At 42.7% G+C, this 144179-nt stretch overlaps 1 protein-coding gene across 1 annotated transcript; it reads right to left on the bottom strand.

Annotated features, from left to right (window-relative positions):
* Positions 1–23656: 23656 nt before the first annotated feature.
* LOC147455263 (NADH dehydrogenase [ubiquinone] 1 beta subcomplex subunit 8, mitochondrial-like) lies at positions 23657–92180 on the bottom strand. Its single transcript, XM_086515230.1, has 4 exons — positions 91992–92180; positions 91667–91750; positions 24109–24204; positions 23657–24027 (listed from the first exon to the last, which is right to left on the bottom strand). The coding sequence occupies exons 1-4, from the start codon at positions 92106–92108 to the stop codon at positions 23971–23973; spliced, it is 354 nt and encodes a 117-aa protein (XP_086371356.1). The 5' UTR covers positions 92109–92180; the 3' UTR covers positions 23657–23970.
* Between the last annotated feature and the right edge of the window lie 51999 nt (positions 92181–144179).

Raw genomic sequence — 144179 nt, 5'->3', positions numbered from 1 at the left:
TATTAGACAAAAGTTTCAAAACCTAAGAGAATTACATTTACAAAAGGGGGTTTTTAATTAGATTTTGAAAAAAAATTGCAAGTTTCTCAAGAAAAAGGGATTTTTTAATTACTTCAATGCATGTAAGTATAGGGATCTTTTTAATACTCTTTGGACACATTTGATATAGGTGCTTTCTCGCAAGTGCCCCCCCCCCCCCGCAAGCGCTCTGGAGTCTAGCCTATTCTAATTGGGGGAGTGGCATAAAGTACAACACCCATGCACACATGCACTATGAAATGAGAGCACATATCCTTGACAATGAAAACCCATCTTATTGGGGTGACAACATGACAAGCTCATTTAAAGGTTTGATAGTTACAACTACTTTTGAAAGAGCTCATCGATACTCTCTCCCTTCATTGGATATGGTCTTCCATGAATTTTTAAGTATGCATATAGATTTCTAATCATTGAAAATATACATTAGAAACTTTTTTTGTGTTCCACACATGCACCTACCTTGCATGTTAGCTCAACCAAGTTAGTGACTCAACTTCCAAAGCACTGACAAAGTTATTGACTACCTCGTTCACCCTAGAAGCCCCACATATTTGAAAGTCTCATTTCCTTGACTTGAACATCTCTACTCCAATGGGATGCTATTCACCATAGCATCTTGACTAATAACTTCATTTTTTTTGCTACAACCCTTTCATTTATATCCTCTAATATAGCCTCGGGCCAATATTTTTGCATGTACCAAATCCACTTCTAATTAAGTCAAGTTCATATAACAACCCCTAGTGCATAGACCAAGGGCACTTTTATCCCACTAAATTTTTCTGCTTGGTCATCCAAGTTTTTAGGCTCTTATCTAGCTTTTAATAGATTATTTAATTTCTTGTATCCATACCATAATAAAATCCAAACAATCCCCGTGCCATGTGATAATTAGGATCATAAATTACAAAGTGCACCTCACATGGATCTTCAACAACAAAGAAACTCTACAACACCAACCACATCAAATTTTATCTCCCTCAACAATGCAACACATTGAAGAAAGCTGATCAGCCATATACTCCTCCTACTAGCATCCAATTTCTTGTTATCGATCTAACCTTCCTAGCCCATGAAACCCTTTTGCAATGTCTCCCAAGAACGTGCATCCTTTAGAAAGGGTAGATTTGCATAGTGATTTTCACACACTACACAATTTCAAGCTAAAACTATTTCAACTGAAGGTTGAATTGGAGTACACTCTACAAATTTTGATTGTAAATAATGTTTTCCAATTAGTTTTTCAAATACAATTTTGCATGATGTAAATTGGGCTCATGATGAGTTCTAAGTTGTATGATTAGATTGATCATGATTTTTGGGTGCTCAAGCAATGCTTGATATACAAGTCAATTTGTAAAAGTTGAAATCACCTTTTGGAGAAGAACTAAACTTGGATGTTGGATATGGTGTCTACCTCTTTCTTCTTCTCCACTAATATCTTTCCTGCATACTTACTATGCTTATGTGTGTGTTGCTTGCATTACCCTATGCTTGAGCATGTCTAATCTCTCTTTCTATGCATTCCATGGTCACTCTTTCCAAACATGTGTGTGTGTGTGTGTGTGTGAGAGAGAGAGAGAGAGCAAGTAGAGTGTGTGCATTGTGAGACCATTACTTTGCATGTTTCTTAGTTAGCTCCATGTGTGTGTGTGTGTGTGTGTGTGTGTGTGTGTGTGTGTGTGTGTGTGTGTGTGTGTGTGTGTGTGTGCGCGCACACACACACACACACACTGTGAGACCATTACTTTGCATGTTTCTTAGTTAGCTCCATGTGTGTTGTGTGTGTGTGTGTGTGTGTGTGTGTGTGTGTGTGTGTGTGTGTGTGTGTGTGTGCGCGCGCGCTTGTTGACAGAGGTGTGTGTAGTATGAATGGTAGGAGAATGCACACGCATGTGTGCGAGTGTGGTTAATAGGGGTAGAAGACAAGAGGCAAGAGATTGTCCCTTCCACGGCTTCTCTCTTTAAGATTCTACTTTTCCTTTAGGTCCTCTTCTTCTATCATCAAATATAGAGAGCTCTCTCTGACTTTTGAAATGTCTCCAACAAAAAATTGGGTTGCTTTACTTGGATTGAGAATTTAAGTATTTTATTGATATTGTGGTGTTACACTATGCTCTAATCTCACATTTGTATGTGCCAAACAATCAAGAAGGATATGCTCTCCATTGTAGCAATTATAGATCATGCACTTGAAATTCAATTCAAGAAATAAGGAGCAAAAATATTCAATTTTGAAATCAAGATAGTGGGTAAAGGAGTAAGGCAAAACAATCTTTACAGCCTAACCACTCTTACAACACCTAGGTAAAACTAAAATATGGCATGAGAGATTTAGCCACCTAAGTATCACAATGTTAAAGGAGATACAAAAATATATGATGGTTGCATTTATGCCTACCATCTTAGACATGCATGAAGTATGTGGATCTTGTATGATGGGCAAGTAGTAGAGAAATGAGTTTTCATGAGAGAGTAATAATTGAGCACAAGATCCTCTAGAGTTGGTACATACATATTTTTCTGGTAAAATGTCTACTTCTACTCTGGATAAATCTTTCTACTTTTTTCTTGATGGTCAACAATTTCAGTAAAAAGATGTGGGTGTATTTCATTCATGAGGACTGAGATTTTTAGTGATTTGACATTGTGGCATAAGCTTGAAACATAGATAGAAAACAAGGTCAAGAAGATTTACACAGATAGAGGAGGAAAATTTCTCTCAAATGAATTTAACCCCAATATTGCAACAAGAAACTCTAGATTTTGGTGCGTCATTGCAATACGACTCGATCTTGGCTTCTCTAAGATCTCTAATTGTACAATGTCAAGGGGTCGTGGATTGCACCACATGACACTTTGAAGGTATTTGCCCCAATTGCCTAGCAACTTTTGATGGGCATCACATGCCTCCACATAGGTGAGCCAGTCTGCAATGGATTTCTTTTCATTCATGCGAGCACGCACATTTTCTTGATATTGCCGCCTCTTAAATATTTTACTCCTCTTTTCTAATTTTTGCTTATGAGTTGTCTCTAGTGTAGAATCATTGGATAAATTGCTAAAGTTGTGTCCTCTTCCCTCTAGGCTAGATTGTCATAAAGGGTACTACTGGGCTTTGAATGGTTCATTTCCATATTTGTGCCAATATTTTTTTCACATTCTCCATCAAGATCAAATTCAATTCCAATTGATGATTCAGACTTCAAATCATATGGGCTATAGTCTTATGAGACACTACTAGTTTCAATGTTAACCAAGCCTTCATCCTGTATGTTATCAAAGCTATAGGAATTGCTCCTATCATATTTAATGTACAAGCTGTGGAACTTCATTCCCCTCAAGTGGTGGTACCCAAGTTGTCCCTCTATTTCCCTAGGTGTCTATGGTTGCTACTAGGTGGACCTAGTTCATGTTGTCCAACTCAGCCATTCCAAGTAGAACATCCATATGAGGGGAATCTTTCCCAATATCAATGTCCTTTTTACAGGTGTAATAATATTTCAATGGGACTAAGTGAATTGTGGTGTCATATTGACGGTCCCTAGAGGATGCACTTGACTGGTTACAAGATCAACTCGAATGACAAAGTCTTGGAACTATAAGTAGACATGGTTTTTAGACCAGTCATGTGCCATTTTTGCTTCTGTCATGAAAGCAAATCCTAAGATCATCTCAGATGACATAGGATGCTTGGAAAAATCCATAACAATGAAGATATGACTTGCCTTGTGTCCAAGGACCTTGATCTTGAGATCTTTTAGCATTCCAATAGGTTTAACGATAGTCCCACGAGCCATCTTTACCACTATGTTTGTGATCCCAAGGTGAGGTCTTTCCATAGATTCCATACAATTTTTAGTTCCAATGGTGAATCCAACACCACCATCAAGAATTCCCTTCACAAATTCTTAAATAGTGATTGGTGGGGTCGCGTCAATTTCATCGCCTTCAAAGTATTGTCCCAACTCGTTAGCATGTATTCAACAATAGAGTTATCATCTAGGTTGGGTTGTGGATGTAAGTGCTCCTCCTCAATTGGAAATTTGTTAGCCCTATCCATCTGGAAAATTCTGGTAACTCGGCTTTCAGTTCTCCATTGAGGAAAGATCAAAGAGCTAGGAATAGCTAGAGATCTCCATACAATTTAGACATGATGGTGGTTCTGACTTCAAAAGACATGAAATCCATTAATTTGGGAATATTTAATGGTACTTTTTGGGCTTTGGTTCCTTGACATGGAGAAGATAAAATCTCCATTTCTTCAATAAGGTCAGGTGTTAGTGGGTCACCATGATTGGACCTCTGCAGTATAGCTATCTAGCACTGATATAAATGTCAATACTCAAAGAAGTGACTTGGATGGGTACAGAGACTCTTTGAGAGTCAATCTAAAATACCGAACCTATAGAACTAATATGTCATCTGAACTAACCATTTTTGCACTCAATTTAGCTCACAAACAAGTAGTCGTGAACCACATCAAAATTGAGAATGATTATATTTAAACAAAATAACAAGGGACAAGGATGCACTTTTTGTGATTGAATTTTGATTACTAGAAGCTAAAAAAACAGATTTCAAGGTGCTGCTAAGTAGCCGATCTCAATCGTACATACAGAGAGAGCTCTTCCAAAACTTTAGATACTGACTCACAATGGGTCTGTTCAAACTAGAAAGTTTGAACTTTATAGATAGGGCTTCTCATTTGGCCATGGACAACTTACAAGGACTTTTAGTTCAGGACAAAAGAATTATAACTTGAATGTACAGAAATGCGACTCAATAATTATGACTCCTCTTTCATACAAGGATTTTCTAAAAAAATAATAGGAGTACATCAAAATCAAGGCTTTGTGGTAGTGTAGTCGACTAGGACAACATCCGGTAGGTAATTTTGCTAGCATTTCCCCCCTTCCTAATCATCGCATGTCCTCATGCAAGCTTCATCTCTGGTTTCAATAGTCAAATTGTCTTTTTCTAGTGGCTACATGATTCTTTTGAACTTTTCAGCCCAAGTGACAATGTATGCTTGAATAGAAAGATCGTTGAATGGGTTATTAAGGACTACGCTTTGATAGGCGATGTGGCTCACTCATAGATCTTTGGTCAGAGGGTTGAAAATTGTGGAACCCATTTCAAAGGAGCGTGTCATGAATGCCTCGCCAAAAATTTGCATGTAATGCAAGGGCAAAAACATGAGCCTATCACACATTCCCATAAGAATATTGCAGTATGGGATTTTGGTTTCTAGATTCCATGCGATTCCTTATGTGTCCTCTAAGAAGACCTACCATGGATGCTCTGAAGCTTCAATGTCCTCAAAGCCTTGTATGCCAGGTGATGATCCTCTTGGAAATTTTTGTTAGCATTTACAATGTCAGATATGGTACGTTGCGCATTTGAATGATCACCGCCTTCATGGTATGCACCATGTATGGCCCTATTGGCTTGTAGTTTTTGATGGGATTTGGCATCACTTGGTAATTGAGGACAAAGGGTTGGTATATTCTCTAGGTATAGTAGCTATCCCTGGATCATTGTCAAGAGATTAGACAGAATGTCGGGTCGATCTTGAGATGTTGTGGAGCACTTTTGTATGTAGTTTCATCTTGCAGCCTCTTTTCAAACCACTTCTTTCTCCATAATGGATGGCTTTCTAGTTAGAAGCACTTGATCTGTTGTGTTGATCTATTGTGATAAGTCTTCGTTCTAGTTTGGCTCTAGTGTTGGCAGGAGCTTCTTTTTCCATAGCAGTGCTTGTTGCTTCATCAACGGTAAAGAGATCATTTCGTGGTCAAAATTTTTGACCACCTCATCTGGCTTGATCATCAAGAGGGCTGTGGACTCCAACACCTTGAGCTAATACATCATAAGCTCTTTATGAAATTCATTTGGCACAGCTTCAATCCATTTCTTCAGCCCCTTCCTTGCATCTATCTGTTCCATGTCTTCTTCAAAATCATGTAGCCCACCACCAGTCAATGTGCTCTCTATGTCCAAGGGGCATAGGTCTACTCTTTCTAGCTCTATTGGTGGTGGTACAATTTGTTGGGCCACCATTGTTTCTTTAGCTTGTAGGGCATTGGTTATTTGATCTTTTATTTGGAACTCCTAAGCATGCTTCTCAACTTGGCTAGCTAGATCTGCTTTTTCATTTGCCAATTGTTCCTGCAGTTATGTGATCTCTTGATCTTTTTGGTTTTGTAGATCCCTTTGGTCGGCCATCATCATCTCTCTTTGGTATTTTTCTTGTGTGAGCTCCACCTTAAAACTTTGATTTCCTCTGAGATTGCCCATTGGAGTTTGAGAGGTCGAGGCTATGGCAGGCACATCTTGCATGGCAAGGAGTGTCGACAATGTATGCTTTATGACATCATACAAGTCGCATACCTTGCTATAATTTTTTTTCTCTCTTTCAATATTTTCTTCTAATGATTGTTGCTCCACTTGAAGCTCACTATTTGGTACAATTTGATCTTTGAGGTCTTGAAAAAGACTTGCCACATCTCTTTTTTTCTCATTCTAATGCATCTTACAGGCTTTTCTAGATGATCCTTCAGCTCAAAATCTCTAATAAGCTTGTCGGCTTCTTCAATGGTGGCTCTAGAATGGGGTGGAATTTGGCCATCCACTTGCGTAGTTGGTTTTCGTGAAGTTTTGAGCATCGAATCTCCTTTTTCTTCTCGTTTCTCTGGTTGGTCAGTTGTGTGTTCTTGTTTTCCTTCTTTTTTGTCTTGTGCACTTGTCTCCTTTAGGATATGCTTGAGATGTGTCTTTATCCTCTTGCTCTTTTGCTTCTTCATTTTCCTAATCCATAGGAGGAGGAGGTGTTGTAGGTTTTAAAGAGACTTGATGTTGCTCTATCTCTACCTCAACCTCATGTTCTTGTTTTTCTTCTTTGTTGTCTTGTGCACTTGTCTTCTTTAGGATATGCTTGAGGTGTGTCTTTATCCTCTTACTCTTTTGCTTCTTCATTTTTCTCATCCATAGTAGGAGGAGGTGTTGTATGTTTTGAAGAGACCTATTGTTGCTCTATCTCTACCTCAACCTCATGTTCTCGTTTTCCTTCTTTGTTGTCTTGTGCACTTATCTCCTTTAGGATATGCTTGAGATGTGTCTTTATCCTCTTGCTCTTTTTATTCTTCATTTTCCTCATCCATACCAGGAGGAGGTGCTTTAGGTTTTGAAGAGGCCTGTTGTTGCTCTATCTCTACCTCAACGTCGTTTTGTTGGGACCATCAATAGTTTCATCTCTTGGTGGTTCTTCCTGTGTGGAGTGCTAGCCATTTGATGATACTGCTAGGGATTCCAAATCATCTATTTTTTGCCTTTTGAAATCTTGTTCTTCTCTTTTTCATCTTTTGTTGTTGCTCTATCTCTACCTCAACGTCGTTTTGTTGGGACCATCAATAGTTTCATCTCTTGGTGGTTCTTCCTGTGTGGAGTGCTAGCCATTTGATGATACTGCTAGGGATTCCAAATCATCTATTTTTTGCCTTTTGAAATCTTGTTCTTCTCTTTGTTCATCTTTTTTCTTTTGAGTACATCATGGATATGTTGTCTGAAAGAACCAGCTAGTGCTACTTCATCTTCAACTTTCTCTTGCGTCAATGTTTTTAATCTTTTCTAGTTGTTCTCTTTTAACCTTTTTGAGCTTTTTGTCAAGCTCAAGGTCATATTCTCCATCAATATCTGAGATAGCTTCTTCCATTTTCCCTTCTCTGTTGTCACTATCTTTGCCAGCGGATCCTCTCGCAACCATTGACTACAATAGGCACCGCGCATTACATTTTACACATGCAGTTAAAATCAATAGGTGTTATTGGGCAGCACAAGATGAGGGAGAGCATTGGCTAGGGAATTCTCATGGGAACTAGGTAGCAAAACCAAATTGGGTAGGTGCTTTTACTATAGCACTTGACAGGTAGGCATGGCATGGGCAGATGCACAACCTATGATGATTGGCATTTGCAAGTGGATGATAACTTTGATGCACGCAATGAAGTTGACGAGTCGAGACCAAAAGCTTGATGATGGTGGGCCAACTACAATAAATGATGACACAAGCGTGCTGTGGTTCACATGGTTTGGCAATGGGTGTTGACAACGGTACATGCGGCCAATTGAGGGGGACAACTGTAATGGACAAGCGATATGCAATCATCATTCAATAATGCACACCAAAAAGAAAGAAAATATCACTCATTCTTATTTCCAAAACAAAAGGGATATCCAAAAACTGGCTCCTACCGAGGAAAAAGTACGCACATACACATACACATACATAAAAAATGGAGGTGTCCTTCACACACACTTTCAGCAAGTAGAACCCATAAAATTGATCAATTTTAATCAATACATGAATCTCTTATTAGTAATTCAAATTATATATGTATTAATGCGTTGCAAAGCTTATGAAGAGACTTTTCCACACACATGAGTTTCAAGATGCAATGTGAGCTACAACAACAGTTACGATGAGACAAAATAGGCTAAAAATGAAATGCATATAAAATCAATCCAATCAAGAACTTGCATACACTCACACAATTATTGGGTGCCACTAATCAATACGTCATTGATCAAGAAGGGTAGTGGCTCATTCGTATTTCCTAGAGCGTGCCCAAACTTAATCAATAAGTATAGTGATTAGGGCAAGAAAAATGCCAATCTTGATGGCGATTATGAGATGTTAATCACCTACAAATATTTGATACCACTTGTAGGAATTGGGGTGCTCAACCCTAAGCACCATTAATGATCTAGGCTATAGTGAATGAAGCCTTAAGCTTACCATGATGCTAGGGTTAGGGTTAGAGCAATGTAAATTAGGGTTAGAGTTAAGTCTATACTCTCTTGCATAAAGCAAGAGAGTATAGACACAATTATTAAAACTCAAAAGTGAAATTAATTCATTAGAAAGTAGGCTCTAATATAGGCTTAGTGCTTTACATCCATTGGCTAGAGAGGCTGCACCCTCTTTCTATTGGACCATCTCATCATTTATCTCTTCCTAGGTGGCTAGAGGGAATTTCGGCATGTGGTTCCTCAAGATGGGCTAACCCAAACACCTTTTTTACACAAGTATTAGCTACTCCTCTAAGTCTTTCTTGGATATGCCTCGTGCCAAATCTGCGGCTTCCACACAAATTACTTTCTTTTTTATTTAAGCACACAAATCATCCTTAACTATCCTTCATACACAAACTATCCCTTGTTTTTTATAGGTTACTTAGTCTTGATGAGAGAGAGAGAGAGAGAGATGCTTGTAGAGGCTCTGCTTGTCCACCAATGCTCTTTCTTGTTGACCTCTTCAAAAGCTTTTATGACGTGCTGCTTTTCTCTATCAACCGCTTGTCAAGTTGCTTCCACAACTATCAAACCCTCTTTCCTGAATACAATCAATTAAAGAGATAGTAGAGGTTGCAATAACTACTATGGTACTCTTCTTAGTTAAAGCATCAACCTTTTTTTTCCCAGTTTTATGTTCAATACCGAAATTATATTTGCATAATAATTCCATCCACCTCCATTGGCGCATATTAAGATCAGGCTAAGTATAGATCCACTTGAGTCTTTTATGATCTATATGTCATTCATATCACCTTTCAAGAATATAATTCCGCCACTCTTTAAGATCATGTACAATGGAAAACAATTCCAAATCATATGTATGTGATAATTTAACTCATGAGTGTGTAACTTATGAGATTCATAAGCTTCCGGTCTTCCTTGAGATCGAATGCCACCAATTTCTTTCTCACTTGCATCATTGAGTACAATGAATGTCTTTGAGAAGTCTGGAAATTGTAATATTGGAGCATTAACCTTGTGTATAGTGATGTTTGTGGGCCCATGCAAACTCGGTCCTTAGGTAATTACCTTTACTTTGTGACTTTCATTGATGATTACTCTAGGCATCCATGGGTGTATCCGCTTTAAAAAAAGTTCAAAGTGTTTATGTACTTCAAATAAATTTTCTTGGCTATGGTTGAAAATGTCTATGGGCACCTTTTGTTCATGTCGAGAGGAGAGTATATGTCTCATGCATTTAATGCATTTCTGGCTAGTCGTGGGATAAAACACCAATTGAATTGAAAATTTCCCAAATTCACTAATATGGTGTTCATGCATCTATGGATTTATTGTTATTGTTATAACCACATTCAGGTGAAGCAGACTTATAAGCTCACTCTGTGCTTGTATGGATCCGACTGAAAGGGGTTGAGGTTGTAGTTCCTTTCTTGATGAATAGAGTGGATCTGAGTTCTGTTCTAAGTTACATTATTGCTCTATCATATCTCTTTTGTGTATCACTTTGTTGCATCTGAATGTAGTCTTGAGTTATGTGAGGTTAAGGGTAGTACTTTGGTTCAATTTTCTCTGTGTTGATGAAACACAACACATTTGGCTATCATGCGGGCTATGTCCTCTTTTCTGAGGTCGTAAGTAGTTGTTGGTATTCTTTTTCTCTTTTATGGATGTTTTTCTAGGATGATGCATGTCCAAGAAGGGTAGGAGAATCTCTCACATATATTATACAAGGGCTCAATCCAAAGCAGGCAACATAGATCCATTTCATTATGATGATGTTCCTGATGATGATGGAATTGATCCACCATTTCATTATGATGATGTTCCTGATGATGATGGAATTGATCCACCACCTGAAGAACCACTGTTAAATTCTGGTGCGGAGAGTTATGGCGCAACAAAGGGAAGGGCAGTGAGGCAATTTGTTGGGACGTTACTCTTGACAGGAGGACCTGCAAGAAGTAGAAGACGACTCCACTTTGACACACTGAGGGTTTCTAAGAGACAAAGACCTACAAGAATCCCAAATCCTATCCCCATGGCCCAGTCACCTCCTAATCCGCAGATTAAATCAGCAAAATTTAGAGGAAAGTCTAAGGAAGATGCAGATTGTCACGTGGCGTAATTTGAAACAAGATGGCAAGCTAGTGGATATCAGGTGATGTACCCGGATCCTATCAAATTACAGCAATTTGCAGCTACATTGGAAGGTAAGGCCATGAGTTGGTTTAGCCAATATTGTATGGCTCATTTTGCTACTTACAATGCACTTAGAGTATCCTTTTTACAAAGATTCAGAAAGGAGAAAAATCCTACATACATTTTAAGAAAGCTGCGTCGTATCAAACAAGGTACCATGCTTGTAGAGGATTTTGCTCAGAAATTTATGATTTTTGTTGAAAGATTATAGGGTAATGAAAGACCCACTGATGAGATGTTAGCTGACTATTTTTTGAAAGGTTTAAGGAGTGGTATTAAGAATGTTATGGCCAGTATTGATATTGCAGGTGGTTCTAATAACTTGGTATAGGCTGCATCCAGGGTTGAGAAAAGGCTTGGTTTGAATCTGGTTCTGGTTCTGGTTCTGGTTCAGGTACAACTTCTTCTTCTGAATCTGATTCAGAGAATTCATCTGATGATGAGGATCAGAAGAAGAAGAAAAAGATTCTTGATAAGAAAAAGAAAGATAAGATAGGTGATGAAGTTGATTTGATTCAACAGTTAAAGAGTATCGGATATTCAATAATTGCTCCTAAAGAGAAAAGGTTCTGTAAAATTTGTGAGAAGAATGGTCATACAACTGCTCACGGTTGGTATAATCCAAAGAAGAGGAATAAACCACCTTCTAATATTGGGCGAGGTAGTGCTACTGAGGCTAATCAAGTGGCTCCATTTAGAGGAAGACCACCTGGTCATTGTTGGTATAATCCAAAGCAGAGGAATAAACCACCTTCTAATACTGGGTGAGGTATTGCTTCAACTGAGGCTAATCAAGTGGCTCCATTCAGAGGAAGACCACCTGGTCAGGGAAATCAGAGAGCACCTAGGAGAAACCAAGAAAACAATCAAAGAAGACCCCAAGGGGTGATGTCTTGTGTTTACTATGGTGATCCAAATCATTGGGTTGGTCTTCGTTGTGCTTTATGGGTAAAACATAGAGAAGAACGAGGTATTCTAGTTGTTCCTTTTAATCAAGAGAACCAACAAGCAGGTCCTCCACAACCTCCCCAGAATCAACCTCAGGGACAAGCTAATGTCATTATCATTGATATTCCAATTTATCAGGGACCAAAAATTGGATCAGATTCAATAGTCCAGATTGAGGATTATGAAGAGGAGGAAATTAGTTGCAATAATCCAGAGCACCTGGAGTAGGAGATTGAGGTATTGGTTGTAACAAGGTCTAAGGCCAAGGATCCTATTGACTGGGAGCAACAAAAAGGGGTACAAGATCGGGTGCATAAGCATGTTTAGAAGGAGCAGCAGCATCAGTTTTTGGAGAATAATTTTGATTCTTTCGATGAACCACGGCAACACCAACAGAGGGTTGAAGTGTCTGAACCTAATTGGTTTGAGGTACTCATTAATTCTCCTTTCCATTTTATCTTTGGATCAAATGCTTTCTATAGTTCCAACCTTTAAAGAAAGGTTGTTGCATAAACTGTTGGGTAAAGCACTATGAAGTTCCGACTCAGCAAATGGGGGAACCTGGTGTGAACACAATTCATCCTTCAATTGTGGATTTTGTAGTTCCTATGATTAAAGTTACCTTACAAGACAGGATATTTGATGAGGTACTATTGGATGGAGGATATGGAGTCAATATTCTACATGAGTCAGTGTATCTTACAATGGGCTTAGGGAAGTTGGAATCAGCACCTTTTCAAGTCAAAATGGCATATCAGAGAAGGGTCCAGCCTGTGGGTATTTTAAGGAACTCTTCCATTCAGATTGCAGGTATGCAGTTTCAAGTCAATTTTGTAGTACTAAGGATGAAGGAAGGAGATGCTTCTTATGAAATGTTGTTGGGAAGGCCTTGGTTCAGGTTATACAAGGTAAAACAAGATTGGGGTAAGAATCAGGTGGTTCTTACCAAGGGTAAACAGGTAATCACTATTCCTATGCTGGGGAGAAAGCATATTCCTGGCAAAGAAAGGCCATTGTTTGCCCAATCTATTAAGTTGGCTACAGAAGTGGCGGATGATGAGGAGGAATCCTTTTTGCAGTCTAATCCAACTGTGGTTCCATTCTTTGAGGTGGATATTGTAGGTGTCTTGCAAGAGGAACAAGAACCTGAAGAGATTGTTGTTGAACTTGTTTTGGGTTAGGAAATTCAGGGATCCAACATACTCAAGTTAATGGATCAGAGTGTATCTTCTAGTACTAAAGAGGAAGCTCAACAGGAAGAAAAGGTTGTCAGAGACGTGGTGGAGAAGATCTATAACAAAAGGTTTGGTGGCTCTAAAAGAGTTTAGCAATATGAATTAAAGGAATTGAATTTGGGAATTGAGGATGATCCTAAAATGGTCAATGTCAGTATTTATGTGGATGGAAAATTTCTACAGAATTGTTGTTGGAATATAAGAATGTATTTGCTTGGAATTACTCAGATATTAAAGGGATTGGTCCAATGTTGCATCTGCATCATATTAATTTGAGAGAAGATGCAGTTCCAATTGTGCAATAAAGATATAGGATGAATCCTAATTTTGCACAACAGGTCAAGCAGGAGATTGATAAGTTGTTAGCAGTTGCGTTTATCAAACCAATTCATGAAGTTACATGGTTGTCACCAATCATTGTGGTACCCAAGAAAAATGGGAAAATTAGAGTGTGTTTTGACTACAGAAATTTGAATGCAGCTACTATTATAGATCCTTTTCCAATGCCATTTTGTGATGCCATATTAGATGCAGTAGCAAGGAAAGAAATGTATAGTTTTTTGGATGGTTTTTTAGAGTACAATCAGACCACAATGGTTGAGGAGGATCATCACAAAATAGCATTTATAACAGATTGGGGAGCTTTTGCATCTACATTTATGAATTTTGGTCTAAAAAATGGACCACCATCATTTAATTTTACAGCTTATAAAACATTTGAGCCTTATTTGCATGATTGCATGAGAGTTTTTGTGGATAATTTCTCAGTGTTTGGTAAAAGGGATTTGCATCTCCATCATCTGAAGTTGTGCTTTGAAATATGGCGGATGTTCAAACTCTCTTCGAATCCTTACAAAAGTGTAATCGCTGTCAGAAGTGGTGTTTTGTTAGGCCAGGTGGTATCTCAGGAGGGGATGTCCATAGATGCAAAAAATATTGAGGTGATTCAATCAACTTAGGCACCTATCAATGTTAAAGAATTGAGCAAGTTTGTGGGTTAGGTCAAATGGCATAGCAGGTACATCAAATACTTGGCCAATGTGTGCATGCCTCTTACTCACTTGACCAAAAAACATGTAGATTCTGTATGGTTTAAACCTCAAGAAATCATTTCAGATACTGAAGAAAATGTTTTCAGTTGCTCCTATATTGCAACCTCCTAATTGGATATTGCCATTCCATGTTTTTGTTGATGCCTCAAATGTGGCTATTGGAGCTGTTTTGATGCAGGAAAAGACCCAAGGGTGGTTCCGACCTGTCTATTATGCAAGCAGAGTGTTAACCTTTGCTGAAAGGAACTATGCAGTTATTGAGAGATAAGCTTTAGGAATGGTCTATGCTTTAAATAAATTCTGGTATTACCTTCTATGCAATAAGGTTATATTTCATGTTGACCACCAAGCTTTGTTAAATCTTATCAAGAAGCCTTTACTTACAAGAAGGTTGGCAAGGTGGATGTTGCTGTTACAGGAGTTTTTGCAATTGTACATACACCTGGAAAAGAGCATGCCATAGCTAACTATTTAAGTCAAATTGAGACAGGAGAAGAACCTATAGGAGTTCAGGATGATTTACCAGATGCAAAATTATTTGAAGTACAAAGTTCTATTTCTGATTCTTGGTATGATCAAATGTTGATTTTCTTAACTGATGGCATCATGCCCACACTGAGTTTTCTACAGATCAAAGGAGGAAATTTGCTCTTACTTGCAGACCTTTTTTGGTTATTGCTGGAGACTTATATCGGAAAGGAATTGATCAGGTAATTAGGAGATGTGTACCTGATTTTGAGTAGTCAGCTGTGCTGCAAGAAGCTCATTTTGGGGCAGCAGGAGGTCATTTTTCAGGTGACATTATAGGTAAAACGATTTTACAGGCTGATTTATGGTGGCCTATTGTATTAAAGGATGCTCATTCCTATGCTAAGAGTTGTGTGGTATGTCAGCAATTTGGTCAGCCTGATTCTAGGGATAGGATGACAGATCATCCTATTTTACCATTAGAACCATTTCAAAAGTGGGGTATGGATTTTGTTGGGCGTGTAAAACCTACTACTAGTAAAGGGTGCAAGTATATTTTGGTTGCCACTAATTATTGTACTAAGTGGGTGGAAGCTGTTGCTTTAAAAGACAATAAGGCTCAGAGTGTAGCTAAGTTCCTGTATCACAACATTATAACCAGGTTTGGATGTCCTGTTGAGTTAGTAAGTGACAGGGGGACACATTTTCTGAATGAAGTTATTTTTGAGCTTACCAAAACTCACATGATTATGCACAAAAATTCTACAGCTTATCATCCTCATGAAAATGGACAAGCTGAGAGTACCAACAAAACACTTATTAAAATTTTGAAGAAGATTGTTCAGGAGAATAAGAAGGACTGGGATGAAAATTTGGATTCTGCTTTATGGTCTTTTAGAATAGCCTTTAAGGTGACAACATGTATGACTCCTTTCAGATTGGTCTATGGTCTTGAAGCTATGGTACCTATGGAATTTGTGGTCCCTAGTCTTAGAGTCACTGCTAAGAAAATGACTCCTAAATTATCAGTTCAACACAGAAGTAAGTATTTGATGCAATTGGAGGAAGACAGGTTGGTCAATTCTTACATCACATAGGTAATTCAGAGAAGAAGGAAAGCTTGGGTAAGTATTGAATGTAAAGTTCAAAGTTTTTCAAGTTGGAGATTAGGTTATGCTTTACAATTCCAAGTTGGGTCCTCATCTTGGTAAGTTGAATTTGAGATATAAAGGACCTTATCAAATTGTTCAGGATTTGGGTCAAGGTACATTTATTGTGGATGATTTATTTGGAACTAAAGTGGATAAACCTGTCAATGGTTTCGTGTTAAAAAAAATTCAGGAAAAACCACCTCATTTCGATTGGCTTGCATCTAGTGTTGTAGATAGTGCCTTTTGTGAAGTTATTGGGTTCTTGCATAATCCGATGGAGCAGGTGATTGTTGAGATTTTTTCATAAAATACTAGGTTTTTAATGGGGGTAATGTCTGGGTTACATGAAATCAGAAATCTGCATAGGTGTTTGATAATAGGTCTCAGAGCTTGCGAATCTCAACTCAGTTTTTTGAAACTTATAGTTCAGAGACCTTGGGTCAGATTTTACTGGCTCGGATTTTACTGGATTGGATTTTGCTACATTAGATATCCTTTCATTGGATATTTTAAATGCGTGGAGTTGAAATGTGGCCTTGATCTACATGCATGTTATTCTCCACTAAGGGCTATGATAAAAGTGAGGGAAGCGTTACACACTTCAGTTACTTGGAAACACGGGTATGTTTAAGTTCTCGCATCAAACTTTCATGCATGTATATCCTGCAGGCATTCAAAATTTCTTCGCCCTCCACAACTTCAACCATGCCGAAAGCCAAGGCAGTTTTCTCCATGAAGCCTCCACCTGATGATGATCAAGGGGATTCCTCAAAGCTGCGACCGAGAAGAAGGGGAGTCACTATGCGGGTCGACATTTCAGACCCTGAGGATGAGACCGAGCTATTGCCTGAGGAGGATGCAGTTCCATTTTCTGCAAGAAGCAAGATGCTTCAATGTTTCATGGACCCTTTACAAATTTCAAGGTGGAGATAGATTGCCAGGCTGACAGAAATGTGAAATGGTTGAAGACCATCGGGTTGTATGATTTTTCTAGCTTGCCTTGGATTGAATGGAAGGCTAACATATATGCAAAAACACAGATGGAGTTGTTGAAAAAAAAAACGAGTAATTTCAGAGAAGCTCACTTTATCTCTTGAGGTAATCACTGCAGTATTTCAATTGTCTTTAACTTTTGTTATTGTAGTGCCTAAATGCTCATATGATGCTTTGAAGAAAGAGTTTGGTCCTAGAGAAGGAGGAAGGCAGTAGTATATGCTTAAGAATGCTGACTACAGTAGGAGGGAGCGGCTTAAATGGTTTTTGGAAAGACTATGTTTCCTGCCAAAGTATGATTACTGTCCAAGGATAACTTTGCACCTTTATGGTTTGCTGAGAATGGAGGAAAAGTGAGTTGGGTTAATTGGGTCTATGATAGAAGCCATGCTGAGATTTTAAGTCTAGACAAGAGGAAGTCTCGGTCTAACAGCAGGTTGTCTGCATTTTTAGCTGCTTTATTTACTTTTTCCTTGAAGGTAAATACAGGTAAAGTTCCTATGCCTAACATTGCTCCAAGCATTGAGTCAGATCAAGTGCTTGATCAAGGGAAGAAAACTCTGAAATCAGAAGTATTTACACGAAATTCAGAGAAATTGAAGACTTTTCAGGATTTGGTGTAAGCTGGATACTCTGAACAAGAGGCTCAGCAGCTTTTGGCAAGTCCTGAGTATAGGCCAATATTGGAAGATTGCCAATGTTCAACCAGAAGTTAGTTGTGGATGCTCAGAACCCTGTTAACCTGATTGGAAAAACTTTCACTATGCCTAAGAAAAGGAAGATGGATGTTACTGTTCATAATGTAGCTAAATCCTTAGATTTTGCAAGAGTTGGGCCAAGCACTTCATGTAAACCTGAAGCTAGTATTTCCGATGCATCTACAGCTGTGAAAATGCTACAAACTTTGCAGTGCTTTGTTACTCATCGACAGCATCAAATGGAAGAGCAGCTGCAGAATGTAGCTAATTCAGGGGTATCTAGCAGCAAACGGATTTAATAGAGGCCTTGAAACTAGAATTGGAGGAGATAAAGGGGAAACATCAGAAAGATTTGCAAAGTCAATTGCAGCTACATCAGCTTGAAGTGGCAAAAGTAAAATTGTCCTTGGGAATGTTTCAGGATTCGACCAAGGATTTGGAAAGAAGGGTGAATTCTGAGTTAGATCAGATTGCTATGAGAAATACATAATTACAGGTTGAGAATGAGATGTTGCAACAGACATTAAAGCCTTTGGAGGAATTGGAGAAACAGTTTTTAGCTCATGAAGAGATTAGTGTCATTGGGATTCTTATGGATAAAGGGGATTTGAATGTGGTAAGACAGAGCTGGTGGAAGGATGCAGGATGTCTAAATAGCTATGCAGGAGAGATTAACTTCTATAGTCAAATATCCCTATGAAGTTGTAAAAACTGGTTTTGTAAGTACTTATGAAGCTTATTTGTTACAGGAGGTAGAGCAATTGAAGAAGGAGAAGGACCTTTGTTTAAAACAGCTTGAGGAATACAAAATACAGGGTTTGCACAGGGATGAAACGCATTCATTGAAATCAAATTCTGAGCAGAAGGAATTGGTTGATGGATCTGTCCAAACTTTGGAGACAGATAATAAAGTTCAGAAGTCAAGTGTTAATGAGCATTCAGTGGAGGCTGAACTTGAGTAGGTGTTTGAAGTTGTTGAGAATGTTGGAGTACAAGATATGACTGATGTGTTGAAAGATCATGCTATGTTGGAATCAGTATCTGAAGTTCTGTCTGGAGATGTTGTTAAAGCAGATTCTACGGTCTCGGGTGGTCCAAGCTCAATTTCTTTTTGTCTATCTCTTTTTTATCAAGGGATATATGGATTCAAGTCGGATTTCTCAGAAATCCACCACCGACCGTGCCATGTGTTGAACAGGCACACTAGTATGTCAGTTATTTGGTCAATCGGATGTAGTTTGTTGGTCAGTCGGATATACTTTGTCAGATTATAATAGGTCGGATTATGGTCAGCGGATTATGGTCAGTCATACTGTGGTAAATCGGATATTTAACACTTGGTTGCATTCCAAGACTGAGGTTGTTATAACCACATTCAAGTGAAGCAGGCTTATAAGCTCACTCTGCACTTGTATGGATCCGACTGAAATGGGTTGAGGTTGTAGTTCCTTTCTTGATGATAGAGTGAATCTGAGTTCTGTTTTGAGTTACATTCTTGCTCTACCATATCTCTTCTCTGTATCACTTTGTTGTATCTGAATGTAGTCTTGAGTTATGTGAGGTTAAGGATAGTACTATGGTTCAATTTTCTCCCAGTTGATGAACCACAACACTTTCAGATCTTGGCATGAGACATTATACGCTATAATGTCTATGTGCTCAGATTTTGACAAAATTTGGTATGTGAGCTTGTCTTGTTGTGCTTAACACCCTAGTATGCTCAGACCTCAATTTTGGTCTCTAAAATCTCATTTAAACATCATACACATATGATGTCTAACTAGTTAGAATAAAGTGAATTCCACTCCAGAGGTTCCTCACTACACTTGTAACTCACAGTAAGTTTCATAATTGAATTTGATCAATTTTTGTGCAAGTTATGGCCAATACAAGCATTCACTTGCCTAGATGCGTCTTATGGTCTTTGCAAGCCCAAAAATACTTCAAATTTGATGAAATTTGGCCTATATGCTTCCTAAATGTTGTAAATCACAAGGGTGCACTCAGTTGTAACTTTTGACCTCATATCTAGTCTCTAAGACATTATACGCGTATAATGTGCAGGTGATCAAAATGGACTTCTGTTTCTACGCAAGGTGCCCCTTGATGTGTACAACAAGATCATGTGCTCACATCAAATTAAATATTTCAAAATTGCTCAAAATCACCACTTTTTGACAAGGAAATCCCCTGAAAGAGTAAAATCCCCCCATTTTTCAATATATAAGCCCAAATGATATGAAATTTGGTGTATGTGCTCAACACAACATGTAGAAGATAGGTATAATGTCAAAAATTCATTTTTGCTGCCAGAATCACCCTTTAGACATCATACGCGTATGATGTCTGCTGATGAGTTTTTGGACAGAATTCATTCATAGGAATCCCCAAGTCTCAAGCATTGGTTTTCAAGCACTTCTACCAATTTTCATGCAAAAATGTGCTCAAAATCACAATTTTTTCTATTTTCCATTTTCGACATTTCATCTTTTGTCTTTTGGGTGTCAAGAGTTGGCCAAAACTTTAGTTTCAAGGTGCACTATAGGTAAAACCCCCCTTCTAAACACTCTCGTGCAGTCAAATTTTATAAATTTGGTCGTCAGATGTCCCTTGAGACATCATACGCGTATGATGTCCAAGTTTACAGAATTGCAGTTTTTGCACACAGAACTCTTGCACATGCTCTCTTATATGCTCAGCACCAATCATTCATACAAAAATGTCAACAGAAAGTTGTTTATTGCATTTTTATCCTTAAAAGTAGACTTTTCAAAGATTCTAAGTGTAAACAAGCACTTTAGCAAATAAATCAATGATGAATAGCCCTAGATCATAATCAAATCACTTACTTAAAGCTACTCACTCCTACAAATCATATGGGGTTTTGCATCTATGAGTAGAAAAACGTTTCAGTGCCACACACAGACTAGCAAACGCTTTTATCACCTCACAAATCACTCAACCACCAACAACTACTCTAATGTACAAATCCTAACTAAACCTACTTAGTCGCAAACCCTTGGCAAGACACACGCTTCTTGGCTATCCACTTGATCTCGGAATAACCTCTTCCAGATCCACTTAAGAAAAGAATGTTTTCTTTAGCCGAAACTAAAGCAAGCAACCATCACACAAGTGTCAGTAGGAATACCTACCTAAGTCCTTGTATCCCCAGCAGCGGCGCCAATGTTGCGGGAGTGAATCACACTACCTATAAAGTGTAGGCAACACAACCTAGATCAACATAATGTCAATTGAGGACACAGATGACATGATAGGTACACGGAGGAAATCTCTTTAGCTTGTCAGGCTGAGATCATCCTACACATACAATACTCTAGAAGGCCAACTAAACCACAATCGAGCTCTCACCTACACCACCTACCCACATACACAAAACGGAAGGAAACCCATCAAATCATGCCAGAATCGTACGAAACTTAAGGAACAACATCCCCTCACTAAGATACACCTGGACCAAAGTCTCCACTCAAAACCCTCGCTCTAAACCCATCTAGGAAAAACGTGTATATAGACAGAGCTGAAATTTTTGAAGTGCCCGAAACTGAAATCTATGAGTACCTATGCGTAGCTTATGTCGCCACGATTCTAATGACTTCTTGCACGTAAAAAACAGACATCGTTTGATACACTTACGACCACAAATAGCTCATAGGTGCGTCGACGCGTGTGCTTCGTCTCGCGTGGAATGCTTGGCGTTGTCGTGTAGCTCTCCTCGAGCCTACAACAATGGTACAGTCAAATCTGCAATGCGATGAGCAAGCCGGGCGTAGCGTGGGATGAAGCTCACGGTTACTCTCTTTCTCTCTCTCACAGAGTAGACACCAGGGCTAAACTCGAATTATGATTGTCTTTACAAAAGTGACCTAGGTACCTTATATACTAAAAATAGAGTTTGAGGGGTCAAATGGCTTGGTATTTTCAATCTGGAAGTTCCATTACACCCCGGCTTCTGCAACTAGACAACCTACTTATTACAAATGATGTGAATAACCATAATCCTCAACATTCCATAACTCTCAAAAAATAAGGCTTTGTTCAGTTATGTCATGCGTGTTTGACTCAGCGGTCCATGGTAGGCTAACTAGGAGTTCAACCTATGAGCAATACATGATGCCATGCCTTATGTTGCAATCATGGCATTTTACTTACTTTGGGCCTGTCTATCTATAAAACTGATAATCCATACTGATTGGTTTTGATTATCCTTTTTGGACCTTAAAATGTTGATTGTTTAAGCTAAATAGCTAATAAATCATAAACATATTTATGTCAATCCGGAAGTAGTCAATATTCCCAATAACACTCTTACTGACTTGCTTGAGTTTTGACGATCAACTCTGATGGTTGTTTTTCAATAAAAATAGGATTGCAAATTGTTTCTAGTTTTTAGAAACTTGAAATTACACAGCACTTTGGGTGTCTATGCTGCCTTGCACTATATTTTCTGGTTGTGCTTCCAATCCTGGCTCTGGGCATAATGAGAAAAGGATAGATGATTAAATGCTTTAGATAATGCTTTGAACATTATCAATCTTTTAATTTGTGGCCTAAATGAGTTTGATTGATGCCTTTTGGGGACACCAACAACGAAGTGATCAATGCTATACTACAAGTTCATTAAGGGTTCACTTCACTTCAATATTATAAAGACTTATAGACAAATACACTTCGAGATATTTAAGACATGCCCTCTTGATACGGAGAATTTTCCACACATGGATTGTACTCTTAAGCGATTTAAAAATTTGGCGGAAGACAATTTCTTTGTATCAAACATAGATTTGATTTCTCATGCAAAACTTCAAAGACACTAAACATGACGAAAACCGAAAACATGTTACGGTGGATAAATATTTGTTAGTGGCATTCATCACACCAATTCCTTGTTCTTGACCGACTATTGGCCAAACAACGTAAGGCACTGGGTTTCACATGTGGGATCATTCAACCGTGACTCATGGTTGCAAAAACGGGCTCCATGAAAATACATCCCGCTCGACCGAAAGTAGACTAAGGACTACATAATCAAGAGAGAGACAATAAACATTAAACGCTATTTTCAAGGGACTGTGTATGAATTGTCTTAGAAAATTGTGCACAAAAAAGCTACTTAATTATATGGATAGAAGTATGTAAATGTTGTGAATGGCAAAAAGAGATGCATCCACCTATACAATGTACGTGGATGCAGCTTTCGGACAAGCGAAGGCTGCAAGTGGAAAGCTATTACGAATGTGGGTATGAATATGATGGGTGATGTGCACACAAAAAAAAAAGTATGAATCACATCTTCAAAATGAGGCACATTGGATTCGGGAATTTCACAAACTCAGCTTTTCAATTGCCAACTAGCTCATAGAGCATCGATCAGCATTGCTTGGGACTCTTGAGTCTTACCCTGGGACCTTTTGGGGTTCATATGTTTTGCAAAGTAGTACTTCAGCTGGCATTACCAGTCAACCATGATTAGGACTCTTGGATCATGATTATGATTGTTGTCTGTCCGACTTGCAAATCAGCCACTAAACCATGATTAGGACTCTCAGATTATGGTTACGATTATAATTATGATTAAAATGCTCAAAATCTGAAATCTCAAGAATGCGCATTCCTTTAAACAAGATTCTAAAGAGGGGGCAAAAATCATATCGGGAGCCTTCACTGCCAATTCCAAACCTGCCAATTTTGAGCTCACTAACTCTACGCTAGACTGCAATTCCACTTGCCAAGACATTTCCCTGAATGATTGGTGTTGAGAGCCCTGCCAGATTGTTCATCTTGTCAAACTGCAACGGCATGGTCGTCATCAATTTTGATCGAACAGCAACTCAACGGCAATTTGCACCATCCCACATATGACCAACTGTCTGGCATTTGTCGATGGCAGGCACAAAAAAGAGAGAAATGTTAATCTTAATCAATTATCTCCTCTCCTTAATCAAAGAAGGAGAGCATCTTCAAAGATTCTTGACTAATAGTGAATTTTTTAATGTTGTAGGGGCATACTATTACTCAAACACTGCAAAAAATCACACTAACAAAAGTTGACATTCCTAAAAAAATATCCTCCAAAGACGAGCCCTCTCTCTCACACACACAAAGACAAAATGTTTTGTGAGCACAAATGCCCACCCTCTTCTGCACTAGAATAGACAACAAAAAGCTAGAGCATGCAGGTGCCAGCGGCAGTTTCGCTTGTTTGCCCCGCATACATCTAATTTGGGGGGTGTCTTATACACAATCCTTTAAAATTTGGAAATGAGAATGTAGAGAGGGTAAAGTAACACACATCCTGCCCTTTTTCTGAGGTTTGCTTTTATATATGAACATCACCAGAATCATCTCATGGCTCTCCTCCAAGCTCAACACGGAGGTTGTCATAGGGAAACTCCTTCGGTGCCTGCAAAAGCCCCCATGCAGGAGTGAAACATGTCTGCAATTTTCTTGAATTTAAGAATGAAGCACATGTTTTGATACCTACATAAGGCATCTTATTAGGCTTGTCATTCAAATATGCCAAAAATCCAACAAGTCCATATATGCTGAGCCCACCACATAACCATGCGAGTGCTTCCCACTGCAACAGAATTTAATGGTCACAGAAACAAGTTACCAACCAAAAATAGAGAGAATAGTTTCTCATGCTGTCGCAAACCCACAAGAAGATACTAAAAATTTAAGAAAACAATTACTAGAAAGTTTATTACACTAAAAAGACTTGACCTTCAAAGCAAACTTTGGATAAACTTGGTACACATTCCCAAATAATTACTTCATGGAAGTGTTAAAAAAAAATCAAGTCCAGTAAAAGGAGCTATCTCATCCAGCTTACTTGTGAGCTACCTACAATGTGCCTTCTATTCCAACTTAAGGCCACACCATTGACAGCCAACCAAATGGTAATTTGATAAATATGCCTTGAAAAAATTGGAAGGTGCATTGAAGCCTGAAGTAATTGGATGATGTAACTAGGCTAGACCATCTAAATAAGACTTCCACGAAAGCATTAACAGCTACTGGTGGTAGAACAATATGCAAGATAAGCCCAGATTCAAGGTACATACTCATGGTAGTCAATTGTCACCCACAAGACAATATAACCATCAGCTCCATCATGCATAGGATTGACTAAATACTATGACATCCCCACTAACATCGTCAGTGCCCAATAGCCGGTGTACAACTAGGTACCAATATATGCTTCCACACACCCACAGTACACACACACAACGAGCATACATCAATACAAAGATATGCATACTGAGTTTCTGTCATAACTCTAGAGATGCAGGGTAGACTCTACCAAAATGAAGCCTAGCACTAAAAGAAGAACTAAATGGTAGTTGCCAAGGCAGACGGACAACAGAAGATAGAAAGAATTAGCACAATGAAAACTTCACAATGTGAACTCTACATGTCTGAGACTGCTTTATGACTAAAAAGTATACCTAGATGAATCCAAGATAAGCCCAGACTCACCCTTAAAGGAAAGTGCAAGGCATAAACTCATGGTAGTCACCCACAAGACAATAACAACCATCAATATCGTCAATGCCCAATAGCGGGTGTAGATTCTCAAGTCAAGATTCTACCACGACACAGCAGAGATTCACTTCAAAACAGTTCACAAAAGACGACATGGCCCGGCGTAGTTCCGTGCCAAAAGGTATTGGCCCCAAAGACTGGCGCCCCTTTCGGTATTTATTTTTATTTAATCTGTGTGCAAAGTACAAAGAGCCCACGAGTGCTCACTCTCAGACTCTGCATCCAGATGCTCTAAGAAGTGAGGCCTTTGGGCGTATTTATTCTTACAAGGGATGCCCAAAAGCAGAGCCCCAAAAGCTTTCAAACTCAAAAGCAATTGATCTCCAAAAGCTTTAAACTTAAAAGCAAAAGTTCCAAAAGCAACTGGTTCCCAAAATCTGCCAAAAGCACTCAGCGCAAATTACGGAAATTCCGTACAGCTGCCACGTCAGCATGTCAGCGCGAATTGTGGGCGTCCGTACAGCTGCCACATGATCAACCAGTCACGTTAGCCTATCCACGCCTTCTCTTGGGCATCTGCCATGTCAGCAGTTGTGTGTGTGTGTCTAGGAGGCTGCCACGTCACCAGTTTGTGACATACCCCCCCCCCTTGAAAGAATTGTAATCGCCCTCGATTACACCTACAAAACAGACAGAGGCCATAAACTGTCTTAGTAGACACTGACTGTTAGTACCGACGCGCTAGACACATCACATCTAGCACTTGTACAAATCAACGGTCAGCTGCGGGAAGGTGAGATCTGCGAAATTTGGGGGTTCTACTACGGAGTCTGACTGCTGAAAACTGAAAACGCTGGTCTAACTGCTAGTTTCGTCGCGGAGAATCTGCAAAACGCTAGGTTGACTGCTTGATGCAAAAACGCTAGGGCTGATTCTGCTGTTTCTGCTAACGCTAGGGCTGATCTATGATCTGCTAGAAAAACACTAGTGGATCTGATGTCTCCTGCTATAGCCAGGTGAATCTGCAAATGAAAAACGCTAGCTGATCTGCAATGCTGAAAATGCTGGCTCTTGGTCTTTGGTAACGCTAAGTTATCCGCCGGGGGGAGTCTTGTTGAGAAGGTGCTCTGCTACATGTCAGGTCCCTAATGCCTCTTCTGCCAGAAAGTGCTAGCGCTAGGGTTTCTTATATACATGCTTGTCAAAATTGTCCTACCCAGTTTCCCAACAAAAGTCACTTAAAAATAATAAGTGAAAAATGGCTAAAATGGGGAAAATATCTACCCAAGTGCCTGGATATGCACGGCCTGCGAACAAACTCACAAAAGTGCCAGAACCCTTCCTAAGCTAATTGAACTGAACTGAACTCAACCCTTGTCATGAAGTAGCTTGTCCACGTACACATAGGGTTAGATGTGCACGTGACATCCCCTCCGTTTCAAAGTGAGGTACAGGTACCGAACTGTATGGCGTCGAGGGAGATCGCCAACAGCGTCTGGAATCCTGGGAAGGACTCTTCGCCGGCCCACTCTGATGTGTGGGCCGGCGAGGGAGATCGCCAACAACGTCTGGAATCCTGGGAAGGACTCTTCGCTGGCCCACTCTGTGCGGATACTTGAACTTCATAAAGGTCTGCAACGCTTGCTTCTTTGGGCCGCGCCAAAAGCGACACAAAGTCATCTGTGGCTCCTTCAATGCGTCAACTTCGTCTATAGTCATGCGTCTACCTTTTTCAAGAATCTCCGAGGATGAAAATTCCTGAAACCACTTCCAACACAAAAACATGAACATACCCATTCCATGTAAAGTGATTGGAAAAATTCTAGCCTTCTTTAAAGTCTGTGCATACAATGTAGATGAACATGTTGACGGAGTGCCAAACCCGTTCATCAAAAGCACGCAAATAATGGATTCGAAACTTGTCTTTTGGATCTAAATCAATCGGTGGCAAATCACAATGGAAATGCCGATGCTTGATGCTCAATTCTTCTTGTGCTCTTTCTGATACTGTGTCATGCCAAGGAAGAGACATGGAATGTGAATTCCTTGAATGCAAACATTTCATCTTTTCATGAGTAATCCGCATACATCCGTGCTCATTCATGAGTGAATCGTGTCGTGCAATATGTCATGCCTATGAAAAGGGATCACATAAGGACGGTGACTAAAATACAGGAAAGCATCACGAATGAAACACTCGAACAATGCGTGCTAACTAATCATTCGAACTCAGAATACTTCCTGTGGGGGTTCTTTGAACCTCGACTCAAGAGCGAAGATCGGTTCTTCGAGATTGATCAAATCTGTAATGAGGTTAGCTTCACTAGACAAAGTATCAACTAAACCATCATCCTTGTGAACAATCGCATCTTTATCCTGCAAATCATCATGCTCGTGAATAATCACATCTTGATCATGCAAATCATCATGCTCGTGAATAATCACATCTTGATCATGCAAATCATCAAGCTCGTGAATAATCACATCTTCATCATGCTTATCATTATCATGCAAATCATGTGTATCGTGCTTTGAAGAAGAAAAGACTGAGAGAGTCTCCTTCTCCTGATTCTTGTTTATCTACGCCTGCACACTAGAAAAGAGTCGAAACAACTCTTGCATGTGTTGGGCTCTCTGCACTTCCGCCAAGTGCGCTTGCTCGCGCTCACGCTCTAAGGCTGCCATTCTTTCTTCATGTTCACGATCCAATTCTGCCTTTCGTTCTGTGCGCCATGCTTCTTGTTGTAACTTCATCCTGTCCATCATCGTCTAGACCAAAGTCTCCATAGGAGTTGGTGCAATCCTTGGCGTAGATGGGGACAGAGGGGGGAGGGTCAGAAAAACCTCCTGGTGGGAAAAATTCTTCTTCGTCACTTCCATGCTCGTCACTTCCATGCTCATCACCTCCATGCAAAGTATCCATTCCACTTCAGGTGATGACCATACATTGAAGTCTTGGGTTCTTAAGTTCACGAGGAACTTGGGTTCTTGTGGTTCTTGGGGGTCTTGAGTTCTTGAGGTTCTCGAGGTTCGTCTTTAGCTTGCAATCTTTGTTAGAGAAGGATCTTCTCTTACCCGAGCTCTCTCTTTCTTGCGGGTGCACCCCTTAGCGGCCTTGTGCTCACACCAAGGTTGCTTTTTCCCACCTCACGTCGATTGGCCGACCACTAAGTGCACGGTCCACTCTCAATGAGTGAAAAGAGGCACAAGGGGAGGTTGGACAAGCCCTTCTTTCTTGGGTTTCCTGTCACTCTTCAAAAACACGATTAGGAATCGACACGCCCAAGAGGACTTGGGTTACGTGCGACCGCAATAAGTAAAAAAAATTCTTGTGGTTCTTTCCTTGAGTGATACAGAACACTGCCAAAGCTCTGATACCAATGTAAGGTGCAGCAGATGTGAATGTTCAACTTTGCTCAAGATGAGTGCTCCGAACTGTGCTCAAGGTTCCTTTTACTTACGGAAGGGAGAGCCTTCCGTTCTTTTAGTGTGAGAGTGCAAATGATCACAAACAAAGTGGCAAACACTGTGAACGAGCATGCTAAGACTGAGAGATAGAGAGAGAAGAATATGTGTCACATGACACATCCAACCCTATGTGTCCGTGGACAAGCTACAGCATGACAAGGGTTCATTCAGTCCAGTCAGTCTAGCTTAGGAAGTGTTCTGGCACCTTTGGCATGCCCGGGCACTTACAGTAGATGCATATCCAGGCACTTAGAGTAGATGCATATCCTCTGGTTGCACACATCATGATCATCAGCATTACCATCAGAATCCAACACAATCCATCAGGGGCATTTTCCAGTGCATTAAACCTATTTTCCCTATTTTTGACATTTGCCACTTATTATTTTTGTTGGGCACTGAGTAGGGCAAATTGGGTAAGATAATATATAAGGAAACCAAGGCTAGCATCATTTGGCAAAAGAGAAGGAGAACACAGACACAAGTGCAGCAAGTTCCCCCTCTCTCTCTTAGCAAGACCCCCCCTTGGCTGGCGTTTTCCCTCACCTCAGCCCCTTCAGCGTTTTCAGCCCCTCGGAAAACCTCAGCCCCTTTTGCGTTTTCCCAGCCTTGCCTTGGCGATTTTGCACAGCCATTTCAGCCAACTCCATGGCGATTTCAGCCCCAGCTTCATAGCGTTTTTCAACCTGCTGTACAGCGTTCTCAGGCCTTAACCAGCGTTTTCAACACTGGTTGCGGCAGCCAATTCAGCAACAGCCAGCCTTCAGTAGCGTTTTTGCATCAGCACATTTCAGCACTCTTAGCGTTTTTGGACAGCAGAGCAAGCAGCATTTTCAGCCAACACTTTAGCAAGCCAAACAGTACCAGATCAGCCGACAACTCCTACCCCTTGCAAATTCATCAAGCATTCCGTTTTCAGCCATAGTCTCATCACCGTCGGTCTCGACATTGCCATTAGATTTGCATCGACATCTTGTATCAGATTGTGCAATCAATAGTAGACCACTCTTGCCATCGAGAGTGGGGCCTTTGGGAAGGGTTTTACAACGTCTCTGGTGTCGTATTCTCTTCTCTCTCTATCTCTCAGTCTCATGCACCTTCACGCACAATGTCCATTCACTTTGTTTGTGATCATTTGCACTCTCACACTAAAAGAACGGAAGGCTCTCCCTTCCGTAAGTAAAAGGAACCTTGAGCGCAGTTCGGAGCACTCATCTTGAGCAAAGTTTAACATTCACATCTGCTGCACCTTACATTGGTATCAAAGCTTTGGCAGTGTTCTGTATCACTCAAGGAAAGAACCACATAAATTTTCTTTTTGCTTGTTGCAGTCGCACGTAACCCAAGACTTCTTGAGCGTGTCGATTCCTAATCGTGTTTTTGAAGAGTGACAGGAAACCCAAGAAAGAAGGGCTTGTCCAGCCTCCCCTTGTGCCTCTTTTCACTCATTGAGAGCGGACTGTGCACTTAGCGACCGGCCAATCGACGTGAGGTGGGAAAAAGCAACCTTGGTGTGAGCGCAAGGCCGCCAAGGGGTGCGCCCGCGGAAAAGAGTAGAACTCGGGTGAAGAGAAGATCCTTCTCTAACACAAATTGCAAGCGAAAGAAGAACCTCAAGAACCCAAGACCTACAAGAACCCAAGTTCCTCGTGAACTTAAGAACCAAAGATCACAGTGCACGGTCATCACCCGAAGCGGAATGGATACTTTGCATGGAGGTGATGGGCATGAAAGTAGTGAAGAAGAATTTCCTCACCATGGAGGTTTTCCTGACCCCTCCCCCTTCGCCATCTACACCAAGGATTGCACCAAATCCTATGGAGGCTTTGGTGAAATCGATGATGGACATGATGGCACAACAACAAGAAGCGAATTGCGTTGCGCTAGCACAACAAGAAGCGACTCGCATTACTTTGGAACGCGAGCGCCATGCAAGAAAAGAAAGAAAACAACGAAGAAAGGAGACAGCCGAAGAAGGACGAGCCGCCTTGGAGGCCGATCGTGAGGTTCAGAGAGACCTATGCACGCAAGAATTGGTTCGACAAGTTCTTGCCTCGAAGTCCGAACCAGCCAAAGATGTTGGTAGTTCCTCAAGTGGCGCAAGCCGAGATGCGGACTCCAACAACCCAGTCACAGAGAAGTTGACTTTCAGTAAGTATGATGGTAAGATGGATGCCACAGTTATTTATTCTTGGTTGCATCAATTTAATGCTGATTTTGCGACACCTAAGAAGACAGGAAATAGCAAGGTTTTGACGGCAGCTACGTACCTTGCTGGTGATGCCATCAATTGATACCACGCATGGCAAGAGGCACAGTTAGCCGCGCACCTAGAGGAAGCCGACGGATTCATGCCCCTTTCCTTCAATTGGGCTGATTTCCAAGACAAGCTCAAGGCGCGGTTTATGCCACCTCAGTACCTCGCACGATTGAAGGACGATTGGCGCGCTCTTAAGCAAAATGGCACTCAATTACGCGAAGGATGCGGAGCGCAAGGAGGCATTCCTTTATGGATTGGACGAGTATATCAAGTATGATGTCGAGGTACTTGATCCAATCGATCTCAACAAGGCAGTAGCGATTGCTCTCGCACAGGAGATGAAGCACAACAAGGGTAAGCCTAAGGAGAACAAGACGTCTCAAGGAACCTCTCAGAATTCTTAGAACACGCAGAATGGTAAGAACGGTAAGAATGGTAACTCTTCTAGCCCATCTTCCTCTAATTCTTCGGAAAAGAACTCTAACAATGAATCTAAGGGTAAAGCTAAAGCACCTGCAAAACCTAAGCTAACCCCAAATGCAAAAGCTGCACAAGAAATTATAGGAGGATACATCACGACTGAAGAACAAGTGATTTATGCTAAGGAAGGTAGATGTTATCAATGTCACGTCAAGGGTCACATTAAGAAGGCCTGTCCTAAGACAGCCCCACCTAAAGAACCAAAGGCACCCACAGCAACCACAAGCACTTTAATGAACCAAGCTCAATCTTCTCATGTCTCTGACACACACATTGATGAGTCTCTCATGAAGTGTTATGGTCATGTAAAGGGTCGGCGTTTTATCATATTGTTTGATCCAGGTAGTGTGCATGATCTGATTAGTGCCTCTCTTGTTGAGAGAGCCCGCCTAGAGGTTAGTCAGAAATCTCCTCTCAAGGTTTCTGGCTTCGCTCCCGATATGGACTCTCTCATCACAAAAGAGTGCCTTGATGTGTTGTTTACAGTTTAGCAACCTGCTTTCCGTATGAAATTTCTCGTGTCTCCTCTTTCAGGATGTGATGCTTTTGGGCATTAGATGGTTTTGTGAGCATAACCCTCTCATTGATTGGGACACTCTCACATTAAATGCCAAGACTGACTCCCCCATTATCATTCGTGCTGAGGAGGGTTTGCATTCTTTGCCTCTCATCTCTTATGTGCAGGTAAAGCGTCAGTTACGACGAGGAGCACAAGCGGCATTCATCTATGCTGCTCCAGTTTCCCAGAGCATTCAAGCTCCAACTAAGTATTCAGATTTGTTAACCAAGTTTAAGCATCTCTTTTTACGAATGATCTTCTACCCGTCTCCCACCCGAGCGGCCCGAGGACCATTGCATCGACCTTATGGAGGGGGCACAGCTTGTCAGTAAGGCTCCCTACCGTTTGACCAAGACACAGGAGGAAGAGTTAGAGCGACAACTCACGGAGTTGGTGGCCAGAGGATTCATACGTCCTAGTGTAAGTCCTTTTGCTGCTCCCATTTTGTTTGTTCGCAAGAAGGATGGTTTGTCTCGTTTGTGTGTTGATTACAGGGCTTTGAACAAGATGACCGTCAAGAACAAGTTTCCAATGCCTCGCATTGAGTATATCCTTGATAGGCTCAATGGGGCAAAGGTTTTCAGTAAGGTCGATCTCACGAGTGGATACCATCAGGTACAGGTATTCAAAGGCGACATCTTCAAGACCGCTTTTCGCACCGAGCGAGGGCAATGGGAGTATGTTGTTATGCCTTTTGAACCGACAGGTGCCGTGGGTACATTTAATCGTCTCATGGTAGGCCGTTTCGGTGATATGGTCGGTGTATGTGTGTTCATCTTTCTTGATGATATTCTCATTTTTTCTGGATCGTAGGAACAACATGAAAGGGATGTCGAAAGGGTACTAACCCGTTTGGATGAGTGTCAGTTGTACATTCTAGCTAATAAGTCTAAATTTTTTCTTACTGAAGTCACTTATCTAGGTTATATCATTTCTGCAGAAGGCGTCAAGCTAGATCCCGCGAAGGTGGAACAGGTTCGTAATTGGGATTTGCCCAAAACTGCATATGATGTGCGTTCTTTTCTTGGTTTATGTCAAGCATATAGTTCGCACATAGAGAATTTTGCAAGCATTGCCGCACCTATGACTGATGTTTTGAAAGGGATAAAGACTCCCCGTCAACGCGTAGACTTGCCCGATGCAGCCATTGAGGCTTTCACAACTCTCAAGGTTGCGGTGACAGAAGCACCGTGTCATAGGCAATGCGAGCAACTCTCCCTTTTAGGTATGGACGGATGCGAGCAATGTCGCCATAGGCGATGTGCTTCAGCAGCATGGTCGTCCTGTAGCTTTCCTTAGCCAGAAGCTCAATAGTGCGGAAAATGATAAAGAACTTTTGTCTGTCATTCACTCTCTTAAGCATTGGAAGCATTTTCTGTATGGTAGAGAGATTACAGTTCGCACAGATCATCAAGCCTTCAAGTGGCTCCAGTCTATGCCTAGTGCACATTGGAGTGATCGCCAAGCACGGTGGTCACAATTTTTTGAGCAATTTGGAGGTTTGATTAAGTATGTGCCTGGAAAAGCTAACCCTGTGTTGCAAATGCATTGAGTCGCAAAGGACATATTTTGGCTCTTGAGTCAAGGTCCACATTTTCTATTCACGGTGTGTCTTTCAACAACATGAAGAATCAGTATGCGGATTCCGAATTTGGTAAGTATTGGTTGCAGGCTCTTGCTTCCCAAGGGCCAAGCAACTATCTCATTCGTGATGGTTTGTTGTATTTTCGTCAATGTTTATGTGTGTTGCCCTCTCTCAAGCCAACCATATTGCATGATGCACCTGATTCTCTCACGGGTGGGCAAAGGGGAATGAACACCACTTTAGAAAAAATAGAAAGATTCTTTTATTGGCCTAAAATGCGAAAGGATGTGTTTCGTTATATCACTCAGTGCACTATATGTCAAAAGATAAAAGCTCCTCGGGGTAAGCAGCAAGGCCTCTTGCTTCCGGATGGACATTTTCAAGATATTTCCATGGATTTTGTGACTAACCTTCCACCAAGTTTGCATTCAAAGAACACTTAATGTTTGACAATTGTCGATCGTTTCAGCAAGTTTTGCATGTTGCACAGTCACCGCACAAGATGTAGCACGGTTGTTCATTAAGCATTGGTACCCCCTCTGTGGTTTGCCAAAATCGATTGTTTTAGATAGGGATATTAAGTTCACATCCAATTTTTAGCGGACACTCTTTGAAAATTTTGGCACTAAGTTAAATTTTTCATCGGCTTTTCATCCACAAGCATCTAGATGGTCAGACAAAGATTTACAATCAATTGGCTTTTGATGTTTTAAAGTCATATGTGCATGATCAGCACTCTCAATGGAAGCTTTATCTCCCATTGGTTCAAGCTATTTTGAATGACTCTTTTTCTTTTGCCATTGGTCGAACTCCGTAGGAGGCAACTTTTGGCTGTCCATTCCAGTCACTTTTGACTCGTTCGGTCAGCCAAATGCCTGATGCCAATTCTCAAAGTCAGTCATTGGATGAGATTTCTGAGAGTGTGAAGCTTCAGCTAAGCAAGGCTCGGGAATCTTATTCACGGCAGGGTAATAAGCATCGTCAGGATGTTTCGATCAAGGAAGGGGATTGGGTGTATTTAAGAATCATGAAGCAACGTCTTAAGCAAGTTGGAAAGAAGTGTCCCAAGTTGTCTTTTCGAATGTATGATCCATTTCCAGTCATTAAAAAGATAAATGAGGTTTCAATGAAATTGCAGTTGCCTAACTCATGGTCAATGCACAACGTTTTCCAAGTCTGCTTAGGAAGTGTTCTGGCACTTTTGTGAGTCTGTTCGCAGACCGTGCATGCCCAGGCACTTAGAGTAGATGCATATCCTTTGGTTGCACACAGCATGATCATCAGCATTATTATCAGACTCCAACACAATCCATCAGGGGCATTTTCCAGTGCATTAAACCTATTTTCCCTATTTTTGACATTTTTCACTTATTATTTTAAGTGACTTTTGTTGGGAACTGAGTAGGGCAAATTGGGTAAGATAATATAAAAGGAAACCAAGGCTAGCATCATTTTGCAGAAGAGAAGGAGAACACAGGCACAAGTGCAGCAAGTTCCCCCTCTCTCTCAGCAAGACCCCACCTTGGCTGGCGTTTTCCCTCACCTCAACCACTTCAACGTTTTCAGCCCCTTGGAAAACCTCAGCCCCTTCTGCGTTTTCCCAACCTTGCCTTGGCGATTTTGCACAGCCATTTCAGCCAACTCCATGGCGATTTCAGCCCCTGCTTCATAGAGTTTTTCAACCTGTTGTACACCGTTTCAGGCCTTTGAACCAGTGTTTTCAGCAGCCAATTCAGCAAGAAAATTCAGTAAAACAGCCAGCCTTCAGTAGCGTTTTTGCATCAGTAGATTTCAGCACTCTTAGCGTTTTTGGACAGCAGAGCAAGCAGCATTTTCAGCCAACACTTTAGCAAGCCAAACAGTAGCAAATCAGCCGACAACTCCTACCCCTTGCAGATTCATCAAGCATTCAGTTTTCAGCCATAGTCTCATCACCGTCGGTCTCGACATAGCCATTAGATTTGCATTGACATCTTGTATCAGATTGTACAATCAATAGCAGACCACTCTCGCCATCCAGAGTGGGGCCTTCGGAGGAGAGTTTTACGTCTCTGGTGTCGTATTCTCTTCTCTCTCTATCTCTCAGTCTCATGCACCTTCACGCACAATGTCCATTCACTTTGTTTATATCCATTGCACTCTCTCATTAAAGAATGGAAGGCTCTCCCTTCCATAAGAACAAGGAACCTGGAGCACAGTTCGGAGCACTCATCTTGAGCAAAGTACAACATTTGTTCCGCTGCACCTTACAATATGACACCAGAAAAGTTGTCAAATCCTCCTTCGAAGGACCCACTCTCTATGGTGATAGCGGTCTACTATTGATTGCAGAAATCTCTACAATGCAATGGACTTGCCAATGATGTCAACGATGATGAGGACAACGACGAGACGGGCTGAAATCTGAAAACGCTAAGGGGTGTGAAATCTGCAAACCTTTATCTGCTGAATTTTGACTCTATGTTGGTGACGACGGAGACAACGACGATACGACGACGACACGCTGAAAACGCAGATGCTGAAGTCTACGTTTTCCAGGCTGAATCTCCAAACGCTGGCTGATATGACCGTGCGGCGAAGAACTGCTGCATGAAGGTGAGATTTGCGAGATTTGGGGGTTCTACTGCGGAGTCTGACTGCTGAAAACTGAAAACGCTGGTCTAACTGCTAGTTCTGTCTCGTAGAGAATCTGCAAAACGCTAGGTTGACTGCCTAAGGCAAAAACGCTAGGGCTGATTCAGTTGTTTCTGCTAACGCTAGGGCCAATCTGTGATCTGCTAGAAAAACGTTAGTGGATCTGATGTGTCCTGTTGTAGCCAGGTGGATCTCCAAATGCAAAACACTGGCTAATCTACAATGCTGAAAACGCTAGCTCTTGGTCTTTGGTCTTTGGCTGAAAATGCTAAGTTATCCGCCCGGGGGGGATCTTGCTGAGAAGATGCTCTGCTGGATGCCAGGTCCCTGCTGCCTCTTCTACCAGAAAGTGCTAGCGCTAGGGTTTCTTATATACGTGCTTGTCAAAATTGCCCTATCCAGTTTCCCAACAAAAGTCACTTAAAAATAATAAGCCAATGAAAAATTCAACTTAGTGCCAAATTTTTCACAGAGGGCGCGCCAAAAATTGAACATAAACTTAACATACCTATCTGAAACGACTGACTTTGGCAAACCACAGAGGGAGTACCAATGCTTTATGAACAATCGTGCTACATCTTGTGCGGTGACTGTGGCCTTACAAGGAATCAAACATGCAAAATTTGTTGAAACGGTCGACAATTGTCAAACATTGAGTGTTCTTTGAATGCAAACTAGGTGGAAGATTAGTCACAAAATCCATAGAAATATCTTGAAAAGGCCCGTCAAGAATAGGCAGCGGTAGCAAGAGGCCTTGTTGCTTACCCCGAGGAGCTTTTACCTTTTGATAAATGGTGCATTGTGTGACATAATGAAGCACACCTTTTCGCATTTTAGGCCAATAAAAGAATCTTTCTATTTTTTCCAAAGTGGTGTTCATTCCCCTGTGCCCACCCGTGAGAAAGTCATGAGCATCGTGCAATACGGTTGTCCTGAGAGAGGGCAACACACATAGACGATGACGAAAATACAACAAATCTTCACGAATGAGATAGTTGTTGGGCCCTTCGAAAGCAAGAGCCTGTAACCATTGCTTACCAAACTCGGGATCTGCATGAGGTTCTTCATGCTGTCAAAAGACACACCCTCAATAGAAACTGTGGATCTTGACTCAGGAGCCAGGATCTGTCCTTTGCGACTCAGCGCATGTAACAAACTGCTGACGTGTCGACCTACTGAAGAACAGAGCTACCGGCCGAGGGACCTAAACCCTAAGAAGAACAAGTAACAGAAGAAGTGTCACAAAGTGATGACGTGGTTGTCCAAGAGCAGAAACCCTAACCTTAATTTCTGCCAGAAACCCTAACTGCTGAAACCCTAATTCTAGAAACCCTAACCCTAAAACCTGCAAACCCTAATTCTAGAAACCATAAGAAGAACAAGTAAAAGAAGAGGAAGTCCTACCAACTTATGGGGACTCGTCCGATGGGGCCCAAGTGACATAAAGGCATTAAAATAAAGCAGAACACACTCAAAGGACTTTGCACATCAAAATATGATGATGTGGCACCTGTACAGACGTCCCAGAATTCGCGACGGATTTTTAGGGAAATCCCGAAATTTTAGGAAAGTGATTTTTTGGGGTCAGCTTTTCATATTTGATGCTTTTAGGCTTTGGGCCTTTAAATATGAGCCTTGGGGACCCTCTCTGGCACTTTTTAGCGCGCATATTGCAGAGCAGGTGCTCTTCGGCTGTTGTACTTTGCGAATCAGCAGTAATATAAAGAAATACCGAAAGGGGCGCCAAGGTTTGGAGCCAATACTCTCTGGGGTGGAATTCCGCCACTCTCTCTCTCTCTCTCTCTCTCTCTCTCTCTCTCTCTCTCTCTCTCTCTCTCTCTCTCTCTCTGTTCAGTTGTTATTAAAGTGCTAAAAGTCTGTTCAGTCTGTTCTTTTCTATTGGCACGTGGTGCCCGCCTTGTGACAGTGGTATCAGAGCATCGGGCGTGTGCTTTTCTGAAAGCATACCGGTCCTACAAAAGAGCAGACAAAGCTATTGGAATTATTATGCGAGGTATCTTCGCCCAGCTATTGGAATTATTATGTGAGGTACCTTCGTCCTCCAATCCGGACTTATTTAGCCACTTCCACCCATACTTCATCGTGCATCAGGCGCGCTCCCATCTTCACCGCTCATGTCTTACAGGGCATAAGCCAATTAAGATCACTTGCAAGAGAAGGATCCAGATTTGTTTCAAGTCACTGTTTTTCTGACAAGCAGTGCCATGCAGATGTTGATGTCTACAGCTACCAAGCAGCATACTCCAAGTACTTGGCAAACTTTCAAGAAAAAAAAAAAAGATTGCCCGAAGTTATATGGTTTCTGACATCTTCCTTCGGAGTGCAACTTCTGGCAGAGTGGGGTATCCTGAAATGCTTGCCATGGAAACCCTAGCAAATTACAACTTGAAATTTCTCGACATCTCTCAATAGATGTCTCTTCACGAGCAGATGACCTTGGAGGTCCAGTGCGATTGCTATCTTGGGGCTACCATCGCCGTCAAAGAAACACCGTTTGTCCAAGAGCTGATGGACCATGCTGTGCTCGGCTACGACTTCATGGAAGAAACCTAACCCTAATTTTTGGTGCAGGTTTGAGGATGGAAAGTCAGTCGACTTTTCGAGCTCGACTAATGTCGAGATTGCTTTTTAAGTTTGAGTTCTGTTTGATCTTGTTTGGTGATCCTGTTTGAAATTTGTTTGAAATGGATGGTATCTGTTTTGAACTTGTTTTGGTGCCGATTTGAATTGTTTGACTCTGGTTTGATACTGGTTTCAATAATTGGTGATTTTACTTCCAGGTGGAGAAGTGAGAAATACTGTTTTGGTATTGTTTGAACCTCGGAACGACGCAGGCCGATATCTGGGGAGCGTTTCGTTGTATGTTTGAAAACCTCCGAACGACGTAGGCCGATGCCTGGGGAGCATTTCGTTGTATGCTTGTAAAATATTATTGTTGTGACTCCCAGTCCGGACCTGGATGGTTATGCGGGAGGAGTATTAAGAAGTCTGAGCAATGGTTACTCTCAGCACCTCCAAACGACGCAAGCTGCGGTCTGGGGGCGTTTGGTTGTAAAAGGCCTCTATATCTCCCGGCCCGGACCTTTTTAGGTTATATGGGAGGAGTGATGAGGGAGTCGTTGAATATCTCCCGGCCCGCACCTTGTTAGGTTATGCGAGAGGAGTGTTCATCGGCGACTTTATGTTTCTATGTCTTGTAACATGCATATGTAAGCATTTGTGTTGCATTGTGATGTGCCAACTACTAAATATTCCTAATTGGATGAGATTGCCTACGTATGTAATTTTAGTGCATCAAGACACCCGTGGAAGATCAGTACGGTCTGGGTGTGATGGCTAATTTTACTACGCCAGAATATCAAGAGTTCCGATCTAGACGAAAGGAGAAGCTAACTCTTTGATCAAAACAGCCGAGAGGAGAAGCTAACTCCTTGATCAAAAGAGCAAATTGATTGTCCCTCGGAATGTCCCTCGGAAATTTTTCAACTAACTTGAGTTGTTTTGCAAATTTGTTGTAATCGAGGACAATTACTCTCTTTCAAGAAGGGGAGATGTAACAAACTGCTAACGTGTCGACCTACTGAAGAACAGAGCTACCGGCCGAGGGGCCTAGGCCCTAAACCCTAAGAAGAACAAGTAACAGAAGAAGTGTCACAAAGTGATGACGTGGTTGTCCAAGAGCAGAAACCCTAACCCTAATTTCTGTCAAAAACCCTAACTGTTGAAACCCTAATTCTGGAAACTATAACCCTAAAACCTGCAAACCCTAATTCTGGAAACCCTAACCCTAAAACCTGCAAACCCTAATTCTAGAAACCCTAAGAAGAACAAGTAACAGAAGAAGAAGTCCTACCAACTTATGGGGACCCGTCCGATGGGGCCCAAGTGACATAAAGGCATTAAAAATAAAGCAGAAAACACTCAAAAGACTTTGCACATCAAAATATGATGATGTGGCACCTGTATGGATGTCCCAGAATTCGCGGCGGATTTTTAGGGAAATCCCGAAATTTTAGGAAAGTGATTTTTTGGGGTCAACTTTTCATATTTGATGCTTTTAGGCTTTGGGCCTTTAAATATGAGCCTTGGGGGCCCTCTCTGGCACTTTTTAGCACGTAGATTGCAGAGCAGGTACTCCCCGGCTGTTGTACTTTGTGGATCAGCAGTAATATAAAGAAATACTGAAAGGGGAGCCAAGGTTTGGGGCCAATACTCTCTGGGGTGGAATTCCGCCACTCCGTGTCGCGTGCTCTCTCTCTCTCTCTCTCTCTCTCTCTCTCTCTCTCTCTCTCTCTCTCTCTCTCAATTCAGTTGTTATTAAAGTGCTAAAAGTCTGTTCAGTCTGTTCTTTTCTATTGGCACGTGGTGCCCGCCTTGTGACAACGCATCTGCAACAACAGGGTTAGCTTTACCAGGCACATACTCAATCAAACCTCCAAATTGCTCAAAAAACTGTGACCACCATGCTTGGCGATCACTCCAATGTGCACTAGGCATAGATTGAAGCCACTTGAGGACTTGGTGATCTGTGCGACATACAGAAAATGCTCTCAATGCTTGACAGAGTGAATGACAGACAGAAGTTCTTTGTCATAAACTGAATAGTTTATTTCTACACTATTTAACTTCCGACTAAGGAATGTAACTGAACGGCCATGCTGCTGAAGCACAACGCCTACGGCGACATTGCTCGCATTCATCCATACCTCCAAGGGGCAAGGATGAGACACAACGCTTCTATCACACCGCAACCCAGATAAGTAACTTCAGTGAGAAAAAACTCAGATTTCTTAGCTGCAATGTACAGCTGACACTCATCCAAACGGGTTAAAACCCTTTTTATATCCTTTTCAAGTTGTTCCCGCGATGCAGAAAAAATGAGAATATCATCAAGAAAGATACACACACACACACACACACACACACCAACTATATCGCCAAAACGGACTACCATGAGACGGTTAAATGTACCCACGGCACCTGTCAATCCAAAAGGCATAACCACATACTCCCATTGCCCTCGCTTTGTGCGAAAAGCGATCTTGTAGATGTCGCCTTTGAATACCCTTAACTGATGGTATCCACTTGTGAGATCGACCTTACTGAAAACCTTTGCCCATTGAGCTTATCGAGAATATACTCAATGCGAGGCATCGAAAACTTGTTCTTGACGGTCATCTTGTTCAATGCCCTCTAATCGACACACAAACGAGACGAACCATCCTTCTTGCGGACAAATAAGATAGGAGCAGTAAAAGGACTTACACTAGGACGTATGAATCCTCTGGCCACCACCTCCGTGAGTTGCTGCTCTTACTCTTCTTCTCAAGTCGTGTTCAAACGGTAGGGAGCCTTACTGACTGGCTGTGCCCCCTCCGTGAGTTCGATGCGATGGTCCTCCTGCCCCTCGAGAGGGAGATGGGTGGAAGATCATCTTACAAAAAGAGGTGCTCATACTTGGTAAACAAAGCTGAATACAGGTCTGGAGCCTGAATGCTCTGGGTAACTCGAGAGGCATAAATGAATGCCGCTTGTGCTCCTCTTCGTAATTCACGCTTCGCCTCCATATGAGAAATGAGAGGTAAACAATGCAGACTCTCCTCACCATGAATGATCATGGGATAGTCACTTTTGGCATTTAGAGTGAGAGTACCGTCTGCTCAATCAATGAGAGGGTTATGCTCATGAAATCATCTAATACCCAAAATCATATCACATCCTAAGAGAAGACACGACAAATTTTCGACGAAAGGCAACTTGTTGAACAGTGAATAACACATCAAGGCACTCTTGTGTAATGAGAGAGTTCATACAGGGAGCGAAACCCGACACCTCAAGAGGAGTTGTCTGGCTAACCTCTAGGTGGGCTCTCTCTACAAGAGATTCACCAATTACATCATGCATATTGCCAGAATCAAACAATATGACAAAACGCTGACCCTTACATGACCATAACATTTAAAGAGAAACATAACATTTAAAGAGAGACTCATCAATGTGTGTGTCAAAAACATGTGGAGACTCAGATTGGTTTACTAAAGTGCTTGTGGTAGTTGTCGGTGCTTTGGGTTCTTTAGGTGGTGTTGTCTCAGGACAAGCCTTCTTAATATAACCCTTGCAAGACGTGACATTGATAACATCGACCTTCCTTAGCATAAATGACTTGTTCTTCTAGCGTTATGTATCAACCTATAATTCCTTGTGCAGCTTTTTCATCTGGGGTTAGCTTAGGTTTAGTAGGCGTTTAGCTTTACCTTTAAAATCATTTTAAGAGTTCTTTTCTGAAGGATTAGAGAAAGATTAGCTAGAAGAGTTACCATTCTTACCGTTCTGTGGGTTCTGAGGACTTTGAGAGATACTGTGAGAAGACTTGTTCTCCTTAGGCTTTCCTTTGTTGTGCTTCATCTCCTATGCGAGAGCAATCGCTACCGCCTTGTTAAGCTCCATGGGATCGAGTACTTCGACATCAAACTTGATATACTCGTCCAACCCAAAAAGTGTCACGTGCACATCTAACCCTATGTGTACGTGGACAAGCTACTTCATGACAGGGGTTCAGTTAGCCTAGCTTAGGAAGTGTTCTCGCACTTTTGTGATTCTGTTTGCAAACCGTGCATGCCCAGACACTGAGAGTAGATGCATATCCTCTGGTTGTCAACGTAACCGCGAAACGTGTTTCACCGGGCCTGAAACGCGAAACGGGTGAAACGGTCGAAACGTTTCACCTGCAAGGTGAAATGCCTGGAGTGAAACGCCTGGAGTGAAAAAATTCCTTTAGAGAATTTGGCCATTAAATAGTTATTTATTTATTATGTATATGCTATTTCAAGGTTAACACAGCATGTGTCTCTACTCACTGCACTGTGAACACCTATTTTGTCGATACATAACTCTATATAAACACAAAATTGGCGTTTCGGTCAGACGTTTCAGTGAGGCCTTAACCTAGGGTGAAACGACACGTTTTGGGGTGAAACGCTTCGCGTCTGAAACGTTTCGCGGTTACGCTGCTTGTTGCACACAGCATGATCATCAGCATTACCATCAGATTCCATCAAGAGCATTTCCAATGCAGAAACCTATTTTCCCTATTTTAGCCATTTTCCACTTATTATTAATAAGTGACTTTGTTGGGAAACTAGGTAGGGCAATTTAGCCAAGTCAATATATAAGAAAACCTAGCTCTAGCACTTTCTAGCAGAAGAGGCAGCAGACCACAGTTGAAGTGCACCTTCTCAGCAAGACGGGAAGAGGACCTAGCGTTTTCAAGCCACCAAACACAGCCAGCGTTTTTCCCAAGTGCAGATCAGCCCCAACGTTTTTCCACTTGCAGATCAGCCTGGTGTTTGCAGTTTTCCTAGTGTTTTCCGCAACAGATACAGATTCAGCCCCTAGCGTTTTTGGACCAGAATTTCAGCCTAGCGTTTTTGTAGATTTCCGGCGTCATAACCTTCTCTACATCAGCCTTTTCAGTTTTCAGCATCTAGACACCGCAGATCAAGTCCCGAACCTCGCAGATCTCACCTTCTCGCAGCAGATCCTCGCCGCACGGTCAGATCAGCCAGGGTTTGTAGATTCAGCCCGGAAAATGCAGATTTCAGCATCTGCGTTTTCAGCGTGATATCGTCGCATCGTCGTCATCGCCGTCGTCACCGACATAGAGTCAAAATTCAGCAAATACAAGATTTGCAGATTTCAGCCCTTAGCGTTTTCAGATTTCAACCCAGCTCGTCATTGTCGACATCGTCGGCAAGTCCATTGCATTGTAGAGATTTGTGCAATCAATAGTAGACCGCTCTCGCAATAGAGAGTGGGGCCTTCGGAGGAGGGTTTGACAACTATTCTGGTGTCGTATTCTTCTCTCTTTATCTCTCAGACTCAGCACCTTCATTCACAATGTTTGCCACTTTGTGGCATCTCTACTTGTGCTACTTGATGAACTGCCCACATCTTTGACCGGTTGGGATTTCGAGTGAATACCTATAGGACCAACTCTTGCATGCATTGGTCTCTCTGCGCCTCACGCTCTAATTCCAAGGCCACTCGCCTTTCTTCGGGCGCTATGCGTTGGGCTTCGCGTTCTTGCTCACGCTCAAGCTCCATAGCTGCCTTTCTTTCTTCGGCCGCCAAGCGCGCTTAATCACGCTCGCGATCCAAGGCGGCACGTTGCACCTCTTGTTGTAGCATCATGTCCATCATCGAGACTGGACCAAAGCCTCCATAGGATTTGGTGCGACCTGGCGGGAAGGGGGAGGGTCGGAAAAAAATCCTCCTGGTGGGGAAATTTTTTCGTCACCAACTCCACTCTCATCACCTTCACGCAAAGTATCCATTCCGCTTCGGGTGATGACCATACACTAAGATCTTGGGTACTTAAGTTCTCGAGGAACTTGGGTTCTTGAGGGTCTTGAGTTCTTGAGGTTCTTGAGTTCTGTAGCTTGCAATCGGTGTTTGAGAAGGCTTTTCTCTTACCCGAGCTCAACTCTTCCCTGTAGGCGCACCCCTTGGCGGCCTTGCGCTCACACCAAAGTTGCTTTTTCCCACCTCACGTTGATTGGCCGGCCGCTAAGTGCACGGTCCGCTCTCAATGAGTTAAAAGAGAAACAAGGGGAGGCTGGACAAGCCCTTCTTTTTTGGGTTACCTGTCACTCTTCAAAACACGATTAGGAATCGACACGTCCAAGTGGACTTTGGTTACGTGCAACCGCAACAAGCAAAAACAATTCTTGTGGTTCTTTCCTTGAGTGATACAGAACACTGCCAAAGCTCTGATACCAATGTAAGGTGCAGCGGAAGTGAATGATGATATTTGTTGGAATTAGGGTTGCAGAGAAACGCACACAGCTTGGAGAAGACGAAGCAAGCTCAAGGCACACAATAGAGAGTATATTACTTAGTGTGCAATGGATAGATAGATAGCCCTAGAGTGATGGGCGTACATACAATGCACGGGGGAAAAAACCTCCTAAAGAGGGGAAAAATGCCCTGGCGGTCCTAATGTGTTCACACACATCACTACCACATGTATATGGTAACAAATCCCCCCTGGAGTGATGTGGTGAACGAGAGCTGGCACATCAGTAAAGGGAAGTGCCATGCCCTGAGGACATGATCAGTCCACAGAGGGGAGTAAGCCCAAAAGCTTTGCGGAAAGCTTCAAGCTTCTCACGAGACAATGCCTTTGTGAAAAGATCTGCAAGGTTGTCATGTGTTGGCACATAAGCCAAGCTGATCTCTCCTGTTGAGAGCCTCTCCCTGACATAGTGGTAATGCACCTCAATGTGATTTGTGCGAGCATGAAAAACCGGGTTCCTCGCAACTGCCAATGTGCTCTGACTGTCAGTGTAGATAGTGTTGGCAGTGTCCTGTCCAACACTCAAATCAGCCATAAGGCGTCTGAGCCATACACACTCAACCGTAGCTGTGAAGACTGCCCTGTACTCAGCCTCACAACTCGAAGTGGCCACAGTAGGTTGCTTCTTGCTCAACCATGATATACATGAACTGCCAAGCATGAAACAAAAACCACTTGTGGACCCTCGCTGTCAAAACAACCAGCCCAATCTGACTCCGAAAAAGCATATAAGTCTGGCGGCAATGATCCCCCCTTGGGATAAAACAAGCCAAGATGTAAAGTGCCACTAAGGTAGCGGAAAATCCTCTTGACAGCCTGCCAATGCTTAGACCCTGGGTTATGCATAAATCTACTGACCTATGAGACTGCAACTGAATATCTGGCCTCGTGTTGCATACATAAATGAGGCAGCCAACAGCAGTTTGGTAAAGAGTGACATCAGCAGGATCGCCAGCATCATATAGACTCAACTTCAAACTTGTTTCCATGGGAGTGGCAATAGGTTTGCAATCCTCAAGTCCAAACTTACATAGCAATGTTTCTATGTAACTTTTCTGACACAAAGCAATACCACCATCACACTGCTTAAACTGTATACCCAAGTAATGATGCAACAGCCCCAAATCTTTCATCTTGAAAGTAGCATTCAAATCAGCCTTAAATTCAGCAATGTCTCTCATTTGGTCCAGTGATCAGCAAATCATCGACATAAAGAACCACAATGAGAAGTACATCATCCTCACGCTTTACATACAATGTGCTTTCTGTTGGACTGTTACGGAAGCCTCGTTTCACCAAATGAGTGTCAGCTTTCTCATACCAAGCACGAGGAGATTGCTTCAACCCATACAAAGCCTTCTTACATCTGCACACTTTGTCCTCTTGTCCTTTTATGACAAAACCGCGAGGCTGCGTTACATAAACTTCCTCAAATATGCCACCATTCAAGAAAGCAGTAACAATGTCTAATCGATGCACATCCCAACCAAAATGAGCTGCCAATGCACATAGAAAACATACGACAAGTGGGAGCAAAAGTCTCTTCATAATCAATGCCTTTTTGCTGTGCATAACCCTTCGCACCAAGTCACGCCTTATGGCGATCAATCTCACCAGCCGGCTTGCGTTTCAACTTGTAAACCCACTTTGTAACAATGGCCTTTTTGCCAGGAGGCAAATCACATAAAGTCCATGTGTCATTTTCTATAAGTGCATCATATACTGATTGCATGGTAGCCATCCAATTTTCTGAATTCTGTGCTTCATCAAAAGACAGAGGCTCCTCAACATCACGTAAGCTAGACACAGCCAAAGCATAACAATTTGATGCATAAGATGCATGGCGAGAGCCTGAACGAGTACGACTAGACAAAGGTGCATCCAATTTACTGTCACGCAAAGTGTGCAACAGCCATTTTGGCATACCTCTAGCCTGCTCATTTTCAGCCCTTTCCTCATCAAGTACATCATGTACATTTGTATCAGTAATAGGCTGATCTAGAGCATTTTCAGAAACCCCCATAGGCTGTACATTTGCCTCATTGGAACTTACATTCGTATTTTCACCACTGAAAAGAGGCAACAAAGTGTCATAAATGTCATGTGAGCTTACATTACTGTCTCTAGTACATGACAGCAAGGGCTGAACAGAATCTTCCACAAACACTACATACCGAGAAACCAGAATACGTTTTGTTTGCGGATGATACAACCTGTAACCTTTGCTTTCAGCACTATAACCAACAAAAATACATTTGACAGCCTTATCATCCAATTTTTTGCGCTGCACTTGTGGCACCAAAGCATATGCCAAACAGCCAAAAACAAGCATGTGCTCAATAGAAGGCTTTCGATCATGCCATGCTTCATATGGAGTAATAGACTGCAAAGCTTTCGTAGGACACTTGTTAAGTACATAAGTGGCACACATGATGGCCTCAAGCCAAAAAGAATGCGGCAAAGCTTGACTTTTGACCATACATCGTGCCATTTCCGTCAGTGACCTGTTTTTCCTCTTAACAACACCATTTTGCTGAGGTGTATAAGGCACTGTACATTGGTGTTTTATCCCACGACTAGCCAGAAATGCATTAAATTCATGAGACATATAGTCCCCCCCTCGATCCGAACAGAGGGTGCCCATCGTACATTTCGAGACATTTTCATACATAGCCAGAAATTGTTTGAAGCACATAATGTCACGTGACACATCCCAACCCTATGTGTCCGTCGACAAGCTACACCATAGCAGGGTTCCCGTCAGTTCAGTCAGTTTGGATTAGCAGTGATCTGGCACTTTTGTGAGTCTATTCGTAGACCGTGCATGCCCAGTCACTTAGCATAGATGCATATCCTCCGGTTGCACACAGCATGATCATCGGAATTCCCATCAGAATCCATTAGCATCAGTTAGGGGAATTTTCCAGTGCATTTAGCCTATTTTCCTATTTATTGGGATTTTCACTTATTATTTTTAAGTGACTTTCCAACAAAAGTAGGTAGGGCAATTTTGCTAAGTTTGTATATAAGCAAACTAAAGTTAGCACTTTCTGGCAGAAGAGGCAGCAGGAGCACCTTGCTCAACAGGCAACTTCTCAGCAAGACCAACCCTCGCGACTACTCTGGCGTTTTCTCCACAGAAGACCTAGCGTTTTTGCATCAGATCAGCCTTGGCGATTTGTGCACAGCAGATCAGCCCCGGCGTCATCACGACACAGCAGATCGGCCTAGCGTTTTTGCATTTGCAGAACCCCGGCGAGACAGAAGGACCAATTTCAGCCCCTGGCGTTTTTGGATTCCAGCAGCAAATTAAGACCGGCATCATTCACCTAAAGTGTAGCAGATTCAGCCCGTAAAGACCATCAGTTTTCAGCCCTAAGAAACCTCATTTTTCAACCATAAAAACGCAGCCAAAACAGTCATTTTCAGCCACCAAAACAGTCCCGAAATTCAGCGAATAGAACAGATTTCAGCCATCAAGTCGCCGTCGTCATCTCCATCGTCGTCATCGGCATAGTCCCATTGAATCAGTCCATTGCATACGCATTGTACACCTTTGTGCAATCAAAGAATAGACGACTCTCGCCGACGAGAGTGGGGCCTTCGGAGGAGGGTTTTACAACCTCTCGGTGTCGTATCTCTTCTCTCTCCTTCTCTCAGTCTCATTCACTTGCACGCACAATATCCACTCACTTTGTTTGTGATCATAGCACTCTCCATAAAGACCGAAGGCTCTCTCTTTCCCTAAGAACTAAAAGGAACCTTGAGCAATAAAGATCACTAATCTTGAGAAAATACAACATTCATTCCGCTGCACCTAACATTGGTATCAGAGCTTTGGAAGTGTTCTGCATTACTCAAGGGAAGAACCACAAGATTTTTTTTTGCTTGTTGCGATCGCACGAACCCAAGTTTACTTGGGCGTGGCGATTCCTAATCGTGTTTTGTTAAAGAGTGACAGGAATCCCAAGAAAGAAGGGCTTGTCCAGCCTCCCCTTGTGTCTCTTTTCACTCATTGAGAGCGGACCGTGCACTTAGCGGCCGGCCAATCGACGTGAGGTAGGAAAAAGCAACCTTGGTGTGAGCGCAAGGCCGCCAAGGGGTGCGCCTGCAGAAAAGGATAGAACTCGGGTGAAGAGAAAATCCTTCTCGAACGCGATTTGCAAGCGAAAGAAAACCTCAAGAACCCAAGTTCCTCGTGAACTTAAGAACCCAAGACCCCCAAGAACCCACAAGAACCCACGATTGCAGAATGGTCGTCACCCGAAGCGGAATGGATACTTTGCTTGGAGGTGATGAGCATGAGAGAGGCGAAGAAGAATTTTCCCCACCAAGAGGTTTTTCCGACCCTTCCCCATCTACGACAAAGATTGCACCAACTCCTATGGAGGAGTTGAAGCAGTTGTTTCTGGAAAGGAAGTTAGAACACGAAGCAAGAAATGCAGAAAGAATGGCAGAATTTGATCGTGAATGCAAAGAAAGAAAAGCAAAAATGGAACGCAGACCCGCAGAAAGAAAAGCAGAAATGGATCGCAGACACGCAGAAGACCAAGCAGAAAGAAAAGCAATACAAGAACAGAGCGACCAACAAAACAAAAAGTTATTGCGACTTTTTTCTCAACTACACGCGTACTTTGCACAGAATCACGAAAAGGAGACTCTCTCAGTCTCTTCTTCTCCAAAGCATGATACACAGGATTTGCATGATTGTTTGAAGCATGATGATGATTTGAATGATATTGCTAAGCATGATGATTTGAATGACAATGATAAGCATGATGATTTGGATGCCAATGATATGCATAAAAATTTGGATCACAATGACAAGCATGATGATTTGCATGATCAAGATGTGATTTCTCACAAGCATGATGAGTTGCATGAAGAAGATGTGATTGTTCACAAGGATGATGTGTTAGTGGATGCTTTTTCTAGCGAAGCTAACCTCGTTGTAGATTCGATCAATCACCAAGAATCGATCTTGGCTTTCGAGTCAAGGTCCACAGATTCCCCACAAGAAGATTCGATAGATCCCGAATAAGCGATCTTGGCTCTCGAGCCTTGGTCCAAGGAACCCTCACAGGAAGTATTATGTGTTCGCATGATTGATACGCACGCATTGTTCGAGTGTTTCATTCGTGAAGGTTTCCTGTATTTTAGTCAGCATTGTTATGTGATCCCTTTCACTAGGCATGACATATTGTATGTTGAGCACGTTTCTCTCATGGATGAGCACGAATGTATGCAGATTGTTCATGAAAAGTTGAAAGGTTTGTATGTCAGGAAGTCACATTCCATGTCTCTTCCTTGGTATGACACAGTTTCTGAAAGAGCACATAATTGTGTGAGCACCAAGCATGGGCATTTCCATTGTGATTTGCCACAGTTGATTGATTTTGATCAAACAGAAAAGATTGGACCTCATTGTTTGCATGTGTTAGATGAACGGGTTGTCACTCCGTCTCTATGTTCGTCTACATTGCATACACAGTCTTTAGAGAAGATAAGATTTTTTTCCTTCACTTTACATGGAATGGGTATGTTCATGGTTTTGTGTTGGAGATGGTTTCAGGAATTTTCAGCCATGGAGATTCTTGAAGACAGAAGAAGAAGGACTCTAGACGAAGTTGAAGCGAGAAAGGAGATTCAGAAGACTTTGTGTCGCTTTCGGCGCGACCCAAAGAAGCAAGCTTTGCAAACCTTTATGAAGTTCAAGTACCGCACGACCCACACATCAGAGTGGGCCGACGAAGAGTCCCTTCTAGGATTCCGGATGCTGTTGGCGATCTCCCTCGACGCCATACAGTTCGGTATCAGTACCTCACTTTGAAAAGGAGGGGATGTCACGTGACACATCCCAACCCTATGTGTCCGTGGACAAGCTACACCATAGCAAGGTTCCCGTCAATTCAGCCAGTTTAGATTAGAAGTGATCTGGCACTTTTGTGAGTCTATTCGTAGACCGTGCATGCCCAGTCACTTAGCATAGATGCATATCCTCCGGTTGCACACAGCATGATCATCGAAATTCCCATCAGAATCCATTAGCATCAGTTAGAGGAATTTTCCAGTGCATTTAGCCTATTTTCCTATTTATTGGGATTTTCACTTATTATTTTTAAGTGACTTTCCAACAAAAGTAGGTAGGACAATTTTGCTAAGTTTGTATATAAGCAAACTAAAGTTAGCACTTTCTGGCAGAAGAGGCAGCAGGAGCACCTTGCTCAATAGGCAACTTCTCAGCAAGACCAACCCCCGCGACTACTCTGGCGTTTTCTCCATAGAAGACCTAGCGTTTTTGCATCAGATCAGCCTTGGCGATTTGTGCACAGCAGATCAGCCCCGGCGTCATCACGACAAAGCAGATCAGCCTAGCGTTTTTGCATTTGCAGAACCCCGGTGACAGAAGGACCAATTTCAGCCCCTGGCGTTTTTGGATTTCAGCAGCAAATTAAGACCGGCATCATTCACCTAAAGTGTAGCAGATTCAGCCCGTAAAGACCATCAGTTTTCAGCCCTAAGAAACCTCATTTTTCAGCCATAAAAACGCAGCCAAAACAGTCATTTTCAGCCACCAAAACAGTCCCGAAATTCAGCGAATAGAAGAACTCAGATTTCAGCCATCAAGTCGCCGTCGTCATCTCCATCGTCGTCATCGGGATAGTCCCATTGAATCAGTCCATTGCATACGCATTGTACACCTTTGTGCAATCAAAGAATAGACCACTCTCGCCGACGAGAGTGGGGCCTTCGGAGGAGGGTTTTACAACCTCTCGGTGTCGTATCTCTTCTCTCTCCTTCTCTCAGTCTCATTCACTTGCACGCACAATATCCACTCACTTTGTTCGTGATCATAGCACTCTCCATAAAGACGGAAGGCTCTCTCTTTCCCTAAGAAATAAAAGGAACCTTGAGCAATAAAGATCACTAATCTTGAGAAAATACAACATTCATTCCGCTGCACCTAACACATAAAAACTTCGGACTTCGCTTTAAGCGGAAATTCCCATGCATGCCTGGAGTAATCATCAATGAAAGTCACGAAGTACAGGTAATTGCCCAAGGACGGAGTTTGCATGGGCCCACAAACATCACTATGCACAAGCTGCAACCTGCATGTGGCCCTAACTGAACCATCCTTTAGAAACTTAGAACGCTGCATTTTACCCAGAATACAACCTTCACAAACATGTTTGACAGGTGCTTCCAGAGGCGGCAAAGAAGCAACCATATCAGATTTTTGCAAACGCAGCAAACTGGCAAAATTCAGATGACCAAAACGTGCATGCCAAAGTTTTGCATCTAAAATAGCCCTTGAATCTGCAACAGCATTTGCAAAAATTTTGTCCACACTTGTCATACAAAGTGAGCTTATACAGCCCACGACACAAAAGCCCATATACAACAATTTCATCACCAAAACTGAGATCATGAACTGTACATCTGTTATCCACAAATTTGACTACAAGTCCAAGTCTAGCAAGTGCGGATACAGACAAGAGATTCTTCTTGATCCCAGGTACATAAAGTGCATCAACAAGTGTGAAGGAGCTACCATTAGCAACAATGAGCACAATCTTTCCAACTCCCTGAACTGGATAAGAGACGTTGTTGGCACAAGTAACTGAATTCCCATGAAAAGCAAAGCAATTTTAGCCTCATTGCGGCTTGCATAAAGACTTGCTAGAATATCCCAAGCCTGTTTTGCAGATTTTGCTGAACGGATGAGAGGAACAATGGTGCGCTTCAGGGACAACGCAATCAATGCATGAGTCTGCGCATCCTTAACATCCCAACGAGCTTGTTCTGCCGTAGGCAAAACAACTCCAACAGCTACAATCCTTGCAGCAAGACCTGCAACATCCTCAACATCGCCTACATCCTCAGAACCAGGATGTACATCAATGCCTTGCACAATGTTCCAGACACCCTTTGACACAAGAACATGTTGCATCATATAAGCCCACATAGGGTAGTTGTCCCCATCCAACCTGTCCTCAGCAGCAAACATCTTGAACACATCTGTGTTGTTGTTGTCAGCCATGGTAAATGTTGCACCTGCTGTGAAAACTGCCCGAAAATAGGAGAAACGGAGCGGGAACAACCTGTGCTATACAGCACAAACCGTAGAAGACTATAAGGCACGTGTTATGCAGAAAAGGGCACTGACAGAAATTCTGCACAAAATGACGAAATAGCCTATGCAGTACTGCCTGCAGTGGAAACGGAGGCCGAAATGAGCCCAAAGCTCACTGAAATCGGAGAAAGTGAGCAGGCGTGTACTGGAGCAGCTGGCGACTAAGCCCAGGAGGCCGCAACCTGCTCTGATACTAATTGTTGGAATTAGGGTTGCAGAGAAACGCACACAGCTTGGAGAAGACGAAGGAAGCTCAAGGCACACAATAGAGAGTATATTACTTAGTGTGCAATGGAAAGATAGATAGCCCTAGAGTGATGGGCGTATATATAATGCACGGGGGAAAAAAACTCCTAAAGAGGGAAAAAATGCCCCGGCGGTCCTAATGTGTTCACACACATCACTACCACATGTATATGGTAACAATATTGCCCAAGATGAGTGCTCCGGACTTTGCTCAAGGGTTCCTTTTACTTACAGAAGGGAGAGCCTTCCGTTCCTTTAGTGAGAGTGCAATGATCACAAACAAAGTGAATGCTATTGCGAATGAAGGTGTTGAAACTGAGAGAAGAGAGAGAGAAGAATACGACACTAGTGGTTCTCAAACCCTCCCCCTCTCTATGGCGAGAGAGGTCTATGCTATATAGATTGCACAAATCTGGTACAATGGTCTAGATGCAATGGACTTGCCGACGATGTCGACGACAATGATGACGACGAGGAGGACGGGCTGAAAACTGAAAACGCTAGGGCTGAAATGTTGAAATCTACAAAACGCTGACTTTATGTTGATATGTGACACTCTATCGGTGAGGACGGCGATGACGACGACTCGACGACGATGTGCTGAAAATGCAGACGCTGAAATCTGAAAACAGCGGGCTGAAACTGTAAATGCTGGCTGACTCGACGATACGGCGAGGATCTGCTGCGTGTAGGTGAGATCTGCGAGGCTAGGGGCTACATTTACAATGGCTAAGTGCTGAAAACTGAAAACGCTGATGTGCTTGGCTGATTTGGCGTCATGAAACTGCTAAAGGCTAGGCTTGATCTACTACAAGAAACGCCAAGAAACGCTTACAGAAAACGCCAGGTTGATCTTGTTGGCTGAAAACGCTAGGGCTCTCTGTCGGTCTTGCTAAGAAGGTGCACTGCAAGTTGCTAGAACTTCTTCTGCTTCTTCTGCTAAAACTAGGCACCCCATGTCTGCTTATATAGCTGTGAAAAGCTGGGTTGAGCAGTTCTCCTACAACCCACGACCTCTGGAAATTGATAATTTAATTATTAAAAATGTCAAATTCTCTGTAAAATGTATTGTCCCAAAACTGGCCGGGAATTGGATCTTCTGCATGGACAATGCATATGCTGGGTGGTACTAGGTGTGCAATAAGAGGATATGCAACTACTCTAAGTGCTTGGACATGCACGGCCTGCTCACAGGCTCACAAAGCTACCAGAACACTTCCTAAGCTGACCTGAACCCTAGACTTGAGATAGCTTGTCCACATGCACATAGGGTTAGACGTGCACGTGACACCCCAAGTCTAGAATCTGTTGCGACACGAGAGTGATTCACTTAAAATACTTCACAACTTTAAAATCACAATTCAATTTGGTCGACACCACCCGGCGTAGTTCCGTGCCCAGAGAGATTGGCCCCAAAGACTGGCGTCCCTTTCGGTATTTCTTTATATTAATTTTTGAGCAAAGTACAACTCCCGCAAGGTCCTCCGCTCTCAGACTCTGCGTTCAAATGCTCTGAAGGGTGAGGCCCTTAACACTAGGGCTATGTAAACATGAGCCACTTTTGTGGCTATAAGCAACTTTTTTGTAAATTCTTGTCCTCACGGACCACAAAAAACCTCATCAAAACCTTTCAGGGATTTGTTCTCAAGGCATGTAGGGAGTTAATAAAAATTAGAAATAAATAATTTCATGTAAAATTGTTTTTTTGAAAGAGCCATCTTTTAGGTACAATTGAACAGTGTCGTCTCTCTCTTTCAGTTCAATTGTTATTTGAAGTGCTTAAAGTTGTTCAGTCTGTTCTTTTCTATTGGCACGTGGTGCCCATCTTGTGACATGTTGCGTGCGGGGTACGCCAACGAGGGGGTCGATAGTCTCCCGAAGATTAGTCTGCAACCTTCCTTAAACCAAGAGGAGAAATCCTTGCATGGTCAAGACTCGTAGCAATATGGAGACCTCCACCAATCAAGAAGGCGAGCAAGCGCCACCCAAGGATCCTCCCAGCCCTCCCCCAACCCTTCCTTTGCCACCAAATCCAATGGATGCTATGATGCGGATGATGATGGAGATGATGATGCGGCAAGAGGAGACATGTCGACTCGAGCGGGCGGAAGCGGCGGAGCGTAAGGAGCTCCGATTGGCGGCCGAAGCCGCGGCTCGTAGACGGGAGCACGAGGTAGACGCCCAGGTTTGAGGCAGGAAAGGCAAAACATGCGTGATCTCATCATCACCTTGGCCGTGCGATCCTATACCTCTTCTTCGTAGCCCGATTATGAAAAGCTTGCCAAGACCATCGCAAAGGCGACCATTGCTACACGGACGACCGATGAACCAATTCCCGAGAAGATCACTTCAGTAAGTATGACAATAAGATGGATGCAATTGTCAATTCCAAGGAAGGCCGCTTTATTATTGGTGTTGGTCGACCAAAAACAGCCTTGGGCAGATGTTTGAGTTTATGTGCTCTTGAGTCTCATGTGGTTTCTTGTCACGTGACACATCCAACCCTATATGTCCGTGGACAAGCTACAGCATGACCAGGGTTCAATTCAGTCAAGTCAATCTAAAATAGGAAGTGTTCTGGCACTTTTGTGAGTCTGTTCGCAGACCGTGCATGTCCAGACACTTAATTTAGATGCATATCCTCTGGTTGCACACAGCATGATCATCGGCATTACCATCAGGAGCATTTTCCAGTGCATTACACCTATTTTCCCTATTTTTGACATTTTTCACTTATTTATTAAGTGACTTTTGTTGGGAAACTGGGTAGGGTAAATTCGGTAAGATAATACATAAGAAAACCTAGCGCTAGCATTTCTGGCAAAAGAGGCAGCAGGAGCACCTTGCTCAACAGGCAACTTCTCAGCAAGACCACTACAAAGGCCTAGCGTTTTTGCAAGAGACAGCAGAACCTAGCGTTTTTGGATTCAAGACCAACCCTGGCGTTTTGCACAGCAGGTCAGCCCCGACGACCACAGTAGACAGCAGACCCCCTAGCGTTAGCAGATTCCATAGCAAGAAGACAATTCGGCCCTAGCGTTTTTGAATTGCAGTTCAGACCTTAGCGTTTTGTAGTTTCATCGCGACAAGATCACAGTAGAACCCCCAAACCTCGCAAATCTGACCTTCCCGCAGCAGATCCTCGCCGCACGGTGAGATTCATCAAGGTTTACAGTTTCAGCCCGGGAAACGCAGATTTCAGCATCTGCGTTTTGAGCGCGTCGTCATCGCATCGTCGACATCGACATCGTCACCGACATAGAGTCAAAATTCAGCATATAAAGATTTGCAGATTTCAGCCCCTTAACATTTTCAGATTTCAGCCCGTCTCGTCGTCATCCTCATTGTCGTCGACATCGTCGGCAAGTCCAAAGCATTGTAGAGATTTGTGCAATCAATAGTAGATCGCTCTCGCCATAAAGAGTGGGGCCTTCGAAGGAGGGTTTGACAACTTGTCTGGTGTCGTATTCTTCTCTCTCTCTCTCTCTCAATCTCAGCACTTCATTCACAATGTTTATCCACTTTCTTTGTGATCACTTGCACTCTCTCATAAAGAACGGAAGGCTCTCCCTTCCTAGGTACAAAAGGAACCTTGAGCACACTTAGGAGCACTCATCTTGAGCAAAGTTCAACATTCACTTCCGTTGCACCTTACATTGGTATCAGAGCTTTGGCAGTGTTCTTGTCACATGACACATCCAACCCTATGTGTCAGTGGACAAGCTATAGCATGATCAGGGTTCAACTCACTCAAGTCAATCTAGAATAGGAAATGATCTGGCACTTTTGTGAGTCTGTTCCCAGACCGTGCATGTCCAGACACTTATATTAGATGCATATCCTCTGGTTGCACACAGCATGACCATCAAATTCCAATCAGATCCCATCAGTAGCATTTTTACAGTGCATAGGCCTATTTTCCTATTTTTGATATTGTTCACTTATTATTTTTAAGTGACTTTTGTTGGAAAGTAGGTAGGGCAAATTGAGTAAATTTGTATATAAGCAAACCTAGGCTAGCACTATTTGGCAGAAGAGGCAGCAGGAGCACAAACTCAACAGGCAACTTCTCAGCAGAACCCAAGAGGCCTAGCGTTTTTGCATCACTGCAACAAAGCTAGCGTATTTTGGACAAGAACCAGAATCAGCCAGCGTTTTTGCATTTGCATCAACCTGGCGACAGCAAGGAACAGATCAGCCCTAGCGTTAGCAGTTTCCCACCGTAGAACCCCAGCGTTTTTGCATCAGCACAAAGACCAGCCCTAGCGTTTTTGGATCTGCCAGACAAGCCAACGTTTTTGCAGATGTTCGCGACGGAACCTCTTTAAGTACCAGCATTTTCAGTTTTCAGCCCTTAGCACTCGCAGAAGAACCCCCGAACCTCGTAGATCTCACCTTCCCGCAACAGTTTCTCGCCGCACGGTGGGATCCATCGAAGTTTGCAGTTTCAGCCCGGAAAACGCACATTTAAGCATCTGGGTTTTCAGCGCATCATTGTCGCATCGTCATCATCGACATCGTCACCGACATAGAGTCAGAATTCAACAGATAGAAGATTTGCATATTTCAGCCATTGCCCTTTCAGATTTCAGCCCGTCTCGTCGTCGTCGACATCGTCGGCAAGTCCAAGCATTGTAGAGATTTGTGCAATCCGCTCTCGCCAAAGAGAGTGGGGCCTTCGGAGGAGGGTTTTACAACGTCTCTGGTGTCGTATTCTCTTCTCTATCTCTCAGTCTCATGCACTTCCATTCACCGTGTCCGTTCACTTTGATTGTGTCCATTGCACTCTCTCACTAAAGGAACGGAAGGCTCTCCCTTCCGTAAGTAAAGGGAACCCTTGAGCACAGTTCGGAGCACTCATCTTGAGCAAAGTTCAAACATTCATTTCCCTGCACCTTACATTGGTATCAGAGCTTTGGCAGTGTTCTATATCACTCAAGGAAAGAACCACAAGAACCACATAAATTTTTTTGCTTGTTGAGGTCGCACGAACCCAAGTTCACTTGGGCATGTCGATTACTAATCGTGTTTTTGAAGAGTGAAAGGAAACCCAAGAAAGAAAGGCTTGTCCAGCCTCCCCTTGTGCCTCTTTTCACTCATTGAGAGCGGACCGTGCACTTAGCGGCCGGCCAATCGACGTTAGGTGGGAAAAGGCAACCTTCGTGTGAGCGCAAGGCCACCTAGGGGTGCGCCCGCGGAAAAGAGCAGAACTCGGGTGAAGAGAAGATCCTTCTGGAACACAGATTGCAAGCAAAAGAAGAACCTCAAGACCCTTAAGAACCCCAAGAACCAAGACCCCCAAGAACCCAAGTTCCTCGTGTTAGGTGCAGCAGAATGAATGTTGTATTTTCTCAAGATTAGTGATCTTTATTGCTCAAGGTTCCTTTTAGTTCTTAGGGAAAGAGAGCGCTTTCCGTCTTAGGAAGAGTGCTGTGATCACTAACAAAGTGAGTGGATTGTGCGTGCAAGTGAATGAGACTGAGAGAAGGAGAGAGAAGAGATACGACACCCGAGAGGTTGTAAAACCCTCCTCCGAAGGGCCAAGGCCCCACTCTCGTCGGCGAGAGTGGTCTATTCTTTGATTGCACATAGGTGTACAATGCGTATGCAATGGACTATGCAACTTGGTCTATGCCGATGACAACGATGACGATGGTCGAAATCTGAGATCTTCTAATCGCTGAATTTCAGGACTGTTTCGGTGGCTGAAAATGACTGTTTTGGCTGCGTTTTCTTGGCTGAAAAATGGGGTTTCTTAGGGCTGAAAACTGATAGTCTTTACGGGCTGAATCTACTACACTTTAGGTGAATAATACCGGTCTTAATTTGCTGCTGAAATCCAAAAACGCCAGGGGATGAAATTGGTCCTTCTGTCGCCGGGGTTCTGCAAATGTAAAAACGCTAGGCTGATCTGCTGTGTCGTGATGACGCGACACCGAGGCTGATCTGCTGTGCACAAATCGCCAAGGCTGATCTGATGCAAAAACGCTAGGTCTTCTGTGGAGAAAACGCCACAGTAGTCGCGGGGGTTGGTCTTGCTGAGAAGTTGCCTGTTGAGCAAGGTGCTCCTGCTGCCTCTTCTGCCATTTAGTGCTAACTTGGGTTTGCTTATATAGAAACTTAGCAAAATTGCCCTACCTACTTTTGTTGGAAAGTCGCTTAAAAATAATAAGTGAAAATACCAATAAATAGAAAAATAGGCTAAATGCAGTGGAAAATTCCCCTAACTGATAGTAATGGATTCTGATGGGAATTTCGATGATCATGCTGTGTGCAACCGGAGGATATGCATCTAAGCTAAGTGACTGGGCATGCACGGTCTACGAATAGACTCACAAAAGTGCCAGATCACTGCTAATCTAACTTGATCGGACGGACTGAACCCTGCTGTGGTGTAGCTTGTCCACGGACATATAGGGTTGGGATGTGTCACGTGACATCCCCTCCTTTTCAAAGTGAGGTACTGGTACCGAACTGTATGGCGTCGAGGGAGATCGCCAACAGCATCCGGAATTCTGGAAGGTACTCTTTGCCGGCCCACTCTGATGTGTGGGTCGTGCGGTACTTGAACTTTATAAAGGCCTTTAACGCATGCTTCTTTGGGCCACACCGAAAGCGACACAAAGTCTTTTGAATCTCCTTTCTTGCTTCAACTTCGTCTAGAGTCCTGCTTCTTTCGTCTTCAAGAATCTCCATGGTTGAAAATTCCTGAAACAATCTCCAACACAAAACCATGAACATACCCATTCCATGTATAGTAAAGGAAAAAAATCTTGTCTTCTCTAAAGACTGTGTATGCAATGTAGATGAACATAGAGACGGAGTGACAAACCGTTCATCAAACACATGCAAACAATGAGATCGAATCTTTCTATTCGTCGAAATCAATCAACTGTGGCAAATCATAATGGAAATGCCCATGCTTGGTGCTTATACAATCATGTGCTCTTTCGGAAACTGTGTCATGCCAAGGAAGAGACTTCCTGACATACAAACTTTTCAACTTTTCATGAACGCTCATCCATGAGAGAAACATGCTCAACATACAGTATGTCATGCCTAGGAAAAGGGATCACATAACGATGCTGACTAAAATACAGGAAACCTTCACGAATGAAACATTCGAACAATGCGTGCGTATCAATCATGCAAACACATAATACTTCCTGTGATGGTTCTTTGAACCAAGGCTCGAGAGCCAAGATCGCTTCTTCTTGAATGATCGAATCGTCTTGTGGGGTATCTGTGGACCTTGACTCAAATGCCAAGATCGAGTCTTGGTGATTCATCGAATCTACAACGAGGTTAGCTTCGCTAGAAAAAGCATCGACTAACACATCATCCTTGTGGACAATCACATCTTCTTTATGCAACTCATCATGCTTGTGAGAAATCACATCTTGATCATGCAAATCATCATGCTCATCATTGGCATCCAAATCATCATGCTTAGCAATATCATTCAAATCATCATGCTTATCTTTGTCATCCAAATCATCATGCTTGTCATTCAAATCATCATCATGCTTCACACAATCATGCAAATCCTGTGTATCATGCTTTGGAGAAGAAGAGACTGAGACAGTCTCCTTTCCCCAAATCTCTTGCATATGTGCCTGAACTTGAGAATAGAGTCGCCAGAACTCTTTGTTTTGTCGGTCGCTCTGTTCTTGTATTGCTTTTCTTTCTGCTTTGTCTTCTGCGTGTCTGCGATCCATTTCTGCTTTTCTTTCTGCGTGTCTGCGTTCCATTTCTGCTTTTCTTTCTTTGCATTCACGATCAAATTCTTCCATTCTTTCTGCATTTCTTGCTTCGCGTTCTAACTTCCTTTCCAGAAACAACTGCTTCAACTCCTCCATAGGAGTTGATGCAATCTTTGTCGTAGATGGGGAAGGGTCGGAAAAACCTCCTGGTGGGGAAAATTCTTCTTCGCCTCTCTCATGCTCATCACCTCCAAGTGAAGTATCCATTCCGCTTCGAGTGATGACCATTGGATTCTTGTGGGTTCTTGTGGTCTGCGTTCTTAAGTTCTCAAGGAACTTGGGTTCTTGGGGGGTCTTCGGTTCTTAAGTTCACGAGGAACTTGGATTCTTGACGGTCTTGAGGTTCTTGAGGTCCTTGATTCGTGAGAATCTAGGGTTCTTGAGGTTCTTGAGTCTTGAGGGTCTTGGATTCTTGGGGTTCTTGAGGTTTTCTTTCGCTTGCAAATCGCGTTGGAGAAGGATCTTCTCTTCACCCGAGTTCTACTCCTTTCTGTGGGCGCACCCCTTGGCGGCCTTGCGCTCACACCAAGGTTGCTTTTTCCCACCTCATGTCGATTGGCCGGCCGCTAAGTGCACGGTCCGCTCTCAATGAGTGAAAAGAGACACAAGGGGAGGCTCGGCAAGCCCTTCTTTCTTGGGATCCTGTCACTCTTCAACAAAACACGATTAGGAATCGCCACGCCCAGGGTTCGTGCGATCACAACAAGCAAAAAAAATTCTTGTGGTTCTTGTGGTTCTTTCCTTGAGTAATGCAGAACACTTCCAAAGCTCTGATACCAATGTTAGGTGCAGCGGAATGAATGTTGTATTTTCTCAAGATTAGTGATCTTTATTGTTCAAGGTTCCTTTTAGTTCTTAGGAAAAGAGAGAGCTTTCCGTCTTAGGAAGAGTGCTGTGATCACTAACAAAGTGAGTGGATTGTGCGTGCAAGTGAATGAGACTGAGAGAAGGAGAGAGAAGAGATACGACACCCGAGAGGTTGTAAAACCCTCCTCCGAAGGGCCAAGGCCCCACTCTCGTCGGCGAGAGTGGTCTATTCTTTGATTGCACAAAGGTGTACAATGCGTATGCAATGGACTATGCACCTTGGTCTATGCCGATGACGACGACGATGGCTGAAATCTGAGATCTTCTAATCGCTGAATTTCGGGACTGTTTCGGTGGCTGAAAATGACTGTTTTTGCTGCGTTTTCTTGGCTGAAAAATGGGGTTTCTTAGGGCTGAAAACTGATGGTCTTTACGGGCTGAATCTGCTACACTTTAGGTGAATAATGCCGGTCTTAATTTGCTGCTGAAATCCAAAAACGCCAGGGGCTGAAATTGATCCTTCTGTCGCCGGGGTTCTGCAAATGCAAAAGCGCTAGGCTGATCTGCTGTGTCGTGATGACGCGACGCCGAGGCTCATCTGCTGTGCACAAATCGCCAAGGCTGATCTGATGCAAAAACGCTAGGTCTTCTATGGAGAAAACGCCAGAGTAGTCGCGGGGGTTGGTCTTGCTGAGAAGTTGCCTGTTGAGCAAGGTGCTCCTGCTGCCTCTTCTGCCATTTAGTGCTAACTTGGGTTTGCTTATATAGAAACTTAGCAAAATTGCCCTACCTACTTTTGTTGGAAAGTCGCTTAAAAATAATAAGTGAAAATACCAATAAATAGAAAAATAGGCTAAATGCAGTGGAAAATTCCCCTAACTGATAGTAATGGATTCTGATGGGAATTTCGATGATCATGCTGTGTGCAACCGGAGGATATGCATCTAAGCTAAGTGACTGGGCATGCACGGTCTACGAATAGACTCACAAAAGTGCCAGATCACTGCTAATCTAACTTGATCGGACGGACTGAACCCTGCTGTGGTGTAGCTTGTCCACGGACATATAGGGTTGGGATGTGTCACGTGACACCTCGTGAACTTAAGAACCCAAGACCACAAGAACCCACAAGAACCCAAGACTTCAGTGGATGGTCATCACTCGAAGCGGAATGGATACTTCGCTTAGAGGTGATGAGCATGAGAGAGGCAAAGAAGAATTTTCCCCACCAGGAGGTTTTTCCGACCCTCCCCCTTCCCCATCTACGACAAGGATTGCACTAACTCCTATGGAGGAGTTGAAGCAGTTGTTTATGGAAAGAAAGTTAGAACGCGAAGAAAGAGAAGCAGAAAGAAAGGCCTACAAAGAAACAATGGCAGCCATAGATCGTGACTACGAAGAAAGCGTAGCAGCCATAGAGCGTAAGTACGACTTGGAGGCCAAAGAAAGTCAAGTCAAACTGGATCGCGAGAACAACGAAAGACAAGCAACATTTGATCGCGAGACCAAAGCAAGACAAGAAGAGAGCGACCAACACATGAAAGAGTTCTTGCGACTCTAGACGCAGTTTGCACAGATTCGGGAAAACGAGACTCTCTCAGTCTCTTCTTCTCCCAAGCATGACACACAAGATTTGCATGATGATGATTTGAATGACAATGATAAGCATGATGATTTGGATGACAAGGACAAGAATGATGATTTGCATGATGATCAAGATGTGATTTCTCACAAGCATGATGATTTGCATGATCAAGATGTGATTTCTCACAAGCATGATGAGTTGCATGAAGATGATGTGATTGTTCACAAGGATGATGTGTTAGTTGATACTTTCTCTAGTGAAGCTAACCTCATTGCAGATTCGATCAGTCACGAAGAACCGATCTTGGCTCTCGAGCCTAGGTCCAAAGAACCCCCTCAGGAAGAACGGATCTTGGCTCTCGAGCCTACGTCCAAGGAACCCTCACCGGAAGTACTAGGTGTTCGCATGATTAGTCAGCACGCATTGTTCGAGTGTTTCATTCGTGATCATTTCCTGTATCTTAGTCAGCGTCTTTATGTGATCCCTTTTCCTAAGCATGACATATTGTATGTTGAGCCCGTTTCACTCATGAATGAGCACAAATGTATGCGGATTGTTCATGAAAAGCTGAAAAGTATGCATTCAAGGAAGTCATATTTCATGTCTCTTCCTTGGCACGACACAGTTGTAGAAAGAGCACATGAAAGTATGAGCACTTAGCATGGGCATTTCCGTTGTGAATTACCACAGTTGATTACTTTAAATCAAAAGAGAAAGATTCGATCTCATTGTTTGCGTGTGTGTAGTGAACGGTTTGGCACTCCGTCTATTGGTTCATCTACATTGCATGCACAGTCTTTTAGGAAGACAAAAAATTTTCTAGTCACTTTACATGGAATACGTTCATGGTTTTGTGTTGGAAATGGTTTCAGGAATTTTCAACCATGGAGATTCTTGAAAAAGAAAGAAGCATGACTCTCGACGAAGTTGAAGCATTGAAGGAGCCACGGAAGACTTTGTGTCGCTTTCGGCGCGGCCCAAAGAAGCAAGTGTTGCAGACCTTTATGAAGTTCAAGTACCGCACGACCACACATCAGAGTGGGCCGACGAAGAGTCCCTTGCACGATTCCGGACGCTATTGGCGATCTCCCTCGACCCATACGGTTCGGTACCATTACCTCACTTTGAAAAAGAGGGGATGTCACGTGACACATCCAACCCTATCTGTCAGTGGACAAGCTACAGCATGATCAGGGTTCAGTTCAATCAAGTCAGTCTAGAATAGGAAGTGATTTGGCACTTTTGTGAGTCTGTTCTCGCAGACCGTGCATATCCAGACACTTAGATTAGATGCATATCCTCTGGATGCACACGGCATGACCATCAAATTCCAGTCAGATCCCATCAGTAGTGCATAGGGCTATTTTTCCTATTTTTGACATTTTTCACTTATTATTTTTAAGTGACTTTTGTTGGAAAGTAGGTAGGGCAAATTGAGTAAGTTTGTATATAAGCAAACCTAGGCTAGCACTAATTGGCAGAAGAGGCAGCAGGAGCACAAGCTCAACAGACAACTTCTCAGCAGAACCCAAGAGGCCTAGCGTTTTTGCATCACTGCAGCAAAGCTAGCGTGTTTAGACAAGAACCAGAATCAATCAACGTTTTTGCATCTGCATCAACCCGGCGACAGCAAGGAACAGATCAGCCCTAGCGTTAGCAGTTACCCACCGGAGAACCCCAGCGTTTTTGCATCAGCACAAAGATCAGCCCTAGAGTTTTTGAATCTGCCAGACAAGCCAACGTTTTTGCAGATCTTCGCGACGGAACCTCTTTAAGTATCAGCATTTTCAGTTTTCAGCCCTTAGCACCTCTGAACCTCGCAGACCTCACCTTCCCGCAGCAGTTCCTCGCCGCACGGTGGGATCCATCGAAGTTTTCAATTTCAGCCCGGAAAACGCAGATTTCAGCATCTGCGTTTCAGTGCCTCATCGTCGCATCGTCATCATCGACATCGTCACCGACATAGAGTCAGAATTCAGCAGATAGAAGATTTGCAGATTTCAGCCATTACCCTTTCAGATTTCAGCCCGTCTCATCGTTGTCCTCATTGTCGTCGACATCGTCGGCAAGTCCAAGCATTGTAGAGATTTGTGCAATCATAAGTAGACCGCTCTCGCCATAGAGAGAGGGGCCTAGGAGGTTTTACAACGTCTCTGGTGTCGTATTCTCTTCTCTATCTCTCCGTCTCATGCACTTCCATTCACCGTGTCCGTTCACTTTGTTTGTGTCCATTGCACTCTCTCACTAAAGGAACGGAAGGCTCTCCCTTCCATAAGTAAAAGGAACCCTTGAGCACAGTTCGGAGCACTCATCTTGAGCAAAGTTCAAACATTCATTCCGCTGCACCTTACAGTTCTATATCACTCAAGGAAAGAACCACAGAGTTTGTTTTGCTTGTTGCGGTTGCTCGTAACCCAAGACTTCTTAGGCGTGTCGATTCCTAATCGTGTTTTTGAAGAGTGACAGGAAACCCAAGAAAGAAGGGCTTGTCCACCCTCCCCTTGTGCCTCTTTTCACTCATTGAGAGCGGACCGTGCACTTAGCGGCCGGCCAATCGACGTGAGGTGGGAAAAAGCAACCTTGGTGTGAGCGCAAGGCCGCCAAGGGGTGCGCCCGCGGAAAAGAGCAAAACTCGGGTGAAGAGAAGATCCTTCTCTAACATAGATTGCAAGCTACAAAAGAACCTCAAGACCCCCAAGAACCTCAAGAAGCTCAAGAACCCAAGAACCTCACGAACTCAAGAACCCAAGACCCACAAGAACCCAAGTTCCTCGTGAACTTAAGAACCCAAGACTTCAGTGGATGGTCATCACCCGAAGCGGCATGGATACTTCGCATGGAGGTGATGAGCATGAGGGTGGTGAAGAAGAATTTTCCCCACCAGGAGGTTTTTCCGACCCTCCCCCTTCCCCATCTACGCCAAGGATTGCACTGACTCCTATGGAGGCTTTCGATAAGATGATGATGCACAGGAAGTTAGAACGCGAAGCAAGAGAAGCAGAAAGAAAGGCAGAACACATAGAAAGAATGGCAGCCATAGAGCGTACATACAACGAAAGAATGGAAGCCATAGCACGTGACTGCGAAGAGTTGTTGCGACTATTTTCTAATGTGCAGGCACAGATTACAAAGGATCAGGAGAAGGAGACTCTCTCAGTCTCTTCTTTTCCAAAGCATGATCAAGATAAGCATGATGAATTGAATGATCAGGATAAGCATGATGAATTGAATGATAATGACAAGCATGATGAATTACATGATAATGACAAGCATGATGATTTGCATGAAGATGATGTGATTGCTCACAAGGATGATGGTTTAGTTGATACTTTGTCTAGTGAAGCTAACCTCGTTGCAGATACGATCAATCACAAAGAACCGATCTTGGCGCTCGAGCCTAGGTTCAAAGAACCCCCTCAGGAAGAACCGATCTTGGCTCTCGAGGCTAGGTCCAAAGAACCCCCACAGAAAGTATTATGTGTTCGAATGATTAGTCACCACGCATTGTTCGAGTGTTTCATTCGTGATCGTTTCTTGTATTTTAGTCAGCGTCTTTATGTGACCCCGTTTCACAGGCATGCCATATTGTACGATGAGCACAATTCACTCATGAATGAGCACAGATGTATGCGGATTACTCATGAAAAGATGAAATGTTTGCACCCAAGGATTTCACATTCCATGTCTCTTCCTTGGCATGACACAGTATCAGAAAGAGCACAAGAAAGATTGAGCATCAAACATAGGCATTTCCATTGTGTCTTGCCCCAGTTGATTGATCTAGGTCAGAAAGTCAAGATTCGACCCCATTGTTTGTGTTTGTTTGCTGAATGGTTTGGCACTCCGTTTATATGTTCGTCCACATTGCATGCATAGTCTTTAAAGAAGACGAGATTTTTTCCAATCACTTTACATGGAATGGGTATGTTCATGTTTTTGTGTTGAAAGTGGTTTCAGGAATTTTCAGCTTTGGAGATTCTTGAAGAAGGTAGACGCATGACTATCGACGCAATTGAAGCATCGAAGGAGCCACAGAAGACTTTGTGTCGCTTTCGGCACGGCCCAAAGAAGCAAGCGTTGTAGACCTTTATGAAGTTCAAGTATCGCATGACCCACGCATTAGAGTGGACCGGCGAAGAGTCCTTTGTCACAACTAGTGACGTGGCTGCCAGTGTACACACACACCTCCCCTAGTCCCTGCATGGTGGGCTGGATGTAAGGTGCAGCAGAATGAATGTTGTACTTTTCTCAAGATGGGTGCTCCGTAATGTGCTCAAGGTTCCTTTTGTTCTTATGGAAGAGAGAGCCTTCCGTTCTTAATGAGAGAGAGTAATGATCACAAACAAAGTGAATGGACACTGTGCGTGCAAGTGTATGAGACTGAGAGATAGAGAGAGAAGAGAATACGACACCAGAGACGTTGTAAAACCCTCCTCCGAAGGCCCCACTCTCGTTGGCGAGAGTGGTCTACTATTGATTGCACAAACTGGTACAAAGTGGATGCATGAGACTGATGCAAGTCTAGGCTATGTCGATGTCGACGACGGGGATGACGAGACCGACGTTGTGGCTGAAATCTGATGCTCTTTATCTGCTGTCCAAAAACGCTAATAGGCTGAATTCTGCTTGGACCAAAAACGCTGGTTTGGGGCTGAATTCGGCTGGCTCAAATCGCTGAAAATTCTGCTCATAAAAACGGTGATCTGGCTGGTTCTTAATGGCTGAAATCCCGAGGCTGTGGCGATGCTAAAAACGTTGGGATCTGGGAGTCTAGGCGATGAGGGTCCTGTTGAAAAACGCCAAGGGAAGGTGAAGACTGTGGCGATGATGCTGTGGATGGAAAAACGCCAGAGGCTGGGGAAGACTATGGCGATGCTGATGGAAACGCTAGGGCTAGGGTGTCTTGCTTGTAGGAGAAACGCCACCAAGGCGGGATCTTGCTAAGAAGTTGCCTGTTGAGCAAGGTGCTCTTGCTGCCTCTTCTGCCAATTAGTGCTAGCTTAGGTTTGCTTATATACAAACTTACTCAATTTGCCCTACCTACTTTCCAACAAAAGTCACTTAAATTAATAAGTGAAAAATGTCAAAAATAGGGAAAATAGGTTAAATGCACTGGAAAATTCCCCTGAAGGATTCTGATGGATTCTGATGGGAATGCTTATGATCATGCTGTGTGCAACCAGAGGATATGCATCTACTCTAAGTGCCTGGGCATGCACTGTCTACGAACAGATTCACAAAAGTGCCAGAACACTTCTAAATCTAGACTAACTCGACTGACTGAACCCTTGTCGTGCTGTAGCTTGTCCACGGACACATAGGGTTGGATGTGTCACGTGACATCCCCTCCTTTTCAAAGTGAGGTACTGGTACCAAACTATATGGCGTCAAGGGAGATCGCCAATAGCATCCGGAATCCTGGAAGGGACTCTTCACCGGCCCACTCTGATGTGTGGGTCGTGCGGTACTTGAACTTCATAAAGGTCTGCAACGCTTGCTTCTTTGGGCCGCGCCGCAAGTGACACAAAGAGTCTTCTGTGGCTCCTTCGATGCTTCAACTTCGTCTATAGTCATGCGTCTATCGTCTTCAAGAATCTCCATGGCTGAAAATTCCCGAAACCACTTCCAACACAAAAACATGAACATATCTATTCCATGTAAAGTGACTGGAAAAAATCTTGTCTTCCTCAAAGACTATGCATGCAATGTAGATGAACAAAGAGACAAAAGTGCCAAACCGTTCACCACATACACGCAAACAATGAGATTGAATCTTTCTCCTTTGATCTAAATCAATCAACTGTGGCAATTCACAACGGAAATACCCATGCTTGGTGCTCATACTTTCATGTGCTCTTTCTACAACTGTGTCGTGCCAAGGAAGAGACATGAAATGTGACTTCCTTGAATGCATACTTTTCAACTTTTCATGAACAATCCGCATACATTCGTGCTCATTCATGAGTGAAACGTGCTCAACGTACAATATGTCATGCCTAGGAAAAGGGATTACATAAAGACGCTGACTAAAATACAGGAAACGACCACGAATGAAACACTCGATCAAGGCGAGCTGACAATGCGAACACATAGTACTTCTTGTGGGGGTTCTTTGGACCTAGGCTCGAGAGCCAAGATCGGTTCTTCGTGTTTGACCGAATCTGCAATGAGATTAGCTTCGCTAGAAAAAGCATCAACTAACACATCCTCCTTGTGAACAATCACATCATCTTCATGCAAATCATCAGGCTTGTGAGAAATCACATCTTGATCATGCAAATTATCAAGCTTGTCATTGTCATTCAAATCATCATACAAATCTGGTGTGTCATGATTTGGAGAAGAAAAGACTGAGAGAGTCTCCTTCTCCTGAATCCGTTCAATCTTCGCCTGCACATTTGCATTGAGAGAGGGAGAATGAACAACTTCCTCTCCACAAATGACAATGGGAGAGTCACTTTTGGCATTGAAATTGAACGTATTTACCGCCCAATCAATGAGAGGGTTATGCTCACGAAACCATCGAATGCCCAAAATCATATCACATCCTGAGAGAGTAGCGACAAAAAAATTTCTACGGAAAGCAGCTTGTTGAACTGTAAATAACACATCAAGGAACTCTTTCGTGATGAGAGAGTCCATACCAGGAGCAAAGCCAGAGACCTCGAGAGGAGATTTTTGACTAACCTCTAGGCGGGCTCTCTCAACAAGAGAGGGACTGATCACATCATGCATACTACCTGGGTCAAACAATATGACAAAACGCTGCCCCGTCATATGACCATAACATTTAATGAGAGACTCATCAATGGGAGGGTCAGGAGAAACTTGGGACACACTCGTGTTGTCATTGATTGCATTGACAGAGGAAGTGGGTTTTGTGGATTCTTTAGATTCATTAGAGTCAAGCTTAGAACATGTTCTTTTTATGTGACCCTTAATGTGACAATGAAAAGAACGACCTTCCTTAGCATAAGTGCTTTGCTCTTCCGACGTGATGTATCCTCCTAAAATTCCTTATGCTACCTTTTCATATGGAGTGAGCTTAGGTTTAGCAATTGTGTTAGCCTTACCCTTAGGTTCATTGGGAGAGTTCTTTTCTGAGAGACTATTGAAAGATTGGTTAGAAGAGTTACCATTCTTACCGTTCTTACCGTTCTGCGGGTTCTGAGAAGTCTGTGAGGTACTTGTGCAAGTCTTGTTCTCCTTAGGATTCCCCTTGTTGTGCTTCATCTCCTGTGCGAGAGCAATCACTACCGCCTTGTTGAGATCGATTGGATTGAGCACCTCGACATCGTACTTGATATACTCGTCCAATCCATAAAGGAATGCCTCTTTGCGCTCATCATCCGACTTGAGTAATTGGATACCTAGCTGCAAAACACGATTAGAGAAATAACTGGCATACCATTTTGCTTGAGAGCGCGCCAATCATCCTTCAATCGTGCTAGGTACTGAGGTTGCATAAACCGCGCCTTGAGCTTGTCTTGGAAATCAACCCAACTAAAGGAAAGGGGCGTGAATTCGTCGGCTTCCTCTAGGTGGGCGACTAACTGTGCCTCTTGCCATGCGTGGTACCAATTTATGGCATCACCGGCAAGGTACATAGCTGCCATCACAACCTTGCTATTTCCTGTCTTCTTAGTTGTCGCAAAATAAGCATTAAATTGATGCAACCAAGAATGAATAACCGTAGCATCCATCTTACCATCATACTTACTGAAAGTCAACTTCTCTGTGACTGGGTTGTTGGAGTCCGCATCCCGGCTTGCACCACTTGAGGAACTACCAACATCTTTGACTGGTTCAGACTTCGATGCAAGAACTTGTCGAACCAATCCTTGAGTGCGGAGGTCTCTTTGAGCCTCACAATCGGCCTCCAAGGGTGCTCGTCTTGCCTCGGGTTCCTCCTTTCTTTGTGCTTTTCTTTCTTTTCGTTCATTGCGCTCGCGTTCCAAAGCAACGCGATTCGCTTCTTGTTGTGCCAATGCAACGCGAGTCGCTTCTCGATTCGCTTCTTGCTGTTGTGCCATCATCTCCAACATCGACTTAACCATCGCCTCCATAGGATTTGGTACAACTCGTGGCGTAGATGGGGAAAGGGGAGGGTCGGAAAAACCACCTGGTGGGGAAAATCCTTCATCGCCTCTCTCATGCTCATCACCTCCAAGCGAAGTATCCATTCCGCTTCGAGTGACGACCATACACTATGATCTTTGGTTCTTAAGTTCACGAGGAACTTGGGTTCTTGTGGGTCTTGAGTTTTTTAGGTTCTTGAGGGTCTTGAGGTTCTTGAGGTTCTTGGGTTCTTTTTTCGCTTGCAATCTGTGTTAGAGAAGGATCTTCTCTTCACCCGAGTTCTGCTCTTTTCCACGGGCGCACCCCTTGGCAGCCTTGCGCTCACACCAAGGTTGCTTTTTCACCTCACGTCGATTGGCCTGCCGCTAAGTGCACGAGTCCGCTCTCAATGAGTGAAAAGAGGCACAAGGGGAGGCTGGACAAGCCCTTCTTTCCTGGGATTCCTGTCACTCTTCAAAAACACGATCAGAAATCAACATGCCCAAGCAAACTTGGGTTACGTGCGACCGCAACAAGCAAAAAAAAAAATTATGTGGTTCTTGTGGTTCTTTCCTTGAGTGATACACAGAACACTGTCAAAGCTCTGATACCAATGTAAGGTGCAGCGGAATGAATGTTATACTTTTCTCAAGATGAGTGCTCCGTAATGTGCTCAAGGTTCCTTTTGTTCTTATGGAAGAGAGAGCCTTCCGTTCTTAATGAGAGAGAGTAATGATCACAAACAAAGTGAATGGACACTGTGCGTGCAAGTGTATGAGACTGAGAGATAGAGAGAGAAGAGAATACGTCACCAGAGACGTTGTAAAACCCTCCTCCGAAGGCCCCACTCTCGTTGGCGAGAGTGGTCTACTATTGATTACACAAACTGGTACAAAGTGGATGCATGAGACTGATGCAAGTCTAGGCTATGTCGATGTCGACGACAGGGATAACGAGACCGACGTTGTGGCTGAAATTTGATGCTCTTTATTTGCTGTCCAAAAACGCTAATAGGCTGAATTCTGCTGGAACCAAAAACGCTGGTTTGGGGCTGAATTCGGCTGGCTCAAATCGCTGAAAATTCTGCTCATAAAAATGCTGATCTGGCTGGTTCTTAATGGCTGAAATCCCGAGGCTGTGGCGATGCTGAAAACGCTGGGATCTGGGAGTCTAGGCAATGAGGGTCCTGCTGAAAAACGCCAAGGGAACGTGAAGACTGTGGCGATGATGCTGTGGATGGAAAAACGCCAGAGGCTAGGGAAGACTATGGCGATGCTGAGTGAAAACGCTAGGGCAAGGGTGTCTTGCTTGGAGGAGCAACGCCACCAAGGCGGGATCTTGCTGATAAGTTGCCTGTTGAGCAAGGTGCTCCTGCTGCTGCTAGCTTAGGTTTGCTTATATACAAACTTACTCAATTTGCCCTACCTACTTTCCAACAAAAGACACTTAAATTAATAAGTGAAAAATGTCAAAAATAGGGAAAATAGGTTGAATGCACTGGAAAACTCCCTTGAAGGATTCTGATGGGGATGCTTATGATCATGTTGTGTGCAACTAGAGGATATGCATCTACTCTAAGTGCCTGGGCATGCACGATCTGCGAACAGACTCACGAAAGTGCCTAAACACTTCTAAATCTAGACTGACTGAACCCTTGTCGTGTTGTAGCTTGTCCGCGGACACCTAGGGTTGGATGTGTCACGTGACACTGGAATTGCTGACGTGGCTGCAGCTTGCGGAAAAATGATACGTGGCAAGATGACATGCCAGGCTGACGTGGCAAGATGACGTGGTAGGCCTGCTGTACGGATTCCGCGAATTACGGGGCAGCTTTTGGGGCAGAAATCAGCCTCAACTTTTTGGCTACGCAATTGAGAGTAGGAGAGAGAGAGAGACGCTTGCTTTTTCTACGCAAGCTTGAGAGAAAGCTGTTCTGCTTGTTATAAAAAGCTATTTTTATGGACAGCTTTTTGGACTTGCTTTATTTGACAAGCAAGAAAGAGAAAGAGCCTTTGCTTTATTTTTGGGGCTTTTGATTTTCAGCTTTTGGGCTCTGCTTTTGGCATCCCTTGTACTCTTTAAATAAGTGGGTAGGCCACTCACAACTCAGAGCATCTGGACGCAGAGTCTGAGTGTGAGCGCCTGCCCGCACTCTTGTACTTTGAACTCAGATTAATACAAAAAGAAATACCGAAAAGGACGCCAGTCTTTGGGGCCAATATCTCTAGGCACGAAACTCCGCCGGGCCAGTGTCGAATAAATTGTGAACTGTGAACTGTTTTGAAGTGGTTATTTGGTGCTGTCGTGGTAGATTCTTGACTTAGAGTGTCCAAGTCTGTTATAGTGGTATCAGAGCACGGCCGATTTTTGACGCGAAGAACAAAGCTAAAAAGCACGGCAAAAAGCAAAAGAAAGGCCCTGACTTCCCGGGTTATTTGGGTCGTCAGTTGACATTTCAAAAGGCAAAGAAACAGAAGAAGCGTGTTCGATTTGAAGAAGTACCCAGTCCTTCTTCTTCTTCTTACAGTTCTTCTAGCTTATCTGACTCGAGCGAGGCAGACCGAGAAGGCAAAAAGCGAACCAAGAAACAACGCTTCGGAAAGGGCAAAGAAGTCTAAATCTCGCCCAATGAGTGACAGTTCTACAGAGGACTCGTCTACAGACAGTTCAGACTCTGATGAGAGCAACTTTTATGCAAAGAAGAAGAATTTTTACAAAGCCAACCAGTATGACTTTCTCGAAGACAAAAGCAAGAAAGTCCGAGAGTTTAAGGAAGGTGGACAGTTAATTAAATTTGACACGTTTTCGGGAAATAGAGATGCTTTGAAGGCTTTGTCTTTTGTACAACAATTTGACATCGATTTCGCGGGAGGACATTACTCAAAGCACTCTAAGATTCGGAGAGCTGCCTCTTACTCTAAGGGGAATGCTCGAACTTGGTGGTCCACACTTCTATTAAGCAAGACTGCGCCAGTTAAATGGCTGAAATTCAAGAGGCTTTTTATGTCTTCTTGGTTGACTCGAGAGTATGAACGTGATATACGAACTGCTTGGAACCATCTTCGGATGGCCAAGAAGGAAACAGTGGATGCTTATTGCGAGAGATTCCGGAGCTCTTTTCTACCCGTCTCTTCATCCAAGAAGATCTCGTTCAAGGAATAGATTGAGCGGTTTACCTTGGGTCTACCTACAGCGATCCGAGATCATTGCTTGGAATAAAATTCAGCTTCCATTCACGAGTTGATGAGTCATGCAAAACGGGGTTTTGCCATTCACTCAGGTAGTTTGACCTACCCCACTGATGAGATCATGACACAAAGAGCCGAACAAACTTCGACAAATGAAAGTAGAAAGAGGAAGAGCAACCCAGAAAAGAAAGATGCACAACCTAGAAAGAGGAAGAGCAACCCAGAAACGAAAGATGCACAACCCAAGCTTACTCCTCAGAAGCGAGCTCGCTTCATAGAGGAAGGGAAGTGCTTTGAATGGGGGGAAACTGGGCATATCTCCGCGAAGTGCCCTGACAAGGCACCGAATGAACAGGATGAAGAACGGCCAGAAAGTTCTAAAGCAGCTGAGAAACGTGGCAGAAAATGCAGATAAAAAGCAGAACTAGTACCACATTGCGTGGGGCCTAAACCGAATCAAATGAATGAAAGTACAAACTTTGCCGCTTTTGGGGCAAAGTGAAAGATCAGGAAGCTCTTTTGAAGGAGCCAAGGCCAACTTCTTTTCACTTGGAATTGGCAGCTCGATTTAGAATTACGTCTGATAGGCTGAGGCCGCAGGTAGAGGTAGTTGGAGTGGCACCGGGACGGGATGTTGCCATTACACCGAGCATTGGCAAACTTCGTTTGCAATGACAGGGGTGTTTAGGGCACGAGGAGTTTTACGTATTTGCCCTGGAAGGTTGTGACGTTCTACTCGAAATCCCTTGGTACCACAACAACAACGCCATGGTTGACTACTGGGCCGAGAAAGCGACTTTGACAAATGAAGGGCTCAAAGATTGTACTTGATGATCTTCAGTTTCTTTACTCACTTTTTTGGGAGAGAACTGAACGATGGATAAAGGTCGAATATGTTTTGACCTGAACAAAAGAACGCCAAGATTTTCTCCACACTCATGCCAATTGCTTTTCAGAGGGTTTACCAAGCGAGTTACCACCCACTCGTCCTGAAGATCATACTATTGATCTGATACTAGGAAGCACACCACCGAACCGGCCACCTTACCGTGTGAGCCGAGCTCAGAATGAAGAGATTATGAACCAAGTGAAAGACCTCTTGGAAAAGGGTCTTGTCTAGCGTAGTACTTCACACGTATTGCTCTCCTGTGTTGGCAAAAGACAGATCTTGGAGAATGTGCATCGATTATAGAGCTCTCAACAGAATCACCATCAAGAACAGATTTATGATTCCTAGGATCGATGATATACTCGACAGATTACAAAGATCCTCGTGTTTTAGCAGGATTGATTTAAAGAGTGGATATCATCAGATCCGAATCGCGCCAAGAGACGTCTACAAGATAGCCTTTCGGATGACTTTTGGGTTATTTGAGTTTTTGGTGATGCCGTTTGGCTTAACCAATGCTCCTACGACATTTAACCGGATGATGGACATGATTTTTTCCCGAGAGTATAGACTATTTTGTTTTGGAACTTTCTTTGACGACATCATTGTTTTCTCCAAGGATGAGGCAGAACATAGAGATCATCTGCTTCAAGTCTTTCAGGCATTACGAGATCACAAGTTAGTAATTAATGCGAAGAAAAGTGAATTTTTCTTACCAAAGACACACTTTTTGGGACACTTAGTGTCAACAGCAGGAGTGCAAATGGATCCGGCCAAGATAGAGACTATCTGTGATTGGCCCAATTAAGAATGTCCATGCAGTTAGAAGCTTCTTGGGATTGTGTTCGTACTATAGGCGGTTCATTCGAAAGTTTGCAGAGGTTGCTTCCCCTTTGCATATCTTGACACAGAAAGGAGTCCCTTTCTCGTGGGGACCCACAGAGGTGATCTGCTTTTCACAATTTAAAAGAGAAATTGACTACGTGACCAGTTGTTGACTTTGCCGCATTTGCAAAAAACGGTTACAGTATATTGTGATACTCGTGGTCGTACTCTGGATGCGGTCTTAATGCACGAAGGCCAATATCATTGCCTACGAGGGCCGATTGATCTCGAGGCCGGAATTGACAGCACAGATTTGTGAGAAAGAGCTTTTGGCAGCTATCCATGCTCTTATTCAGTGGCGACATTACCTACTAGAAGCCGATTTTACAGTTTTCACAGATGATGGGAGTTTACGCTACTTCTTGTCACGGAAGCAGCTATCGGAAAAAGCAGATGCGGTGGACAAACATCTTGTCACGGTTTACGTCCGCATTGTCCATGTGCAGGGACAGAAGAAATTGGTAGCAAATACTTTGTCCCGAAAGCCGTTGGTTCTGGCAATTTCCGCGATACATCATAGAAACTTCGAGGATATGGTCGGTCAGTACGCCACAAATACAGATTTTGCAGATGTATTCAGTTGAGTACAGAAAGGGAAGATGGTAGCGGACTATTCCATTGGTGATAGCTACTTGATGATGAAAACAATGTTGTGCGTTACACAGCTGTTGAGGGAAAAGGTTCTAACAGAATGCCATTGTCCGCCTTTTACGGGTCATCGCGGCATGGCTACTACCTTGAAAGGGGTAGAGAGATACTTCTTTTTGGCCGAGACTCAAGAAGGATGTGGACGAGTTTGTGCGCAGTTGCTTGGTATTCCAGAAGGTCAAGTGTGACAGGCCTAAAGCACAGGGATTGTTACAGCCTTTATACCCATACCCACCCGCCCCAGGGAAAGTATTGCAATGGATTTCATCTCCCAAGAACACCGCGTGGGCACGACTGTTTATTGCCCAGGTCTTCAGATTACATGGCATGCCTGAGACGATTGTCTCCGACAGGACCCCAGGTTCACGAGTTTGTTTTGGACAGCTATTTGGGAGAACATAGGCACGCGATTGCAATTCTCGTTTCACCCGCAGACTGACGGGCAATCAAAGATTGCTAATTCAGTGAAACACGATTAACTCTTTGATGGGGAAGGTGCCATTTGAGATTCTTGAATTTGCTACGAAGGTTCCATCCTTCCTTAGCACGAAAGATAAGATTTTTCTTTGAAGCCGACCAGTTCACGAGGGACTTGGTCCAAAAGGCTTTGCAGAAATTTCAGGAAAGACAGAAAAAGGTAGCAAATTGCCATTGTCGCGATTTGAAATTGAAGGAGAAGGATTGGGTGCTCTTACATTATGGGAAGGCACGCCAAAGAAAGAAAAAAAAGGAAAGGAGCGGCTTCTTTGGAAGCTTAGCATGAAATAGTGTGGACCTTTCCAGATTTTCCAAACAGATGCATGAAAACTCCTTTGGACTGAAGCTGCCAAAATACTTGGAGGATTCACAATGTTTTTTCATGTGAGTCTCTTGAAGCCTTTTGAAGACGATGTGCCTGATGATGAACAACCCGAAATGGGACAAAAACGAGCAGATACTCGTTCCAGAATAGAAATTGGCACAAAAAGAAAGAAAGAAGGTAAAGCCAACTGACGGTTCTTGGTTAAATTCAAGACCTACTTCGCATTGGATGCGAAGCGAATGGAGGAGGAAGACCTAGCAGATATTCCTCGGAATATGAATCTTTACCTTGAAGCTTTTGGTTAAGCATAGTCTACTCCAAATGGAACCCAGAATTCAGCTTGGCCGGAGATCTGGGACAGTGGGTTTGCACAAGAGGGGAGTTACTCCGCTCCTTTGTCAACAAATGCCTCGATTTTTGAATACTAGAGTCACTGATGTTTCTTTGAGCTTCAAGGATATTGAGAGCTGACAGTATTCTGCTGTATGACTTTATGAAATGGAATTCCTGAATATGAAACTGATTTGTTCTTGACTTGTTTTAAGTGCAAGAACTGCTAGACGAAACGACTGCAGCATTTTGGTCTAAATGATCTTGAATAGACATGGTTGCAATAGGGGTTAGTCAATCGGGTATCAATGAGGTCCCGATTGGATCTAGATGCGATTGTTAGATACATTGCCGATAAATCATGGTCTAAGATCTGAATCAATGTAATTTGTCATGTGATGTCTTGTGATGTCTAGTGATGTCTTGTGATGTTGTGTGATGTGATTGTCCATTGGTACATGTGCTAGATGTGTGTTCCTAGTGCGTAGGTACTAACAGTCAATGTCTGCTAAGGCAATTTATGGCTTCTATCTGTTTTGCAGGGATAATCGAGGGCAATTACAATGATTTCAAGAGGGGGGTATGTCACAAACTGGTGACGTGGCTGCCAGTGTACACACACACACCTCCCCTAGTCCCGGCATGGTGGGCTGGAATTGCTGACATGGCTACAGCTTGCGAAAAAAATGACACGTGGCAAGATGACGTGGCAGGCTGACGTGGCAAAGAAGGATTTGTGTACAGATGCATATGGTGTGATGGCACGGACCATGGCAGAAGGGATTGTGATAGCTTTAGTGATGCCTTAAAAAGAGATCTTGTGTTTTTTAAGAATGGCAAGATCCATTTGCGGGAGACAGGTATGCCATTAGAAACTAACTTTGGAAAAGGAGGTATGCGGAAGTTAGTGGAGGATATGGCAACTAGTCATGCTATTTCTGCAGTGGAGGCTTGTACCTATGGGGCAAAGATAGAGCTAATTCCAAAGAAAGTGTTAAAGTATACTCCAAATGATTTTGAGGAGGTTGTTAGCTTGTGGCCATATGCAGTAGCCTCAGCTGAAAAAGGAAAGGTAACTAAACAGGTATTACATGAAGCCGGTGATTGCAGACGCCATACAACAGGTCGGGATGAAACTGTGGACTCTTTATCAATGCATGCCTATCTTGCAAAATGCTATAACAATGAAGCAATTGTGGAAGAGAAGCGCACACATGAGAATGGAGATGCAGGTCCTCCTACTTCAAAGAGGGTTACAAGAGCTGGTGGAAGAAAGGATACAGGATCTTCTTATGAAGCTCCACCACGTGTGCCTCCTCCTCTTGAGATTCCTATGGAGGAGGCATCTACAAGAAAGAAGAAAGAGCAAGGAAAAGCTAAAGCAAAAGGCCCTGCATACAAAACACGATCTGACATTGAAGCTGCCACAAACTTAAAGCAGGTAGTGAAGGAAAGAATTTTGAATAGCAAAGTTGAGTTTACCTTGGGTGAGGTTAGTTACATGGGACGGGAATCAAAATCTTGGCATTGCTAAACGCGAGTTTCATGAAGAAATTATAGATATCATAAAAAAAAAGAGGCAAACTCTCACTGAGTCTATTCCTCCACAGTCTGAGGGTGAAGGGGAGTCACTTAAGGCACATGGAATACATGTCCAAGAGAGTGATTGCGATGACAGTGTGGTAGGATGCTACCAGTCTTCTCGAAGACATGCACATGCTAGATTTGCAGATGATGATGATGATGAAGCCTCCTACAAAAGCCACTACTCCAAAAGTCATTGGGCAAGAGCTACAACAGAAACCTTAGTCAAGGTGGGTGATCTTAAGGAGCCATATGTTGCATTGATAGATCATGGCTCTGAGATCAATCTTATGTCCAAGAGTCTTTACATGAAGGGTAAGTGGCCAATAGACACAGATCATGGGTGGATGATTAGAGCTCAAATAACTCATCAGGAGAGCTGTATGGGGCTTGTCTAAATGTGAAAGTGACGATTGGTAATGTGAAGGATGAGCAAAATTTCTTTGTGCAGGAGATGTCTACCTATCCTTTTATCCTCGGGGCCCGGGCAGCCATACATCACAGCCGTTCGCATAAAAACAAAGATCTTGGATGATGGTTCTGCTTATGCTAGGGTAAAGAGCAGAGATGAGAAGCCAGCTGTGCAATTTTTGACTCTGTGTGTGAATCACGAGAGGAACTGCAATAGTCTTCGTGAGTATCCTCTACCAAAAGCGAACAAAGAGTTCAAAGAGTACAAGGAGACAAGGGGTTTTGGCCATGTACCATTGTGAAGCGGGATTGCAATGGTACAAGAAAAAAAAGATTCTCGCCTGACCCAAAGCGAGAAGAAGCTTTTTCTACAGGTTTCAAGGGATTAACAGAGCATGGGTCGGTATGTTTTATGAAGCTTGAGGATATGAAAAGAAGTGCGCGATAATATGTATATAGTGTACAGAAATACATGAAAGAAAATGGTTTCATAGAGGATAGTGAATGCATTTCAGGTTTCTTTGAACAAGTTTCTCATGTAGATACTATGCTTGAGCTCGAGGCTATAATGGACTCTAGCATGCAAGATGGAACCCACATTGTGGAAGTATGCTCTATGGAAATGTATGATGTGATTGAGTCTTTTGAAGATCAGAAATATTTCAATGCTAATGAAGGACCGAAAGTGCATATGGAGACCAAGTACAAAACCGTGGCAAAGAAAGTGAGACCAGTGGCCTTACCTTTACCATCAGATTGCAGGAAAAAGCTAGAGCAAGCTTCTTTGCAGCCAAGTCTCAAGGATCCAAAAAGAACTGGACACAAGTTCACAATGGAATCCCTGAAAGAGATAAAAGTTGGTTGTGAAGAGTTTTTAACGGAAGAAGAGAAGAAGAGTTTTAAAGAAATGCTTTCAAAACATGGTAAGGCTTTTGCTTTCCAGCCACATGAGATAGGGTGTGTTGATCCTAATGTTGTTGCACCTATGGTGATCTTCACTATCCCTCATGTACCTTGGAATCTACGCCCAATTCCGGTTCCGAAAGCACATTTGCCAAAGTTAATAGAACTACTCGATGAAAAGATTAGCATGGGTATCTTGGAGCTTTCTTGTGCGTCATATTCAAACAGGTGGTTCACTATGCCTAAGAAGAATGGAGCTTTGCGATTCATACAAGATATGCAACCTGTAAACAAGGTTACCATCAGGAATGTGGGTACAGGACCTATAGTGGATGAGTTTACAGAGGCGTTTGCAGGAAGGTCAATCTACTCAATGGGGGATCTCTATTCAGGGTACGATCAATTTCAGCTAGATGTTGAGAGTAGAGATCTGACAACTATGAAAACACCTTTGGGATTGATAAGGATGTGTAACTTACCTCAAGAAGCAACAAATTCAGTTGCACACATGATGAATGGGATGAACATGGTTCTACGTGACTTCACACCTTAAATCACAATGCCATTTCTTGATGATGTGCCCATCAAAGGATGTGAAGGCAAAGATAAAGATGAAGCTATGGATTCAAGGGGGTGCCGTAAGTTTGTTGCAAACCATATTGAAGATTGTGAGAAGAGCTCGAAGAAGTTAATCTTACCCTGTCAGGGCAAAAATCAGTATTTGGTGTCAATGAAGTTTTGATTGTGGGGCATATGTGTGGTTCTTATGGTAGAAAGCCTTGTCCAAAAAAGATGGATGCAATCAAAAACATGAAAGAAACATATACAACTATAACTGAAGTTTGAAGATTTCTTGGTGCTTGTCTCTTCTATCTTATTTGGATACCACAATATGCACAGTAGCAGATCCCCTTTATAGGTTTTTGAGAAAGAATCAGAAGTTTCAATGGGAAGAAGAGCACACAAAAGCCATGAGAAAGCTAAAGAAGCTACTTCTTTCATCGCCAACCTTGAGAAAGGTAGACTATGCTTGTGAGAGACCTGTCATTGTGACAATGGACACGAGTCCTACAGGGATAGGATGGGCAGTAGGGCAAGATGATGATGAAGGAAAAAGGTATGTGGTGAGATTTGGAGCAAAGATTCTGAGTTCTCGCCAACGCGATTATGCACAAGTAAAAAGGGAACTATGGGGGGTGGTTACAGCATTGAGGTGTGATAAGGAGTACTTGATAGAGGCATCAGTGGTTGTGGAAACTGATTGTTTGCCTCTTCTTGGAATGATCACAAACTGTTTGACTCCTTATATTGCAATGCTGCGATAGATAGCCTACATAAAGTCCTTGAATCCTGAGTTTAAGCATATTGCAGGGAAAGACAATCCAATGGCAGATATGCTATCTAGGGCAAGGTATGAAGATGAACAGGACATGATTATTGAGGGAGATGATGTAGGCACAAAGTTTTACACTATTGATCATGCAAAGAGTAGTCATGCATGTTTTGTGTCTTCACTTGAGTCCTTTTCAGAGGAACTATATGAGGATGAATGGCTCTTGATAGGTCGCTACTTAAGTACTCTACAGAAGCAGGATGATTGGACTGAGCAGGAATTTAAGAGGATAAGAAGAAAAGCATATGGATACTTCTTGAGGGATGGCTACTTATGGAAGCATCCTAAACGAAGAGTTGGAACACCATTGCGGGTAGTATGCGATAAGGTTACTCAACAACAAATCATCAAGGAGTTCCATGAAGGTTTATGGGCAGGACATCGAGGTGTATGGGCAACATTTGCCAAGATAAAAGAAAGGTATTGGTGGAAAGGAATGTATAAGGATGTGGCTGAGTTTGTGGAGTCTTGTGTGACATGCCAAATGTACAGCATCATGATGCACTACATCCTACTTATCCATTAGCCATGCATTACAAATGGGTTGTGGACTTGGTTACAATGCCTTTGGGACTTTGGCAAATGAAGTATTTGGTGCTTGCAAGAGAAGATTTGTCTAATCAAGTTGAAGGGCGTGCATTGAGGACAAAGAGTACACAAGCTGTATGTAGATTTCTTCTCGAAGATGTGATTTGTCGCTATGGGTGTGTGGGAAAGATAACTGCAGATAGAGGAGAATTGGATGCTAATGAAGCAAGGGAACTCTTCTCTAGAATGGGCATCAACTAGCTATAACTTGTGCTTATAACCCAGAGGGAAATGGCAAAAGTGAAAGAGGGCATCCTCCAATAATCAAAGCTTTAGCTAAAGCTTGTGAAGGTAAGCTTGGAGAGTGGCCAAGGTTATTGCCATTTGCATTGTGGGCTGACCGTATAACACATAGTTTAATCACTGGCTATATGCCTGTTGAATTGATGTATGGACAAAAGCCTGTGATGCCAATTGAAGATGTAGTTCTTACATGGAATGTATTGCCATGGGAAGATGGAATGAGTAGAGAAGACCTTATTGCATTGTGCATACGGAAATTGGAAAGAAGGCCTGAAGACATTGAGCTTGCAAAAGCTCGACTAAAGAATGCAAGGTCGAAAAACAAAGACGGATTTGACAAGATGCATGGGCTTAGACCAAAAGACATTGAAGAAGGTGATTGGGTGTTGGTGTACGATAGTAGCCTTGAAAACCAGCACTCTACAATAAGGAAGCTTGCAAAGCGATGGTTTGGTCCTTATGTTGTCAAACATGTGCATGGAAATGCAACTTACACCTTGCGTGAACTGGATGGGATAGAACTGAAAATTCCCATTGCAGGAAAAAGAATTAAAGTATTCAAAAGAAGAGGGAATGCTGATCCATTTGATACACAACCAAGTGAAGAGGATGATGAAGCCAACTATTTGCAAACTGAGAATGAAAGTGAGAATATGGCGTCTGACCATGAGTTTTAATGCTCTACAAATGTTGTTGTGGCACATATCGGAGAATGTGCAGGTTCAAAGGGGGTGGATGTCGTACCGTGGCACGTACATAGGGTGAAATAAAAACATTCACCTCACTCTTGACACTTCTCAATGTATGCAAATAAAAGCAATCATGTACATATTGTGATATATGTTGAAGCTTCTATTGCGGTCATTATCATGTACATACCTATCCGGGGAGTCGTGGCCCTGGATGTGGCGCATTTGCATGCTTTTCCACTTGATAAGATACCTAATTTGGTTTGACAATGTACATAGTCCAAGTGTTTCATGGTGGCACACTCATCTCGCCTATAAAGACTGATGCGGGCAAAAACTGCCAAAAATAGCAGCTAACAGGCGTCGTTGCAGAATTGCATGGAAAGTGACCCAAAATGGTATATTGATGAAAAATGATGCTTATCTATGTTTTTTATGCTTATGTGAGTGATCCCACAAATTTAGGGATTTTTCTAACTCCGTTTAGGATTTTTCGCATCAAAAATGGTATTTTTTGGGTCAAAAATGAGCTGAAAATGGCCTAGTTTTGGTCCAAAGTGGAAAAATGGCCTAAAAATTGAGACCTCAGCTGAAAATGCCGTGGGTAAGAGAGAGAGGGCTGCTTTTTACAGAAAAGACCAGCAATTTTTCTCTACTGGGCAATAGCTTCCATGGTTGCCCAATCTATGTGTGCTACAGTCCCGCCTCTTCGCAATCTTGTATCTGAGCTTGTGAGGGAGTGAATTAAGGTTTCCCCTTATCAAAATGGTGTGTGAGCTTCACTTTAGAAGCTCATAAATCTCTGCAAAATCAGAAAATTGTCTTCGTGAAGGTGGAAGCTCGAGCATTCATTTCAACTGTTTGATGTTACGACTATGTAATTGGGGGCGAGGCTACATGATACCATGAAAGAGGTTTGGGTTTTGATTGAGAATTGTGCTTGTATGAGCATCAAGGTTTCATGGCTGAAAAATTAGTGTTTTTCAATGGTCTTTTTAAGTAAAATTGAATGTGATTTGGTGATTCTCTCATCATAACCTCGACTACGAAAACAAGCAGACTCCAAGCACGATAGGGTTTGTGACTTTGCTGTCACGAACACTCTTAGATTTTCTGTCACCCTTAGAAAGAGTGTTGGTGATTCTCCACAAACGCTTTTTCACAAAGCGTTTGTGACTCTCATCACGAACTCTCATAGCCAGAGGTTTTGCACCTTCCCAGCTAGACCGCACACTTTCCGACAACGGCAAAAAGCAGAAGAAAAGCACTAACTCCCCGAGTTATTTTAAGTCGTTAGTCGACATTTGATAAAGCAAAGAAACAGAAGAAGCGTGTTCGATTTGAAGGAGTACCCAGTTCTTATTCTTCTTCTTCTTCTTCTTCTTCTTCTTCTTCTTCTGACAGTCCTTCTAGCTCTTTAGATTCGAGCGAAAAAGACAGAAAAGGCAAAAAGCGAAGCAAGAAACAACGCTTTGGAAAGGGCAAGAAAAAGGCAAAGAAGTCTAAATCTCGCCCAGTGAGTGACATTTCTACAGAGGACTCGTCTACAGACAGTTCAGACTCTGATGACGGCAACTTTTATGCGAACAAGAAGAATTTTTATAAAGCCAACCAGTATGACTTTCTGGAAGATAAAAGCAAGAAAGTCCGAGAGTTTAAGGAAGGAGGACAGTCGATCAAATTTGACACTTTTTCAGGATATAAAGATGCTTCGAAGGCTTTGTCTTTTATACAGCAGTTTGACATCGCTTTCGCGGGAGGACGCTATTCAGAGCACTCCAAGATTCGGAGAGCTGCCTCTTATTTAAAGGGGAATGCTCGAACTTGGTGGTCCACGCTTCTTTTAAACAGGACTGCGCCAGTTAAATGGCTGAAATTTAAGAAGCTTTTTATTTCTTCTTGGCTGACGCAAGAGTATGAACGCGATATACGAGCTGCTTGGAACCATCTTCGGATGACCAAGAGAGATACAGTGGATGAGATTCTGGAGCTCTTTTCTACCCGCCTCTTCATTCAAGAAGATCTCGTTCAAAGAACAGATTGAGCGGTTTACCTTGGGTCTACCTACAGAGATCCGAGATCACTGCTTGGAACAAAAGTCAGCTTCTATTCAGGAGTTGATGAGTCATGCGAAACGGGGTTTTGCCATTCACTCTGGCAGTCTGACCTACCCCACCAATGAGGTCATGACACAACGAGCCGAACAGACTTCAGTGAATGAAAGTAGAAAGAGAAAGAGCAACCCAGAAAAGAAGGATACACGACCCAAGCTTACTCCTAAGGAGAGAGCTCGCTTCATCAGGGAGGGGAAATGCTTTGGATGCGGGGAACATGGACATATCTCCGCGGAGTGCCCTAACAAGGCACCGAATGAACAAGATGAAGAAAGGCCGGAAAGTTCTAAAGCAGCTGAGAGACATGGCAGAAAAGGCAGATAAAAAGCACAACTGGTACCACATGGCTCGGGACCTAAACCGAATCAAATGAATGAAAGTACAAACTTTGCCGCTTTTGGGGCAAAGTGAAGGACCAGGAAGCTCTTTTGCAGGAGCCAAGGCCAACCTCTTTTCACTTGGAATTGGCGGCTCGATTTGGAACTACGCCCGACAGGCGGAGGTAGTTTGAGTGGCACCCGGATGGGATGTTGCCATTACACAGAGCATTGGCAAACTTCGTTTGCAATGACAGGGGTATTCAGGGCACGCGAGTGACGTACTCGAAATCCCTTGGTTCCACAAGAACTACGCCGTGGTTGACTACGGGCCGAGAAAGCGACTTTGACAAATGAAAGGCTCAGAGATTGTACTTGATGAACTTCGGTTTCTTTACTCATTCTTTTGGGAGAGAACTGAACGATGGATAAAGGTCGGATATGTTTTGACTTGAACAAAAGAACGCCAAGATTTTTCTCCACACTCTTGCCGATTGCTTTTTAGAGGGCCTCAAGATCATACCATTGATCTGATACCTGGAAGCACACCACCGAACCAGCCACCTTATCGTGTGAGCCGAGCACAGAATGAAGAGATTATGAACCAAGTGAAAGGCCTCTTGGAAAAGGGTCTTGTCCAACCTAGTACTTCACCGTATTGCTCTCCAATGTTGTTGGTTTTGAAGAAAGACGGATCTTGGAGAATGTGCATCGATTATAGAGCTCTCAACAAATCACCATCAATAACAGATTTCCGATTCCTAGGATCGATGATATACTCGACAGATTACAGGGATCCTCGTGCTTTAGCAGGATTGATTTGAAGAATGGATATCATCATATCATAATTGCGTCAGGAGATGTCTACAAGACAGCTTTTCGGACGACTTTTGGGTTATTTGAGTTTTGGTGATGCCTTTTGGCTTAACCAATGCTCCTGCGACATTTAACCGGATGATGGACACGATTTTTCGAGAGTACAGGCTATTTGTTGACACTTTCTTTGACGACATCATTGTTTTCTCCAAGAATGAGGCAGAATACAGAGATCATCTGCTTCAGCTCTTTCAGGCATTACGAGATCACAAGTTAGTGATTAATGCAAAGAAAAGTGAATTTTTCCTACCAGAGATACACTTTTTGGGACACATTGTCTCAGCAGCAACAGGAGTGCAAATGGATCCGACCAAGATAGAGACTATACGTGATTGGCCCGATTTGAAGAATGTCCATGAAGTTGGAAGCTTCTTGGGACTGTGTTTACCGTCTTTACAGACCATCAGAGTTTGCACTACTTGTCACAGAAGCAACTTTCGGAAAAGCAGATGCGGTGGGCGAACATCTTGTCACAGTTTCACTTCCAGATTGTCCATGTGCAGGGACAGAAGAATGTGGTGGCAGATGCTTTGTCTCGGAAGCCGTTGGTTCTGGCTATTTCCGTGATACATCATAGTAGCTTCGAGGATATGGTCGACCAGTATGCCACAAATACAGATTTTGCAGACGTTTTCACAGGGATACGGGATGGGGAGACAGTAGCGGGATATTCCATTCGGGATGGCTACTTGATGAGAAAAACCATGTTGTGCGTTACACAGCCGTTGAGGGAAAAGATTATGACTAAATGTCACTGTCCACCTTTTACGTGTCACCGCGGCATTGCTACCACCATGAAAGGGGTAGAGAGATACTTCTTTTGGCCGAGACTCAAGAAGGATGTGGAAGAGTTTGTGCGCACTTGCTTGGTATGCTAGAAGGTCAAGTTTGACAGGCATAAAGCACAGGGATTGTTACAGCCTTTACCCATACCCACCCGCCCCTGGGAAAGTATTGCAATGGATTTCATTTTTGATCTCCCGAGAACACAGAGTGGTAACGATGGTATCTGGACTGTTATTGACAGATTTAGCAAACAGGCTCATTTTCATTCCAGTGAAGAAGACAGTGAAGCCGGATCACTTAGCGAGACTATTTGTGGCCCAGATCTTCAGATTACATGGCATGCCTGAGACGATTGTCTCTGATAGAGACCCCAGTTTTACGAGTTGTTTTGGAAGGCAATTTGGGAGAACATTGGCACGCGGTTGCAATTCTCGTCATCGTTCCACCCGCAGACTAACGGGCAATCTGAGATTGCCAATTCAGTGGTTCTAGATTTATTGAAGTCTTATATCTCAGATCAGAAGACTCAATGGGAAAAGTACTTACCTTTGGTGGAATTTGCCTACAATAACACGATACACTCTTCGACGGGGAAGGCGCCATTTGAGATTGTTAAAGGTGCTGCAAAGGTTCCACCCTTCCTAAGCACGAAAAATAAGATTTTTGAAGCGGATGAATATACGCGAGACTTGGATACGGCTTTTGCCAAGGTTCGCGAGACTTTGCAGAAATCTCAAGAACGACAGAAAAAGGCAGCGGATCGCCATCGTCGCGACTTGAAATTGAAGGAGGATGATTGGGTGCTCTTACGTTTTGAGAAGGCACGCCTGAGAAAGAAAAAAGGAAAGGAGAGGTTTTTCCAAAGCTAAGTAAGCGATACTACGGACCTTTCCAGATCTCTGAAAAGATAAATGATGTCTCCTTCCGACTGAAACTGCCTAATACTTGGAGGATTCACAATGCATTTCATGTGAGACTCTTGAAACCTTTTAAAGGTGATGTGCTTGATGATGGGGAGTCTGATGAGCAACCCGAACTTCGAAGTGAAAGAAAACGAGGAGATCCTTGTTCCTGAGCAGATTTTGGCACATAAGGATACGAAGAAAGGTAAAGTCCGAAGGCGATTCTTGGTTAAGTTCAAGAACTATCCTACGTTTGATGCGAAGTGGATGGAGGAGGAGGACCTAGCAGATACTCCTCGGATTGTGAAACTTTACCTCGATGCTTTTGGTTTAGCATAGTCTACTCCAAATGGAACCCTAAATTCAGCTTGGCCGGAGATCTAGTGCAGTGGGATGCACAAGAGGGGAGTCGCTCCGCTCCTTTGTCAACAGATGCCTTAATTTTGATACTAAAGTCACTGATGTCTCTTTGAGCTTCAGGGATACTAAGAGCTGACAGTATTCTGCTGGATGACTTTATGAAATGGAATTCTTGATTATGATACTAATTTGTTCTTAACTTCTTTTAAGTGCAAGAACTAATAGACGAAATGACTGCAGCATTTTGGTCTGAATGATCTCGAATAGACATGGTTGCAATAGGGGTTAGTCAATCGGACATCGATGAGGTCCCGATTGGATCTAGATGCGATTGCTAGCTACATTGCTAATAAATCATGGTCTAAGATCCGAATGAATGTTGAATGTCATGTGATGTCCTGTACTGTCTAGTGATGTCCTGTGATGTCGTGTGATGTGACTGTCGATTGGTACATGTGCTAGATGTGTGCTCCTAGTACGTAGGTACTAACAGTCAATGTCTGCTAAGACGGTTTATGGCCTCTGTCTGTTTTGCAGGCATAATCGAGGGCGATTACAATGCTTTCAAGAAGGGGGTATGTCACAAAGTGATGACGTGTCTGCCCGAGAATACGCGAAACCCAAACCCTGACTGCTGCTGAAAACCCTAATTCTGGAAACCCTAACCCTAAAACCTGCAAACCCTAAAATCTGCCAAAAAACCTAAAAACAGCAGAAACCCTAACCCTAACCCTAAGTCTAACCCTAACCCTAAAAGGGCAGCACGCTGAAATCCCGGAAAATGCGCAACATGCTGACGTGGCATCGTACGGCGGCAGCTTTCCAGCTTTTGCGTGGAGATAGCTGTGGACGGCAGCTTTTGACCTTGCTTTTCTCTACGCAATTATCAGTAGAGAGAGATAGAGAGATTATTTTAAAAAAAACTCAAAGAGAGTTTGTGAGAGAAGAGATCTTTTGCTTTATTTTTAGGCTTTTTAATTTGAAGCTTTTTCGGGGCTCTGTTTTTGGCATCCCTTGTAAATTAAATACGTGAATGGGGCTCCCACTCTGGAGAGCAACTGGATGCAGAGTCTGAGAGTGAGACCCGATCCACTCTTGTACTTTGAACATTGATTAATACAAAAGAAATACCGAAAGGGGCGCCAATCTTTGGGGCCAATATCTCTAGGCACGGAACTCCGCCGGGCCAGTGCAAATCTATTGTGAACTGTGAGCTGTTTTGAAGTGGTTATTTGATGCTGTTGTGATTGATTCTTGACTTGGAGTGTCCAAGTCTATTACACTACAGCACTTCGCACGCGTTTCCCTGGGATACATTTTGGTCGCTTTTTTGGGATTTTTGAAATGCTTTTGTCATTGCTTCGGCCGTATGCATACTTTTTCGACTCAATTAGATTCTGGGTGCTATGGACAATGTGGAGAGCACATAATCTCCTCATGTTTCACCGAATTCAAGTGGAGTATGTTTCCTTCTTCAAAACATCTCTTCGACAGTCTCTTCATGACTTGAAGGAGCCCCCCTTAGTCATTATGAGCTCTACTGACTGTTTCTGATTTACTCCTTGTAGTACTTTCTATGGGTTTTCCTCGTTTTGAGGTTTCCCATTGGTAATTCAATCTGACATTACTGTTAAAAAAAAGTGTGTGTGTGTGTGTGTGTGTGTGTGTTGCAATCGTTGCAAATTGGGAAAACTAAACTCGCCCCATTGTGAGTATATTATTAGGAGATATGAAGTGAGACTTCGTTATATGGACCATCGTGGGATGTAACCACTCAACAGACCACGACTCATAACGAATCCTGTCCGTAGAAGAAGACTCGACACATACAGAGTAATTCCATCAACAAGGAGAACCTGAAAAGAAGACTACAACTAAATTTATGACAGCCTTTGCCAGGTTTCAGTTGTAGACCAAAGTCTCTGTCCACCCCCTCCTCAGGGGAAGGAGCAGGTTTGAGATCAGAGGGTGACATGTAGGGTTTCAGATTGATCATTAAAGACTAAACTCAACAAAAAAGTATAGTTGTGACAAAAAACTCAACTTTTCAAACATATGATAAGGGGCAACCAGAACAACATGTTCTTGAACCAAAATCTTGCAAAAGAACTGAAGTATCATCACATCAAGGATGACATTATATGCACACAGCACTCAAAGAAAATCAAAGAGGCATTTGTGTGTTTTACCTTTCCAATATAATCATGTGTATCTAGACAAAATTCGGGATGGCGGCTTCCATCATCCCAGACAGTTTCAGCATCCTCTGGCAGCTGTTTCCATTGACAATTAATGGACTGATTTTACTCAAACACACTACAGCAAAGAGACTCAATGCAAGTAAAATTTAGAAAGCCAGTATAGAACCATTTCAATCAGACCTGCAAAGAGAATGACAAATAAAGGTAAAAACTGGAACAGAAATGATCCTCTCTCTCTCTCTCTCTCTCTCTCTCTCTCTCTCTCTCTCTTTTTGGTGGTGGTGGGGAGGGGGGGTTGGAAATGGTTACTTACTGGTTCGTTTGGAACTTGCTGGGGACCAACAGGAAGACCCATGCCAGAACGAAGGGGCATATACGGTCGCCCGATCACATTTCGTCGAAACGCTCCTGCCAGACTCCTCACTGCCATCGCTGCGCGCTTGACAATGCAATTCCGAAATTATTTGCCTTAATTAACTAGACTGGTAATAAGTTGAGTTGAACGGCCGGAATTAGGCATAGGGGATCCCCAGCGCACTCGGCCGTTTGCTGGCTCCCCACCTCTACGAGATAAGTGACAAAGGGTCGTCACCTTTGTCATGGTCTGGCAAGCCTTGGTGATAACTTCTTTGTGCTCAGCTTATCGACCATTTGTCAAATTTTTGTTTTCGGAGTCGGGCGGGGCAAGCCCGGCCGCTCCCCTTATCCACCATAAAAAGTGAACAAGAAGAACGACCAGGACTGTGCCCCGAGAAACCGAAGGCAGACGCTTTTGTCACTAGTTTCCTCTAGACTCGGAAGGCCAGAATTATTTACACTCTTAGGGTGATGAATTTTCCCTTGAGAGACCCATTTCGGTGGGCGTGACAGCGACCAAGTACCTCTGTTCAGAGGCCCAGGTACTGCGGGACTTGCTTCGGTCTTCCCTTTGGAGTTGCCTCCTCCAGGTAACTTATCGCTCACCTCACTAAACTGCCTTTGAAACCCGACGGTTTTCCCCTAGGAAATGCCATACCCGCTTGGAAGGGCGTCGGCTCACAACCATTTGTCAAATCCGCATGCAAAAAACAAGATTTTAACTCCAAATGTAATGCTTCTTTACTATCGGTAAACCATATACTATTTCAAAACCTCCCAAATATTTTTCCGTTTTCTTCTAAACTTGCATAGGTATATGCTTTTATAGCATGGGTAGCATCTATCCCTATTGAGATTCACCATTGTAGAACACTCCAATAGCCAACATTTATGAGTCTATTCTACGTCGTGTAAAAGGCAAAGAGCCAATGAAACAAATGATATAAACTAATGGAAGTGCATCACTTGTAGCACATTAAAATCCACAACTATTTTTTAGGAAGGAGATGCACCCAAGGCCTTAAAATTCCACTCCTATGATGAATAGGTTCATTTCACCATTGCCAGGTCCAATTCTCTTAAGAAGCTTTTTCAAAACTATTTTGCACTTAGTTTTTTGTAACAAGTTTATGAGTTTCATAGAACCACATAAGTTCTATCTAGAATTTCTAAATCACCTAGCTAATTCAAGAACCTTGTCTTGTTTTAATGTTACATTTGGCTAGAGATATACTCGAAGCCTACAAAGTACTCTTTATAGACATTTTATTACTTTCTTGGAACCATTTTACTTGTCTTCTTGTCATGAAAATTAGCTCTACCTTTCTAAAAGTATTTTCCATCTTAATTTGGCCATTTGAATATGGGGAAAGTAAAAGAGAGCGAGTGAAGTTGATTAAAGGGCTTATAGACCAACTCGGTCAAAAGCTTGGGACCATAGGAGAGAAGTCTATAAAAGAGCAAGGGTAATTGTTGTTTAGTTATCTCGATCAAAGGTATAGATCGACGAAGGGTAAATCTATCGTGAACAGCCTTGCTCAAAGGTACAAAACAAAGGAGATTAATTAGAGCAATTATAGGAGTCTAAAAAAAAAAAGTAGATGTGTTAATTTTAAGTAATTAAAATCATTCATTGGACTTCAAGTATGAAGTTTGGAAAGTCTTAGGGTAAAGATAAAACTTACAAAAGATATCCTAAATTTACCAGATTTCGAGACTAGCTTTGTTGTACCTCCAAAGCATTGTGCTAAGGTTTTGCACAGGAGGTAGAGTTCTAAAGCTCAATGGTAAGTTTTACATTTACCAAAGTCCGTCCTAATTTAGCAAGTTCTAAATTAGCAGGTAGATCCTAGCTCAGCTCGACTTCATAAAGCCTCGAAAGGATAATGCAAAGGTCTTGCACCCGAGCTAGGAAAATTAAGATAAGTCTATGGTTTTTAATTAATGCTATGAAAAACTAAAGCCTGAGGTTAAATCAGTCCCACCACATTTGGTAAGTTGACTCTAGTTCTTCTTTACCAAGTTTGGCTAGGCCACATGTTTAAAATAGCTCACACTTGCTTTCTCGAAGTTGGTGTGTGTGTGTATGTGCGCGCGCGCACCTTTGCCTAAGGCAAGTCAAAAGAGGAGGGGGGAGAGTTGTTCAAGATTAGAAAGGAAGGGAGGACACATATGTTTGATTATGCATCTAATTTCTTTTAAAGTATTCACTTTTCATTGGCCAATGTAATAACATTCCACTTTGAGCATTTTGGCAAGTATGCAAGAAGACAAAAGAGGAGGTCTCATCTGGATTTGAGGAGGCTCTTTCTTTTATTTTTGAAAGTTTTAGATAGTGGAAAAGCAAGATCTCTCTCCCCCTCTCACTCACATGGGAGTTTAAGAGTTAGTTTTTATACTCAAGCTATTGGCTATGGATGCAAACCTAAGCAAGTGAATACATGAAAGATCTCCTACTTCTTCTTCTCTACTATTCTAACTATGCTAAGGGCTTGCCCATGGAGTAAGCATATAAAAAATACTATTTCTTTTCTTAACAAATACTTCTTTTCATCCTTATCTACCTCATACCCCACAGTCCTTTCTCCCTATTGGGGTGTTTACGGCTTGGGAAGGAGGGTTACACCATGGAATCATGAAGTTCAACATCTTCTTGGTTCAAGGAAAGCTCCACAAGAGCACAAGCTTGTATTGTAATCACAGTTCTTGTTCAGAGAATTATAATCCAAAGTCCTTTTGGAGGGGGAGATCAGCTCCAAGCCAAATTGGCCCTCAATAAAATGTCAATTTTAATTGTGTGATTCTCTTCAAATTATGTGTATGAATTAATGTTCTAATTTGTAAATGGTGCAATGAAATCAGTTCGACACAATCTAAAGTTCTCCTCTAAAGAAACCTCTCAAAGGCAAACTCCCCTTTCATAATTGTTAACTTTGGTCATCCTCGTTATTTTTATTGAGCTATGAGCCGAGCTTGTTGGCTCCACACATGTATTCATGGGTGATCTCTGATGATAGGCGCACGCCACATTTAGGGGAGAGAGAGACAGAGAGAGAGAGAGAGAGAGAGAGAGAGAGAGAGAGAGAGAGAGAGAGAGAGAGCATACTGATTGTCACCCAAGTGTGGTTGGGACGACTCACATAAGGGCTCGTAACCCTAACTTTTATCTTATTCTTGAGTGCATGATTTGCTTGTTCTCTTTCTCTGCAGCCTAGACTCCTGTTGTGTGTGAGTGTTTGAGAGTGTGTGTGTGTGTGCGAGTGAGGGTGAGCGAGTGACCTTATGGCAGTTGGCGAGGCAGTTGAGCAGGGGGACGGCAAGCTCCCTCTTCATTGTTAGGAAATATGACGTAGCTAAGTAGATAATTGAGTAGTTTACTTAATGAAGAAATATATTTTTCGCACATGAGAGATTATAGAGTAGAGAGAGAGAGCACACACGATATACATGGTTCACCCAATGTGGGCTACATCCAAGGGAAAGCATCCACTCAATGGCTTTAGTACTTCAAAACAAGAAGTAGATTACAAAGGGATTATACCCTTGTTGAGCTCCTACCTTGCTTCACTCTCACCACCTCGAATCAACTTCACAATGCACCACAATGCTTCACAATCCGTGTGTATAAGGGGCCTACTTTTATAGGCCAAAAGGGCTACCCTCTCTCATGAGAGGCATCCATATGTAGCCGCCCTTGTATTGACAAGTCTGACTTGGACTCTCCAATGAGCCCATGTGCGGCCACCCTTGAGAAGACAAGTCCATCTTAAAATCGGCCACCGACCATTGACTTTCGACCACCGACCCGCCGGCCACCGGCCAATTGACCGACCATTTTCTAACCACTTTCCGACCGTCGTTCGATCATAATATTCTGGCAAAAAGGAATATTATGACAAAAACCTCTCAAAGAAAAACTCCCCTTTCATAATTGTTAACTTTGGTCATCCTCGTTATTATTATTGAGCTATGGGCTAGGCTTGTTGGCTCCACACATGTATTCATGGGTGATCGTTGATGATAAACGCACGCCACATTTAGGGGAGAGAGAGAGAGAGAGAGAGAGAGAGAGAGAGAGAGCATACTAATTGTCAGCCAAGTGTGGTTTGGATGACTCACATAAGGGCTTGTAACCCTAACTTTTATCTTATTCTTCAATGCATGGTTTGCTTGCTCTCTTTCTCTGCAATAGACTCTTGTTGTGTGTGAGTGTTTAAGAGCGTGTGTGTGCGAGTGAGGGTGAGCGAGCGACCTTATTGTAAATCCTAGGGGTGACTAGAGCCTGGAATCCACCTCCCAGTCTCCCACTATATAGGCAATGCTCCTAGCCCTTTGCCCTAGTTGGATTCCCTTTCCATATTGCCTAGTCTGGCCCTTGGCCCAGTCCATGACTCCCTAGCCTTGCCCTTGTCATGACACCAGAACCCGCTTGAGTATTTTGAAAGGCCCACAATATCGTGGATATAATTTAGGTGTTGGCCCAGTTTTCAGACTTTCTGAATGCTCTGGCACACGTAATAATACTTCCTCCCCTTCCTCAAAGGTAACTTGTCGACGTTTCTCATCAACGTACTTCTTATATCGATCGTGCGCTTGTCGAATGTTCTGACGAGCGAGTTTCAGCATATCCATGTGGTCTTGGATAAAATCCTTCACTTGTTGGAGTGTTTCGGTTGCCAACCCCACCGTAACAGGTGACCTAGGTTGAAAACCATACATGAGCATGAAAGGACTAAATCTAGTCGTGACATGCTTAACACTGTTTTAAGCAAACTCAAGAAGAGGTAGATATTCTTCCCAGTCTGTTTGTTTCTTGCTAACGTATGCACATAGCATATCCTTTAGCACTTGGTTAACTCGTTCAGTTTGACCATCCGTTTCTGGATAACCGCCTGTACTGAGGTTTAGTTGTGTACCCAATCGTTTAAACACAGCCCTCCAAAAATGATTGTTAAACTTGGGATCACGATCACTGACAATGTTACTTGGCAAGCCATACAACTTGTAAAGGTTGTCCACAAATAACTTGGCTAATTATGGAGTCTTAATCGTAGATTTGGTTGGAATAAACTTACATAGTTTAGTCAACCGGTCTACGACCACCTATACTGAGTCATGACCTCGTATAATGGTTGGTAAACCCACAATAAAATCCATAGAGATACTTTCCCATTTACCATTAGGAATCTCCAAAGGATGTAAGAGTCCTCCTGCTTTCAGGCGCTCTGCTTTGTTAACCTGACAATTTTGGCAATGCAAGACATAATCTTGAACAAAGCGATGTAAACGTGGCCAGTAAAACTGTCATACGAGAGCATAAGTTTTTCTAATACCCGGGTGCCCTGCACTTGGATTATCATGACATTCATAAAGAATTTGGCGCCAAATGTCTATGTCCGTCGGTACACATACTCTCCCCTTGTGGAGTAGGTACCCATTGTCGATGGAAAATTCTTCCATAGTTGTAGTTCATCACTCGACAGAGGAGAACTATGTGTGGAGGTTAATGTTACACTACCATCATTGGAGTGAGAAGTATCCCTCATTTGTACATGGCTCCACACTTTGGAATATGCGTCATCCTGCTCATATTTTCCCTTTAGAGAATCCAAAAATTCACTACGAAGTTCCGTGAACAAGAGAGAATTGATCTCTGGCATACGACTAAGAGCGTCAACCACCACATTGTATCGTCCTTTACGATATCGGAGCTTGGCGTCATACTCCCGAAGAATCTCAACCCACCTGGCTTTCCGACCCTTCAAATCGGTTTGTTGTGTAAACCATTTAATGTTTTCATCGCCAAACACAATCTCAAACTGAGCACCATACAAATAATGTCTCCATGTTTTCAAGGTAGACACTATTGCATAGAGTTCGCGTTCATAAGCAGAGTAGTTCTGTTGTGCTGCATCAAGCTTCTTGCTTTCAAATGCAATTGGCCGCCCGTCTTGTAGCAGGACTGCTCCAATAGCACGGTCATTGGCATCTGTTTCCAAAACGAATGGTTTTAAAGGATTTACAATAGCTAGTATTGGAGCTGTAGCTAATGCATCCTTGAGTGTATCAAAACTATGTTGTTGAGCGGGTCCCCACTGAAAAGCTTTGCCTTTTCCTTTTAGTTGGTCCGTCATGGTGTTAAGTATGGAGCCTGATTTACCCTTGTAATTTTCTGTGGTAAAAGCGCACATTTGTAAGGCCCCCATTATGAGGAGAAGCCATCGTGCGTGAAGGAAAATCACTCACCGAAAACCAAAATTTTCACGGACAAGAATCAAGGACGGCCACACATGGGCGGATTGGAGGGTCTGATTTGGACTTATTCGCACAAGGGCGGCTACACATGGCTGTCTCTCATAAGAGAGGGCAACCCTTTTGGCCTATAAAAGGAGGCCATTTCTACACACATTTCATAGTGTGAAGTTGATGCAACAAGGTGAGTGTGAGGTGGTGAGAGTGAAGCAAGGCGGGAGCTCCATTAAGGGTATAATCCCTTTGTAAACTACTTCTTGTTTTGAAGTACTAAAGCCATTGAGTGGCTACTTTCCCGTGGACGTAGCCCACATTGGGTGAACCACGTATATCGTGTGTACTCTCTCTCTCTCTCTCTACTCTATAATCTCGTGTATATAAATCTGTGTCTCTCCATTAAGTAATCTACTCAATTATCTATTTAGCTACGTCTTATTTCCTAGCAATTGGTATCAGAGCAAGGTTTGCTCGTAGCTAAATTATCTCAAGGAAAGGATTCCTTGAATTGAGTGGGAGTTATGGCGGAGGAAGGGAAGCTCAAGATTGAGAAGTTCAACGGCAAAAACTACCAACATTGGAAGATGCAGATTGAAGACTATCTCTACCAGAAAGACCTCTATTTGCCACTAGGCGGTCTTGCAAAGAAGCCCGCAACAATGGCAGATGAAGCATGGATTGTCCTTGATCGAAAGGCATTGGGAACAATCCGGTTAAGCTTGGCGTCAACGGTGGCCTTCAATGTTTCGGAGATGAAGACCACGGAGGACTTGATGAAGTCACTTGACGACTTCTACAAGAAACCATCGGCATCCAATAAGGTATTTCTTATGAAGCACTTGTTCAATCTAAAGATGGCAGAGAATGGTTCAGTTGCAAAACACCTAAATGACTTTAACACAAACATAAGTCAACTTCGATTAGTGAAAATCAATTTCGATGACGAAGTGCGAGCTCTCCTTATACTATCATCTCTACCGGATAGTTGGGACAGCCTTGTGATGGCTGTAAGTAATTCTATCTCTGGCACAAATACTCTTAAGTTTGATGATGTTGTGGGTGTTCTCCAAAGCGAGGAAATGCGAAGGAGAAGCACAGGAGAATCATCAAGTGCTGCACTATCAGTGGAAACAAGAGGAAAGCTTAAGGAGAGGTTCAAAAACCAAAAGGGTTGTGATCGCTCAAGGCGGAGCAAGTCACGCACACAGTCAGTTCTTGAATGTTGGAACTGCGGCAAGAAGGATTGCTGGTCCAAGAAGAAGAAGGAGACAGAGTCTCAAGACAACAAGCCAACATCGGAGGCCAATGTGGCAGGTAAAGTAGAGCAAGATGCTCTAATTCTCTCATTAGACAATGTGGCAGGTAAAGTAGAGCAAGATGCTCTAATTCTCTCATTAGACAATGTGTCTAATTCCTGGATAGTAGATTCCGGGGCTTCATTCCATGCAACACCACACAAGAAACATTTCCAAGAATACACCAAAGGTAATTTTGGGTATGTATACTTGGGAGATGATGAAGCTTGTGAGATTGTCGGCAAAGGTACAGTTTCTGTCAAAACTGCTAACGGAAATGAATGGAAGCTTAAAGATGTTAGGCATGTTCCTTCTCTTCGCAAAAATTTGATCTCTACAGGACAATTGGATGATGAAGGTCACAACATTGCATTCGGAAACAAACGGTGGAAGATCTCAAAGGGATCTTTGGTGGTTGCCAAGGGTGAAAAAGTCGGTACACTTTACTTGTGTACTGTTAGCATGCAACCTTCAGCTTGTGCAGCAACTACAGAAGTTGACAGTGCGGTGTGGCACTACCGACTTGGGCATATGAGTGCCAAAGGAATGCAAATCCTTCAAACAAAGAAGCTTCTACCAGGTTTGAAAGAAGTGGACTTAGAGTTCTGTGAAGATTGTGTTTATGGTAAACAAAAGAGTGTAAAATTTCAAAAATCAGGAAATGAAAGAAAAAATAAAAAACTTGAGTTGGTTCATTCTGATGTTTGGGGTCCTGCAAGTACACCATCACTTGGTGGCTCATTGTACTATGTAACATTCATAGACGATGCGACTAGAAAAACATGGGTTTATGTCATGAAGAATAATCCAATGTATTTTCCATATTTCAAAGGTGGAAAGCCTTTGTGGAGAATGAAACAGGTACCAAGGTTAAATGCCTCAGATCCGACAATGGAGGCGAATATTGCAGCAAAGCTTTTGAAAGCTTTTGTGCTAGCAATGGCATTCGGAGGCAAAGGATAACCCCAAGGACACCTCAACAAAATGGGATTTCGGAAAGGATGAACAGGACAATCATGGAACGAGCACGAAGCATGCGGCTACATGCAGGCCTACCGCTTGAGCTTTGGGCGGAAGCTGTAAGTACGTCTGTGTACTTAATCAATCGATCACCCTCAACGGCATTGGATGGGGGAGTTCCAGAAGAGGCATGGACAGGTAAACCGGTGAATTATGCATTTCTCAAAGTGTTTGGGTGTGAGGCTTTCATGCACGTAGATAGAAGCCTAAGATCAAAGTTAGATGCAAAGTCCAAAAAGTGTTTTTTCATTGGCTATGGAGAAGGAGACTTTGGGTATCGCCTATGGAATCCTGAAGATGGTAAAATCTTAAGGAGTAGGGATGTAATTTTTAACGAACAAAATATGTACAAAGATTACTTGGAAAGAAAACAAACAAAAGAAACAGGTGATGAGTACATGGAGCTTGAGGACGGTGAAGACTCAAGGACTGCAAACGGTGACAATGTGCAACAACGTCAACCAAATGAGGAGCCTCAACCTATTCCCCGAAGATCTACAAGAGCAAGTAGACCTCCAGAAAGGTTTGTTCCTTCCTTCAACCATCTCTTGATCTCAGATTCTGGAGAGCTGGAATCATATGAAGAAGCTATGCAACATGAATCCAAAGAAGAATGGACGAAGAGCATGCAAGTGGAGATGGACTCACTACATCGCAACCAAACATGGGAGTTGGTTGAGTTGCCTAAAGGTAAGCGGGCACTTCAAAACAAATGGGTGTACAAGCTAAAGGAAGAAGAAGGTGGGAAGAAAAGGTACAAGTCTAGGCTTGTGGTAAAAGGTTTTTCTCAAAAGAAAGGTATTGACTTCAATGAAATATTTTCTCCTGTTGTAAAAATGAACTCAATTAGGCTTGTCTTAAGCCTTGTGGCTGCTCATGATCTAAATCTCGAGCAAATGGATGTAAATACGGCATTCCCTCACGGTGACTTAGAGGAGGAAATCTACATGCTTCAACCAAAGGGGTATGAAGTAAAAGGTAAGGAGAAAATGGTTTGCAGATTAAAGAAGAGCTTGTATGGTTTAAAGCAAGCATCAAGACAATGGTACTTGAAGTTTGATCGATAGATGTTGGGATCATGGATTCACAAGATGCAACTCGGATCACTGCGTCTACACGGAGAATTTGGGAGATGGGAAATTCATCATCCTAATGTTGTATGTTGATGACATGTTGATTGCAAGTGCTAACATGCAGGACATCAAAGACCTAAAAGAGGAGCTGTCCAAATATTTTTCAATGAAAGATTTAGGTGCTGCAAAGAGGATACTTGGTATGAAAATATCAAGGGACAGGACGAAGAAGACAATAAAGCTATCTCAAGAAGATTACATCAAGAAGGTACTAGAAAGGTTTGCAATGCAAAATGCAAAACCAGTTTCTACACCTTTGGCTGGTCATTTTAAACTAACGAAGGATATGTGTCCAAAGACACAAGAGGAGATAGCCTATATGTCTAAAGTTCCATATGCTGCAGCGGTAGGTTCTCTAATGTATGCTATGGTCTGGACAAGACCAGACATTGCACATGCAGTGGGAGTTGTGAGTAGGTTCATGGACAACCCAGGTAAAGAGCATTGGCAAGCTGTGAAGTGGATACTTAGGTATCTAAAAGGGACAACAACAAATGCTTTGTATTTTGGAGGAACTGATATTTTTCTAGAAGGGTATGCTGATGCAGATATGGCAGGTGACAAAGATACTCGAAGGAGCACTACTGGCTATGTGTTCACCGTTGGAGGCACAGTAGTAAGCTGGGCTTCAAAGCTGCAGAAAGTGGTTTCACTTTCTACCATGGAAGCCGAGTATGTAGCAATGACGGAGGCAAGCAAAGAAATTATGTGGCTTCACAGATTCTTAGAAGAGCTTGGATTCAAACAAGACAATTGTGTCTTGTACAATGATAGCCAAAGCGCTATCCATCTTGCGAAGAACTCAGCCTTTCATTTAAGGACAAAGCACATTGAGGTGAGATATCACTTCATACGCACTCTTTTGGAAGAGGGACAACTAAAGCTAGGAAAGGTGCATACAAGTGAAAATCCTGCAGACATGTTTACAAAGGTGATCAACAAGGAGAAGTTGAGCTTTTGCTCATCTTCAATCGGCATTCAAGGATAAGAAGCCAGAATGGAAAGCAGTCACAGGTTTGGTTTGGAGATCAGTCTCCAAGTGGGAGATTGTTAAGTATGGAGCCTGATTTACCCTTGTAATTTTCTGTGGTAAAAGCGCACATTTGTAAAGCCCCCATTATGAGGAGAAGCCATCGTGCGTGAAGGAAAATCACTCACCGAAAAGCAAAATTTTCACGGACAAGAATCAGAGGCAACTTTAAAGGCCTCAGGGGCGGAGGCCCCCGAGACTTTTTTTTTCGCCGGAATATTCTTTTTCGCAGGAATATTATGGCCGGCCGGCGGTCGGAAAGTGGTCGGAAAACAACCGGTCGGTTGGCCGGTGGCCGGTAGTCAATGGCCGATGGCCGGTGGTCGGAATTCAATGGCCGGTGGCCGAATTCAAAAGCGGACTTGTCTTCTCAAGGGCGGCCACACATGGGCGGATTGGAGGGTCCGATTTGGACTTATTCGCACAAGGGTGGCTGCACATGGCTGTCTCTCATAAGAGAGGGCAGCCCTTTTGGCCTATAAAAGGAGGCCATTTCTACACACATTTCATAGTGTGAAGTTGATGCAACAAGGTGAGTGTGAGGTGGTGAGAGTGAAGCAAGGCGGGGGCTCCATTAAGGGTATAATCCCTTTGTAAACTACTTCTTGTTTCGAAGTACTAAAGCCATTGAGTGGTTGCTTTCCCGTGGATGTAGCCCACATTGGGTGAACCACGTATATCGTGTGTACTCTCTCTCGCTCTCTCTACTCTATAATCTCGTGTATATAAATCTGTCTCTCTCCATTAAGTAATCTACTCAATTATCTATTTAGCTACGTCTTATTTCCTAGCACATGGGAACATCAATATTAACGTAGTTTTTAACGAACCTTCGATAAAAACCTACAAATCCTTAAAAAATCTGTAACTCTTCCAGATTTTTAGGAGAAGGCCACTGCCAAATGGTATCCACTTTGGATTGATCCATATGTAGCCTAGTAGCTGAAATAACATGCCCAAGATAGTGAATTTCTTCTTTTAGAAAATTACACTTAGATTCCTTGGCATATAATTGATTTGTTCGTAACAATTTGAACACCTGCCTCAGATGTTGTAAGTGTTCTTCTTCAGAAGCACTGTATACTAGAATGTCATCGAGAAAAACGATGACAAATTTTCCCAAGTACGGCTTCAAGACACTATCCATAAGTGTCATGAATGTTACGGAAGCATTGGTCAACCCAAAAGGCATAACCAAAAACTCGTAGTGTCCAAACCTTGTTCGGAATGCACTTTTGGGTATATTAGCAAGTCGAATACGTACTTGGTGATAAGTTGACCGCAAGTCTATTTTCGTAAAAAAAACGAGCATGAGTGAGTTTGTCAAACAACTCATCCACGTGTGGCAATGGGTACTTGTTCTTAACAGTAATCGCATTTAAGCCACGACAGTCTACGCACATGCGCATACTATCGTTTTTTTTCTTCACTAATAGGATAGGAGAAGCCCATGGTGAAGAACTGGGTTGGATAAACCCTCTGCTAAGATAGTCACCAAGCTAACGTTCCACCTCAACAGCTTCAGAGTAACTCATGCGGTAGGGTGGTTTACTGATAGGTTTACTGCCTGCAACCACATCGATGCTATGTTGCACCGATCATGTCGACGGTAATCTTGATGGAAAATCATTAGGAAAAACATCATGAAACTCCTTTAATAATTTTTTAAAATCATTAGCAACCATCACTTGTTGAGAAGTAGCCATTGGTGGAAGAGAAGAGAAAGAAGCATGCAGCATTGAGGAATGTTCAACAGATTCAATGTTAGAGAGAAAATGAGACAATGAGTAACACAATAAAACTTGATCTATTTCATTATTAGAAACGAGATGCATAAGCTCAGCTGTACATATTAGTGGTGAAGAAGGTACATCCATCTTTCCTAACAACAACACATGTGCGCCATGGGATTCAAACATCAAGTTGTTGTGCTCCTAGCTACGCTTTAGTGATGGTCCTAGGCTATGCAACCATTCCCTACCAAGGACCACGTCTGCCCTCTCCATGTTCATAACCTAAAAATCCAAGGATGTGGAGTAGCCTTGTTCTTTCAACGGTATAGCTCGGACTTGAGTATCCTAGATTTTGGCATCATATCCATTCATCATTGCTACCTTGTAACGGTGGGTACTCGGAGTTTGAGGCAATTTGAGTTTTTTCACCAATCCATAATTAATGAAATTGTGAGTAGCCCCGTCATCTATCAAGATGCGCACCTTGTGCCCTTGCAGAGATTTATGCATACGTACTAACTTGTGTGGTCCAATGTTTGTTGCCACATGGAAGCTGTGAGATGGCATTCATGCACCACCTTGGTATGTGTTACTTCCACTGTAGAGAATCGTGAGGGAGACTCAAGAGGCAACAGTTGCACCGTGTGCACCGCTTTCTCCTTGCCATGAGCAGCAGATTTCCCCTTGGGACAATCCTTTTTGCCATCACTGCTTCCGAAGCATTGAAAACATAATTTCTCTTTTTTAGCCTTATCAAAATCCTCAGGAGAGAGAGGACCTCTGGACCCCTTGGGTTTTTTAGCTGCTTCAGGATTGGCTACTAAAAGTTTCCTTTTATTGTGCCGATACTGTGTGCCTGTATTACCATGTGTATTAGCAGACACGTGATTATTATGTGATTTCTTTTCATCTGGATCATCATGAATGTGTGCTTTCACTATGGCTTCCTCAAGTGTTTTAGGGTCTTGAGTCTTGACGTGCTTCTTAAGCTCTGGCGTCAGACCGCGGATAAACCCACATACTTGCTGAAAGGTGTCTAGTCCTTCCAACTTGAGGATAACATCCCGATAGTGAGAGATATATTCAAGTAATGATGGGTGTTGGCGCATGGAACACGTGTCCCAAGCCGTCCAATTCCAATCTGCCTCATTTGTAGGCAAGAATTCTTTGCGAAACATAGCCTCAAAGGCTGTCCAACTCTGTGGTATGATATTCTTCTCCTTGAGAGACATCACCACTTGTAGGCCTTGCCTTCCAGAGTCAAGCTTGTTTGCAGTGCTCTGATGGTATCCGGAGTACGCTATAAGGTGTGAATTCCATCCCACTTGCTGAGAAAGATATTCACTGCATCCTTATTGCGATCTCGGTCTTCTCCCTTAAAAGTAGATGGTTTGGTGTTTTTCAACAACTCATCCACCTCCTTTGCAGTGAGAGTATGCAAAGAATCTGGAGATGGACCCTGTCCATGATCAGAAGGGCCTTGCCCTTAAGTAGCAGTTTGCTCATGCATGTGTGTGTCAATAGGGCCCTTGGCCTGCTGCTGCGTAAGTTGTATCACTAACGTAGATAATTTAGTGACGTTTTCATTTAAAGATGCAAAAATTTCTTCCATGACTAATATGCGTGTCTGAAATGCACAAAATTCTTGAATATCGAGCAGTTCATAAGCGTCGTCACCCGTCGTAGTGTCGAGGGCACTCTCCGTGAGAGCATCCGACCGTGAGCCATCACGGGCAGGATCAGGTGTATGATGCTTGAAATCAAAATTCATATTGATATCTGAATCCATGGCAACACTGTGCAGTGGAAGAAACAGAAGGAAAAATACATGGAGTAGAAAAATAATCCCATCGTCGTATGATGCACCACAAACAGGTAATTAGCCGTGCTGACTATGTTCGTGTTCCAAGCTTGAAGCGATCGGTAATTTGGTTGGTAGTCCAAGCTTGTTAATTCACTCGTTCAATGGTACCGAGTGGCTTTGGTGGAGTCGGCTTAAGGTTTCAAGGTACGTATTCTGGACACCAAGGGGGTAATCAAAATTTTCTGCACTTTAAGCTTGTCTGCTGCAAACGGAGTCCCTTTCGGAGTGCCTTTGTCAATTTGGTTGCACCCTCAAGTGAGGTCGACGGCATGCTTGGTGTGTATCCTTTGCATGTCGGGTGGGCATGTCCCCTTAGCCAAAAAAAAAAAGTCCACTTTTGGACCTTAGGGCAAGCCTATGTGAAAGCAAAGCTTCTCACAGAGGCTATGGCATTGCAGGCCGGATTGGTCTCGTCAAAAACAGTCGTAGCACCCCGTGTGGTGCTCCACCGGGGTCGCCGAAGAAGCATGAATTGCTCATAGGGGCAGCGCGTGCCGGATGAGCTCAAGAGCGGCCGCGAGGGCGGAGGTCGAGCTTTGCTCCCTCCCTTGGCCAAGCCCGACTGCACACGCTCGTTAGGTGCGTTTTCTTTGCTGCTCAGCAGGCGGCCATGCCCGCCTCCAACTCCCTTTCCCTCAAAGCTTGCATGTGTATGCCTAACAAAAGTAGTGGTCCATGACCCACCCCTCTTGCTTAGAATAAAACCTTGCTCTTGATACTAGTGTAAAGCCTAGGGGTGACTAGAGCCTGGAATCCACCTCCCAACCTCCCACTATATAGGCAATGCTCCTAGCCCTTTGCCCTAGCTGGATTCCCTTTCCACATTGCCTAGTCCGGCCTTTGGCCCAGTCCATGACTCCTTGACCTTGCCCTTGTCCTAACACTTATGTCAGCGGCGAGGCAGTTGAGTAGCAGCGACGAGAGGCTCCCTCTTCATTGTTAGGAAATATGACGTAGCTAAGTAGATAATTGAGTAGTTTACTTAATGGAGAGAGATAGTTTTCACACATGAGAGATTATAAAGTGTAGAGAGAGAGAGAGAGAGAGAGAGAGAGAGAGAGAGAGAGAGAGAGAGAGAGAGAGAGAGAGAGAGAGAGCACACATGATATACATGGTTCACCCAAAGTGGGCTACATCCACGAAAAAGCAGCCACTCAAAGGCTTTAGTACTTCAAAACAAGAAGTAGATTACGAAGGGATTATACACTTTTGGAGCTCTCGCTCTGCTTCACTCTCACCACCTCACATCAACTTCACAATGCACCACAATGCTTCACAATCCGTTTTTGTGTGTAGAAGAGGCCTCCTTTTATAGGCCAAAAGGGTTGCCCTCTCTCATGAGAGACAGCCGTGTGTAGCTGCCCTTGTGTTGACAAGTCCAACTTGGGCTCTCCAATGCGTCCATGTGTGGCTGCCCTTGAGAAGACAAGTTCATCTTGAAATCAGCCACCGGCCATTGACTACTGGCCATCAGGCAACCGATCGGCCATTGTCTGACCACTTTCTGACCATTGTCGAGCCATAATATTCTGACAAAAAGGAACATTCCAGCAAAACCTCTCAAAGGAAAATTCCCCTTTCATAAATTTTAACTTTGGTCATCCTCCTTATTATTATTGAGCTATGGGCCAGGCTTGTTGGCTCCACACATGTATTCATGGGTGATCGCCGATGATAGGTGCATGCCACATTTAGTAGAGAGAGAGAGAGAGAGAGAGAGAGAGAGAGAGAGAGAGAGAGAGAGAGAGAGAGAGAGAGAGAGAGAGAGAGAGAGCATACTAACAGTCGGCCAAGTGTGGTTGGGATGACTCACATACGGGCTTGTAACCCTAAATCTTATTTTATTTTTGAATGCATGGTTTGCTTGCTCTCTTTGTCTGCAGCGTAGACTCCTGTTGTGTGTGAGTGTTTGAGAGCGTGTGTGCGTGAGTGAGGGTGAGCGAGCGACCTTATAGCAGTGGCGAGGCGGTTGAGTAGTGACGACGGCAGGCTCCCTCTTCACTGTTAGGAAATATGACATAGCTAAGTAGATAATTGAGTAGTTTACTTAATGGAGAGAGATAATTTTCACACATGAGAGATTAGAGAGAGAGAGAGAGAGAGAGAGAGAGAGAGAGAGAGAGAGAGAGAGAGAGTACACATGATATACGTGGTTCACCCAATGCGGGCTACGTCCACGTGAAATCAGCCACTCAATGGCTTTAGTACTTCAAAACAAGAAGTAGATTACAAAGGGATTTTATCATTTTGGAGCTACCGCCTTGCTTCACTCTCACCACCTCACATCAATTTTACAATCCACCAGAATGCTTCACAATCCTTTTTTGTGTGTATAAGAGGCCTACCTTTAGAGGACAAAAGGGCTACCCTCTCTCATGAGAGGCAGTCGTGTGTAGCACCCTTGTGTTGACAAGTCTGACTTGGACTCTCCAATGCGCCCATGTGTGGCCACCCTTGAGAAGACAAGTCCATCTTAAAATCGGCCACCGGCCATTGACTTCCGACCACCGGCCATCGGCCAACCAACCGGTCATTTTTTGACCACTTTTCGACCGTCGTCCGATCATAATATTCCGACGAAAAGGAACATTCTGACAAAAATGTCTCAAAGGAAAACTCCCCTTTCATAATTGTTAACTTCGGTCATCCTCGTTATTATTATTAAGCTATGGGCCGGGCTTGTTCGCTCCACACATGTATTCATGGGTGATCGTCGATGATAAGCGCACGCCACATTTAGGGGGGAGAGAGAGAGAGAGAGAGAGAGAGAGAGAGAGAGAGAGAGAGAGAGAGAGAGAGAGAGAGAGCATACTAACTGTCGGCCAAGTGTGGTTGGAAAATCTCACATAAGGGCTTGTAACCCTAACTTTTATCTTATTCTTGAATGCGTGGTTTGCTTGATCTCTTTCTCTGCAATAGACTCTTATTGGGTGTGAGTGTTTGAGAGCGCGTCTATGCGAGTAAGGGTGAGCGAGCAACCTTATGGCAATGGCGAGGCGGTTGAGTAGCGGCGACGGGAGGCTCCCTCTTCACTGTTAGGAAATATGACGTAGCTAACTAGATAATTGAGTAGTTTACTTGATGGAGAGAGATAGTTTTCACACATGAGAGATTATAGAGTAGAGAGAGAGAGAGAGAGAGAGAGAGAGAGAGAGCACACGATATACATGGTTCACCCAATGTGGGATACATCCACGAGAAAGCAGCCACTCAATGGCTTTAGTACTTCAAAACAAGAAGTAGATTACGAAGGGATTATACCCTTTTGGAGCTCCCACCTCGCTTCACTCTCACCACCTCACATCAACTTCACAATGCTTCACAATCCGTTTATGTGTGTAGAAGAGTCCTCCTTTTATCGGCCAAAAGGGTTGCCCTCTCTCATGAGAGAGAGCCGTGTGTAGCCGCCCTTGTGTTGACAAGTCCAACTTGGACTCTCCAATGCGCCCATGTGTGGCCGCCCTTGAGAAGACAAGTTCACTTTTGTGTGTAGAAGAGGCCTCCTTTTATCAGCCAAAATAGTTGCCCTCTCTCATGAGAGACAGCCGTGTGTAGCCACCCTCGTGTTGACAAGTCCAACTTGGACTCTCGAATGCGCCCATGTGTGCCTGCCCTTGAGAAGAGAAGTCCATTTTTGTGTGTAGAAGAGGCCTCCTTTTATATACCAACAGGGTTTCCTTTCTCATGAGAGGCAGCCCTATGTAGCCGCCCTTGTCCGACTTGGACTCTCCAACACACCCATATGTGGCCGCCCTTCAGAAGAGAAGTCCATCTTAAAATCGGCCATCAACCATTTTTCGACCCCACCGGCCAATTGGCTGGCCATTTCTTGACCACTTTCTGACCATCGTCAACCATAATATTCCGGCAAAAAGGAACTTTAAATTTTTTTAACTTTGGTCATCCTCGTTATCATTATTGAGCTATGGGCCGGGCTTGTTGGCTCCACACATGTATTCATGGGTGATTTCCGATTATAGGCGCACGCCACATTTAGTACACACACACACACACACACACACACACACACACACAGAGAGAGAGAGAGAGAGAGAGAGAGAGAGAGAGAGAGAGAGAGAGAGAGAGAGAGAGAGAAGATACTAATTGTTGGCCAAGTGTGGTTCGGATGACTCACATAAGGGCTTGTAACCGTAAATTTTATCTTATTCTTGAATGCATGGTTTGCTTGCTTTCTTTCTCTATAGTGTAGACTCCTGTTGTGTGTGAGTGTTTGAGAGGGGTGTGTGTGAGTGAGGGTGAGCGAGCGACCTTATGGCAGCGGCGACAGTAGGTTCACTCTTCACTCTTAGGAAATATGACGTAGTTAAGTAGATAATTGAGTAGTTTACTTAATGGAGAGAGATTGTTTTTACACAAGAGAGATTAGAGAGAGAGAGAGAGAGAGAGAGAGAGAGAGAGAGAGAGAGAGAGAGAGAGAGAGAGAGAGAGCATACTAACTATCGACCAAGTGTGGTTGGGACGACTCACACAAGGGCTTGTAACCCTAACTTTTATCTTATTCTTGAATGCATGGTTTGGTTGCTGTCTTTCTCTGCAACTTAGATTCCTATTGTGTATGAGTGTTTGAGAGCGTGCGTGTGCGAGTGAGGGTGAGCGAGACCTTATGGCAGCGGCGAGGCGGTTGAGCAACGGCGACAGGAGGCTCCCTCTTCACTGTTAGGAAATATGAGGTAGCTAACTAGATAATTGAGTAGTTTACTTAATGGAGAGAGATAGTTTTCACACATGAGAGATTAGAGATAGATAGATAGATAGATAGTTCTATTATCGTCCTGGGAGGTCAAATATGACCTATGGGACCAAATGAACATGTCACGTGGTGTGAGTGGAGTTCATAAGTGACTCTCGATGCTCAAAAATGGCTGAAATGAGCGTCGCAATAGAGAGTCCACATCGTGGTTGGGAGAGGAAGGTATGTAGGGAGAGCTCATGGCTGAATATATGGGGAAAAGAGGACCTAATGTGGTCAAAAGCTGAGCACTCAAGTAGTGTGTGGTACTCACTCTCTCGCACTTGACGAGGGCATAAGGTGCAAAGTTGATGACACTCCTCGCCAGTGCCCCAACGTCCTGTCTCGCAGCGTAGAGAATGGGAGCTAAGACGAATGGAGGCAATGGTGCGGATCGCACTCAACGAGATGGGCACAAGGATGTAGGAATGGGTTCGGTTACCTCGTTCCGAGAAGAAGAGAGATTTGTAGTTTGGGGCAACGTGTGTGGTGTAATGGCTGAAGCGAGAACCTCCGGATTTCTCCCAAGCCATGATACATTGGCGTTGTAAGAAGGCCTCATTAACTTGGGAGTCGATCGGCGCATCCTTGACCAAGTGACATGCATCCCATCTTCCAAACCATTTCTTGATATCAAGCATCCACCCCGAACTTAGTATTTTGCTCTTGCATGTCTTTTGAACCTTTTGACTTGCTTCATATGCGATTCTAGGAAGTCGATGAGAGAGAGAGAGAGAGAGAGAGAGAGAGAGAGAGAGAGAGAGAGCACAATATACGTGGTTTACCCAATGTGGGCTATGTCCACGGGAAAGCATCCACTCAATGGCTTTAGTACTTCAAAAGAAGAAGTGGATTACAAAGATATTATACCCTTTTGGAGCTCCCACCTTGCTTCACTCGCACCACCTCACATCAACTTCACAATGCACCATTATGCTTTACAATCCATTTTTGTGTGTAGAAGAGGCCCCCTTTATAGGCCAAAATGGTTGTCCTCTCTCATGAGAGGCAGCCGTGTGTAGCTGCCCTTGTGTTGACAAGTCCGACTTGGACTCTCCAATGTGCCCATGTGTGGCCGCCCTTGAGAAGACAAGGCAATCTTGAAATTGACCATCGACCATCGACTTCCGTCCATTGGCCACCGGCCATTGACTATTGGCCAACGGCCAATCGATCGACCGTTTTTCGACCACTTTCTTCCTGCCATAATATTCCAGTGAAAAGGAATATTTCGGTGAAACCTCTCAAAGGAAAACTCGCCTTTCATAATTGTTAACTTTGGTCATCCTCGTTATTATTATTGAGCTATGGGCCAGGATTGTTGGCTCCATACATGTATTCATGGGTGATCGCCGATGATAGGCGTACGCCACATTTAGTAGAGAGAGAGAGAGAGAGAGAGAGAGAGAGAGAGAGAGAGAGAGAGAGAGAGAGAGAGAGAGAGAGAGATACTATCTGTCGGCCAAATGTGGTTGGGACGACTCACATAAGGGTTTGTAACCCTAACTTTTATCTTATTCTTGAATGCATGGTTTGCTTGCTCTTTTTCTGTGCAACGTAGACTCCTGTTGTGTGTGAGTGTTTGAGTGTGTGTGTGTGCAAGTGAGGATGAGCAAGCAACCTTATGGCAACAGTGAGGCTGTTGAGTAGCCGCGATGACAGGCTCCCTTGTCACTATTAGAAAATATGACGTAGCTAAGTAGATAATTGAGTAGTTTACTTAATGGAGAGAGATGGTTTTCACACATGAGAGATTATAGAGGAGAGAGAGAGAGAGAGAGAGAGAGAGAGAGAGAGAGAGAGAGAGAGCACAACACGATATATGTGGTTCACCAAATGTGGGCTATGTCCACGGGAAAGGAGCCACTCAATGGCTTAGTACTTCAAAACAAGAAGTGGATTACAAAGGGATTATACACTTTTGGAGTTGTCACCATGCTTGACTCTCACCACCTCACATCAACTTCACAATGCACCACAATGCTTCACAATCCATTTTTGTGTGTAGAAGAGGCCTCCTTTTATAGGTGAAAAGGGCTACCTTCTCTTATGAGAGGCAGCCGTGTGTAGCCACCCTTGTGTTGACAAGTCCGACTTCGACTCTCCAATGTGCCCACATGTGGCTGCCCTTGAGAAGACAAGTCTATCTTGAAATCGGCCACCAGCCATTGACTTGCGACCATCGGTCACCGGTCAACCAACCGACCGTTTTTCGAGTACTTTTCGATCGTCGTCCAGCCATAATATTCCGACGAAAAGGAACATTCCGGGCTTGAAATTTTTTGGTTTTCGACAAGTGATTTTTCTTCACACACGATGGCTTCTCTTCATAACAGGGGCCTTATAAATGTGCATTTTTAATTAAAAAAAATTACAAGGGGTAAATCAGGCTCCATACTTAACATTCTCACGACAGTGCAAGATTCCTGCAACGACAGAAAAATAGAGGTGAGTGACACACTGTTTGCATTCGTGAGCTTCCCCGCACACGGTTTGTGTGTTTGTATCCTTAGTGGTTCACACACAGTGCATAGCAAGTCCCTGTAGCCCAACATTTTTGGCACCGCTGCCGAGGAGGCGCTGTGCGTTTAGCTTGGGATGCAACTGTTTTTTTGTCCCTCCTGGCAATTTTTAAATTTTTGAAGCTCTCTACAGATCTGTTGTTTGGCGGATGAAAGATTTAGGGTTAGGACAAATGTTGTGTTTGTGTATTTTGTCTATACATTAATTTTTGTTTTTTTTGCAAGTCCTGCATTAAAAGCTTTTTTTTTCTGTATCTTGTTGAATTTGTGGTTCAAAATCTGCATTTTCTGCATTTTACAATAATCTCCATTTTCTGCACAAAAGCTGTATTTCCAACAACAAAAAATCTTTCAAAAAAACGACAATAAGAATGATCGAGATCGAGATCATTACCCAAGCCCAAGCCCAGGCCTCAATCCTTAGTCTTATGATATAATATAGACCCAAGACTATATATATAGTCTACCCCCACAAGAGGGAGTGAGGGCATGTGGGACAAGCTAGTCCTCCACCCTCCCCTTCACACTTGCACCCTTGGCTTTCCATTTTAAGCCTTGTTCCTGACTAGGAATAAATATTTTGAGGATTTTGAGGATGTAAAGTAACCAAATCTTGGGATGTAAAGCATGCCATGTCCTCGGATCGTCGAGACGCTCGTTTTGAGCTATCATACGCTATATTCCATAGCTTGTTCAAAAAAAAGGACCAAAAGACATTTTAAAAAATTGAGAGTAAAATCGGGTTGCAAAACACCCAAAAAACTAGGTGAGCGGCCTTCATGGGTACTCAGCAACACTTCTAGAGTGTCAAGGTCACATGCACCTATGCTCTGGTCGTGTGCTAAAGCACGAGCATATAGAGAGTGCCTCTATTTACACGGGCACCCATTATCCCTCCACATTAGGCTCTAGCCCCTCAACGAGAACCCAAGGCAGTACTACTCAATACCCCCTACTACCAGCTAGTGACTCTTCCTCTGACTCAGACGTGATGGAGGGATATCCTACACAAAACCTTGAAATGTCAAGTCAAGACATGCATTTCTTTGCCCCACGGCACTGGTCTAGCGTGTTTAGCTGCTTAAAAGAGACCTTTAGTCGAGCCACCCGTTTGGAGCCCATTACTAGTGAAGTGAACGAGGGCAATGGGTTGGTAGATTCACCTTTCACTTCTCATGTTGACCCTGTACTCCCCAAGGATGCCCATATTGACATCCTACCTACTCCGTTCATTTAAGACCCTACTGAGCCATCACCCTCTGAGGTTCTACTACCCGAAGTGCAAGAGATCGAACGCTATATGCAAACAACAAGGGAGAGGAAAATTGAGAACCTATGAATGCTAGAACAAAGTCAAGCCATAAAAGCGAAGACCCCTATGACAACAACCATGCCAGCCGAGCAACGTGCGCAGTCTCACGGAGGGTCAGGCGATGGGGAGCCATAATGCTTCCACTTCGAGGGGAACCTCTAGCATGCCAAGGGGATATTTCTCACAAAAAATTGGGAGTATGACCTACAAATTGAGACCGACATGTACACAAGCTGCACATACCCTGTGGGATGGTTAGAGGTGGTACAATCCACATTTGGGGCCACAAGTTTAGAGGATCAACAATGGATGATCTGTGATGTCATCCATGGTGCTGTCCAATTAGGGAGGCAAGACGAGGGAATTAACATTCCTTCGACGGGTCCTATGAGATTCTTGGATACAGGAAAGGCGAAATGACCAACCCTATCACAAATGGAGACTCCCTCAATGAGTCCCATTGATCCTTCATCTGTTGTTTCGCATGGAGTCATGATACCCTCTGAACCCACAAGCAATAGTTTCACATTCCCAAATTAAGCTCATCTTTGCCTCGAAGAATCGACGGCTACTATACCTGTCCCACCAAAAAGTACACCTTGGACCTCATTCGTGAGTAAAGCACCACTACATAGTAGCACAATGCCCACAACAATACCTACAAGTGTACATCAATCATATGTACCTATGGGCCCTCATACCAATATAGCCCCGACATCCCCAATTGTTTCGACAGCCTACACTCCACAACCACCCTATTCGAGTACTCATTCTAGTGGGGCCATACCAGCTAGTATTAACATGTCATATCCTATGTCTGTTATGCCTAGGGCCACACATATGAACTTTTGAGCCACTACATTGCAAAACATCGTACCCAACTTGGGACCCGAGGATCACTTGTATGCCTAACCTGACGCCAACCCCCATGTTGCATGCAGTCCCAAGAGTGCCCGTCCCCACTATACCTGCTCACTTGGGTGACTTGGTAACACTTTCTCAAGCTATCGGTCGATCTATTGCTGAAAATATGTGTAACACGCTTGATAGAGAGCCTAAAAGTAAGGCAGTACAAGTGGCCAAGCTCACACAAAAATACAGTGGGGACGGGGATGTTAGAAAGCATAATGAGATATTTGAGCATGTATGTGAATCCCTGGAAGAGCACAATGAACTACATAAATACAAAGCTTTGAGCTTCACTCTAAGTGGGAAGGCAGGGGACTGATATGGAATCCTACGAAATGAAGAGCGCACAAACTATCCTACTCTTAGGAGACTATTCTTGAAAGAGTACATACGAGAGGGAGTGCTTTGGGGTGTAGCATCTCAACTCCAGAAAGCCCAACGAGAGAGACTTTATTAATCCCTTGAAGCATTTGAATTCTTGTTGTAATCCAAATGAGCGCTTCAATAATAACCAATTGCTCGATAGATTCATTAGGAGACTACGACATGAGGATATCTATAATGGCCCTAGTCATTAGAGGCATCACCACTTGGGAAGCAGTCACCACTAATGCAATCCAATTGGAGGAAAATTTAATGATTCAAGGAGAAAGAGTGTCTGTTGAGCCTAAATCTACTAGCTCGCAAGCATTGGAGCATGAGCCAATGACCATAAAGCCTATTCTTAAAGAGCCAAATATATTTGAGATGACTTTAGCAGATCTCGCCAAGGCCATTCAAGTTTGAGAGATAATCATGCCCCACAAAACAATCATATGTATCCAAGAAGGGAACAAAAATGGTGCTCAGTTTGCTTTGGTCCACATAGCACTAGTGAATGCCCTACATTTAGAGTAAAATTCAACGAGAATTGCAATGCAGGTGGTAGGTACGGTCACCAAGCTAAGGATTATATAATGTTCAAACGTGTGATGGCGAATAAACCACCCTTGGCCTGCACGGATTCACCTCAAGTTCTTGCATTGATGTCTGTCCCACTTGTTGAACAACTATCGCAACACATGGTTCCTAGAGCCCACAATGTTGTTCAAGCTACACCGCTATCACCTCCAGTGCTAGGACCGCAACCCCTGCATCCAAGAGTCACCCCTAAGAATCATATGGGTTGCGAGCGATCTACTGCTTGTTTGGAAGGCTGCGAGGAAGATATAGACCCTAATATTTCATATGGGATGGATGCACTTGAAGATTGGACCAAAATATCAATCTCATTGCCAAGAGACCACCTCTTCAATGCTACAAGTGTGGGGGTTTGCATCGTGTAGCTGAATGTCCTATTAGACTACAAAAGAATGCCACACTAGTACATACCAATCAAGGGAGCACATCTACAATGTTGATATTCATGTGTAAACGATGTGGCATAGATCATTTGATTGCCCAATGTCTTAATAACTTGAATGCACCAAGGATCATGCCAGTGAACTTAATTGAGATTAGTGAGGTGCCATCACAAAGTACACCGGTGGTACCAGTAAATTTACTCACACGATCAATGCTCCAAAACCAAAATTATTCTTGAAGATAGAGGCATCGCATCAATGGCCCAATCCAAGAAGAAGAAGAAAACACAAAGGAAGAGATAAGAAAAGGTGACAAAGTTAAACCCTGGGTCAAAGACTAACATAGGGACTGGTGACGACCCCGTGTATATGAACAACACTAGAAATGATTCTGATTCAAGTGAGACCATGGAGACTAAAATGACCATTAGAAAAGAAAAAAACAAGGAGGATCATGATGAGCCACAATGGATACAACCCATGGAACATAGGAAGAAGATCGAGACTTACCCAAACCCTATAGAGGAGATCGAGTGAGTCAAGCAATTAAGAGTTTGGTAGATGAGACCCAAAGGGAGCTAGAACCAACACCTAGGAAGATCCAAATTACATACACAATGTTTCCTACACAAAATCAACCTTACAAAGACCATAGACCACTAGCCATACCTAGTGTCATCCAAGAAGAAAGTGACTTTTAAGTCATTGGGAAGTGGGCGCACTCCCTTCTTGTTGGAGAGAATGTTTACAGAGGGATTACCTGACCCTATTGAAGAAATGGAGATCTCACCTTTCCCATGTCAAGGGACTGAAGCCCAAAAAGTTTCGTTAAATATTGCCAAATTGATGGATTTCATGGCTTCAAAAGTTAGAACCACCATCATGTCTAAACTATATGGAGACCCCGAGCTATTCCTAGCTCTTTGAGTTCTTCAATGGAGAACTGAAGGTTGGGTTACCACAATTTGCACCGATAAATAGGTCTATTGAAGTGCCAATAGAGGAGGAAACTTTAGATCCACAACCCAACTTAGATGAGAACTCTGTTGTTGAAATACTTGTTAACAAGTTGGGACAGTACTTTGAAGGCGATGAATCCAATGCCACCTTACCAATCACTACCAAAGGACTCACTGTGAAGGGAATCCTTGATGGGGGCATTGGGGTTAGCATTGTAACTAAAAAGTGTTGGGAATCTATGGGGAGAACTCACCTTGGGGCTACAAACATGGTGGTAAAGATGGCCAATGGGACCATCGTTAAACCTATTGAGATGCTAGAAGATCTCAAGATCAAGGTTCTTGGACACAAGGTAAGGCACACCCTCATTGTTATGGACTTTTCCAAGCACACTATGTCATCTGAGATGAGATTAGGACGTCCTTTCATGAGGGAAGCAAAAATGATGCATGATTGGTCTAAAAACCATGTCTATTTACAGTTCCAAGGCTCTGTCATTTGAGTTGATCTTGTGATTGGTCCAGCACATTCTCTAGGAAACAGATTTATAATTGACTATCAATCTGACACCACAATTCACTTAGCCCCATTGCAGTATTTTTACACGTGTAAAAAGGACAATGATGTTGGAGAAGATTCCCTTTATATGGATGTTCTACCTGGAATGGTTGAGTCTGACAACGTGGACTGGGTCCACCTAGCGGCAACCATAGAAACTTGGGGAAATAGAGGGACGACTTGGGTAACACCTGAGGGGGACAAAGTGCCACAACTTGTACCTTTAAATATGAAAGGAGCAAGGCATATAGTTTTCGATGACCTACCAGATGAAGACTTGACTGACGTTGGAGCCAGTAGCATCTCAGAAGACTATATCCCAAACGACTCGGAGTCAGAATCATCATCTGAAATTGACTCTAAGGAGGAAGAATCAGAGTTTAATTTTGGTGCAAATGTGAGGACAAACCATTCAAGATCGAGTGGTACCCTAGATGACAATTTTTCATGGAGAGGAGACATAAGTAGCGATTCATCTAGCGACCAGAGACCGACCATTATCGAAAATTAGACAAGAGGAGAAAGCGATATAGGAGACGACAATATCGAGTCAATGTACGTGCTAGGATAAATGAAAAGAAATCTACTGTAGAATGGCTCAATTATATGGGGACATGTGATGCTCAACGGCGAAAGTTGGTAGATAATTGGGGTGAATACCTTCAAAGCGTCATGTGACCTAGCCCACAACCCATTGACATTGCGCAGTTAGAGGCCACAGAGAAGCCAAAGTTGAGCCGTACCATAGGAGACGCCAAAACCAAGAGTTAGCTCAACAACTAAGGGAAGTGGAAGCAAAATCACAGTCCACAACACAACAAGATCCCAAAGACTTACACCCTGCACCTGATCATTTCAAATCCTGCACCACGGAGGAGCATAAGGTTTTGTATACAAAGGCCCAAAGAACATCTACTAATGGAAGTAATGGAGTCTGTGATGGTCTGATAATAGTTAAAGAAATAGAGTTAGTGGACCCAGGTGAGGAGTCCAAACCTATTTTCATTGCCCAAAACGTGACAGAGACTGAGGAATATGTACTTAAGGAGCTCCTCAATGAATTCAAGGATATATTTGTTTGGACATATCATGACATGAAGGGCGTTCCACCTTCCCTAGTGCAACATACAATTCCAATGATTAGCACTGCTAAACCAGTCCAACTGTGTGTGGATCTTAAGAAGGTTAATGCTACCATTAGAAGAGACCAATACCCCTTTCCATATTCCGAACATGTGCTTGAGAGAGTCACATGATGAAAAGTGTTTTGAAAGGTGGAAATTGTATCGCATCTCATTAAACCTTTCAAATGCCAATTTTGGGTTAGACATGGAGTCATTTTAGGACATATAGTGTCCAAGAATGGGATATCCACAGATGAGAGAAAAATTAAAACCATTTCCGATTTGCCACCACCTACAAACTATAAAGGAGTTCAAAGGTTCATGGGCGATGTTGATAATTATCAATGGTTTATTTTAAACTTTGTCGAGATAGCCTACCCATTGTACAAGCTTCTTATTGAGTTTCACTGGACCGCGGAGAGAGAGCGTAAGCTATATGCTAACTTAATTCACAGGCTCTAATACCAAGAAATGCACACAAAGAATATGCAGGCAGAAGTAGTGTATTCTATTAACATAGGTGGAAGTTAAATACACAGAGTGTGCAGTGGACCACAATACAAAAGGGAAAAGATTATATTACTAAGGCTTTGTACGATGGGTTAAGGCTAAGCTTACTATGAGTAATGCACGGAAGTGTTACAAGCTAAGGAGATGCATTCACGAGGATTCAAGGAGATGGATTTACAATGAGGTGTGGCCTCCTTTATATAGGAAAGGCTTGGCTTGAGTTTTAAGGTAATGCCTTGGTGGGTAAGGTAGTGAATCTCACTTTACATGAGTGGAAATCACTTTACACTTGTGGGTGTCACTATCCAAGGTGGTTATTGCAATACAAAGTGGACATGTCAAAAGGTAGAGAGAGGTGGAGGATAAGGAGTAATAGGTGGAGAATCTTATCGCATATGCTTTTTTCTAGACACTGAGTGCTAGCACAGCCGTGTGGTTTATGACATAAGGGATTATGTCATCAATAAGATTCCTCTTGCTTAAGTAAGCGATGATGTCATCTCACGCCGCCTCTAGAATGAGATGGCTCAATTCGTCGCGACATCGAAAGTAGAGATCTTCGTTGGCTTTGGTCCGATGGCTTCTCCTTTTGATTTTTATATTTTTTATTTTTGAAGAATGTGCTCTTATTAGCTGGATATGGATTTTCTTGGATTAGATTTGCAGCTTCCTATTGAATGGCCGCATTGGTTAGGTTGAATTCTTCTTTGTATACTGTCGGCCATTCATGTGATGGAATGATATATTGGATTTGATGTAAGATTGCAGTAAAGCAATCTATTTCTTTCCATCTGAATTTGAAATAGCCATCGTTGAATATGATTGGCTGCAATTTGTCCAGAATATCATTGCCGATGATCATATCATAGCTTGGTTGATAACAAAGATAGGGATTCTAGCTTTTCCAAGCATTAGCCATAGTTTAGCCCGATATTTTATCCACTCTTCAGATTTGTTAGCACATTTGATAAGAAAGGGTTCTTCTAGCTTTTCTCAATAATTTCTAGGAACAAACCTTTCATTAAGGAGTGTTAAGCTAGCTCCTGTATCCAGAATAGCATTGAGGGAATTCTGAAATTTGTATTAAGGATAATAGAAATGGAAACTCCTTTAATGGTGAAAGATGGTTGTCTCCATTACTTGGTTCCTGATTTTTTTTTTGGCTGTAAAAGGATGAATTCCTTTTCCTGTTTTGCAATCCTTGCAAGGCTTTGTTGATTTTATCTAGTTAACTTTGTGTTATGACATACTCTGGATCGAATGTCATCAACATCCTCTAGAAGCCTGTCAAGTTTAGTGAGAGCCAGACTTATATCGATGGAGGTTCCTGATTGGGTGGATGCTGGGTAGAACCTTTCTTTTTGTGGTTGCTTACCTTTCCCATTGCTCTATATAGATGATCCTTTTGGGATTTGATCCTGGGATTGTTTATCATCTATAATTTGAGCAAGGACTTGAAGCTCTATAGAGTCATCAATCTATTGTTGAATTTGCCTGTTGATCGGATTGATTGAATTTGCCTGTTAATCGGATTGATGGAATTTTCTTGTTGATCGGAGTGATCCATGATTTCTTTATGGCTTCAAGATTAATTGGCTTGGCTAACTCTGGAGTCTTAATAGTGGGCTTGGTCAGAATAAACTTACAAAGTTTAGTCAACCGGTCTGCCAATCACCCATACCATCCACATATGGTGGTTGGTAGACCCACTATGAAATGCACTCAAGGGGTGCACTATTCAGTACCTCCCTATATAATGTACATTCACGGGGTAATTAAAAAACCCCTTTTTTGAGGAATTGTTTTCAAAATGAATGTAAAAACCCCTTATTTTAATGTATTTGTGTTAAATTGCCAAAAACCTTTTGCATTTTAAAACCCCTCTTGTTGAACTCATGTAGTACATTAACGTGATTACACAGTGCACCCATCGAAGAAATGCATTAAGATATAATTTCATTTTCCCTTGGGAATCTCCAAAGGATGCAAGAGACCTCCTACCTTGAGGCGCTTTTCTTTATTGACATTTTTGGTAGTGCAAGATATAGTCCGATACCCACGTAAACTGACTAATAAAACCGTTGTTGTACTAGTGTATAGGTCTTCTTTATGCTTGGGTTCCTTGCATTGGGATTGCCATAACATTCATAAAGAATTTGGCATCAAATGTTTGTGCCCGTTTGGTACACAAAGTCTCCCCGTGTGGAGTAGATACCCATCATCCATAGAAAAATCTTCCATCTATGTAACTCATCACTTGAAAGAGGAGAATTGGGTGTAGAGGAAGTAGACACACTACCACCATTGGAGTGAGAAGTATCCCTCTTTTTGACATGGCTCCACACCTTGAAGTAGCATCCTCATGCTCACATATATCCTTTAGAGATTCTAAAACTCACTTCTAAGTTCCGTGAAGAGAAGAGAGTTGATCTCATGCATTCTACTAAGAGTGTCAACTACCACATTGTAATGTCCCTTATGATACCAAAGCTTTGCATCATACTCCTAAAGAATCTCAGTCCACATGGCCTTTTGACCCTTCAAGTCAAATTGTTGTGTAAACCACTTTATACTATTTTAAATTAAGCACCATACAAATAATGTCGCCACATTTTTAGAGCAGACAAACGGGGGATTTACTAAGGGTTACCATATGGTATCACGTGAGTGTACAATAGGGGGGTTTTCTAAGGCCAAATGTATAGATTTTACATAGGAGGGTCCCGTATGTAGGGGTTAAAAAGACAATTTTGTTGCACGCAGGTGGCGTCCCCCTATTTCTACTAGTGAATCCCCCGTGAGCAGACACTATCACATAGAGCTCTCTTTCATAAGAAGAATAATTTTGTTGTGAAAAATTGAGTTTCTTGCTTGCAAAGCAATTGGTCCATTTTCTGGTGGAGAAGAACTTTCCCAATAGCTTGATTGCTAGCATATGTTTCAAGCACAAAAGGTTTCATAGGATCCACAATAACTAAGAGATGTGCAAATAGTTAGAGATATCTTTAGTGCATTGATTTCTAGCGTTTGTTTTTAGCACAAAAGGTTTCATAGGAATTACAATAGCTAAGATGGGTGCACTAGCCAGAGCGACCTAAAGTGCATTGAAACTTTGCTTTTGAGTTTTTCTCCAATGAAATGCTTTTGCCCTTAGCTTTCAATTGGTCCATCAGGAACATCACTTTGGGAATAATTTTTAATGAACCTTTGATAAAAGCCTGCAAATCCCAATAAAATTTGGAGCGCTTCCATTTTTTTTTTGGAGAAGGCTAATTTTGGATGGCGTCCACTTTGGATTGATCCATATATAGTCCGGCAGTAGAGATTACATTTCCCAAATAGTGAATTTCTTCTTTCAAAAAATAACACTTCATTTCCTTAGCATATACGTGCTCTTCTTTAGATGCAATGTACACTAAAATGTCATCAAGAAAAACAATGACAAAGTTGCCCATATATGGTGTCAAAACATTGTCCATGAGTGTCATGAAAGTAGTTGGCGCATTAAACCAAAAGGCATAACCCAAAACTCACATAATGTCTAAACCTTGTTTGGAAAGCAATTTTATGCATATCAGCAAGCCAAATTTTCTCTTGACGATACCCTAACTGCAAATCTATTTTGGCAAAATACGGGCATGGGTGAGTTTTCAAACAACTCATCCACTCATGGTAATGGACACTTATTCTTAATGGTAACCTTATTAAAACCAGAGTAATTAATGCACATGAGTATATGTTTTTTTCTTCACCAAAATGGAAGGTGCCCATGGTGAAGAACTAGGTTGAGTAAACCCTCTACTAAGGTAGTCAACAAGATGACGTTCCATCTCAATAGTCTTAGAATGACTCATTTTGTAGGGCGGTTTACTAATGGGCTTACTACATGCAGCCACAACTATGTCATGTTGCACAAAATGTGTTGGTGGTAACCCAAGAGATGAATATTTAGGAAATACATCTTTGTATTCCATTAGAGCTTCTTTTAATTGACTAGCAACATTTGCTTGTTGTGGTGACAAAGAAGTAGCAAGAGAAGGAAGAGAAGAGGAAGCATGTAGTGTTGAGGAATCATTTACCATAATTGAATTATTACCAACGTTTGATAAAAAATGACCTAAAGAGTAACACAAAAAGAGTTCTTTTAGTTCATCATCAAAAGAGAGATTCATAAGCTCAATTGTACAAATAAGTGGCGAGGAAGTCACATCCTTTTCCCCTAACAATAGCATGTGCACACAATTTGATTCAAACATGCATACAATTTGATTCAAGCATTAGACTATTATGCTCATAGCTACAAAGTAATGATCACCCTAACCCATGCAACCACTCCCAACTTAACACCACATATGCTCTATCCATATTCATGACCTAAAAATTCAAGGCTGTCAGATACCCCTAAATCTCCAGTGGTACCCTTGATGCAAGCGGATGCCGACCAGCCAATGTGTATTCATTTAGGAGCATTAAAGAATCTATATCAATAGGTATAACCCCAATGATTATCAAACACCACGTACTCGCCATATTGCACCTGCACGTGCTTTGATTGCTCCACGTAATACAGCACCTCCACGCTTTCTCTCGCATGCTTTTTTACCCACCAACATGCACACACCCACATATACCCAGTTGAACTCCCTCGTCAATTGCAAGCCGACAAACATGCATACAATCCCACCCTCTTGTCGTTCTCTCTCAGTGTAGCCACCCCAGTTATCGAGCGTCCTCCTTATCTCTCCACTACATGTCTCCATGCGTTGTATATTATTGCTGACGGCTCCCAACCACCAGTACACTCGGACACTCTCCTCCACACACATTGTCTTTTCCTAGGCCTCTCCCTACCATAGCATTGATACCACTCATGCAAATGAATGCATGGAGGCCCTGCAAAATATCCCAAATAGCACACCACCAATCATAAACAAACAAATATGCATACCTGACAAATTGCACATTACATAATCCAAGATGTACGCGAATGGAGAGCATTAGAGAGCGAGATAGAGCATAAGAGCATGTGCGGATGCACCTCCAAGAGAGGAGTGCTACATTGGCACGGCGAGAGAGAAGAGAGGAGAGGAGAGGAGAGGAGAGGAGAGAAGAAACACACAAGCACTGGGTGCAATCTCCCCCCGTGCAAGAGTGAGCATTTCCCTCTTGCACGTATTTCATTTATAGATCCTTCAATGCTCAATAATGAATACACATTGGCCGGCCGACACAAATGACTATAGCTCCTAATGAGCACTTGAGTAATAAATGTACATATCCCTTATTCATAACAACCCCCTTTACTTCTGTATCCCATACTTCAGCAGCATGGCTATTTATCATAGCTACCTTGTAGCAGTGGGAACTAGGGATCTGTGGCAGATTGAGATGTTTCACCAACTTGTAGTTAATGAATTTGTGAGAAGCACTATCGTCTACTAGGATTCTCACCTTGTGACTTTTGATAGACCCATGCATTCTCATAAGCTCATGTGGTTCAAAAGCCAATTACCACATAGAGGCCATGATACAACACTCATGCACCGCTTTAGTATGTGCTACTTCCACCTTGGAATAGCGAGAAGAGAAGAGAAGCAATTGCACCATGGGCATAGCTTTCTCCTTGCCATGGGCATCATTTCCCCTTGGGACAATCCTTTTTGCCATGTCCACTTCCCAAGAAATTAAAACATAATTTATCCTTCTTTACTTTTTCAATATCCTCACTTGACAAATGGCCTCAAAGCCCCTTGGGCTTTTTGGATGCATCAAATGAGGCCACCACAAATTTCCTCTTATATGACTATGAAATCCACGTGCATTTGAAGTGTCCTGCATATGTGTGCTATGCAATGTTTTTTCATCTAGATCATCATGGATATGAGCCTACACTATAGCTTCCTCAAGCGCTTTGGGATGCTAGGTTTTAACGAGATTCTTAAGCTCAAGATTTAACCCATGGATGAACCCTTGCACCGATTGGAAGGCATCTAGGCCCTCCAGCTTGAGGATAACATTTTTATAATGTGAGATATACTCAAGCAATGTCCTATGCTGGCGCATAGAGCACTTATCCCATGCATTCCAATTTGTTTTCTTCTCATTAGTGGGTAGAAATCATTTCTAAACACATCCTCAAAGGCGGCCCATGAACACGGCATGATACCCTTCTTCTTGAGTGACATCCACCATTTATATACTTTACTTTCTAGCATCAAACTAGTTTGTAGTGCCTTGACTACATCCGAAGCTTGACATAAATCTTGGATACCATCCCATTCTCTTAGGAAGATATTCACTGCATCCTTGTTGCACTCTTTCTCCTCCCCGCGAAAGATCATTGGTTTCGTGTTTTTCAACAACTCATCCACCTCTTTCTACATGAGGATTGGAAACAAATCCAAAATGGAGCCTTGTTCCGCATGCCAAGGGTAGAATTTGTAGACATAGTGCCAGGCAAAACCCCACGCTATTCACTGCAAGACCCTTGGCCTCTGTTGATACAAATATTGCACTATCGGATCAAATAGTTTATTTACATTTTCATTTAAGCATGCAAAATTTGTTTCAATGATAAACATGCGTGATTGTAATGCCTTAAATTCTTGCAAATCAAGCAACTCAATGCTATCACCTCCATGAGAGTAGCTGACGGTGAGGCAACAACAAGTGCAACGAGTGCAAAAAGTTCAAAGTCGTACTAATGATGCATGTCTATGTCAGAATCCATGGTGTAGTACTGTGCTAGTAAGAATTTGTATAAATCCGTTGTGCAAAAATGTTCCCCATGTATGGATGAGCAGCCGCAAAAGAGGAAGATTGTTTGGCCTTGCCAAATCAAATCCCACAATCAAGATGATGTGTCAAATCAAATCCGATGTTGATTGGAGGATGTCGTGCTGAATTTTTGGTGTAAATTACCTTGCATGGCTTCGGATTTCCAAACTTTAAAATCAAAATGAAGTCCGTTTCCAAACTACAATTCGGCAATTGCAATTGATGGTACTTCTCCATTGTAGTTGATAATACTCCTCCCTTAAGAGCCATAGGGTATTCAACCTGTTCAATTGTTGCTTGTCTGGGCAAATTGCAACTGAGCAACTTTAGCCGATAATACTTATCCCTTGAGAACTCAAAAGACTCGAACTTTACTTAGTGAAATTTGTGCAAAGTCTATATATTGGTTGTCATCGGAGCACCAAATTCCCTTGACTATTGCAATGTTGCCACTACTGCCAAAAAGGGATGCTATGGGAAACCACTCCCTATGACCCAAGGTCAATTACTTTTGTTGAAATTGTGTGTGTGTGTGTGGGGGGGGGGGGGGGTAAGTGTGTGCCCCAACCCTAGCGATGGCGAGCAATGCACAAAATCATGCAATGTGTGTGTGTGTGTGTGTGTGTGTGTGTGTGAGAGAGAGAGAGAGAGAGAGAGAGAGAGAGAGAGAGAGAGAGAGAGAGAGAGAGAGAGAGAGAGAGAGATGTGTGGATCTTATCATATCGTAGTCCAAAAACGAGAGTTTCTCCCCTCATCAGCAAGAAGCCATCGAGCCCAAGCTTGCCATAGATCGTGCATCTCAATGACCCTCTTGTATACACCCTAGCTCCCCTGCACGCCGGCCTGAAACCCCACATCCCCCTTCCCCCCCTTCCCTTATTCTCCATGATGCATGCATGCAATAGCCACCCAATTTCCTAGATGGCACTGAAGCCTTAATACCAGTGAAAGGCCAAGAGGGCTTTGGGAAATATTCACTCCACCCATCTTACCTCAACCCTCTTTATAGGGTTGAGCCCTCGTGCTTAGTTCCCATAGGACCCTTGCCCAACTACCATTGGCCTTACACTTCTGAAGGTGGAGGCTTGACATACGAGAGAGAGAGAGAGAGAGAGAGAGAGAGAGAGAGAGAGAGAGAGAAGGATATATATATATATATATATATATATATATATATATATATATATATATATATATATATATATATATATATATATATATATATATATATATATATATATATATATGTAGATCTACATATATACATACATAGATACATGTATATATATATCTACACACACACACACACATATACATATGTGTGTGTGTATGTGTACATATCCATAAGACTCAAGTTACCAAAACTCTCAACCCGCTTGCCCTTCAGGTTTCTCCAAAATCTTCCACATACGCGCGCCTTTTCATGGACTTGAAAAAATTGATACTTGACTTCCCATGTTCTTCTCTTCTTTTGAATCAATGCCTTGTATGTATACAAATCATTTTGATAGTTGTCTTTGTGCATAGTTTCATCTAGCTTTATCAAGGACTTTTGAGCATCTTTACATTCTTTATCCAACCACCTTTTGCGTGATTTATATTTTTTGATACGATGGAAATGCTTTATTGCAAAGCATGCTTTGGCACAAGAACAAATAAATTTCTTGAAAGCCTCCCATTTAGTTTCCAATGGTGCATTATATTGAAGCTTTGTCATCCATAACTTATTCTCAACCATTCTACATTGGTGCTTGTTTTAAATCCATACAAAGCGATAAATTATCTTCCCTCTGGTGAGATTATCCTGCTTAGTTGTTTCTCCCTATGTAAGGTCAATAAATAAGGTCCAATGGTTTGATTCCAAGGTCCATTGGCCAAGCATAAAACTCTTTATGCGATACACGATGGATTCAAAGAGTAGCATATAGACAATCACACTATCCCAACTGTGTTTTCTACATGTATACCATCGGTTCCACTCCACAAAGATACACCATTGGCAATGGGTATCTCATCCATTGAAGTACGATTGTACAAGGGAACTTCCTCCAACTCCCTTGAAATGTATGGTATATCAAATTGTTGAGTATCATGTTGCAATGTTTTTGAGCAAACATTCACATCCCCAAAGACGATGTAAGATCCCCAATTTTTGGGTCTCTTTGAAAAATAAATAAAAAAATTTTCAATATCTATTTTTGTCATATTTTGATTTAAGATGCTTGATTGACAATATTGGAAGGTTCTAAAGTAAAAAGCAAGGCCGTTTCCATGTTCCAATAGGTTAGACGTTTGGTTCAGTTTTGAAAAAAATCCGCTATTTTTTAGTTTTTTCATGCTTTTAGGTGCTTTTTTGCAAAAAGCAAGGTAGGATCCTTAATCTACGTGTTCTAGAGAAGCTATGGTTCAATTTTGTAAAAATCTGTTTTTTTGAGTGCTTTTAACGCTATTTTTTGGTTTTTAATGATTTTTAGTGCTTTTTAGTGCTTTTTAGTGAAAAGCGAGTCCGCTTTCTTATTCCTGTGGGACGAGGGAAACCCGTGGTTCAATTTTAGAATTTTTTTTCCTTTTTACACTATTTTTGGCTTTCCATGCTTTTTAGCGTTTTTGAAAAGCAATGTGCTTTTCAGAATGACCTAAACATAAAAATATTCATTTTAGTCTCCGTCGGATTTAAAAATGATCACCCAAAGCAAAAACGGGATTTTTACGAGAATTATTTTTATAAAAGCGGTACTGTAAATACGTCGAGGTAGTACGAGAAAGTCATAATTATGTCGGGACATCACGATGTGGCATACTATCTAGCTAAGGTTCCATTAGTTGGCCGGATACTGTCCAATTGGCCAATTTTGTTGTAAAAATTGAATGGTAAGTGGGAAAGTTGACCACCAAAAGCAAAGGGCATATTCTTAGGAAAGTTCCCAAAAGCAAGGAGCTATTCCTAGCTGTGAAACTAGCGCTACCTTCAGCTTGGGGCACACTCCGGGCAGTTGAAAAAACTATAAATTGGCATAGACACCTCGATTTTCAGTGCCGTTTGTTGCGTCTACTACCGCAAGGCTATACGTATCTATTATATGGAGTGGTACAAGCTCTTCATCACCACCTCCATAAGCTCTTCTCTCTCGTACACGAGGAGACGAAGAAGAAGAAGAACAACAACAAGAAGAAGGATATTCTCTCTCTACTTGCTTACTATCTCCTCTGTCGTTTCATGGTGTACGCGCTCTCTTGGAAGCTCTCCTGGTGATGAATACCTCTACGTAGCTCTCATCAGCGCTCTGTTGCGGCAAAGCAAGAAGCCTTTCAACAGCCCCTAATCGATTCTAAAGCACGGTGAGAAGCTCTAAACTCCATAGCCATCATCTCTCTCTCTCTCTCTCTCTATGTCGTTTTTTTGAGTAGTCATCCTCTCGGTGATTGTTTTTTCGTATATGAGTGTATGTATGGATTAACCGAGTACATATTAAGTTGCCCTATGATTATTTCATCATGTTTAAAACGCTGATTTATGCACATGATGCGTTTATGATCACGTGTGTGCATAAAAAGCGTTTTTCGTTTCACGTCATAGAAGCGGTAGGAAAACTATTTTGGCTATAACTTACAAACCATTATGAACCAGCCCAAACCCTTTATACCAGAGAGAAAACACATCATTTAGAACATTTTATCTCTTTGGTGTCATGTGAAAATCACGCATGAGCTAAGAGATATGGTCAAAAAACAACTTGTTGTCCACTGGAGAGTCAAATTTTTTTGACTCCAAGCTCCTTGGAGAACCACTTTATAGATTCACCGGATGGACAAACCCACTTAACAAATTGAAAAGTTTGATAAAACTTGATGATAAATGTATGTAGGTCTCCGTTATCATCTTGGGAATGTGTGTCATGTGCAAATCACGCAGGAGCTAAGAGATATGGTCAAAAAACAACTTCTTGTCCACTGGAGAGTCAATTTTTTTGACTCCAAGCTCCTTGGAGAACCACTTTATAGATTCACCGGATGGACAAACCCACTTAACAAATTGAAAAGCTTGATAAAACTTGATGATAAATGTATTTAGGTCTCCGTTATCATCTTGGGAATGTGGGTTATGAATCGTTCCATAACCGCGGTTTTACCTATGCGTGTAGGGGTGCTACCAAGGGCGAGTACCATATGACGTTGTGAGTTAACCGAGCTGATCATGTATGATTTGTGGTTTGTTTTGGTGAGTTGCTTTCAGTTATTAGATGCCATAAACTTATGTGAGGCTATATGGTTAGACAACCCGAACCGCATAGGTAGATATGATTAAAGTGGCTTTCTTTTTGGGTTACTGTTTGTTGTGTAAGTACCATATGGGTAAGGTGATGTGATAGAGTGCTAGTCTATAATATGGAGCCGAGCTTGATGCATGGTTTGAGGTCAAATACTTTCATTTGCATGTTATGCATGCTCGCGAAAATGTCAAATAGTTGTTTTTTACATATGTGTGAAGTTATGGTTTATGGTTGACCTAAAGGTCGGAGCTGTTTTGCATCATGTTTATGGTGATGGAATGTTATCATATAATGTATGGAAACTTATGGATTGATGTGGATGCCTTATGTGTATGGTTATGATTGCTTTCCACCTTTCTAGGTCAAAACTAGCCCTATGTGCCAGAGAGGTGAAGTGCAGATGTGATCCATCAACTTTGCATGGTTGGATGTTGTCAAAATTGGATTCAATGTGATTATGATTTGTGGTTAAGGGCTGAGATTCCCTCAAGGATTATGGTTGTGATTTTATGGTGGGAGCCAATGTGGCTCATGGATTTTTTTTTCTGGATATGGTTATGCTACCAAAATTTTTGCAGCCATGTTATGTCCTATAGTGGTTATGTAGGATTGGTTATGCCTCACCGGATTTGGATGGAGTGTTCACCCAAGTGAAGTGATTGGATTATGGTTTATGGTTTTGGGACTAGATCATGAAGTGATCTAGATGGTTTATGGTAGACGTGTAAGGGTAAAGATCTTGTACAGTCTAACTGCTTGGAAAAGATTGTTTGTGCATATGGAAAGTGCTATTGTGATTGGACTCATGTGTTATTTTTCTCATGGCAACGTTGCTACAAGACTAGGATCACCTACATCGCTTAGCCTTAGACTAAAGGGTCCTTGACCTGGGGCTTTGCTGGATCGAGGGTGTTGCCTAGGTCTTCTTGTTTTTGTTAGGCTCATCTACACAGTTAGTGCTCGGGGGTTGAATGACCTACACGGCTAACGCGTCGGGGATTTTGCCTTGGCTTTGCCTAACCACCCGGTGCTGAGCATCGAAGAGACGTGGTGCCTAAACTGGTATGGTTGGTGTTGATACCCTACCACCTATTGGTACTTGGGATCCTTTTAGAGCTCGGGTTCATGGAGGGAGGTGAAGCGGCCTCAACTTATGTCTGGCTGAGGTAGGTTGGAGATGTTCTGGCTCGCTTTCGACAAAGTGAAATTCTCTCTACCTGTAGTAGAGCGGATGAGGATGGGTGGACCGATCGATCCCTACACAGGGTCCGATGCTCTGCTAGTTATTTTGTCATAAACTTTTTGATGTTATGATATACCTAGATTTTGTCATTGCATTAATACATGGTTGTCTGTTTCATTTAGATGGGACATTTAAAGATTTTCTATTGTCATTCTCTCACATATGTGTGCACTCTATTTCACCTTCCACTATATTCTCTCTCTCGCTCTCTTTCCTCAATGGGATGTACACATATATTCACCCTCCACATTGTTATATTTTTCTTGAGTACACTTTCATTCATAACACCCATTTAGAGGTAGCACTAGCCACTAGGTGCCTCTGGATGCAATCTGGCTCATGGCCTAAAGTCCATGCTTGGTCGGTTTTGAGAGCTCCTCCCCTATGCAAATGCTTCCGCAACTTTTATGTATATTGAGATTTGTATAAAGGTGTAAATATTATATTTTGTGCATAGACCTTTGGGGACGGGTATCTCTCAGACAATAGCATCACCTTTGCCTTTAAAATAAGCAGTTTCCTCCTCTAAATAAAAAATTGGTTGATCTTTATCCATGCAAGCATAAAAAGGGGAATCATGATGAGGAATGTAGCAACCGGCTACAAAAATGGGTGCTCTTATTCATGTCATAATTTTCAGCCATTCATAACGTTTTGTGCTAGTCATCTTTCACAATTGATACAAAATCTTCCAATCCTTTCTTAATCATACATGCTACCCCTCCTTGCCCTCTTTGTTGCTTGAGATTCTTTGACCACATTAATGAATGTACATTATAATCATCCAACCCATTAATCCTTTGTGTATCGTCCTCCCAAGTTTTAACAAGAAGTACAACATCGGGTTTGCTTGTTAGTTCATCTATACCCGCCCCCGTATTCCATGGGTATCCATTGCAATTCCAAAAGAATACTTTCAATTATAACTTGGCCTCATAGGTCACACATTCCTATTTGCTCAAGGAACTTGCCTCCTCCTTGGGCATGTTTTCTTCTTGAGGGATCGCCTTGTTTTTCTTATTCCTCTCCAAAAATGATGCTGCAAAAAATCCTTTTGTAACTTCTTTTTTTTGGTTTATATTAATTCATAAAGGGCATTGTGCTCTTTGATTGAAGCTATAGATCACCCAACTCAAAGTTCAGATGAAGAAGTTATGATCAAAAGAGTGAATTGTTGTCTAGTAGGTAACAAACGAATGAGAGAGAGAGAGAGAGAGAGAGAGAGAGAGAGAGAGAGAGAGAGAGATAGATAGATGGATAGATTGAATTATCATCCACGGAGGTCAGCTATGACCTATGGGATCGAAACCAAGACATTACAAAAGGTCCTTCCAAGCGAGGGGGTTGTGAGATACATGTCGGTTAAGGACTAAAGGTCTAATGAGGGGTAAAAAAGAAAGCGGGAGATAAGATGAACAAAACCTATGAAAGAGGAGGTGAGGAGGGAGCCGTTTTGGGAGTTTGAAACTCTAGGATAGTGGCTTTACCTCCTCGATAGACTGCCCATTTCTTTGCTTTGCGTGCTTCTTACATCTTTTGGAGTTTTTCTTTCTTATGTTTGAGTTGAGTGGGTGTAAGATCTTCTACAAACCACATTTTAGTGTCCTTGAGGAGCCTTGATTGCTCAAGGGGTTTGATTTGGTCCACCTTGGTCTTGAAAGTGAGGATTGCATGGTTGGTGCAATGTTCGTGCATAAGAGAGGTAATTGTTGTTAGATCCCATCATACCATGTGGAGGGTTGTTTGAATGCGGGCAATGGACTCGTGAAACATGAGGTCCCCCTCCCCTTTCCACTCACTTGGGAGTCCGCCAATGTAGACATTGAGGGAAACATCTTCTGGTCATTGAAGACCGTGTTCTCTCACAAAGAGGACACACAGTCTTCAACCTTATGGAAGATCACCTCTTGCACTTGGGTCAACTCTTTCGCGAGGGGGTTAGTCTCTACTTCCAACTTTGCTTCATTAAACTTGACTTCCATCTGTTGTAACTCTTCCTTCTTACCATTCTCCGCTGTGATGAGTTGGGCCTTGAAGGTCGCAAGTCTCTCCTTGAGCTCGTTGTTTTCCTTGCAAAGTCTTTTGGCTTCCATTTGGAGGTGGGCGAAGCTGTCCATGTTTGGGGGTGTTGCCCACGACCCCTGCAAATTTGGGCTTACCTCAGGATGAGGCCTGAGTGGCCATGGGTGGGCTTCTTGTGGAGGAGCTTGGGGGCGAGGCTAGCGTTACAACGGACCAATATTAATGTGACATAATAGAAACAGGTTGACAGAAACACATGGGCTAAGCTTGTGGATGTGTAGGTTGCAGAGGTGCAAGTCACTGGTTGAATTGAGCAAGTCGTAGTGGTACAAGTTACGGGCTGATTGAGCAGGTCACAGGCTGGATTGAGGGAAGGGCGGGGTTGTGGCTCAACCCTTCCCCACAGAGTAGCCCTTCGCCCAGGGGGAGGTTGAGGGGGGCGCGGGAGGACAACGATGGCATAGGTCATAGTTCCTGGGCTAGGGTTACTGTGTGTGTGTGTGTGTGTGTGTGTGTGTGTGTGTGTGTGTGAGAGAGAGAGAGAGAGAGAGAGAGAGAGAGAGAGAGAGAGAGAGAGAGAGAGAGAGAGAGAGAGAGAGAGAGAGAGAGAGAGAGAGAGAGATAGTGGGAGGGGGGAGAGAAAGGGAGTTAAAAAAATCTTGCTCTAGAAAGATAGCTTTAGAAACTCTTTATAAGCGAGCTTTCAGAGCGAGATTTTGTTCAATTGAGAAATATCAAAAAAATATCACTCCAAAGCTCGCTCCAAACCTCAACTCGTGCCATGTATACTATAGTGATGTATGTGCACACAATTAGGACCACTAGAGTACTTTTTTCTCTCACTAGGAGGTTTATTCCCCTATGTTTTGTAGGTACACTCTGCACCAAGTGCGCATTCTTGCTAACTCCAACAATTGGTGCTAGAGCATGTTGCATCCTCTTGGGCAGAGCCGCTAGTGTCTCCAACATCCCTTGCTCACTTTCTATAATTTGGGTGAGCTTTGGCACGTAAGTAGGGGGAGAGATAGTAAACGATCTTGGTGAAACGAGCTTCCCCCCTTGTTGCTCACTACCACTAGATGCCGCCGATTGCTGTATCTACCACCGACGGCAAGTGGCACTTTTTTGAGCTACCACAACCCCCCTTTCTCCTCCACATTTTACCATAAACTTCCAACCCCCTCCTCTCTCAACCTCCAACCACCCTCCCTCTCTCTCTCTCTCTCTCTCTCTCTCTCTCTCTCTCTCTCTCTCTCTCTCTCTCTCTCTCTCCATCTCTGCCATGCCCTGCACAAACTCAAGCCACCCCTCGCCTCTGCAGAACCACGCCCCTTGCTCCCACTCTCTCAACAAACCAGCGCAACAGGAGCACTTGCAAACCAGCAAACCAACACAATAGCCTTTGCATAACCACTCTCTTAGCTAACCCTCACTTCCACAGTCACTCAACAACTGTACCGCCATGATGACATTGTGGTCTACCCGTGGGTTGCCGGAGTTGGATGCTCCACTTGACTTTGACCTCCACTTCCACAAGGACAATGTCTCGCAGGTTTTTGTCGAGGTTCAAGGGTTTTCACTTCCCTCTCACAACACTCAAGGTTTGACCTTCACTTCCACAAGGACAATGTCCCACAGGTTTTTGTCGAGCTTCAAGGGTTTCACACCACTCTCACAACACTCAAGGTTTACCCGAGCCATGTCTTCCTTCAACATGCCAACCCCCAACACACGCAAGAGTTTTCTTGCTGTGTCAGCTGCACCCAAGAAGGATCTCTCCACTCACCAAGACATGAGGATCACGGCCCTAGAGGCTCATATCCAAGCACTTCTTTTGGAGAACACTACACTCAAACAACATTTGAGTAAGCTCGCTCGAGGATGCGGCAAAGGAGAACAAAACTCTACTTACCAAAAAACATGAAGTCAAAGCTTCTCTTAATGAGACTGTCAAGGCGGATCAGCAAGAAGCCAATGCAGTAGTGCGTAAGAAGATTGACAACAAAATCCAAGCGGCCTTACAAGAATGCCGGCTACAAGAATCCCTTGCCCTCAAGATTAAAATTGGAGGACTCTCCTCAGCATGGTTCATTGAGGAGGACACCCTCAAAGAAACCATCACCAAGCTCAATGACACTCTTCAACCAATCAACATCGAACCCGACACTGTCTCTTAGATCAACGACAGGCATAGGCATGTACCACCTAGCCAATGCATCCTCACTTTCAAAAACAAAGAAGAACGGACAAGGATGCTACACCAATCCTACCGCTTCAAGGGGACAAAGCTTTGGATTTCCGAGGAATTGATCGGAAAAAAACTCAAGCATAAAGCAAGCGAGCTCAAGAAGATGCATGAAGCCTGTAAACTAGGTAAATGGGCAGTCTATCGTGGTGGTAAAGCCATCGTTCATGAGTTTCAAACTCCCAAGCCAACTCCCCCTTTACGTGACCCCCTTTATGTTTTGATCTTGTTTGTTTCCCTCGTGATGGACCCTCAGTCCCTAACTGATATGTATTTAACGCCTCCACCCCAAAAGAACGGATGTAATGTTTTGTTTTTGTCCCATGGGTCATATCTGACCTCCGTGGACAATAATTAATCTATCTCTTTGTCTCTCTCTCCCCTCCTGCTTTCTCTCCATCTCTCACACAATCTCTCTTGATTTATTTTTCCTCCCTCTCCCTTCTTTCTCACTATGCCTCTCTCTCTCTCTCTCTCTCTCTCTCTCTCTCTCTCTCTCTCTCTCTCCATCTCTATATGTACCTATCATAGGTAGCACCATCTATATCTATCCATCTCCATCTCTCTCCTTGAGTTTCTTAGTAGGTAGCCTCTCTCTCTCTCCACATCTCTCACACTATCTCTCTTGATTTCTCTGTCCTCCATACCTTTTCTCTTTTTCCTATTTTTCTTTTTCTACTTTTCACCCCCTTTGTCTATCCTCCCCCTTCTCTCTCTCTCTCTATGTATATATAGCCGTTTTTCGGCTATCCATAATTGCCATAGTAAGCTACCTCACCCTATCAAATCACTCAAACATTTTGGTTATCCCTACCATTTCACTGGACATAGGTGTGTGTGAGCTAGGGAACTTTTCCCATATCTTCTTAAAAACCCTAAATTAGCTAGTCACTAGGTTAGTTGAGCCAAAAAAATGAAAAATTATAAGTATATTATGGCCCATTTGTGTGTAAATATTTCATTGTATATAGGGACTTAATAAAAGGATTTTTCATGATTATTTTGGTATTTATTTAAATATTTCTACCTATGGTGTGTTATTTATGCTATGTACATTGACTCACCATTACCATATTTTTTCTTACCAATTTGCATACTCTTTATTCCATATAAAAATAATTTCATGCAAGCTTCTCTTATTTTTGGTGTAACTCCATCCCAACAAAAATAAAAAAAAAACTAGTTTTATTTATGTGTATAATTTTTCACTATTGTGATTTTTTTCCTTCCTATATCTATTCTCTATTACTCTCATAAATTAGAACACCATAAATATTCATCTTTTTATGGTAGCCTTATAATGGGAGAGATTTATTTTGACCCCTTTATATTTTTTCCACTTATATTATTTATATTTGACATGTACATATTTTTTAAGACCCCTCAATATTTGATTTTCTTAGTTGTACTATTCACTTATATCATGATCTCAACAATATCTTCAATTATAGACCTACCAAATAAGGTCAAGGGTATGTGGCATGCATGCATGCACCATGGGGAGCTCACTCTTGGAGGTATTCAAAAGAATCATCCAAAGAAGGACCTCACAAGGACCTTGTGCAGTGGAAAAAATAGTCGGTTTTCCTAAATTTTTAAAGATCACATGCTCCCGAATTTGAAAAGGTAATACAAACAAAAGTTTTAGCTCGTGAGCTGAAATTTTACCTCAAATTTTTTCATATTTTTTTGAGCTACGAGCTGTGAGCTATGATTTTATTGGTGGACCCCAGTTTGCCCATGCTATGCAGCCACACTTCCTCTTGCACTTTATCATTTTCCTCTTTCACACACACTCCTCCCTCTCCTTCCCACTCCCAAACCTGCAAATCCCATGTCCTAATTCACCCTCTTCACCATTGCCACATCTCTCACACCTCCATAGCCTTCATCCTCCATTTCTACACCCTATGTGTCCCCCTTTCTCTCTACATATATGTCCATATTACCATACTCTCTTCAGCTTTGTAAAGAACTTCAAAAAATCAGCAAAAATCCAAGGATAACCTCTGCAAATGAAGGCTTTTATCATGAATTTTCCAAGGTTTGAAGATAACATAGCTTCATCGACACGCGTTACTTCGCCATGCTGACCGCTTCTTCTACCGGTGCTGTAAAGAGGTGAATGTCAACTTCTCCAAGCTTCAACCTTGCTTTACAAGCTTATCCCTTCTCTAACTTTTCTCATCATATATCTCACCATTTGGTGAATGATTTTGTAAATATTTTGTAGTGATAATTACTAACTACTAACCACTAACTTTATGCACCCTCTACTAGAGTAGGCACTCCCAAATTATTCACTCAATCCTCTCTCCTTTCATCCTCAATAATTCTCTTCTCTTGAGCCCACATCCATGTGACTCAAAGGACAAGAGAGACCCACCCTCATTAAAAAAAATTAAAATATGCATAATCTTTTATTCCTTCAAATAAACTTGATTAGGCCTAATCCAAATCGGGGCTTCTAAAACCTATAAATAGAGCCCTTCTCTCCCTTGTAAATTATCACATGATCACATTACACCACACCATTCTCAACACATAACACACCACTCTTCAAGCCTAGTTGTGTAGAGCGTGTGCATCGTGAGTGCTTTATTCCATCATTACACATAGGTGCATGGAGAAGCTTGAAGTTAGTTATGCCATCTAGAGGAGTGGAGTGTATTCCATACTCTTCACCACACTTGTAGCCTACTCTTGGGCATAAATAAGATTTATAGTTTTGGGTACAATTGTATGCTGACACTACGACTCTTCTCTCCAAATTGACTTGATAAGTTGGCTAATCAGGTGGTTGAAGGTATATTGTCCTTGAAGTTTGTTGTGCCATTTCATGCTTGGTGGTTTGAGGGCTTGTTGAATTGTTTGCCTAAAAGGTCAATTGTAAGAGGGTGCTCGGGGAGAGGGCTCCCGTGACCCTAAGACAATTTGTGTATTGGCAACGAGGTCAAGTTTTGTGTTGTCTCTCTATTTCTCATCAAGCTTTGTGTGAATCTAGTCTTTAAGGCTAAGACTGAGTTGCTCAAGTTGATTTGTGCTCTTTACCTCTCTCTGTCGCGGTGAATGTTTGTGCTTGGTGTGTGTGGCTATCTTACATTCCCCTCTCTTTGTGCGTTTGAGTACAAGGAGATATCACGTGCGTCCTAGTTCGCATCTACAACTAGGTGGTGCCCCTTTTCTTGTTCGGTTTCTGGCTGTGGGTTGTTGTTGTCTCTGATTGTGCTTGCCACATCCCCATTTGAGCAGCAAGGGAGCCTCGAAGGGTGTTTAGAGGCCGCTCTTCTTGTTGCCCGCCCCGGACCGCCTCAATATATATACATAGATATTATGTTTATATATATACACACACACACACACACACACACACACACACACACACACACACACACACACACACACACACACACACACACACATATATCCTAAACTCCCAAGCCAGCGTTGCCTCCACATATATATATATATATATATATCCCAAACTCCCAAGCTAGCGTTGCCTCCACTTGACCCTCCTTAGGTTTTGTTATGTTCTTTTCCTTTCTCCCTTCACCCCAAATGGACACTGAGGGGGGGGCTAATGATAGCCGTTTTTCGGCTATCCATAATTGCCATACTAAGCTACCTCACCCTATCAAATCACTCAAACATTTTGGTTATCCCTACCATTTCACTGTACATAGGTGTGTGTGAACTAGGGAACTTTTTCCATATCTTCTTAAAAACCCTCAATTAGCTAGTCACTACGCTAGTTGAGACAAAAAAATAAAAAATTATAAGTATATTATGGCTCATTTGTGTGTAAATATTTCATTGTATATAGGGCCTAAATAAAAGGATTTTTCATGATTATTTTGGTATTTATTTAAATATTTCTACCTATGGTGTGTTATTTATGCTATGTACATTGACTCACCATTACCATATTTTTTCTTACCAATTTGCATACTCTTTATTCCATATAAAAATAATTTCATGCAAGCTTCTCTTATTTTTGGTGTAACTCCATCCCAACAAAAATAAAAAAAAAACTAGTTTTATTTATGTGTATAATTTTTCACTACTGTGATTTTTTTCCTTCCTATATCTATTCTCTATTACTCTCATAAATTAGAACACCAAAAATATTCATCTTTTAATGGTAGACTTATAATGGGAGAGATTTATTTTGACCCCTTTATATTTTTTCCACTTATATTATTTATATTTGACATGTACATATTTTTTAAGACCCCTCAATATTTGATTTTCTTAGTTGTACTATTCACTTATATCATGATCTCAACAATATCTTCAATTATAGACCTACCAAATAAGGTCAAGGGTATGTGGCATGCATGCATGCACCATGGGGAGCTCAATCTTGGAGGTATTCAAAAGAATCATCCAAAGAAGGACCTCACAAGGACCTTGTGCAGTGGAAAAAATAGTCGGTTTTGCTGAATTTTTAAAGATCACATGCTCCCAGAATTTGAAAAGGTGATACAAACAAAAGTTTTAGCTCGTGAGCTGAAATTTTACCTCAAATTTTTTCATATTTTTTTGAGCTACGAGCTGTGAGCTATGATTTTATTGGTGGACCCCAGTTTGCCCATGCTATGCAGCCACACTCCCTATTGCACTTTATCTGCTAATTATAACTCGTTAGACTCTGACGCTGGCCAACAAGCAGCAATCTTGCAACCCAATAGATGTGTTCGCAGGTGCTTTGGTCAAGCAGCAGATGTGAGGCCGCAAGATGTAGCCTCTGACAGCTCGGGGGATGATCATGCAGAGCACATTCCCAACGAGGCAATGTTTGAGCCCGAGATTGATGAAATGATCGAGACGATCATGGATTCAGAAAGGCTTATCTATGATGATATGAAAAGTGAAGCCGATACGCCATTGTATAATGGAGCACGTATGTCTAGATTGAAAGCACTCCTGGTTCTTCTCAACATGCAGGCAAAGTTTGGATGCAGTGACACTAGCGTCACAGCGCTTTTCAGGTGATCTATTACAATTAGTTTACTTTAATAAAACTCTAAATGTATAATGATGTGATAGATTTTTACACGACTGTATCGTATTTTTATGTTGTGTAGATTGCTTAAAGAGCACATACTACCAGTTGACAATGTGATGCCAGATTCCCGAGATGAAGCAAGAAAGATTTTGCGAAACTTGGGAATGGATTACAATTCTATCCACGCTTGTCCTAATGACTGCATTCTTTTCAGAGGGGAATACATAGACATGGAGAAGTGTCCGAAATGTGATTTCGAAAGATATCGAGCAGATCTCCACGGGAAAAAGATTCCACAAAAGGTTTTGCGATATTTTCCTCTGCTTCCTCACATCAAGCATTTCTTCGAATGTAAGTCCATGGCCGCCCTAGCATCATGGCATGAGGAGAATAAATCTTCGGATGGTGTGCTACGAATTCCTGCAGATTGCGTAGCCTGGAAACATATAGATGGAACATGGTCGGATTTTGCCAGGGAAGCTCGAAATTTGCACTTAGGCCTGGCTATGGATGGCGTAAATCCATTTGGTCAAAGATCAACATCTTACAGTGTATGGCCCGTTGTCATCATCAACTACAACATTCCCCCGTGGTTGACTACGAAGAAGGGGCACCTATGGCTAAGCTTGATTGTGCCAGGGCGATATAAAGTGGAGAATATGGATGTGTATCTTCGTCCACTATTGGAAGAGCTACAACAATTGTGGATTGGCATAGAGGTGGTGGATATGAGCCGGCACACAGGACGACGGAGTGCTTTGATCAGAGGCATTCTAATGTGGACCATGCATGACTATCCCGGGTTAACAGAATGCTCAGGTGATCTATTGACACTCCTCACTCAGACACTGTAAATCTTGTTTTTTCCCATAGTTGATCTATTATCATGTGTATACATGCAGGGCTTCAAATAAGCGGATACAGAGCATGTGTCACATGTGGACCTAGACTGAATGCACGTAGGGCGCCCTCACTGAAGAAGCAAATCTACGAAGGTCATCAAGTGTATCTTCCAGAGAATCATGTGTTACGCGACGGCTTTTTGGAAGAGAGCCACCAAGGATGTCTGCACAAGCATGGTTAGAGCAGAAGGAGATGTGCGATGACGGATTGCCTCCAGGGATGAAGAGACTATCTCTATGGTACGAGTTACCATACTGGCCCCGACTCATGATCAATCACTTGCTCGATCCAATGCACATATTCAAGAATGTGGGTAATCTACTATGGGACCATCTGACCGGCAAGAAAGATACTTTGGGAGCCACAGTTGACCTTAGAAATGTGGATCGTATGGAGCAATATTGGCCGCAAACAGCGTCTGATGGATCGATAAAACTCCCTAAAGCACCATGGATTTTCACAGGAGCCCAAGAACGCAAAGTAAAAGAGACCATTCGATCTTTGCGGACCCCCACTGGCGTAACGCACTCGCTCCGAACGTGTTTTACTAAAGAAGGAAAGCTTACCGGTTTGAAGTCACACGATTGGCATAAAATGTGTCAGGTACGTTCATAGTGGACTTTAATATCATTGCATAAAATGTGGACTTTAATATCATTGCTGCACATACTTTACAGTTTATTTTACCGGTTGCCATTGAGGGATGTTTGTCTCTCGACATCCGTAACACAATCTACAAACTTGCAAAGCTAGTGCAATGGATCTCACAAAAGGAGATCAACGTAGACTCCATACCATTCGCCAAACTAAATGCTGCAGAGCTTGTGTGCATGTTTGAGAAACATTTTCCTACTACCATTGTTGGAGGCTCGCCATAGGATAGGCAATCTCCCACAAATCTATCAATCCGGAGAGAGAGAGAGCATGACCCGGCTAGGGCTTGGAGGCATCACACAAAGAATGTGCGAGAGCGTCATCGGATGGAAAGATTGAGAGGATTCAAGAGCGTGCATCCTCCAATGCAATTAGAAATCATCCCAAACAACTAATGCTAATCGCACATCAAGCATCAATTCAAGCAATCATCTACACACATCAAGCAATGAAGTGAAACACACTAATCTTGGAATCTCTCAAGCACAACTCTAATTACATGCATTGACGATTAAGCACACAAGATCGCATTCAAGTCGGCCACCCCAACCATGCCAATCATGGTGTCCAAATCAAGTCACACATAATCAAATTAAGCTCAAGGCTTCTTAAACCTACACACACACAAGCACACCATTAGAGGACAACTCTAATCCCTCAATCATGAGTACGCCCACTCCTCTTAATCGAGAGAGTTAGATAAGGA

Source organism: Adiantum capillus-veneris, chromosome 6 (genome assembly GCF_014529385.1).
Source record: "Adiantum capillus-veneris isolate H3 chromosome 6, ASM1452938v2, whole genome shotgun sequence".
NCBI classification, from domain to species: Eukaryota; Viridiplantae; Streptophyta; class Polypodiopsida; order Polypodiales; family Pteridaceae; genus Adiantum; species Adiantum capillus-veneris.
This window is presented reverse-complemented; position numbering and strand designations above follow the sequence as displayed.

What these genes read in the sequence shown, in the direction of transcription:
- LOC147455263 (XM_086515230.1), bottom strand. Translation starts at nt 92,108, where the DNA reads ATGGCAGTGAGGAGTCTGGCAGGAGCGTTTCGACGAAATGTGATCGGG. An exon ending in CACATGATTATATTGGAAAG is followed by an intron (nt 24,205 to 91,666) that starts GTAAAACACACA and finishes ATTCTGTTGCAG; the next exon opens with TGGGAAGCACTCGCATGGTT. An exon ending in AGCCTAATAAGATGCCTTAT is followed by an intron (nt 24,028 to 24,108) that starts GTAGGTATCAAA and finishes GGGCTTTTGCAG; the next exon opens with GCACCGAAGGAGTTTCCCTA.